A 128,757-nucleotide genomic window follows, 5' to 3' on the forward strand; every position below is an offset into this window, starting at 1 on the left:
GAAGGTAATGTTAAAATCTCGTGTTGAGCGGTTGAGGTGCAATATTAGAACCATCTATCCTTCTGTCCTCATTAATTCAGAAGCTTATAAGTGAGTAAAGAATTAGACAGATTACATGATCATTACGTACTGGTCCCAAATGACAAAGCAGGTAACAACACGGTCTTTGTAAGGATCATTATTACAATTGCATATTAGAAGAACTTTGATTTAATTCAACAAGTGGTAATCCAACTTATATCCATAGTTTCCTTTCTAAGGAAGAGATTCTTCAAAGTCACGTCAGAATTAAATATTTTCAATAATCCCAACCAAATTCATTCCTATATTGGATTCCAAAACTTCAATAAAACTCCTTGCAAACAAAAATTCATAGCGGGATCTAGCGAATATTCTACCAAGCCTCTTTTATTTCTCCTCACCAAAATATTAACGACGATAAGAGAGAAACTTCAGCTGCTTTTTCAATATAAATGAAGCTCGCAAATTTTATTATCATAATGTCATTGGTCATTTACAACCTTGCTTTGTTAAAAACCATTCTGATTCTAAACATAAGTACTCTGAGGCTGATATTGAAAATGCTTGAATTCTTCATTGAAAATATCTATGTAGTCTTGGAGACCTGGCCTGGAGGTTATAAAACTTTTTGAGTACGTACTCCATGCTCAAACTCATACTCCGTACTCCAAAACCATACTCATGCTCCAAAATTCCACTCTAAGTTGTATATAAATTTTGAGTATGTTTATGGTATTGGAGAATGGAGTATGAGTTTGAACACGGAGTATGTACTCAAAAATTTTTATAACCTCCAGGCCAGGTCTTCCAACAATCTGTTAGAATTTCCATGGGTACCAATTGTGCCTCATGATTAACAGGCCTGTTTTTGTATTCTTATGAGGCAGAATTTATTCAAAAACATCTACTCTTCATGTAGAAGTCTCTGCTCTGGTCTTCAATTCGACATATAAATATATCGGCGACGTTCTATCGATTAACAATATTCATTTTTATTCATACTTTGATTCAATATATCCCATTGATCTCTAATTAAAAAAAACTCCACAAAGTTTGCCAGATCTGTATCATATACTAGAGAAAGGTACTGATGTCAAACAAAACAAATAAACTGTTAAAACGTGATAACTTCAACTTCTTTATCGCCAACATCCCTCATTTCCACTGTCACCTGCATGTGAGGTTTAAGTCAGACATGAATACAAAAACGTTTTGGTATACTCTTGTTTCCAGTAATACAAGATCAGCAATATATATATATATATATATATATATATATATATATATATATATATATATATATATATATATATATATATATATATATATATATATATATATATATGTATTAGAAATTCATAAAAAAGAAAAAAGTTTAATATCGACATTTTCAACATGAGTTTATAAACCTTAGATAACAATCATCTTCTCATTCAAGCTTAGTAAAAGTTGAGAAATCTGTATCGTTATATGGAAGGACAACTTTAAAGTGTGCACACTTATTTCAAGTATTTCTATGACGCCAAAATTAAAAAGTTCTATTTAGGTGTTATGTAAGCAGTCCAATATTTTTTTTTTGACCTGTATCAGTGGCATCATATCAAAATGATGGATGTCCGGCTCAATAATTGATGTATTGAACTTTCTACCTGTTATATTTGTATAGTGAAACATTTATGAGTTATAAATTTTCACAGCATTTTCCATGTAAACAATATTAGAACTTCTAAATTTTTATGTATATTCGTAGGGCTTATTTTTAATTTTTAAATACAAATCTATTTAAAATCTGTCTTTCTGTACAAGCACTAGAATACCAACAACACTACATATATATATCCTACAGAGCCGGTGTAAAGACGAATAATGACCCCCATAGAATAATGACCGGGGGTCATTTTTCGTCGTCGAAAAATGACCCCCGGTCATTATTCAACGGCGAAAAATGACCCCCGGTCATTATTCGACGTCAAAAAATGACCCTTTTGCCCGTAGAAAAAGTGTCATCACCCTAAAAATATGCATACCCCACGTGAAGAAAAATGACTCCTGTAGAATAATGACCCCTTGTGAATTAAAGCGAATTAAAGTTGAAACTTTTAGGGGGCAAAATAAAAATAATAAATCAAGAGACCAGTTGGCCAAAATGCTCACTTGAGCTTCATTGAGAATAAATCGATGATATATTGATGTCATTACATTATACAATCATTGCTGTTTCTAAGGTCAATTCAATGATGCAGAATCTAGTGGAGTTAAAGATTTATCGAGTCCAAAGGGCGAGGAGAGCATTGTTTTTCGATGGTGGAAAATCATTGATCGTCCTGACAGAAGAAACAGCAATAATTTGTTTTATTATATGATTCAACGATTAAATTGATACAAACTGATTAAGCAAACATGTCAAGTTTCTTGTTTACATTTGCTCAAGTCCTAACCAAACACTGTGAAAGAATAACATAAGCATAACCAGTATTAATTTTGCATTTGAAATCTAGTTTTGGTGCAATGTAGAAAAAATGAATGTCAGGCATAGCATCGAAAGGGGAAATGGCGCATTATAAGAGGCAAAAAATACTTTTAGTTAAAAAAATCTTTGATGAACCCCTCAAAAAGTTTATTGATGTAAGTGGGATTTTCTGTTGCTCTACTGTATCAAAAAGTTGGGGGCAGGACAAACAGACTTGCAATGACCATTTTCAAGCCAAAAAAAAATAGTTTCATGGAAATGGAAGGGGGTGGACACCCCATCCCTGATTCCATGTGCTTGAATGTTATGTTCATCTCGTTCACTGAAGTAGGAGATTTTTTTTAACTATACTGTATAAGAAAGAGGGGGTGGTTACAAGACTTTCAATGAAAATTTTCAAATTAGAAATTGCTAAAATTTACATTAAGAAAAGGGGGAACAATACCTTCCTCTTCTCCGATTCTTTGTGCTTGAATATTATGTTCACTTGAGTAGAATTCAGATGCAGGTGAAATAATTTTTCAGAATTGTTTTCAATCTATTTTTAGTTCAATGTAGGAAAAATAAATCCTTATACATGTATTCACCTTGAAGGCCAATAAAATAGTCTGTCTTTAATTATAAATTGAAAACATTAATCTACTGAAATATACACTGTATTGAAAATGTTTCCATATTGATTTGACAAATGTATCACTGTTTTAAAGTGGATTAAAAAATATTCCTCTTACGTGTATGTATCCTATTCTCAGACGACCATGTTAACAGACTTGAATGTACATTATACTGGGATTTTCCTGTATTACTTCTACATACTTGAAAAGAAATTCCCATAGAGTAGACCACTGTTTATAAATAAAATTGAAAGCAAATTATAAGATATTACATATTACATATATAAGGAGATATTACATATATAAGGAGAAACTTCAAGAGTACTGTGCAACAATATATTCGAGAAGTGGTGTAAATCAGATGTGGATACTTAAAAATTCCAAGGAACTTTTGGAAAATTTGAAATCACAAGATTTTACCAAAATCAACAGCTTAAAAACTTACGACTTTTCAACTTTGTACACAACCATTCCCCACGATAAATTAAAGTCCAGGCTTTTTGATATCATTGACAGCTGCTTTTTCAATAAAAATGGAACTCGTAAATATACTTACCTTGTCATTGGTCATTTGCAAAATTATTTTGTTAAAAAACATTCTGATTGTTCACACAAGTACTCTGAAGTTGACATTAAAAAGATGCTTGAGTTTCTGATTGACAATATCTATGTGGTTTTTGAAGACCAGGTCTTCTAACAATCTATTGGAATTCCCATGGGTACCAATTGCGCCCCGTTATTAGCAGACCTTTTTTTGTATTCATATGAAGCAGAATTTGTCCAAAATCTTGTACGTGAAAAGAAGAAAACACTTGCTGTGGCCTTCAACTCGACATTTAGATATATCGACGACGTATTGTCAATTAACAATGGCTATTTCCATTCTTATGTCGATACGATATATCCTTGTGAACTTGAGATAAAAGATACCACAGAGTCTGACACATCTGTTTCATATTTGGATATTTTACTTGAAAAAGACGTTAATGGTAATCTAACAACCAAGCTTTATGATAAACGTGATGACTTTAACTTTTCAATCGTCAACTTCCCTTACTTATGCAGCAATATACCTTCATCACCTGCATACGGGGTATATATCTCTCAGTTGATTCGATGCGCAAGAGCATGTTCTACGTATGTACAATTTCTAAAACGAGGTAAATTATTGACAAATAAGTTGATGTAACAAGAATATCAGCTGTCTCGTTTAAAGTCATCATTTCGTAAGTTCTATGGTCGATACAATGACCTTGTCAGCAAATACAATTTTTCATTGAGTCAAATGCTGACTGACGTTTTTCATACTAATTGTTAGGCCATTATTTACACACTGAATTGTCGACGGATTTTTCCGTTATTTCCCGATCATGACTAGGAGCAAACGGCGGGTGTGACCGGTCGGCAGGGGATGCTCACTCCTCCATGGCACCTGATCCCACCTCTGATGTTTTGGAGGTCCGTGTTTGCTCTGCTCCCATTTTGTATTGATTAATGGACTTTTGAGCTTGAATACTGTTCGTTATCTCCATATATTTCATGCAGAAATTTTATGTCCTTCTTATATTTGTCACATCTGCTTCATATTTGGACGTTCTACTGACTATAGACGATAAAGACCAACTAACAACTAAATTGTCTGACAAACGGGATGACTTCAGCCTTTTCTATTGTCAATTTTCCTTATTTATGATTAAGTAATATTCTGCAATCATTTGCATATAATGTTTACGTCTATCAACTTATTCGATACCCAAGAGCACGATTAATTTTTAAATCGAGGCAGGCTTCTGACAGATACATGTAAGTTGATGTTACAGGGGTCTCAACAACCTCGTTTAAAGTCGGCATTTCATAGATTCAATGGTCGTATCAATGATCCTGTCAACAAATATAACCTATAATTGGGCCAATTGTTTGGCCCTTGTTTTTATACTAAATTCGACAACGGAATGTCCCGTTTACCTGATTTATTCATAGCGCTCACGGCGGGTGTGACGGGACAACAGGAGATGTTTACTCTTTCTAGGCACCTGATCCCACCTCTGCAGTTTTCGGGGGTCCTTTTTATGCCCTGTTAACAAAATTGTACGGCTTGTGGATATTTTAAAATAACCACTGTTCGTTATCTTCACCATTTTTTCATTAAGAAATACAATGTATATATATCCACAGTATGTCGTTCGCGCGAGTTATTACGTCATTTTCGATGCATTCTACCTCATTTGCACGACTTTTTATGTCATTCAAAATATACATATATATTACATTGCATACGCGTAACTTTTCGTATTTATTTCTGAAAACTTATCTCATTCTTTGTCCCCCTTCATTTTTTTTTTTTAAAATTGCTCCTACTCAAAGCATGCTGATTATTTTAGGAGAGATGTTTACCAATGAAAAGCCAGAACATCCCGCTTGTCTGTTATTTAGCTATGAATGTCTATAATCAGTCAAATATCCAAATATGAAACAAATGGAAGACAGTCATAAAGGGAAATTACGTTAACAGTTATAACCAATAGTAGCCATTTTGCGATTTTCAATATGTGCTGAGAACACAATAGGCTTAAAAGATAGAAATATGCGGGTAAATGTAATGCGGTTATATTGCATTTTAATTGCACGTTCGTCCAGTGTTGGTCAAAAGGGGCATAAAGAAGAATATCAAACATTGAGGTTCAAACCTTGACATCAATCACCCGTTATAAATTCTGTATCATGCACTCTGTTGGAAAGGGTGTCATTTTTCAATGGGGGTCAATTTTTTATAGGACGCACACATAAAATAATGACCCCTAGGTCTCTTTTTCTACAAATATTTATTTTTTTCTACGGCTGAGGGGTCATTTTTTGTCGTTGAAATATGACCCCCTGGTCATTATTCTATGGGGGTCATTATTCGTCTTTACACCGGCTCTACTAAGTAGATAAATGGTCACAGATAGAAATTTATACAAAGCAATAATAATAAAGACAAACGACTCGAACAATAAAAATTTTCAAATTTTCGGATAGTCTTGTCTCTTCCTCGGGACAAAGAAAAGATTAGAAAGTCCAAAAATAAATAAATAAATAAATAAATAATATTTTTAAAAAACCAAGGAAATTGAAGGGAAAAAAAGACAAGAAAGCAAAAAGAACTAGCACTTCAAATTAACTACTAAACCCTATTTATTTACAATTTTACATGTCTAATTTAAATGCTATAAAAACCAGTTAACATTACATAATTTCAGACTTGTATGAAATAAATTACAGTATTTCACTGTTGAAAATGTAATTATAATGAATAATAATGGTATAATAAAAATCATCGGAGCATATTCTTAATATTAACATGACATTTTATTTGGAAGAATTCATTCATTAAATTAAAAATCTGATTCAATATGAACCTTAAATGGCTGGTATGTTTTACTACGAAATTCAATGAGGCACCTCGATATACTACGAAAACATTTCTCTCTTGGATTGTTACGGTTGGTTATCCCACTGGAATGTTAGCACCTGTATAATGGAATTAACAATGGATGTTTATGCCTTGGACATCATTATTCAAAGAGGCTGGCATTGAATTCAATGCTAAATCTAATGTGATGTTGCAATTGTTAAGTGCTCTGGTAACAATTACCCAGAAGCTTGCCTCCTCATGTTGATTTTACTTAAATATCAAATATTGAACAATGGTCACGAAATCATTTTAGCCCAACAAGAAATATCCGTTATCGAATTATTTTACAACTTGAAAACAGATAAATCAAAACAAAACCTAAGGAAAAAAAAAGTCGTCGATCGTTATCTTGTAATGAACCTGTTATAATCGAAAGTTCTTAAAGATCTCTGTTTGGTGTCTACATAGAGTTGCGCGAGCAAGACTTGCAGACGACAGTCGTTTCTCGTGGTTACCAGGACAGGAAGTCTCTGTCACAGGGTTTATAGACCGAGATTTTGCAACCACCATGGTAAGAATGATTTAATTAGTTTTTTGTTCATCCAGTTAATTGCCAACTTTCATTTAAAAGAAAAGAATTGTTTTAATAATCGCCAGCAAGACAAATACAACTTTTTGGTAGTATTTTCCTTTATTTTTTGAAAATATGTAAAAAAAAAAAAAAAAAGTACTTTTAATACAGGCAGCTAATATAAGGAATAATTAATAAGCTTTTACCATATTAAACTTTGCTTCAGTACCGTATGATAGAAGAAGGAAATTCTTTTGGGAAACATTTTTTCAATGCATAACTAATTCAAGTCAAAGTCCCAATTTATAGCACTTTGTTAGATATTTAAACTAAAGATCAGTAAAAGTAAATAACATTTTCATACACACTGATCATTCGTAACAACAAAATAAATAAAGTGTCATTTAAAAGCCAGTGGACACCAGGAAAAATTCGACATGTTCAATTGTATTCATTTTAAAATTACTGGCGAGTACTGCCTTGAAACTAAATTCTCCGTAACCTAACCCCCTCCCTAAACCCCTCCCGAATCCATTCTGTTCTCCATGTTAACATCACAGTTCTCATTTTCAGGCTGAACAATTAACAGAAGAGCAACTTCGAGGTAACCATTATTATACTCATTGTTTTTGAAATGTAGACCATCCAATTAACCCAACAACAATGACTTTTTTCTATTCCTTAATTCAAGAATAAAAAATGTCTCTCAAATGTATACTTTTTTAGACCTGAAACTCGTGTTTAACATATTTGACACAAATGGGAATTCAGAGATCGACGCCAGTGAATTAGAGAAAGTTCTACAAGCAATGAACCAAAACCCCACACCTGAAGACGTGCAAGAACTGTTGGAAGAAATCGGCGCTGACGGTGAGAATGCAGAGAGAGAGAGAGAGAGACAGAGAGAGACAGAGAGAGAGAAGGTTTCCATTGCTTGTTATATTAATATGAATAGTTAGAAAACATTAACTAATCCTAATTTCAACTTTTAGTGCGTAAGAATAGAGGAAAGCCAGACGATACACATGCTTTAGACTTCTCATTACAATTCTTTGATTCTCCCGCGTGGCGCAGTGGTTAGAGCGTTTGCTCTAGAGTTGTGGCGTAAGGAGGTGATCCTTACGTCGCGGGTTCGAATCGTCTCTGAGACGTGGAGACAGATCCTTCGGATTAGACCGTATAAACCGAGGTCCTGTATCGCAGTAATAGCTAGCATCAAGAAGATCCCTCACTTCTCAAAGGCCTTTAATTGCAGAGTATGGGTCTAAATTTGCAACCCTCCATCGGCAAGTGGTGGCGTCTCAATATGAGTGAAAAATTCTCGAAGGGACGTTAAACGAACAAACAAACAAAAAAAATTCTCGAAGGGACGTTAAACGAACAAACAAAAAAATCCTTTGACAGAATCATAATAAATTTTCTGGCTAGAAAGTCGATATGAATAGTCACAAATCATTTTGTGATTTCCATCATTTTGATTACTTAAAAAAAGGAAAAAAGAAAGGCAAACTAGATATTTTAAGCGATTTATATTGAGAAATAAAACATTTTTGTCTTCCACATGGATATTCTACGTTTCAAAGAAACACAAAAAATAAGGCTAATGAATAAGAAAGCTAAAAGAAAACCAAGACAACATCAACTAGAATGTCTGTTTTCGTCTTTCATACCTGTTTGGCGATCTCCAGTCATACTCAGACTCTCCAATTACATGGTGATTTTTTGTCAACATATTACAAATTATTTTTTTAAATCTTAGCATTTTTGTAGATGGTGTGATCACGTTCGAGCAGTTTTTACAATGCGCGCCCTCTAGAATGCGTTCAAATGACGAGGAGGCAGACATGGTAAAGGCAGCCTTCCGTGTCTTTGATAAGGATGGAAGTGGCTACATTTCTATGGAGGAAGCTAAAGAGATTCTACAACGAGGAGACAACGGGATCACAGACGAGGAAGTGGATGAATTCTTCCAAACCGCGGACCTCGACAGTGATGGCAGGATCAACCTTGACGGTAAGTACTTTATATCATATATATCATAAACTATACGGGCATTAAAAAGTCACGCATAATGTGCCTGTTGTCGGTTCACAAACGTATGTGTATTTATCATCTTGTAAATTTTAATTTTACTGGGTGGAAGTAAAAAAAAAAGTAATATTTTGTAAATTTTGAATTTTACCTCCACCCAGTAAATTCAAAATTTACAAAATGATATATTTATAAGTTTTTGGAGGTATTTACCTGTGTTCGTTATTAATTTCTGTTTTAGAATTTGCAACAGTCTTAAATAGACCTTTTATGGTGGAACCAAATGAGTGATGACAAAAACAACATGTGCAATATAAACTGAGGTGACGCAGTTTGTCCTTTATATGTATACGCTCCAAATTAATCATCACAGAACGGTATTAAACGAGAATATTGGGAACACCTTCAATAGGATTTGGTGTTTATTGCATAGTACAAAAAGAAAATCCAATAAATTTTCCATTTCCTGATTGTGTATATTTGTTTTGTTTATTTATTTATAAAACACAGAACTTATGCTTAATTAATATGGTTGCCAAAGACAAGCCATATTTCAAACATTACTTTCAAAGGTAAAGTATAACATTTGATAAAATACAATGTCGATCACAGCTGAAAAACCATCGTAGAAAGATATAGAGACCCTTATTGCTTAAAATTGATCTATATGCACACAACTGCAATCAAGCCAACCCTTACAAAGGTTTTCCTTTATATCAACACTGATTACACTGATAGAAGAATTTAAAAAAATATACCTTTTTGTACACATTATTACAGCTTTGTCTACAGAACTTAACTGTCTTGCATCAGTATAAGTAAATAACAAGAGGTAACCTGCCATAAAAAAATTCAATTACTATCCGTAAAGATCAATATTGTCAACAAAATAGTTATCGATTCCCAAAGGAAAACAAGTAATCTTCTATTCATTATTACTTAATGGAAATTGGAGATAAAAGCTTAGCAACATCATCTTAAAAGAAAAGGTGGTGCATTGAATAATTCCTGTAAAATACATGGGAAATCAAAGATTGCAAAACTCACCTCGATGAATAACATCTATAAGTAAGGCAAAGTCTCACACTAAACAAATGTTCTGCTAGTGTGCATCCCTACATCTCTACAACATTTATAAGAGTTTCGTTTAGGTAGGATCTATAGATACGTAAAACTGGGAATACTAAAAAAAACTGTAACAGTTCAATCTTCCTGTAAATGTAGGACAGATACAGCTTCCAAAGCATATTTGGTAATGCGCAAACCTAGTAATAAGCCTCATCAATGCAAGTTCAGTCACACAAGGACGTATCGTTACTAGGAAAAGGACCAGCTCTAACACATTAAACTTTTCAATCACCTGGAAAATGTAGATCAGATCCAGCATCCAAAGCGTGTCTGTAGTGTGCACTAGATGCACCATCCATGCAAGTTTCATCACCATAGGGCTAAAAGTTACTTGGGAATGAATCCGCTTTGATAAATGTAGGTAAGATCCAGCATTAAAAGCAAGTTTGGTAGTGTACATCCCTATATGCATCCTGCATGCAAGTTTGATCCAGGAAAAGCTTACAGTCAATTGCATAAGCAACTGCTCCAAAAACTTAAGCCTTTTCATTCATCCAGAAAATATACGCACATCCAGCATCTGAGGCAAGTTCCCTTGATGCATCATACATGCAAGTTTTATCCAGGAAGGGCTAACAGTTATTTGAGAATGTTCTTGTTGTAAAAAATTAGACTTGTTCAACCCCATCCAGAAAATGTAGGGCAGATCCATCATCCGAAGCATGTCTTGTAATGCGCTTACTTAGATGCATCATCCTTGCAAGTTTGGTCTAGGTAGGCTTCAACCTGTTTACTCATCCTAAAAATTTAGGTCATTACATCCAGCATCCGAAGCACGTCTGGAAGTGTGCATCCCTAGATGCATAATCAATGCAACTTTGTTCCAGGTAAAGCTTACAGTTATTTAGGAATGAACTTGCTCCAAAAATCTTAACCTGTTCACTCATTCTGAAAATTTAAGTCAGATCCAGGATCCGAAACCAGTCTGGTAAAATACATCCAAGATGCATCATAAAAGCAAGTTTGGTCACCATAGGGCTTATAGTTACTTGGGGATGATCTTGCTCCTATTAAAACTTTTACGTGGTCACTCATACAGAAAATATAGGTCAGATACATGCTCAACGTACGAACAGCCACTGTGGAAGAATGCATTCATTGATGCAACATCCATGCAAGTTTGGTCAAGATAGGGCATAGTTACTTGGAAATAAACCTGTTCCAAAAATTCTAAATTTTAACCTGTTCACTCATCTTGTAAATGTAGGCCAGATCCAGCATCCGATGTGCATCCGTCTTTGCATAATCCATGAAATATGGACATAACGAACAGTATTCAAGCTCAAAAGTCCATACAAAGAGTACAAATCAGGAGCAGAGCACACAGGGACCTCTAAAACATCAAAAGTGGGATCAGATCCCATGGAGGAGTGATCATCCCCTGTCGACCGGTCACATCCGCCGTGTGCTCCCAGTCGTGATCGGGAAAAACGAAAAATCCGTAGACAATTCAGTGCGTATATAATGACCTAAAAATTAGTATGAAAAAACGTCGGTCAGCATTTGACTTAATGATAGATTGTATTTGCTGATAAGGTCATTGTATCGACCATAGAATTTGCGAAATGATGACTTTAAACGAGACTGTTTATGTTTTTGTTTCATCAACTTGTTTGTCAATAACTTGCCTCGTTTTAGAAATTGTTCGTACGTAGAGCATGCTTTTGCGTATCGAATCATCTAAGAGACATAAACCCCATAATCAGGTGATAAGGGTATATTGCTACATAAGTATAAAGGGAAATTGACGATTGAAAAGTTGAAGTCATCACCTTTATCATAAAACTTGGTTGTTAGGTTACTATTAAAGTAGTTTTCTAGTAAAATATCCAAGTACGTATCTTTTATTTTCAAACTCACTGGGATCTATCGAGTCAAGTTTCCTCACCATAAGCCTTATAGGTATTTGAAAAAAAAACTGCTCCGAAAACTTGAACTTACTCGAAAAAGCTCTCATCTGGAAAATGTAGGTCAGATCCTGTAACAGATGCAAGTCAGGTAATGTACATCCCGTGATGTATAATTCAAGCAAGTTTGGTCCAGATAGCGCTTAAAGTTGCTTGAGAATGACACTTGCTCCTAAAACTTTAACCGGGATGCCAATGCCGACGCCATCGCCGGGGGTATAGCATGAGCTAATCTCGACTTCGTCTAGGTGAGCTAAAAATCAACCTCCTAATGGCGAGCAATATCAATGAATATCTAAATATAGATTGGTCTTTGAATTATAATGTATTACGGATCATAATTGCTTCAGACCTGCCTACCCTTTTCATTACGAGGGTGTAATTTCGATACTCATTTTGACGTAATTTCAGAGGTAAAGGCGTAATCCTTTATGTTTCCCTAGTTTGATGTTTGGCAATGATACTATAATGTCTAAATAAACCTGTAATTGTACATCATTGAACAAAGTAAGCATGAATGTTCCGTTTTCAAATCATTTATTGACAAAAAGTCCATGTGTTGTATGACTGGTATCCTAAATGCAGTTATATCAAACTTATTTAACTTACATGCCTAATGAACTTTCGGAAAATTTATAGAAAATCACATAATTCAAAGTTTCATTTGCATGTTAATACAAATTCTACATTATTGCGTTATTTCGTTTTTGTTTTCCTTACATTTACTTTTCTCTATGTTGTTCTAAGCAATGTAAGAATAAACTGAATTTAAAATTAAACAGACTTTACTTTTATAAACTTTTATTCAAAAGTTGTTTTTCTTAATTTTGGCATGCCACTCGTTTAAAAGGCATAACTACAAAGTATATTACGTATGTTGTTTGTATGTTAAATAAACATATCGTGAAGAACTGAAACCCTCTATTAATTAGTATTAATTATCTTCTTGTTTTTATTTAGGAAAGCCTTTACTTAACTCCCAAGTTAGCAATTCATTAAGTTGTCTATGAAAAATATTTAAAAGCGTAAAATTAAATTACATGGCGTAACAGCGTAATTTCTTGGTAAAAAGCGGACGAATTACGCCAAAAGCGGAAGGGTAGGCAGGTCTGTTGCTTTTTCCATTAATAACCAGCAACATTTTAGTTTGAACAATATAATCATAGGATAAAAATCCTTTTCTTTATTCAAAAGTACCTCATTTCAATTATTTCCGATTGATTCCGATCCAAAGGAAATAGTCAGTAATCAAAAATGCATATGTATGATATATACGTAGAAGGCAAAATAAAAGAAAATATTTTTTTCTGGAACAAAAATGAATTTTTAACGCACCCGAAGCATCTGTAACTTTTTTCATTGACAAAATGTCAAACAGTTCGACTTTCAAGATGCTGTTTGTTCCAATGTCGTCTCGTTTTAAAGCGTAACTAGGCACGACCTTTCCATATGGTAGCAATGACTACGTCGATAGTGTTGGGAATCTTTCAAACCCCCGGTGTAACAATGTGAAAATAGTACACAGAGACGTAAGCGTAGTCATGGGCATTGGTCTTACAATAAACCTATTATATACACGATGTCTTCTTTGATTCACTACTACCTTATGTAATTAAACAGTAAGGCCTTCATCACATTCGCACCGAACTTTTTTCTGTCCCTTTGAAAGTTTTGAATAGTCTATTTGTAAAAGTCAAGAAAAGTCCATATTTCGATTCTTCAACACCAGAATACAGGTTCGGATCTGTGATTATGGATATTGCAAATCATAGGCTCTTTAAACAACCACGTTTCGCGGAAGAAAATACCGCTCAAACAACCCGTTTGTTCCTTAAACTTCAATATACCACAAAGGAATAGACGCAGTCAATATATGTAATATTCTTAATCACAAAAAATTCAAATCTTGTATTCCACCATATTTAAAGTTGAAATCCACACCAGTCCTTGTATTTCTAACAAATATACATCGACAATTGCTTCCAAACTTTTTAATCATAAAAAACTGGCATCTTTCATAAATATTATGAATTCAGTAGAAGATTATGGAAGACGATGGGCCAAATATGAAAAAGAAGACCTTGACACTTTGTCAGAATGGATTAATTGTATCAGATGGATGTTGAAATCGCGCATTAAGCGACTGAGGGGCATTAGGAAAACCATCTATCCATCTGTCTTCGACAATGCAGAAGTGAAAAAAGAATTAGATAGATTACACGATCAGCATTTACTGGTCCCCGCTGACAAAGTAGGTAACAACGTTGTCTTTTTTTGTAAGGCACATTATTTGATTTGTATTTTTAGAGGAACTAGGACTTAATTCTGCAAGTGGTAATCCAACTTATACCCATAGCTCTCTTTCTAATGAGGAAATTCTTCAAAACCATACGTCAGTTTTAAATATTTTAATATTCCCAACAATCAAAATGAATTTGAATTACCATACCTATACTGGATTCCAAAACTCCATAAAAATCCTTACAAGCAAAGATACATAACAGGTTCCAGTATGTGTTCTACCAAGCCTCTTTCTTTACTCCTCACTAAAATATTTACAGCAGTAAAGGAGAAACTTCACGGAGTACTGTACAACAATATATTTGAGAAGTGGTGTAAATCAGATGTGGATACCTAAAAACTCCAAAGAAATTTAAGAAAATTTGAAATCACAAAATTTTAACAAAATCAATAACATCAAACATCAACACCTATACAACCATTCCCCATGATAAATCAAAGTCCAGGCATTTTGAAATCATAGACAGCTGCTTTTTCAATAAACATGGAACTCGTAAATATACTTAACTTGTAATTGGTCATTTGCAAAATTATTTTGTTAAAAAAATCTGATTGTACTCTGAAGTTGATATCAAAAAGATGATTGAGTTTCTGATTGACAATATCTTTGTAGTTTTTGGAAATCAGGTCTTCCAACAATCTGTTGGAATTCCCATGGGTACCAATTGTGCCGCCTTATTAGCAGACTTTTTTTATATTCATATGAAGCAGAATTTATTCAAAAACTTCTACATGAGAAGAAGAAAACACTTGCTGCGGCCTTCAACTCGATTTAGATATACTGACGACGTATTATCAATTAACAATAGTTACTTCTATTCATATATCGACTCGAGAACGGTCACGGTAGCCTAATCTTAGGGTGCTCGCTTCGTGACTGGGAGGCCCGGGTTCGATTCTCGTTCGCCGCGCTGAGTCAAACCTAAGACGTAAACATAGGTAGTGACTGTTCCTTCGCCAAGCGCCTGGAACTAGAGATGAAAGTCACGGGTCTTTCGGATGAGACCTTAAAAACCGAGGTCCCGTGTCACGGTAGGCGTTGGCACGATAAAGAACTCTCACTGCTCAATGGCCCTGAGTGCCGAGTATAGGTCTAATTTGTCAGCAAATACACCTATCATTAAGTCAAATGCTGACTGACGTTTTTCATACATGTACTAATTGTTAGACTATTATTTGCACACTGAATTGTCTCCGGATTTTTCCGTTTTCCCCGATCATAACAAGGAGCACACGGCGGGTGTGACCGGTCGGCAGGGGATAATCACTCCTCCATGGCACCTGATCTCACCTCTGATGTTTTTGGAAGTCCTTGTTTGCTCTGCTCCCGATTTGTATTGTGAAAATGGACTTTGAGCTTGAATACTGTTCGTTATCTCCATATTTTATTCATTGACAGTGACAAAAGTGAGTAACATAAGTTTCTATACAAGAAACTAACATTCAATACAAATAATAAATAAAATGTCTTATGCAAACAATGTCTGGAGACAAATATTGAAATGAAATATTTTTTAAATAGCAGATTTCTTGTTCATACAAAACATTAAAAAACATACCAAAGGAAATATTCGAAGATCGACACAAAGAGAGCACACCAAGATCACAAAAGTAATATAAATTGCGCATTGTTGAAGACTGAGTAACGCTGAACAAGAGTAAAAAAATATCTGCGGTTTTATATAGTCGACGTCCAAATAAAAAAATTACAATAAATTTTTGCGAGAGACAGAATAAACTTAGTTTATATGAATTTACCTAAAGTAGTTTAAAGCATTGTTATATGGCACTTGTTCTATTGTGATCTTCTTGTTTCAAAAATTGAAGCCATAGTGCAAGTAAACCAACACATATTGAACTGACCCTTTATTTGGATCGATTTCTGGAATACATTTACAAAGAGAAGCTACAGGGGAAAGGACACATTGTGAGATGGTAAGACAAAAATTGCTCTTCTTAATTCTGATATTTGATTAGATTACCTCTATCATTTATAAAATGAACATATAATAGATACGATTTACAAAAAGAAAATGAAGCAAACCGGAAAGGCCAACAGATGTATAATATAAATTTGGCAGAGTTTTTTAAAGATGGGAAAAAGTTAGCTTTTTCTCTTCATAATGCAGTTCTTCACTGCATTGTGAAACCAACGACAATTTACTACGCAGCTGCATTCCAGAATTTTAGAGTAATATTTTTCTGTTGAACACACGAAATTGTCCTACATTACTGGATAAACAAACTCAACTGAAATATGACGTCAGTATCCCTAAAAACATTTTATTGAGTGGTTTCTAACCTTAATAGACAGTTTGATTTAAACATTATACCCCAATTTATGTGATCTTACATGTTACAAACATATATTTTTAGATGAATACTAGTAGTTAAATTCGCTATAGTTTGAATTCTAAACATATCTTTATTGTAAGTTGTATCATGTTGTAAATATTTAGTTTAATGGGTGGAAGTAAATACAAAATTCACAACGTACAATATAATAACCCATTATCATGTTCACAATTTCAAAAAAAAAAAATAAAAATTCACAAGATACACAAGTAGCTGTATCTTTTAACCTCCCTACATCACTGGAGAATCGTAACTTTACACTGAAATGATTATATTAAGTATACATGTTTATTTCAGTATTTCTTTTTCATTTTTTAGAACTCAAAGAGCAAAGAGCTCTCGCAACTGCAGATAGAAGGTAAACATATCAAGATTGTTGTACTATTGGACCTAAGGGTGAGATGAAACTAAAAAAAAATAATATGCAATCTAAAAATACTTTACTCCTAGACTCCTAACAATCAAACAATTTGTATGATAGGAATGAGCAAATTTGTGAAAATCCTGCGGGTGTATCTATTGAAAGTACAGCATTGAAAATTCTCCCTCTTTACTCATGAACATGTACTAGCCTGAGTTTTGACATGACTGTGTCTTTTAATATCTTTTTCTTTAATCATGAAATCTAGTAGCTAAATTTTACTGAACTTGAGTCCAATGTGATATTGAACAAAAACAGTCCTACGAAAAAAAAATATTCCATGTCCCCTAAGTTCAGATCTAAGAAATAGTATTCCATGTCCCCTCAGTCCAGAGTTCAAACCCTAGACAGGGTGTGTTAGTCATATCCTGAAGAACCAAGGACACTTAATTAATGTCTACAGACAGTTATGAGACATACTCTTCATATGGTGATCATCAGGTGATGAAATTCAAAGAACCAAATCAAAATCATACAGCTAGTAAAATAGCAATGTTTTCTCATGGTATTGTTCAAAGCCTGATTACAGGCGGTATTTGTTCCTACCATTTTCGTTAAGAACATACCCCGTTAAATATACTTTCATAGATGTAAAATGCAAAGAACACTCTTCATAAAATTCGAGATTAAAATATATCGTTCTATTTTAATCAAGGCAATCAAAAAGGATTCAGTTAACAAAATCGATTACACCGAAAAGCATAATTATTTCATGTTGCTTCCTTAAATCAAAATTCTGAAGAATTTTTTGTTTGATCAACGCCGAAACTATTACACGGCAGAAAGTGTTTACCGATAAATTCGATACAATTACAAAGAAAGGGGAAACAAAGACATAGTTACTGAGGAGAAAAAGGGGAATTGTCACCTTTCTACACTAACTTGCTTGCATTTGGTTTTTATATTGGCAATTCCAACCTACTTCAACTTAGATTTAATTGACTGTAAAAACGATTAGTCATTTTCAAAAAAACACAAAAATGTATCATTATGAACACAGTACTTCAGTTATGTTTATATAAAAATATTACGTAAATTTTTTTTAAAAATACTTTTTATACTCAAGAAATTCGTGGGGTCTTTAATGCCTGTGACCATGACGGTAATGGAACAGTAGATGCCGGGGAACTCCAAAATGTAATGCAGGCTTGTGGACAAAACCCAACAACATCCGAACTACAAGACATCATTAATGACGTCGACAATGACGGTAACTGTATAAGCTTAATTAACTACTACGATTGGTAATCAGGTTAAAGGTAGTCATTTTGAATTCTTAATACAGTTTCAATATTTTCATTACTGTTAATTCATTACAACTGATTCTGATCAGATGTTAAAAAAATGCACACAAAAAGTTTTAAAATCTTTAAACTTTTGATATTTTCTTTTCAAACGTCAATTTCCCTTACTTATGTAGTAATATACCCTATCACCTGCCTATGGGGTTTTTGTTTCCGAGTTTGCCTCGTTTTAGAAATTGTTCATACGTAGAGCATGCTCTTGCGTATCGAATCAACAAGTTGCTGAAACAAGGATAAACAACAGTCTCGTTTCGAGTCATCATTTCGCAAGTTTTATGGTCGATACAATGACCTTATCAGCAAATACAACTTATCATTAAGTCAAATGCTGACTGACGTTTTTCATACTAATTGTTAGGCCATTATTTACACACTGAATTGTCTACGGATTTTTCCGTTTTTTCCGATCATAACAAGGAGCATAAGGAGGGTGTGACCGTTCCGCAGGGGATAATCATTCCTCCATGGCACCTGATCCCATCTCTGATGTTTTTGGAGGTCCGCGTTTGCTCCGCTACCGATTTGTATTGTTTAAATGGACTTTGAGCTTGAATACTGTTCGTTATCTCCGTATTTCATTTTAAACATTTTTCTGATGCCACAGACATGCTATAAAAAGTCAAACTATAATAACTATAGAGTTTGGACGATAGCTGAGAAAAATGACCATTGTTGAATAAATAAGATTGATTGATTGTATATTTTTTTACGTCCCGTTCAAGAATTTTTCACTCATATAGAGACGTAACCATAAACCGGTGAAGGGCTTCAAATTTAGACCTTTACTCGGCACTTAGGGCCATTGAGCAGTGAGGGTTCTTCATCGTGCCAACGCCTACCTTGACACGGGGCCTCGGTATTTAAGGTCTCATCCGAAAGACCTGCAACTTTCACTTCAACGTGCCGAGTGTCTGGCGAAGGAACAGTTACTACCTATTTTTTATCGACTTAGGTCAGTCGCGGCCGTGATTCGAACACACGAATTTCCGATCTACCGACTGAGTTACCGTGACGGTAGAATAAATAAGAAGGATTGAAAGTAATCCATAAATCTCCGATATATACAGGTTGTCAGTAATAGATACTTGCTGTAAAATCGACGCATTATGTCGCAATCTAACCAGGATCCATATATTTATTTTTAAAGACGCATGCTTAAAAAAGACAGATTTGGCCATTTCTGTTTACATAAACACAAATAATTCAAAAGAGTGGGTCATTGCTCTATTTTACTTAAAGTATATCCTCTACATATGAGTTGAAAAGAGATTTTTTTATTTCAATGAAACACGACACGAAGACCTTGTATATGTAATTATTTTACCATCTAAGGATGAAATTCTTCAAAATCACATTTCAGTCTTTAATACTTTAAATATTCCAGTCAACGAAGTTGATTTCGATCTACCCTTCCTATACTGGATTCCTTAAGTTCATAAAAAATCCTTACAAACAAACATACATTGCAGGGACCAGCAAGTGTTCTATCAAGCCCCTATCTTTACTTCTGAAATAATATTAACTGCTGTAAAGGTACTGTGTTACAGCATAATCTAGAAGTAATGTAACTTCAAAACACTTTTAGAAAGCTTAAAATCGTAATTTTTTTTCAGAAGTTATTAACATCAAAACTTATGACTTTTCTACACTTAATACAACCATTCCTCGTGATATATCCAAAACTAGGCTTCATGATATCACAGACAACTGATTCCTCAACAAAAATGAAACTCGGAAATTTTCATATTTTGTGATAGGTCATTAACAAAAACCACTGATTCTACACAGAAGTAATCTAAAGTTGATATTAAAAGGATGCTCGAGTTCATCATTGACATTAACATTTACGTAGTCTTTGGAGATCAGGTATTCCAACAAAACGTTGGAATTCCAATGGGCACTAATTGTGCTCTTTTATTAGCCGACCTGTTTTTTATATTCCTATGAAGCAGAATGCATTCCAAAACTTGTACATGAAATATATGGAGATAACGAACAGTATTCAAGCTCAAAAGTTCATTATACAATACAAAATAGGAGCAGAGCAAACACGGACCTCCAAACATCAGAGGTGGGATCAGGTGCCATGGAGGAGTGAGCATCCCCTGCCGACCGGTCACACCGCCGTGTGCTCCTTGTCATGATCGGGAAATAACGGAAAAATCCGTCGACAATTCAGTGTGTAAATAATGGCCTAACAATTAGTATGAAAAACGTCAGTCAGCATTTGACTCAATGATAAATTGTATTTGCTGACAAGGTCATTGTATTGACCATAGAACTTACGAAATGATGACTTTTAACGAGACAGCTGATATTCTTGTTACATCAACTTATTTGTCAATAATTTACCTCGTTTTAGAAATTGTACATACGTAGAGCATGCTCTTGCGTATCGAATCAACTGAGAGATATATACCCCGTATGCAGGTGATGAAGGTATATTGCTGCATAAGTAAGGGAAGTTGACGATTGAAAAGTTAAAGTCATCACGTTTATCATAAAGCTTGGTTGTTAGATTACCATTAACGTCTTTTTCAAGTAAAATATCCAAATATGAAACAGATGTGTCAGACTCTGTGGTATCTTTTATCTCAAGTTCACCAGGATATATCGTATCGACATAAGAATGAAAATAGCCATTGTTAAGTGACAATACGTCGTCGATATATCTAAATGTCGAGTTGAAGGCCACAGCAAGTGTTTTCTTCTTTTCACGTACAAGATTTTGGACAAATTCTGCTTTATATGAATACAAAAAAAGGTCTGCTAATAACGGGGCGCAATTGGTACCCATAGGAATTCCAATAGATTGTTGGAAGACCTGGTCTCCAAAAACCACATAGATATTGTCAATCAGAAACTCAATCATCTTTTTAATGTCAACTTCAGAGTACTTGTGTGTACAATCAGAATGTTTTTAACAAAATAATTTTGCAAATGACCAATGACAAGGTAAGTATATTTACGAGTTCCATTTTTATTGAAAAAGCAGCTGTCAATGATATCAAAAAGCCTGGACTTTAATTTATCGTGGGGAATGGTTGTGTATAAAGTTGAAAAGTCGTAAGTTTTTAAGCTGTTGATTTTGGTAAAATCTTGTGATTTCAAATTTTCCAAAAGTTCCTTGGAATTTTTAAGTATCCACATCTGATTTACACCACTTCTCGAATATATTGTTGCACAGTACTCTTGAAGTTCCTCCTTCACCACTGTTAATATCTTAGTGAGGAGTAAAGATAGAGGCTTGGTTGAACATTTACTGGAACCCGCTATTTATTATATACCCAACTGTTTGTCACCAGTTTTACTGTTAAATTCACGCAATCACGTGACAGTGTGATCCGACGTTCCGGATCACCACACTTGTGGTTTTCTGAATCCATATCACCCCTATCTGAAACTGATGACGTAGTACACAGATAAATGACGTTTATATTCTCGCGCATCAAAAAGTTCCTTGACAAAATGGTTTGTTTAATGGATAAAAGTTATGTATATGATCCAAAAAGTTTCCTTTTATTATACTTTGCTAGTTGTAAAGGGGTATATAATAAATTTATCATTATAACAGTAACTTGATCCGAAGTGCCGTATCACGTCTCGTTGACAGGCGCGGATCATCAGATCAAACTCGACGCTTCGCGTCTCGACGCTTCGCGTCTCGTTTGATCTGATGATCCGCGCCTGTCAACTCGACGTGATACGGCTCTTCGGATCAAGTTACTGTTATAATAATCTATATGTATCTTTGTTTGTAAGGATTTTTATGAAGTTTCGGAATCCAATATAAATATGGTAATTCGAATTCATTTTGGTTGTTTGGAATATTAAAAATATTCAAAACTGACGTATGATTTTGAAGAATTTCTTCCTTAGAAAGGGAACTATGAGTATAAGTTGGATTACCACTTGTAGAATTAAATCCAAGTTCCTCTAAAATACATTTAATATAATGAGCCTTACAAACAAAGACAATGTTGTTACTTGCTTTGTCAGCAGGGACCAGTACGTACTGATCATGTAATCTATTTCTTTTTTTCACTTCTGGATTATTGAATACAGAAGGATAGATGGTTTTCATATTGCCTCTCAATCTTTTAATGCGCGATTTTAACATACATCTGATACATTTAATCCATTCTGACAAAGTGTCAAGGTCTTCCTTTTCATGTCTGGCCCATCGCCTGGCGTAGTCCTCTACAGAATCCATAATATTTATGAAATTCTTACGCCAGTTGAAGGATCTGCGTTCCCTAAATTTAGGACCTTTTAAAATTAGTGATCTAAGATCCTCATTATTAACTATATTTACGTCACCAGTAATACCGTGTCCAGCAGGACTATAGTTATAGGGCGAAGAAGAACATGAACACGATGGAGGATTATGTTTCAGATATTCGATATCCAGGCCCTGTAAAGTTTTCTTGTAATTAAAAAGTTTGGAAGCAATAGTCGATGTATATTTGTAGGAAATACAAGGTGTAGTCTTTAACTTGAAATATGGTGGAATACAAGACTGGACCCTTTTGTGATTAAGGATATTACTTATATTAACCGCGTCAATTCCTTTGTTGGCATATTGAAGTTTAAGGAAAAAACGGATTGTTTTAGCTGCATTTTCTTCAGTAAAACGCGGGGGTTTAAAAAGCCTATGATTGGCAATATCCATAACTACAGATCCGAGCCTATATTCTGGTGTCGAGGAATCAAAAAATGGACTTTCCTTGACCTTTTCAAGAAGACTATTTAAAAGTTTCAAAGGGACAGAGTAAAGTTTGGTGCGAATATGATGTAACCCTAACTGTTGATTTACGTAAGGTAGTAATGAATCAAAAGAGACATCGTGTATTAAAGGTTTATTGTAAGACCGATGCCCATGACTACGCTTACGTCTCTGTGTATGGTTAAAAAGTCCCATCACATTTACATTGTTACACTGTGGACTGGAAAGATTTCCAACACTATCGACATTGTCATTACATCCATAGGGAAAGGCTGTCCCTAGCTTTCTTATCCAAAATTCTTCTCGTTGCCTACGGAAAGGTGTACTCAGTGATGGACTGTTTGTGTGGTGGTAAATCTTTTCCAGAATTCTAACTTTCATTGACAAACTAGAATGATCAGGTAAATTAAAATGTTTGTATAAAAGTTGCTGACCCCCATTATTTATCTGAAATCTATGACCTGATGTTCTCTTATTGAGTGATCCCTTGGTTTCACCAACATAAACAAGTCCACAAAGATTACATTCTATTCCGTAGACAACATTAGAAGATTTGCAATTCAGATTTTCCCAAGTTTTGGTACAGAAGAAGAAAACACTTGCTGTGGCCTTCAACACATTCTGATATACCGACGACGTTTTATCAATTAACAATAGTTACTTCTATACATACTATTAAGTCGACTCGATGTCAACAGATTTGTATTGTTTGTAGGTTTTTTTCGAGCTCGATCATTGTTCTTTAGCTTCATCTTTTTCATTACAAAGAAACATTCCCAACTATCGTAAAAATATTTAACTTCCAGTTACAAAACTATCATAGCACAAACAAGATACAAATTACAAATTGTGGCTTAGGGCCTGACTGACGAAAACTTTTTATCTTATAGACTCGGATTTTTTTCTGACAGAATTTTTCATAGCAAGGTACACGCAATGCTTTTAATAATTAAATAGTATAAAAAGTACGTTATGCACATATAAATTAAATTTGATTTTTCTTTGGCCTTCCCGGAAATCAAAGCTATGTACTAAAGTCAATTGTCGAATACTTCTCTTCAAACACTATTTGATCTTTTAAACCAATACACCATTGCCTCTGAGTTTGATCCACATCAATTCCAGTACATGCACTTAGTTCTTAAGGATCCTCTATACATTAATAAAAAGTGCTTTTGGACACTGGCAAAATTATATCATAGGTGTAAATACTGATTCTATCTATTCCATTTTCAATGTATGGAACCTGCCATTTACCCTCAGCAAAATTGTTTAAATACAACATAGTACTGATGAATACAAATCACTGTTGCTTATTTAAAATTAAAGTGTTCATTTCATTCATCTTGGCTTATAAATTGTTTAAAATGTGTGAATTGATTACTTATAGAGTAATATGCTGTAGATTTCAATTTATTACAGTTTAGATCTAAGGGCAGGTCACTCAAACTGCATAAAAATACCATGGAATTAGAACTCTAGTGTGCATTGTATAAATGGTCAATAAACCTGAAACAATCAAATGATCTGGAACTCTTTTGCATGAAAATATTGTTTAAATAATCGCCGTTTTTGTTTTTATTCTTCCTATATAGGAAATGGATCACTGGAATTTTCCGAGTTTGTAAATCTGACAAGAGGAATTTACGAGGATCCAAAACAGTTTGAAGAAGAAATTAGAGAGGCTTTTCGAAGATATGACAAAGATGGCAATGGTGTTATTAGCCAATCAGAATTTAAACTCCTTTTTTCTTCATTTGGAGAAAAGATCTCTGATGAAGAAATGAAAGAGCTATTATCTCGGACAGAAATAGATAAGGAAGGAAACATTAGTTATGAAGGTAAGGATACATAACTATGGAACCAATAGTGGACCATGTAGTTCACTATCGCACCATCTCAAATCGATTTCTGGGTCGATGTGACTATGACACGATGATGTAATGGCCATGACGTGATGCTGCGAATACGATGACGCGACGGTACGATAACGCGAAGGTACGATGACTAAGATGAGATGCGATTGTATGATGTAGCGAAAGCGAGCATCTTTCATCATCGTACCATCGCGTTATCGTGCCACTGAAACATCGTCATCGCATCACTGCACCATAGCTTCATCGTCAATGTGCCGTTATATCATCATCATCGCACCACTGACCCAGACATTGGTGGTCCGATGCTGTAGTAGTAAACAACGTGGCCCTATTAAGATTTTAGACATAACCATTGTATACTACTGTTATATATACTGTAGTCCACTGTATTTGCATTTAATGTAAATTAGCTTCAGAAAAAGGAAAGTCGTTTAGTCACGTCCAATACTCTCAGCACTTACCGTTGCTTGTTTCTTCTGTCTGCACTAGACCTTTTAAACTACTACCTGTAAAATGTCTTACACGATTTATACACCTTTGTAGCAAATGTCACTTAATTTTGATTGTTCAAGAAAACTAAGTCCTCATTGGTTATGGCATTCTACATTTCATTGGGCAGAGAGAGAATATACGAGGGGTTATCAAAAAGTTCGTGGACTGATTACGAATGCCCCCTTACATTCGCATTGCAATACTATGTTCCAGCTCAGTGATCATATCGTACATAGCAAGAACCTCTTATCAATGACCAAGTTGCCTTCAGGGTCTTTGAAATTTATTAATCTTAGTAAGATTTTTAATTTTTTTTTTATCATTTCTCAGTGGACTTTCTCCTGTACAAATAATGACGGAAATGTTTAACAACTGCAGTTGCAAGTAACTCCTTCTTTCCTTCTTTGTCACGTAGTCTTTCGTCTCATATTTTGTGACTTTCGACTGGCATGTTATGATCCTTTCTTGTCCATTTTGTATCTGCGAAAACACAGCTCCGATGACCGTTTCACTTACATCAGTATACAGAATTAACAATCGTGGAAATCAGGATAAGCTAATATACTGTATGTGGGTCAGTTTACTTTTCTCAGACTCATCATATTTTGACACTGGTCCGACTACTAAAATCCATGTCTTTCGAAGTAATTTTATGCAGTAGTGTGAATTTGTTACAAATTCCTTTATAAATCGCCTATTGTAGCTGCTTAAACCTAAAAATAATATCAATTCTTTAACTGATGTTGTCTCAACCCAACTTTTCACCGTTTAGATCTTTTTAGGATCCGTAGGAATCCCTTCTTCCGAGATTGTATGTCCTAAATGCTCAACCATTTTTTCCAAACAGAGTTTATTTCTTTATTTTGAGTTAAAGTTCCACCTTCTCGAATTATGCCATGGACTTATGGAGGGTTCAATAAAACCCCTTTTTTAACAGGTCTAATTGCTCATCTATTGCGTCACCCCCAATGGACTGAAATTCTGCGGAGCCGCTGCTTAATAAGTGTTTTATCACCCGTGTTGATGCTGTTTTACTAAATCAGTTCTACCGAGTCTACCAAGCAAAAAAGTCGAGCAAGTTTTTCTAGAAATTTCTAAAGCTCTTGTCGTTGTTTGCTATGAAAGTGTTTGCTTTGTTCGATCAACAAGTCATGCAAATAAGTTAACTTTAACTTTAAGAGTCTTAAAGACTCTTTTGTAGACTCTTAACTAGTCTCGTCAATGACACTGTCTTCTGACTCAACTTTCGCTACCGCTGTGTTCTTCCGTATAACTTGAACATTTGATGTGATGAACATTCAAATCACTTACAGGAACTTTCTCTTTTATTATATCCAATATTTTTCTTATCAAACTAAGCTCTACGCTGACATATCCATTTCTAGTCTCTGTAAGTCCATCACTAGATATTTTCTCCTTTAGGCGATTATATATTGCATTTTTTACTCTCTCTAAGCTAGGAGGAATGTTGAAGCAGAATTTATTCAAAAACTTACACATGAGAAGAGGAAAGTTGCTGTGGCCTTCAACTTGACATTTAGATATATCGACGACGTATTATCAATTAACAATAGATACTTCCATTCATATGTCGACTCATATATCCCAGTGAACTTAAAATAAAAGATACCACAGTCTTACACATCTGTTTCATATCTGGATATTTTACTTGAAAAAAACTTTGATGATTACCTAACAACAAATGACTTACTTTTCTATCGTCCACTTCCCTTACCTATGTAACAATATACCGTTATCACCTGCGTATGGGGTTTATATCTCCCATTTGATTCGATACGCAAGAGCATGTCCCACATACGAAAAATTTCTAAAGGTGGCAAGCTATTGACAAACAAGTTGATGAAAAAAAGTCTCGTTTAAAACCATCATTTCTCAAGTTCTATGGTCGATACAATGACTTTGTCAGCAAATACAATCTATCATTAAGTCGAATGCTGACTGACATTTTTCATACTAATTGTTAGGCCATTATTTAAACACTGAATTGTCTACGGATTTTTCCGTTTTTCCCGATCATGACAAGGAGCACACGGCGGTCGACACTGAATGCTCACTCCTCCATGGCACTTGGTCCCACCTCTGATGTTTTTAAGAGTTGATGTATGTGCTCTGCTCCCGATTTGTATTGTTTCAATGGACTTTTGAGCTTGATTAGTGTTCGTTATATCCATATTTCATTGCAACTGCTATCTTGTAGCATTCGATTTGTCCTGAAAATATGAGAGAAATAACCCTTTCATTGACTTTCGGCTTCTTCTTACTTAAAACTACTACATAAGCACTAAAGTCATAAAGTCCAATCCAATCACACCATCCACATTCAATTCGCAGAAGTGATGTAGGTTACACCTTAAAGGGTAACTTGAGTTCTGCCAAATACTCTCGGTGGATTATTATTCGCAGTCATTACATCTCTCGGCAGTTTTTCGAATGAGTTGTTCCAAAGATTGTGAACTCAAAGATTCTTGTACAAATTCTCAGAAATAGGAGAGAATGTTGCTCCGGTGTCTACCTCACATTCTGTAACAGAAATAACAAAAACATCCCAGCATCATTTTGTTGTTTACTTATGCCTATTTCACTCTTAATATGCGATTGCTTGGAGAGTTCTCTTGACTTTCGTATGCTCAACTTTTTCTCCGCTTTACAGTCTTTCATGACATGTCCTTATTGTCCGCAGTTATAGCAATCAGCATGTTTCTTCTATTCAGAATTTCGAAGATTTTTTTCAAGTTTTCATTTCGTCGACCTTCTTTGAGAGATTGAGGCTCACTTTTCATAATATCCATGGACTTAGTCAAATCAGAAAGTTTTGAGTACAGAATCTACATCTCTTTGGAAACAGTTCACGGTTTTGTTCTTTGCATTATCTGACTGTGGAATTATAAATCTTGTCTCAGCTAGCTGTCCCTCTGCTTTAAAGACATAGGATACCCAAAAAATTACATTATAGAAATTTGTATAAGAGTTTGTGCAAGCTTAATTATTGCCAAAACACACATTTATCACTAAATTTCCATCTGAAATCCATGATCTTTTTCCCGTTATTAAAGCCAATTTTTCAACAAGGATTGAAATATATGTATACAAGAAAAATACTAATTTATACATGTATAACAGAAAAATTCTAATTAAAAAAGAATTATTAGATATATCCATCGAATAAATTGTTACTGTTTCAATCTTACAAAAATATTTTTTTTTCTTTTTTTCCTTTTCAGCTTTTGCCAAGCTGCTCCTAGGAAGTTAGATAATATTTAATACTGAATTATCGCGCTTTGGTTAACATTTGTTAAAACCAAATTGCAATAGTCAGAAGTCTTTAAAAGAAATGAATTAAAAAAAATTATTGCTTTCTTTTCAAATTATCCGCCATCTTCTATACCCATAAGGATGAAATAAAGATTTATAACTTGTTAATTTTTTCCGTTTTCTACAGATTTTATCAAATAATACGTCTTTTTACGTTCAATAAAATCAATTATTCGTTATTTTAATGACGTTGTGGAGATTTTGCTGGAGAAAAGATGGCGTGTACCCTCTCATTTCCAGCACCTCACTCAGAAAACTGCAGAGATTACAACAGAATGCAGTCATCAAAAATTCACCAGTTAATGCATTATTCACTGGAATGTCGCAGATTGCCGAAGTGGGGGACACTATTGTATCGGACAACTGAAGAACGCTTTCATTCGTTTAGTTTTTTTCCTCAGGAAATTTGTGCATCATTAAAGACTTTGTACTTGTTTTCAACTTCAAAGAACTCCACCTGACAATTCCGTGGTATAGATTTCAATTAAATTTGCAAAATATTAAAAAAAACTATAAAATTCAACATATTTACAGTCTTTTTATTACAATTTAATGTAAAAATTTCAGTCATGACGTTACACATTAAAAAACAAAAACCTGGTGTTACTGAATTAATATAATATTTTTTTCAAACATGTCAATATTGGATATATGGAGTTGCTGAGAAGCCCAATATGTCATACAAATAATGCAATGACGACTGGAGATGGTCATTTTATTCCATTCGTCTTTTTGATTTGATCTTCAATAGGTGCGAGAGACGAATTCCAGAGGACAGACACGGCCAAGGACTCGGCTTATGTCTCTTTATTGGAATCTTAATTTCTACGACTCCAGTCAATCTTCGTGCGCAGTAAAAGTTCACTGAGCATGATACATCTGCATCAGCAGAGTATGTAATCTTTTAATTAGTACATAGATCCCATTTTATTGTAATGAGATTAGCAGAAAGCTGACACGAGCTAACCTTGACAATATGGACGGATAAGAACTGATGATACTTTGTCAGAGAACCATGGCGACTTGCTTATTCAAACCAAATCACAATTCCATATATAAGGTTTTGGGAAAAAAAAAGACAAAGATCTATCATCTTTTGAAAGATACATCGATAAACGTTTAAAAAAATTAATTTTCGTTTCAAATGTCAAAAAAACCTCATTAGTTGATCATTACTATCAAAGCGATGAAAAGGTATATTGCTTTGGGACCCCTGACTTTGTGTTTACACTGAAATTCGATAGCAGAGGGCACCTGGTTACGGCGAACAGGTAAGTGAAAAATATGTGATAAGTTTTCACAACAGCGTATGACAAATAACTTTTGTTGATGGGAGGAGAGGATTCCCACGATCTTTCACTAGCGATATATATGCGTAACTGTCAAAGAAGATTATTATCGTCTGCCCAGGCGCGCGCATCCGTCTCGTGCGGCGTTACGGAGTGACATCGCTTTGATCTTGCAGTCAAAATCTTCAAATTCTAGTTGTTCCCTATGGTTGGGTATCCACCTAGAACAAACTTGAATGAAAATCGCTCGTTTGTCGCAAGTAAAAGTTTAAAAGTATTAGATTCTGACCGAAAATTGCTCGTTATAACTGAGGATATAAGAATTTATGAAGTGATAAATATAGGATACCTGCTTACATACTTTCTTCGCTTTTCCCGACCTTTAATTTGGCAGATCTTAGAAACCAAAGGTTGACGAATATTTAAGATATGCTAATCGTATTGATGAAGGCGTTCGATTTGTCTTTCCCACGGTTCTCTTGTAAACATCGATCTTTCGCATATCTTATTTATATATATTTAATTCTTGAATCATTTAAATTTTACTGAACTGGTCTCTGTAAACAATTCATTTATTCTTCATATCTAATTGATACTCTTATAGGTTTTCTGAAAACAACGATCTATGGCGGAACAATACTGTTTAGTTAACATATGTCACAGTCTTTGATAAATACACCAAGTAAAATTAATTACCTCTGCGCTTCATTCTCGTGAACTTAAGGATTCTTAATCAATAAATATTTACTAAAACTCAACCTAAAAAACTGGAATATGACCAGATGTCATTTGCCGATTTTTCCAAACATCTTTAGCTCATAAGTCCAGCACGAGCTTTCGCGTGAGCATCGCGCGTGCTTTATGCAGATTTGACGAATATATAGCTGGCTCATCCGATTCAAGTTACAAGCAGTTTTGTGCATTGTGCGAGTGATATTTTTAAAGAATACCAGAACACAGTTAACTAATCAGAGATCACCAACATAAATCTTGCACAAGTTTGTTATGAAAAAATACAGATGATCACTAAATGGCTCTGCGTTTTTATACATCGTACGCATGAGTGGAAGCGTTGTGGCGAAGGGTCTCACGCACGACCAACGAAATCTCGGACCAATAATTCCTCGATGGTGTAACATAATCGCGGCACTTTAAAATTAAATGGAAGCGCATCTAGAGCAATGAACGGATTTATGTGCATATGGAGAATTTTTTCAAATTTCTTTAGTTTTTACAATTTTATTGTCATTCTTGAGTGAAGTGAGATTTAATTACCATGGTCTTGAAAAGTGGAAAATAAAAATTTTAATGTATTCCTATGGAAAGTATTTATGAAATTTTCAGACCAGGATTTGTGATCTGCTATATTATCTTTAGGAATGGTTTTAGGGGGAGGATCGCAATCATGTTCTCTGCAGAAAGAAAGGTTTCACCAGGTATTGTTAACGATTAACACAAATTTCAATTTTCTGCGATCACTGGTTTTGAGAAAAAACTATGTTCGTGTTGTGTTTAAGTGTGTTTCTTGTGACTGCGTTGGAATACTGTTTAGGATCTGGCTATTTTGAGATTCAAATTACAACTATTCAGAACCCAAGGGGTGAGGTATTGAATGGTACCTGTTGTGACGGGGTAAGAAATCTCAACAACTCTTGTACTGATGAGTGCGATACTTTTTTTCGAGTTTGTTTAAAAGAATATCAGAGCCGGGTTACCTTTGACGGTTCTTGTACGTTTGGAAACAAAACTAGCCCGATTCTCGGAGGAAATACTTTCACTTATCCCCTGGATTACAACAGGACAAGACTTAAATTACCCTTTGCTTTTGCTTGGACGGTAAGTTTACAAAGTTAACAAAATATACCCCCTCCCCCAATCGTTATATATATATATATATATATATATATATATATATATATATATATATATATATATATATATATATATATATATATATAAATTATATATATAACATGTTGAAAATATCTTTTGCCATTGATGATATATTAAGAAAGGCTAGAAGGACATAACTTTTTCTGATTATTATTGTTATTATTATATTTTATGCTAATGTGCTGTCAAAAGTCCTGGCAGCATTTAAACAAGCATAGATAAAAATTGAAAATTTCATGGTCGGAAGATTTTCTCACGGTTCGACATCAGGTGTGTGCATACACCTTAAGATACCAAGACAAACGGGCACTTGTTCTGGAATGAATTTAAAACGAAGACATTCGGGCGCGTGATATCGAAGACGCACAATCAGAATCGTTTCTAGTAAATGAAATTCGATAGGTTTAAAAAGTTAAGAACACAGGTGTAAATAGGGTGAATACGGCGTTTATACAATATTGTGTCGATTGCAATTTTGCCCCTAGTTCTCAATTGAGGTTGAAAATGATTTAAATCTAGATATTAGTTTTCAACAATGATATGTTAATTGACTAGAATAAGTGTGTTACCCTCCATTCTATTGAAAAGAATGATTTTTTCTTCGAAAATTATTCTAACCATTCACATGAAAGCTAGTAAAAATCTTGAACTGACAAAACCAAATGAACTTTTCAACAATTATGCATATAACTCTTTGTACAAAAAACAGCTTGTATATAGATCTGAAGATTAAAACGTTTTGGTGAGAAGCGTTTTCCCACGACTAGCAATGATCACCTTGGCTCGTCTTTAACTTTATTTACATAGAAACATCTTGACACGCCGAATACACTGTCTGATCTTCATAACGAAGGGGGAATTGATAGTCTTTTTGGAGATTGTTTCAGACTTGCTTTCATGCAAGCGTACATAAGGACAATGAAATCACGTGATTTGTCACGTGATTATTTGATGCGGAAGTAAAATTTATATTATATTATATTTTAAAAGACATTTGATATTTAGCAAGTTATAAAAAAAATATTTATAATGCATGTATCTCTTCTTACTTTAGCTTTATCAAAAACGATAGATTAAAATATCGGAAGAACTTGGTGGCTTGTGTAAACTTTGGCCAGAAAGGATAAACTATTCAATGCCAGAGTTTGCTGTCAATATTATGTGTACATATTTATGCTTTGGAAAGAGACAATAGGGAATAAGAAACCGAGCATTGTCAGTCTGATTAAAATTGTTGAACTGTTTTGAATAATATATCGGCTTCTCAAAGACAACATTTGCCTAAGCCAATTGCTTTTAATTGCTCACAGTCGCGAACATTGATATAAGTATTTACCAAAAATATATATATACATATTTGTTTTACTTTGTATAATTCCGCATCGATTGTGGAAATCTTAATTGATTACAAATAACTTCAAGACAAAGTCCAAGTTGTTGATAGTCTTGGCGCCGTATTTCATAACCTACAATAGCTAGTCCATAGTCTAACACGAATTTTATTTTTTAACACTGATTAATTTTCAAGGGGTTTAAATACTCGCTACACATATGTATTCGTGTGGGCGTAAAGGTTTGGTATAAGACATTTTCTAAGGAGCCTAAACAAGACAATAGCGCCCAGTAAATGACTTGATGACAATTAGGAAAACACTTGGTGCTTATAGGAGCACACTTATCAGCCCCAGCGCCCAAAAGGAACAAAAAATATATTAAACTTTTAGTATGTTAAACACACACACATTTCAGTAAAATATATCTCTGTCTTTGCAAGGAATCTGAAGTCTTCTGAAATATGAAATGTTTAAAGAACGTAATAAGCAAGTTTATTTCCAATCTGGCTGCAGAATTTATCATATATAATTATTAAAATATTAAAGAGTGCAATAAGCAAGTTTATTTCCAATCTGACTGCAGAATTTATCATATATAATGAAGTTGACCAAGAAATAAATAACCAGGACTATTGAATTTATGTCAAAGAAAGAAAGGACCTAATGTTTTCTTGACATAGCACCCGATTACAATAACATTGTACGAGATTTCCTGTAATTACTGAAGATAAGATCTGCTGCTTGTAAAATCTAATAAACGCTATTATTAGAATCACCACCAAGCAGAGAAAGTTGTTGAGAATGCCATAAAAATACATCGAAAATTATTTTATTAAATCCTCTTTTTTCATTAAGTTCAGATTTTCAACTGTCTGTATAGCGTGTTTATGTGTGGCTTGGACAAAGTGTTTTCTTACTAAAGCGATTTTTTTCAGTCATTTTTAAAATGACTTCATTAACTTGGAATTGTTAATATAAGGAGATTTCTTGTATAAAAGGGTAGCCTGAATCTAAAATACAGCTGAAAAGACACTGTCATTTTCTGTGCCAACCTTTGGATTCTGAATACTAATCATCAATAAAGGTTTGTCACACTGTACTGGTTCGTCTCTTTGCTACAGTGAACAACATATGTCTATAGAACAATTTCCGAAGTTCCATTCAATGGGAACTATTTATTGAATTTTAAAGAAGTTAGAATATCCTGCAACAAGGACAGAGTTCCTGTTTCTTTTCCGAGCAGGAAACGGGCAGGTGCACCTTAATAATACATTAAGGCCCCTAATCAATAGCTATATTATTGGTACAGGTACCCAGGCCACTGAGCACTGACGGGGGATTCTATCGCAACTGATTTATAACACATTCAAACCAGATTAGCTTCCATGTCCCCAAGTATTGGCCCAAACTGTCAGAAGAAAACCTCAGCAGGCCTACAGCGTACAGGGTAGTTTAATCCAGAATGTTTCTAGGAATGGTTATCAGGGGATCTTGAAGACTTAGGGTATGGAAATCAATGAAGAAAAACAACCTGATATGTTTTCTATGCCTCCAAAGGGGAGATTTTTTCTTTCTCTGAAATGCATAGGAAAGGTTTTATTTGTGTGCCCGGTATCAGTATCACCATTAATTGTGATGTAATAATGTCATTAATTGTAACCGCTATGGTTTTTATTACTATTGATAGCTATACAAACTTTTCCAAAATGTCAATTAAAAGGTGGGCATACAGAACTCCATTTTTGCAAGATAACAAGACTCAATTGTTACAAGTACATGACTCAACTTGATGAAAATATTATCAACAATTATTTCTTTCTGTATATAAAATTTGTTCAGTTGTTAAAAATCCATTGCAAGATTGTATTTTATTAATATTATTAATTAAGATGTTCAATAAAGTGGAATTAAGTGCAGTATGCCTTAAATATCATCATTTACGGTGGCTTTTTCCTTTGAAATTCCTTGTTTGAATAATCATATCTACCAGATGACAATGATATGTAAAATAAGATTGTATCTATAGCCCTGAGTGATATATGTTCAGGGCAAATACATTAAGATATTAAAATTGACATGCGTTTTGCTTTATTTGTATAATATATATGAAATCTGAACATCAGAGGCTTTGAGAATATAATATGGCAATTTATGCTATCTAGACTTATCTTAAAAGAGATTGTAGCCCATGAAAAGTGATTGTAGTAAGCCCAATATTTTCCCATGAAACCTGTATAAAATGTTTGACGACCCTTTGGTGCTAACTCATCAGATGTTTTGATTATTTCTTTTTTTGATTGAAGAAGTGTGTGGTAGGTTAAGGCTTCCAGGTAACATAAATGATTCCAATCATGATAAGATATAGTAAGAAGTGGTCAATGACATGAGAGAGAGAGAGAGAAAAAAAAAGAGAGAATGGAAACCTAAATCTTTTTTTCTAAGCTGGATGCATGATTTTAACAATAGGATGTCTTACACAGTCATGGAAATGTCAATTGTTACTGCAAGCAAACAATTGTTACTGGAAGCAAATAATTATAGATGCTTCCATTTTCTCATGAAATCAAGTTAAAGTACAATAATTTTACCAGGAAATATTACAAATACACACATCAAACGATTTCATTATCAAATGCACCATAACACCACTCTCTCAGGAGCTGGGCTTTCTAATATGAAGTCTTACGGATATACCTGTAGGAAATCATCTAAAATATTGGTTCACAGTATTTTTTCAATTATAATGCTGCAAGAAATTGCTTTATGACTTCCTAAATCAAGATGATATGGGAGAGAGAGAGAGAGAGAACAATGAAAGCCTAAACACATCATACACTTAAAACAAGTTCTTAAAGTGAATTTAAAACAAGGAACTCTTCAGACTCAATGAGGAAGAAATGTACTGGTCAATCATTACAAATTAGAACTGATGTATCAGAATATGCAGTGGCTTTTTGATTTAGCAAGGTCAATTAGCACAAGCCTTGTAACACAAGTGATACAATTATATTTACTTGTTTAGCCCTTGCCAAAGCTGCTGCTTAGACAAAATTTATGGGGTTGTTTGAGGATCAAAGTGAGACTGGGATGTGGTAGATCTTATGGATAAGTTATATTGGTAGCTTAGAGATGTTCTTATTTCATAGAATAGACAGAAGCACTTATGAAAACAGTGCAATATTCTGTATAAAGTGTGAAATTTTAAGATGCTTAACTGGAAAGAATTCCCTGATCATTCCTACAAGTGCACACTGTACAAATAAGATACCTATATAGTTGCTATTACTTTGAATTTTATTATGGATTTATTACCTACATAATGATGGTTACAATAATTCAGATATAAAAATCTCATCCTACGTCTGAGAAAGACTACCAGAAGACACAGATAACATTCTCAGCTATTCTACTAGAACTTCAACAGATATACTACAAAGTTAATATTTACCAATATAGTGCCAATATAGTATTTTTCTCTGACAAAACCTGACTGCCAACACTTTTAAAAGAAAGAGAAGTACAGCACACAATGGGAGGTACCCCAGCATTTTGAATCCGTAAGTCTTATTACTCTGAATCTGAGCTATAAAAATGGCAGCTCATTTCATCACTGGAGACATGTAAGTGACATAAGACTGATATAATTGTATCTGTACTCTTTAAGACAGCATGACTTGGCACAATCAGTCTCTGCTTCCTACAGTGATTTAATGGATAGCTTTCTTTGCATTCTGTTTTAGTTCATGTCAGCAAATACTCTAGCTTTTACTGAATGAATTAGTTTAATACACCTATATTTCCAGTTTGCAAGAATAAGAAAAATCTGCTATAAAATTGAATTACTTCACATCAGTATCATGAATGAGAATAAAAGTTTACAATAAGATGAATTCAACCAAGGTATTCAAAAGCAATTTTAACACAATGGGTGCATGCTTAAAATTGAATGATATGAATCTCAGTTTACCAAACAAACCTTTATGTGTTGGGTTGTATTTGAAGCCTTTGGATATGATCCAGTTACCCGAAAAAGTAAATCAAGCTAAGCTCATTGTGAAATTGAAATAATTTGTAAATGAATTGAAAATGATAATATACTAGTATCTTAAATATTTCTATCTGGCAAAACTTTCACTTTACCATTACTACTGCAGTGTAATCGGATTACTCTCCATACTGTTTTCATTGGCACTTGATTTGAATTCTGAACAATTTGTTATTTTGATAAACCTTGTAATTTTGCAAATGATGCTAAAACTTAAGACACTTTTGATGACTGCTATTTTGAGGAACACATGTAGAGTATTCATTTCCCTGGCATGAGAAAATGTTTTGATCACGACTTATTTCTCATATCAAGGTCATGAGTATGTTTGTTCTCATTATACTTTTTTGTAATCTGGATCAGCAATATGTTTTCAATGATCAGGTTTATTTATCTATCACAGATAAGATAAATGGTCAATTAAGCATTATTGCAAAATTAAATTATAACTAATGCAGTTAAGAGCAAGTGTAGCAACAGTAATGCCACAAACAAGTAAAGACTGCACTAGGCTGAACCTTGCATCCATGCTATCTGCTTTTCTGACCTTTATTGATGGTACTATATTGTGTGAAACAAGGGTTGGAATTTAAAATATAGACTCTGATCTAAGAATAATTTAGAATAGTTTAGTGTGTATCTGGTCATCTTTAGACTTGTCTTAAAGTATCTCAGAGTAACTTAACATTTTTTTAACACTTGAACTTGCAATAACTTAGTACGTATACTTCTGTAAAAATATGTACCTAAACACAGAAGAGTCAACACTAATGAAAACGTTAAAAAATAAGATACATTAGGTGTGTTGGATGTGCCCTATTTAATAGATCAATTGTTGTGTTTTGGTACAGTGGTATGACGGATTAGTGGGGTTCCTGCCTCAGGGTGCCGACTACAGCTGTGATAATATGGGGTTATCCCCAGTTAAGAACCCGCAAGGAGGCAACATATGGGCATTTTAAATATAACATAAACAATAGACATAATATTGAACTGGACCACAATGACAATACTAATGCCAATTTAAACAATTTATTAGACTGATTTTGGCAACAGATGTATCTAGAATAACTAAAAGGACAGAAAATGAAGGGAAGGAATGTGAGCTATATTCTACAGGTTTGTTACATGACCTGAGGTACATCCATTATACAAATATGTATGCCAATTCAATATCTTAGTGGAAACATCTTGAGACAATCGATGAGTTATATAGCAAGAAACAACATACAGACTTCATATTTTACAATAGTTCTAATGACAGTCAAGATTTCTATGCCTTCCAAACTCTAGCTTTTTCAGTAGCATTTATGCATAGTCAATGTTGTTAATATTACAAGAAAGTAACTTGCAGGCTCCAAATTATTTCAGAAGTTATGTCCATGTACAATAATTTGTCAAAATGCTGTTTGAGTTCTATAAATTTGTTTGTGAAAAAAAATTGATCAGGTCTTCACATTTCATTCCATAACATTCCATGTTCATTTGAAACCATAAGTAGAAAACATTGAATAAATTATTCACAATCCTTTTATATTATAAAGCCCATACTTGGAATAAATTCCCTCTGCAGAATTCTAATTTGAAAACATTTCGATACTGCAGATATTTACTGCATAAAAATACCAGAAATGTGAGCAATAAACAGTTAGATCATCTCCGGCTCATCTCCATATAGATTAGCCTTGTTAGTGACAAACAGATAGAGACATAAAACTGTATATACATGACCAATGTAATGATTGAGCCTCGTGTTGAGCTTGCAAGACCTATCATTAGCTTACAATGAAGTGAAGGAGATAATTGGTATATTTGTCAGACTAAAAGTGGCCAAAATTGGACAGTTATGGAGAGAGAAAGAGATTGGTCTATGAATCTTCCTCATGCTTTTTCAATGTCCCATCTAACAATAATCTTAGCTTGCTGCATTCTGTCTTAGATTCTGGAATGTACACTGGATGACACTTGCCAAATCAAAACAACTTGAGAAATCTGAAATACGCTTTTAATGTACCAAGATTCTGCATGTTAATTAAGAGCTTTTTGGCAGCAATAACTTAACATTCTTTTTTTCCATGCTGTGAAAATGTATTGCTAGTGAAATGGGTTATCATGATTATGCAAATAATGTGATATAATGATTATATAATAGTAAAAAAAAAGACAGGTTGATCAAGGTAACATATTTGTTACTAAATATTTTCTTCACAAAACATAAAAGAATTTTATAAAATAAGTGCAATTAATTCATTTAATAACATTTTAAATAATTTTTTAAATCAAGAAATGAAATAATGATTACTTAGCATATTTGTAATTCTTTCTTGATCCAGCAGAGTAGCTAGATATAACATTTTGGCAGAGAAATCTCGAGATTGTCACAGATGCGTGCCAATTACAAACAGACAGACAGGGTGACAGGGTCTGGTATCACCCTATACCCTGTACTGAAAAGGTGCCAACAGCACAAAAACTTCATTCTCAAACATGGCTTCTATCATGGAAAAGAAATTCAATGACCCCATGACCAAGGTCAGCATAAACAGTGTCTCTGAAATGCCATTCTCTCATAATATTTATCACTGCTAATTTCTTTTGCTAGAAAATATATAAGTGTTTGTATATTTGGATCCTGGCTCCATCTGTGCCAGTCATCACTACATCTGGCTGGTCAATAAAATAGTATAGCTCTCTTGGATTAACTCCGATTATTCATTAATTTTACTCACATTTCTTACATAATACGAAAGACTGGAGCAAGAAAACTTTTTATTAAAGTCATGAAAGTTTATTGAGATATCAGATGAGATATATTTTGAGGAAGGCATGCATAAGATTACTTCAACGCACTGTTTTCTTCCACACATTAAAACATGTGAGAATTAATTGGGATAAAAATAATAATAAAGTTGAACATTTATTAATGTAAATTTTCAGTCTGTAGACAAATTCTGAAGAAACCAATCATGCATAATAACCAATTGCATGTCTTTGTAATTGATGATTTGCATTTTCCTTCAATCTTCTACTCAAGTTTTCATTATATGAGATTAGTTGTTAATTGGGAAATAGCATGACCAATTTCTTTTTTTTTTCTTTTTTTGAACATACAAAAATATTATAAATTTATTCAGATTTGCTGCATTGAAGTTTGAGCACCATCTGTTTTCTAATTTGTTGAGTATGATTATGAAGTTGTCAATATAAAGATTGAACTTTTTTTCCTCATACATTCATGCTGTTGTCAATGGTAACTCTGGTGCACTATGGGTATGGTTCCCATTGACCCAGCAGTGTCCAGACAGTATTTATTTAGCTGTCCAGACCCATCTTATCTGTTGAAGTGATAGGTCACCAGGGGGGCTATCACCTATCATTACACTCCCATTAACACCAAATCGCCTCCCTATCCCCCCAGTCATAGCTGTCCATCACTGGACCTATAGAGTGGATTTGCTGCTTCCTTCCCAGCTTTTGAAGAGGTAATCCGGCTACCTCTGTTATATCTACCTAACGGTTTGCATGCTTTTGAGCTAATTAACTGAAAATGATATGAAGATTAGTTATTTAGGAATTACTGCAAAACAATTAACTCCAAGTCAAAAGTTCAACATGCATTTAAAGTAACTTTGCATGAAATGGGATCTGAAACTCACAGATTTGAATAGATGATTCAAAATTTAGATGGTAATGTTTGATGGCCAATGAAAAGATATTTGTTGAAAAACCATTGAAAATGGATAAAATTTGTTTGGCAAACTTGGTATTGATGTCTGGTGTTTAAATATTTCTGTTCACTTAACTGAATGAAGGCAATCAAAAGTGCTATTAAAATGATCAAACTTCAGAGTAGAGAAGATTTGACCAAAGTTTGTACACACCATCTAAAGGATTCAAGTGACTGTTGTTCTCATTTAAGTACACTTAATGGAGTTCTTGTTGACACCCTGAGCCCTATCCCAGGCCTGGGAAAAGTAAATGACCCTCACTTCAGGAACACCTCGGCACTTTACATTGTCTACTGGACGATGATGGATTGCAAAGTTTTATCCTACAATTATTGGAATGTCATCAACAGTTTAAAGAAAAGCACCGGATATAATAATGATCACAGCAAGTCAATTCTCCGGAAATTGTCACAAGAATTTCACTTCATAATTGCTAGATTCTCTAACATTAAAATACATTGATTTTTTTTTTTTGTGGAAATTGACAGAGCTATACTACAATGTTAAAGTAAAAAGGCTTTTATTTGAGAATCTATTAACTCTAAAGTATTATGTTCCCCAAGACTGCATAAAAGGTGCAATATCAATAGCTATTAAAGGAATTTCTAATTGCATTTACTACATTATCTCTTTGTCAATCTTTTTAATTTTTAGGCCTTTAATACATAATTGTATGTACATAGCATTTATTTCAAACTTTAAAAAAGTGATATTCCTCAATGGTGCTAATATGATCTTGACATTACTTGGACATATACTGACATGTCGTAAATATTTTTTCTTGCCACCAGATTTCTTATAACCATTAAAAAATCAAAATTAAATAAAGAAGGAATGCACTGGTAAGAAAATTCTAATATATTTTTTATGAAAAGTTTTAGTACAAGAAACTTTAACTTCAGTTTTCTTTACCCTGAAAAATACAAATCCATTAACCTAGGCTATTCAATAACTCATCGTTTTTGTTTTTCTTGATTTAGAATTTTAAAAAAAAAATCTTCTCATAAAAATAGCCCGCCCAGCTGATTGGATAACAAGCTGATGGAAGCTCAGTGCTGCGAGCTCTGTCAGCAAACTCGTAAGAACTCATCTCGCGAGCATGTGCCCCATTTGTCTGACATAACTTCTGGCATTGTTCTCAACTCCATTGATTATTCTTAGCTGGAAAAACTCCAGTTCTGTAACTTATATCTCTTCAAATACTTTATGAAATGTACAGGTCTGCCATAATTCACCATCTAATTAGATCACAATGCCTCACTCAGAAGTCTCAGAGTGGCTTGTTCAACTTGTTTACCTGTTCATTTTGGAATGTATGTGCAATTGATTATAGTTAAACTTAGAGTGTTTAAAAATTCATTTTAACATGATGCAGCATAATCCTTTTAACTTGATGTATTGTTTCTAAATTCCAATAATTACAGTTTTTATTTGAAGAATTTAATTTCAATTCATGTTTTTTAAAATTAAATAAACTCTTTCTCATTTATCTGCATGATGTCCAAAAACTTAAGAGTATGTTTGTGTGTCATTTCTGTATCCCATAACTTATCATTCAGCTTATGATACAAGTATTACTGACTTTCATCCTTTAAGCATATTCCGATCCTAAATAACCAAGTTTATCACAGGCTGTCAATGATATCTCATACAACATTGAACACTTTATTTATCGGTGTCAATACTGATTTTTTTCTATTTACTGAGCTTGTACTTTCTGATTCTAGAGGTATGGTCTAATACTGCCTTTTTTTTCTATTTATAGAGATCCTACACTCTGATTCTAGAGGCCTGGGACCGGGATACCATGGCTTGTAAGTGATAACTTGTTTTCAATAATTAATTGAAACTCATGTGAGGTTTTAAGAAAAAGTTTGTCAAAGGAGATACAAAAAGGACACGAAGTACTTTATTTGAAAAATAATCTATTGTGTGTCAGTTTTTAGAATCAATAAATTATCAGCACACATACATGTAACCTTGCCATATTTTATATCAAATAATCAACCATGAGTGCACAACCTTTATCTTTTGATACACCCTTTATAAATTTCTTTGCTAAATATTATACAAAAAACAATTCACTTTAGAGGAAATTGCAGATGCAGAAACTCTACAATACAGAACAAATGCACTGAGTATTTCTGATGACAATTAATAGGAAGGGAATATCCAAAAATGAAATGAAAATTTTGTAACATATTGTAAAACATGGAACTTTATGCAAGAGAGTAATTCATTCTTTATATGTGATAAGTTATATTTTGAGTACATATTATCTATGTACCAATGTATATGCCTTTGTGAATATTTTTTATAGAATTAACAATGCATTATCCATTCAGATATCACAGCCCCCCCCCCCCTCCCCAACAAAGTGTTTTGCTACTTATTCATTTCATTGACAACCCCATAAATATCTAGGATCATTTGAACTTACTGAAATAAAGATGGATTATAGTTACAATGTACAGCATATTACAACTTAATTACTAGATGTAATTATATAATTAAAAGAAGTAAAACAAAATAAGCAATTATAATACCCAAAAGTAATTCATTTGAAGGTTAGCTCGTATTCAGCAAATAGCATATCATATAAAGTTTCAGAATGAAGACTATGGGCATGCATGACTGATCTATTGCTCCTCCTTATAGCCCCTCCCTATATTTCATATACAGTTGTGAAAATTTGAATACTACTTGATGTGCACTTTTAAAGTAAATTATTTGAAATAAAACAAAAACAATCACTGACTTATGGTTAACAACAAAATATAAACAATTAAGGAACAAGATTGCATCACTGGAAAAAGTCGGGCAATATTTACAAGTACAGCTCTCTCATTTAAGCAGATAGGGTGTAAATTAATCATTGTCTTCATACAGTATCTACCTGCCAAACAGATGCTGAATCAGGGATCAGCCCAGTTTTTGGCAGACTATTCTCGTGGCTGCCATGTTTTCTTTCCCATGCATTTTGTATCACAAACTTTATGGGCTTTGATCATGATAGCTTATAATGCACAAGATAAAACATTTTTCTGTAATAAAGAACATTGTGGAATTTCTTAGTTCTTCATAAATAGTGCTTATCATTTGGTGCTTTCTGCTAGCTTGAGACTATACCTGGATATCTCAAACAGGCAAAACACGAGAATGCTTCATAAACAATTACGCAGGTTTTATGTCATGCCGGTAAACATTTAAACTAAAAAATTGTTCAGATTTTATAGAAAGTGAAGAGTTTCGATGAAACTGTAGCGATTAAATAAATAGAAATGAGGGATCAAGGAATTCTTGAATTTATCTCCGACGAGCGTTTGATGGCATAATGCTCTCCAGGAGGCTTATTAGCCATTTATTTAATCAGCAGCAGAAATATTTTTCTTGTAGTAAATAGTATAGTTGTAGTAAAAACTCTGCCAATATTTTTTTTTACCTCTAGATGCATTTGCTTTTTATTCCATCTACAATATCCCTGTTTTTTTTTCTCTTCCAAAAATTTAAAATAGCATTTCTATGTTCTTCTCTTGCATGAGAAATTCGGGTTTTTAGGAACAAATCATTTGTTTAAAATTTAAATATTTCCTTTCATTTATCAGGTTTCTCATCCTGTACTCTTTAATGCATTCTTCCTCTTAACAGTTAAATGGTGAATCTTATCTTTTAACAGCTGTCCATGATTTCACCCCTCTCAATTTAAAAAATTGATTGTTTGATTTTTTAAGCGTTTGGGAAATTCTCAGTTTCGTGGTTCCCTGGTTGAGGAGATAATAGACGTAAACAATATCTAATGGAACTACATGCAATCACTCCTGTCTCAGTCCTTCTTATAGCCTTAACCAGGTCTTTTTTAGTTTTTCAGAGAGATGAAGGGTATGATAATGATGAAGACACAGTTTATCTCCTTTCCAATTTGTTCCCATGCATTCTTGAGGGAATGCCAAAATGTGCATATTTTTACATTAAAACAATCACTACTAACTAATTGCTTTTCTGTAACTTCAGCAAATAATTTTACTAAGATGTTCTATAATTTCATAGCAAATACAATATGTAGAAGAAATTGGAACTGTAGTGGCACATAGATTTTTGTTTTGCGTAGAAAAAAATATGAAAGGTATTGATATAATGCATGAGTTTTATGCTTAAATACCTATGCAGTGCATTTATTGAATTTTCAAAGCACATGCATTTTCTTTGGATCATATATTATCTCCATGTTTCTTCCTACACATCAAGGAACACTCAGATATAAAGTATACATATTTCCAAGAGCTTTCAAGAACTTGCCATTTTGAATTATGCTCTGCATGTTTATGAAGGCATAAAGATAAGGATAAAATGGTTGAAATATTCGAAATAAAACACCAATAAAAAGATCAAAAAACATATAACCTATTTTTATTGACATAGGTGTTCACATTGAAACTATCTTCCATCTCAGTTTGACTGTTACAACCATGTTTAGATTGCCTTCCACTTGACAACATCAAAATTAATTTCTTTTATATCAAGCACAATATTCCTGCTTTTTGCTGCACTTGAGAAACTTTGATGTGGAAGACTTTTTGTGTATTGTGACTTTAAAAGAAGCATAGTGCAGAGTGTTTGGATAAGATCTTGAACTGAATTCTGCCACACGGCTCCTCCAGTTTTGATTTCCCCTATTATTTAATCTCACTTTATACTTAGTTGTGCTCTGCTTTAAGTGTTGAGTCCATTGGTAATTAATGAGATTTGGAACAAGTTATTGCAAATGAGTAAATGCACTTTTGATGTTAAAGATTCTGTAAATCTCTTAATCTAATGAGTCTCTTAGAGCTAAGAGTTATCTCCCTTTCTTCAGAAGAGTTACAAAGGGAGATAATGAAACATATGGCATGATAATTTTATATTATCACTGGTTAGAATTTATGGAATATGATAGATGTGTTAATAACTTATTCATTCACTGATAAGATTCATAATGATCAATGTTATTGCACTTGACCTCCTTTAAGCATAGATTTTTAAATGTTACATTGTCCTTGTGCTGAAAAACATGTGGTGATGATAATGTTTTACCAGCAGCAGTACCTTTTACCTTCAACAGTGTAAAGTTTCTGGACACATAATTGAAAGAAAACAACCATAACAAAATCTTCTTTTTTTTTTTTAAACTTTTGTAGCTATTTCTTCAGGTTAAAATAATATGAGCTAGGTTACAATAAATTCTTTTTTGTTTGCCATGTTGCCAAGTTCAAGGAGTAGGGTGTTAAACTCACACCTAAATTTTTAGGGAAAAAAAATTACATGATGATATATCAAAATGGGCCCATTAAATGGGAATTCCTCATTAGAAAAAAAAACCTGTTAATTGTTTGCAATTGCCATCTCTGACTCTTTACACTATGTGACAGTCAAAATATCACCCAAGTCAAACTCTTTCTGGTGGGTTTAAAGATATCTATCTCCCCTGATTATAATCTTCCCACTGATATTTTAGGTTATTTGACAGTTGTTATACATACTCACAAAGACTAAATGACACCAGCAGATGTAATCAGCACCCATTTAATTTAGGGACCAACAGCTTCAATGAGCTAGACATTCTGTGGACATGCAACATATTCAAGCAACTTATCTTCCATACTGAGACAACTAAGAGGACATTTCTGCTTAATTCAAATTAGAAAGATAATAACTAGATTTTGTGTAAACAACTTATTTCAATAAATTCAATCTACAAGTTTAATCAGTCTTTTGTTGATCCTGTCATCAGACTCTTTAAATATCTTTTGGTTTTGTTACTGCATTTCAGTTAATTAGATTTTTGTGGAATATCAAACACTGTGTGGAGCAATATTAACCCCCGTTTTGCTAAATTCAATGAATTTTGTTTAAATTAAGAACTGATCAATGAGAGGGCCCTTTTGTTGGCTCTCTTGCACGATTCATCTGTTTGTCCAGGCTGCCATAGTACAAGCTGAATGGACAATGTTGGTTTTTATTATGAATTTTTTATGTCCTCTACATGTTTTTAGATTGATCTGGACAAATAGCATAATTTTATGTCTTAGATGACCTGTGCCTTGTCTTTGATAGTATTGATGTCACACCATATTTTATAACATTTTGCAAATTATACAAAACACATAGTATGTACATGCTTTCTCCAAGGGGATTATATATTTATGTAATATATGCTAAGGCAGAGAGTGAATAAGAAGACAGATGTTGAAGCTGATAATGCAACATCCTCCATGTCTTCCAATCTTACGCTGATATATGATTGTTTTAAAATATTGTAATGTCTGTTAAATGGAAACTTCTGAGGCTACAGATGCTGCACTGCATCATTTATATGTCTGTAACCTGCCTTACAGCTGCCATAGTGAAGTTAAGAATTAGAAGACTACAAGCACCTGTGCACTAGCACTCTTACAACTACCGGTAAATAAAATATAAACATGACAAACAGTAATCACTCTCAAAAGTCTATTGGAACAATACAAATTAGGAGCAGAGCAAACAAGGACCTCTAAAAACATTAGAGATGGGATCAGGTGCCATGGAGGAGTAAGTATTCCCTGTCAACCGGTTACAACTGCCTTGTGCTCTCTCATGATCTGGCGAACGGAAAAATCCATAGACAATTCATTTTGAAAATAATGGCCTAACAATTTGTATGATAAAATCAGTCAACATTTGACTTAACAATAGATTATATTTGCTAACAAGGTCATTGTATCAACCATAGAATTTGCCAAATGTTGACTTTAAAAGGACTGTTGATATCATTGTGTCATCAACTTATTTGTCAATAGCTTGTCTAGTTTTAGAAATTGTTTGTATGTAAAGCTTGCTCTTGCATATCGAATTAAGTGTAAACTCAATATGCAGATGAAAATGGTATATTGCTACATAAATAAAGGAAGTTGATGATAGAAATGTTGAAGTCATCACATTTATCATAAAGTTTTGTTGTTAAATAAAATCCTCCAGTCAACTCTTTTCTAATTCACTCTGTATTTTGGCTGTCTAATGCACTCTGTATTTTGACTGTCTGGGCATTTTAAATTTTGATGAATGTGCTATTTTTGTAATTTTGCTGATGAATGGGTCAAATTTCAATATTCATCTACAACAAGTAATTCAATGCAGTATTACATGGGCTAGAAAACATTGAAATATGGAATTTTAAAGTGCATGGGATTGTAATCAGGGAATTCTATAGATACAATGGACACAGTTGTTGAGTGAAGACATCTCGAGGTAATCATTAGGGAACTTGAACTTTTAATCAGGTGCTCTTATGTTTACCTCTGTTTTCTTCATGGTTTAAAAGTTCATAAATGTTTGCTTTAACACAGCTACCATGGAAGCCTGCTTTTAGATCAAACAGAGCTTTGACTTCCCGGACAATGGCCTCATCCAGATTCCTTACCAAACAATGGACTCTCGTCAGTCTCCATCAAAAATGACACTTATGGCACACACACATCATACTCTGTTATGTACTGATTGTTAGATGCTTAGCTTGTGTCGTTCATATCTTCTATCTCAATACTTTATACTTATATATTTTTCATTTACAGATGGTGGTCAGTTAATTGAGAGGGCTGCTCATTCTGGAATCATCTTGCCTGGCCAGGACTGGCACACTATTACCCACAATGGCCCAACTGCCAGCCTTATCTACAGGATAAGAGTGGTATGTGATGTCCATTACTACAACACAACCTGCACCAAGTTCTGTCGACCTCGAAACGATCGTTTTGGACACTATACCTGTGATAGAAATGGAGACAAGGTGTGCATGCAGGGCTGGATGGGAAACAACTGTGAAAAAGGTATTGTTATATTGATGTTGCAATCTGCTTTTCTAACTCTTGAAGGAATGCACATTAACACAGACTTTTTCCCCTGGTATTTGAAAGCTTGTTCCAATAAATACAAGATTTTGTACACATGGCCAAGGAAAATTTCAGGTGTGTTATGCATTTTGTGAATCAAACAGAGTATTTTGCCAAATCTCTGTATACTGATGAAAGAAATGTTGGGAAAGGAAGATACTCATAGTAACAGATGCAATATGATCAAAGTTCTCATCTAAGGGTTTATTCTAATGAGGAAATGGCATATTTTAAATGATGTACATGTAGCATATAACTCACTTAGGAGTAGGTCATATCCCTGGTATATACATAGAAAACCATGAAAATTATCCCAAGAACATTTACTACTAAACTTAGGATTTCTGTTTTACTTTCACTGAGATGTTATAAATCATAGGTAATTGAATTTTTGCCGTTAAATAGTAGTAATTGATATGGGTATGACATCATTTTTTAATACTCACATTTCAGGAAAGCTTGTAGTCTAATTGGTTTTCACATTTCTTTTTTGTGGCTGTATTTGTTTATGGGAATGGCAGGCTCTAGAAAACAGTACAAAGTAACTTAATGAAACAAATATTACATGTGCTAACATTAAAAGATCTCGACAAAATAAATTAAACGTTTATGTAATAATAAAGCATACTCTACATTTCCATCACTATATAAAATAATAATCATCAAAATACATATGTTACATAATGAGCAAGAATCATAAAAGATTGTTGTATTCATTAGTCATATCTTGTCAGTTTTTTTTATGCAATTGATATCTGTCATTCGGGGCTTCCTTATCGCTATAACAGGGCCATAAACAGGGCAATATTTGCAATATTTCTATAACTTGTTCACAAATAGGGTGATATGAAGCATTATCTTCTTCCCCACTTTCCTCAGAGTTGTAAATTGATTGTTGCTGGTATTTGCAGCAAGCAATTGTGAAATATTGACACTGTACATCCATTAATCATTGAGGCTGTCATTAGTGTAAGTCTACGATAAAATGAAGAATTGCCCCTACAGTAGCGCAATAGATGTCAAGTGAATGATGTACATGGTGAATAATTATATAACAAAAGCATAAAACTAACAAAATGGAATCATGTTTCAAAACTAAAATACTCTTAAGATTACTTAATAGCTTTTCACTTGTTAGAAAATGAAACTCTTCTATCATAACCCCTCTACAAGAGATATATTGTTTAGCCTTTGCACATCAAATCTATTTTTCTTCATTGTGTAACGCACTTATGGCAATTGCCTTTGAAGACTCACTACAATAATTATTGAAATATTAATTTACTTCCATGCACGATAATACAGTAAAACATTATTTTATTTGTAAAATTGTAAGAACCATTAAATTATTCCCCTATATACCTAAAAACTTTTTTTTTTCAAAAAAATTTGACTTTTGTACATATATGTACCTATTGCAAACATCACGGATTTCTATATAGCCAGTTTTTTAATACCAGTATCATTAAAATTATGTCAGAACCAAAGAAAGGTAATAGTGTTCATTTAAGCATTGAACACTATCAATACACAAGTAAAATAGTGCCTTATAGAATAGAGTGCTCTCAGAATCGTAAAGAACCTTTTGACCATATTTTTTAAGCTTCCATAGCAATAGTGCTAGTACATGTAGCAGTTATAACAATAACAGTCCTAAGAATAGCAACAGGGACATTGTGAAGGCTATAATACCCTTAAATTAGTTATTACTAAAAAAATTAGTTAAATACAACCTTAAAATAGTAAGGTGTCAAGAGAGCCTTTGTAATAGTAGTCTTTAAATTCATAACTATGCTCTCATAGCAGACCTTGATATTAGAAAAGTTCACCAGTATCCTAGCCCCAATTTAGGATATGGATAACACTGCACTAAGTTAAGAGAAGTTAAAATACCTTGGAATAGTTCACCAGTATCCTAGCCCAAGCTCAGAATAAATATTACACTTCACTAAGCTTAGAGGAGTTATAGTGCTTTGAAATAACTCACCAATTATTGGTGAATTATTTCAAAGCACTATAACTACTCTAAGCTTAGTGCAGTTATTTATCAAAAGCTTGGGCTAGGATACTGGTGAACCATTCCTAGACACTAAAACTTCTCTTAGCTTAATGCAATGTATTTACTATCCTAAGCATGGTTTAGGATATTGGCAGCCAATATCCTAAACCATGCTTAGGATAATTACATTGCATTAAGCTAAGAGAAGTAATAGTGTCTAGGAATGGTTCACCAGTGTCCATAGCCCAAACTAAGATACCGGTAGTAATTTATAATACATTGCACTAAGCTTAGAGTAATATTACACTGCACTTAACTTAGAGTACTAATAGTGCCTTGGAATAGTTCATCTGTATCGTAGCTTCAGCTTAGGATGCCTTTTACACTGCACTAAGCTTAGAGTTAGTAGCCAAATTGCCTTAGAATAGTTCACAAGTATCCTAGCTCCAGCTTATGACAGAACAGGTCAATGCTTAAGAATAGTTTAAGTACACTGACAGTAATAAAGGGAATGTTAATTTATAATGGTAAATAAGTAAAAGGGTTCATTTAATGATACTTGTGTCCTAAGAATAGATGCATTGCATTGCATGAAATTAGTCACCCTAACCCTCTCTCCTGAATCAGACAAAAGATGCTGCATCATTCTTATTTAAAAGTTTTTTTTTTTTCCTTGTGTTTGATCCCTACCCCTGAAAAATTTGATTTGCCTGGCACGGAAAGAGAGCTGCATACACTCCAACAAAGCAGTTCTTCTATGTCTGTATCTTGTCAGGGAATTGAAGTTTTGACTCCCACAGCATGGGAAAGTTTTGATCCCTGAGCCAGAGAAAGAGGAACTGCATGGAATCAAATCCACACCAAAAAATTAAATTAAATTAAATCAGTGTTAAGTGACCTTACATAATGGCTGAGGCCACCAAAAGAATATGCTTAGTGCTTCCTATTGCCTACATGTGCTCCTTTCTTCTTTTAGCCATATGCAAGACAGGATGCAGCCACGGATCATGCGATTCCCCGGGGGAGTGCAGGTAGGTCAATTCTTTTACAGCTATTTCAAATTATGTGAGGTTGTACAAGCATGAGCAAATGCTTGAATTCTTTGTTCTTCCCCCCTCTAAAAAGTAAAGTGCAGGTTTGGTGGTTAATCATTTGTTTGGCCACAGTTTGGACCTTTTTTCAAAATTTATTTTCTTGCTGTTGTTTGTTTTGGTTTGCTTTTCTTTTCAAAAAGATGTTAATTTCTAATAAAATCCAGTGCTATAAAGCAAATAATTATTGATGCCATGTTGAAGTCACAGATCATGAAGGTTTGACACAAGAAGCTTATCATCTCAATGACAATATTTCAGCAGTTGGAAAAAAAAGTAAAAAAAGTTTAAAGCAGAATCACCAAATTTTCATACACAAATTCCAAAGTTATCCTAATATCTTTTGCATGCTTGCAAATAAAGACTTTTTAAAAAATCCAAAGTTGTTTTCTCTGTAAAATTACACTGCAAACTTTGGCATTCATTTTTTTTTTCTCCTGTTTCATTTCTTGATTTTTGATTTGAACTGTTTTAAATACTTTGGTACAGAATGTATAGATCAAGAAAGCAATATATTGGACTCAAAATCTATCATTAAGAAACATTTCTTTAGTTAAGTATTTGAAATGGCTAAGATGTCAGAAACATAAATAAAAGTGCAAAGAGTGTAATTAAAATGACCCTAAAATAAGACAGGTATTAAACGCATATGAAGCAAATTTTTCTTTAATGAAATGTACATACAATACACCATTATAAATTGATACATGTACTGAATTATGAAGTACATGTACTTCAAAAAGCCATTGCTCATTTCTATTCAATCCTGAATCAGTATGGTTATTTCCAGGTCCATTAAACAATTATTAGTTTTTTCCTTGTTTCTGAATTTGCAATTTTCTGTTCCTATATAGATTATCACTTCATTGATGTTTTCAGTTTTATTCTACAAAGAAAATAGAAAAACCACATGAAAATATAAAGCTGCATGTACACAGTATATTTTCTCAAATGTACCGGTACAAATTTATTAATTGATTTAATGAACAATAACTTTTGATCAAATTGAAAACAAAATTCTGTATCATAAATGACAGATATTCCCAAAAATTCACTTAAAGCTTTTATTGTCCTAGTGGTGACATAGATATTTAAGAGTAAATATTTATGATATTTATGATAAAAAAAAATCTGAATATATTTTTTACGACTGAATTATATTAACATTTGTAATGACCCATTTAATTGTCTTTTCAACTGGTAATCCTCAGTTGGAGTAAATGGCCTTCTTTCAGTCACCATAAAGATGGGACTTGATTGTGAACCAGTAGGTTTACTAGAGTGAATAAAAAATACATGGTTCAATATCTATCTGTATCAGAGATTTAAATCGGGGGGGGGGGGGGGGGGGGATGAAATTATCTTGTGGTTGTTGTCATCAGACAGCTTAACTTCTTGTCAATTGACTCATTTAATAAGTGGTTTTCTCTGAAGCGAGACCGTCTTGAGAAAGTGTCTCGTGTAGGCTATCATTTCAGAGATTATATCTAGCAAATAATAGCATCATCTACTTCTCACTGCTCATTGTGAAGCAATGCGGTTTTATTGTCCACTTTATTTCCTTCTTAAATTTAAAAATATACATTCTCAAGTTGCTTTCATATTAAAGTACTTTTTTTTCATTTTATTTGATATATGTTTGTAAGAATATGAATAATTAAATTTTTTCTCAAAAAAAACAAAAAACAAAAAAAAAACAAAAAAAAAATCTAAAATCTAACCCCAAAAGCACTTGAAATTTGTTTCTTAACAAAATTAGTACTTCCCACAGATGGAAAAAAATCTCTTCTAATTGTATAATGTTGAGAAATGTAAGAATTGCATGATTACACATGTCTGAATTATAAATTACATGTATATTAAATTTTATTCATTTAAAAAAATAATTTTGTCCGTAATTCTCATGCTTTCCTCTAAATTGAAGATATTTTCATAAAGCATTTTCCCGTATAAGTAAACATCAGTAGACACAAACTTAGTTGTTAAAATGAGATTTTTGGCCGTCATTTTTGTCAATCTGCGACAGGTAAATTTCACACACGAGAAGCTTGGGGCCATCTAACTTTACCTGGAGTTGAATTTGACTTTTCCCACGCTTCCAAGTCATTAGACTGACACCTCACTCTTTTTAATTACAAATTGCGCTTCCTTAAATTGGGGAACATATATGTCAACTTTGGGGCCTTTCAAAGGATGCTATGTTTACTTTTTATTATTATCAATCATGACAAATGATGACTATTAATCTTTCTTTCACTGAAAATTATTTAGACAGGATACCTCAATTGATATCAGTTTGTTGAACAGGTTTATTGAAAGTTTTTATGGTAAAATTGACTTCATGTTAACGTCCAAAAAGTATAAGAAACTGTAACTTTCTTTTTTCTGGCATTAAAGAAATATGCTTCAAGAAAAAACGCACTTGTTCATTTTTAAACTCTTTATAAAGGACTAGTTAAATTCAAACTTTTTGCAACTTCAATCACAAAATAGATTTGCTAGCGGTTATTCCACAACTAATCATCTGCATATGCATTATTTATTCATTTAATGAGAATCTGTACTCTCAAGGGGCCCTATAATAAAATTTCATAAATTACCATATAGTATCTTAGTTTACACAATTTTCCCACATTTTCTTTGCTCATCATAAATGATTTATGAAAGTGAACCTGAAAACTGTCTATCCTTAGGGAAGGTTTACAGATTATTCTGCACAATTCTCTAATAGTCCTCGCTCTAAATTGTATTATCATACACTTAATGTTATTCGAGAAATGGTTTTAAATTTGGTGCGTCTTAGAACCATCATTAAAATAAGACATTAAATTTGAATATTTATTTGGAAGATCTGATAACAAGCAAACATTGTATTTAAAAAATCCATTTGTTAACAAAGAAAAGTACAAATGAATTTTTTTTAAAGAAAATATGTTTGAAAATGTTACCTTGAGATTGATATAAAGATTGAAATGGGTTGCTATTTCTTTGTCCTATGTTCCCAGAGATAAACAAAATCTAGACTGATGCATGCATTAGAATAAAAAAAATCAAATATAAATAAATTTCAGTTTATAATATTATCATAAAAAAAATATTTAAATTAAACAATGTAAACTTTATATTTATAGATATTAGACAAATCATTTCAAGAATGATTTTTTTAAAATATCATCAATGCATAGTGGTCTAAATTAAACTATAAGATAAGAAGTATTTGAGGAACTTCAAAACATTGTAAAAATATATTATATTCTAAATAATTATTGTCACAGCACAAAGAAAAAAACATATTGTTAACCTGAGCAGTACATGGCACATATGGATTAAGCTTTTTATATATAATTGTGGAAAAGATTTTAAATTAGCCATAATTATAACCTCAACACATACTCAAGTTTTGTGATACAAAGCTAGTGTTGAGCTAGTTTTGCCAGTGAACACTTGACTAAGCTGTTTGTAATAAAATACAAGGTGAATATCTCCAAACTATCTTGAGTGAAATTGTTACGATGATTTGCTTTATGAATGGAAAAAAAAATTAATATTTCAATAGCAAGGGTGTAAAATTTACTTTGTTATAACCATAAATTTGTATATATATATAGAAGGATTTAGCAGGGACATAAAAATTTGCTATAGCTTAAAATTCACTATATCCATGTTTGTTATAATCTAGTTTAGCTGTATTTTCAGATGATTTACAGGGTTGTCCCTAAGGCCTGGGGACTGGGGAATTTCCCCGCCTATAATGACGTAATCCACCGGTTATTCTGATATTTCCCATCAATCTCCTATTAGAGGAAGAACCCCAGAACCCCTTCTACTTTTTAATGGCCCCTGCTATTTCAATCCTTAGGGACAACCCTGATTTATAAAAAATTCAAACAGTTGACAGCTGTACCTTCCACAAAGGCTTAAGTGAGTATTATTAAAGTGACAAGTTAAAACTTTAAGAATCAGAAGAATCAGAGACTTACATGTATTTAATCAAGGTTGATTATGACCAGAGGGTGTAACATATTTGAGTTCAAGGCTATTTGGGAGAAGTCAAGGTCAAAGGGTTCAGGAGAGTAAAATGCTAGTTCTTATCACAAAATGAAATGGAATAAAACTTGAGAAGCTCATCACAAAAGTTGCTTTGTGACCAGGGAGCATCATGACCTAGAGCTACATGTACAGTCTTTTAGAAAAAGGTCAAGGTGATGATGAGAAGTGTAACATTTTTTATTGGGTTCTGACAAAAGGAGAATCCTTGAAAGATAATTAATATCTGACACAAACATTGCTTGTGACCTTAAGCTGTGCAAAGACCCTGTACCAAGGAATTTGGATAAGGTTAACATCATTGAATTTGGATATGTAAAGGTTCTGTCCATACCAAAGCTTTGCAATGGAATAATTTAGATCCCTGAAGGTTGTTTAATTCCAAATGGTTCATGTATATTTAATAACCTGGGCTGTGTTCAAGATCGTAGCAGCTACATGTAGCCTTATAGTTGCTAGGTTAGATATATAGGTCGTACTGAACAGACTGTATGAATTAATGCTTGTTTTGGCTAGGCTAGCATATCATTCAAGATACTAGTGGCTAGGTAGAGCTACGTAGCTGTCATGACCCAGGAGTTTCTGTCATTTAGACAATGTCAAGGTCCAATGTTTTGAAGGCATAAAATTTTAAAAGGCATGACTCTGTAACCAAAGAACATTAGGAAGACAAGCTTAGTATGAAACTGCTCATAACATGGAAATCTGTCATAATTGAGAAAAGTTCAAGATCATGTGGCACAGATGTTATTTGGGTCTTGACATTTTAAGATGTTTGTAACTTTTAAACCCAATAAATAAGAACTGTCATCACCAGAGGAGGTTTAACAATTTGATTCATTTGTAATTAATGAAGCCATTTTGTGCATTGAGTGAATCAAGTTCTTTGATTTATATTATACATAAACAATTCTAATACAAAATCATATTCTCATCTTAACTTTTAGGAAAACAGAGAAAACATAGGTAATCAGAGATAAAAGAGTTCACCTCAATGAAATATCAATGTTATCTATAATTAAGGCAAAGTCTCACACTTAACTAATAATCTAGTAGTGTATATCCCTAGATGCAACATTTATGCAATTTTGGTCTGATACGGCATACAGTTACTTGGGAATGAACTAGTCTAAAAACTTTAAATGAGTCACTCATCCAGAAAATATAAGAAGATCTGAAGCAGTTTAAGAGTGCTCAACCCTTGATGCAACATCCATGCAAGTTTGGTATAGGTAGGGCTTGAAGTTACACTGGAATGAATCTGCTACAAAAACTTAAATCTGGTCACTCATCTGGAAAACGTTGGACAAATCCAGCATCTAAAGCAACTCTGGTAGTATGCATCAATAAATGTATTTTCAGTGCAAAGTTGGCTAGCAAAGGGCTTATAGTCACTTTAGAATGAACCTGCTACAAAAACTTTTACCTGGTCATTCATCCAGAAAATGTAGGTCAAATTCAGCATCTGAAGCAAGTCCCATAGTGTGCATCCTTAAATGCATCATCCATGCAGGTTGGTCCAGGTAGGGCAAATAGTTACTTTAGAATGATCCTGTTCCAAAAAATTTAACCTCGTCACTCATCTGGAAAAAGGTATTAAGTTCCAGCATCCAAAGCAAGTCCAGTAGTGTGCATCCTTAGATGTGTCATTCATGCAAGTTTGGTCAATATAGGGCTTATAGTTACTTAGAAATGAGACCTGCTTCAAAAACTTTACCCTGCTCCAACAAATTTAACCAGCTCCAAAAACATTAACTCGGTCATTTTTTAGCTGAAATTGCAGCAATCTGAAACCTTGAATGGTACAATGAAACAAAGTAGAAGGATTGTTCATGTATCTCTGATTAATATAAGGCAAAGAAATACTTTAAAATAAAAACACTTTTAAAACTTTCACCTTGGATGCCTATGAAAACACTGATGTCGACACCAAGGATATTACGTAAGCTTCCCCCAACTTCACTGAGGTTGGCTAAAAAGGTAAAAAAAATCATGATAGAATCCTCAAAAACATCAAGAAAAGCACACAAGATTAAAAAGATCTTCTTAAAATCTGTAAGAATGTAATTTTTAAACAGTAATATCTTTTAAAGTATAAAACACAATTTTAATTGTTCAAAAATCCAAAGGCAATTTCATGTCCTAGCTCCTTTGCTGTGGAGGTCAAGGTGTGATATCTGCTTTGATTTTGACCCCTGACCTGTAAGAAGATCCTTTCTTTGTCCTCCTTTGCTGTGGAGGTCGAGGTGTGATATCTGCTTTGAATTTGACCCCTGACCTGTAAGAAGATCCTTTCTTTGTGATTCTCCTATTTCCAACAGACTCACACAGGTTTGTCATTTCAGTAGTGACCCTGTCTCCTTTTGAAATCTATTTGTATGGGCCCTAAACATGATGTAGACAGCAGTGTGTAATCCACTACCAGAGAAGTCTCAAGTTACACTGTATTGTTGTAATGTTGGATATTACTTGAAGGAAAATGTTAAGCAAAAATTTAACTGTATTTTGAATCAATAATTTTTTTAATGAATCAGATACATTATTTTAATACTTTATTAATATGTGTCTTACCCCAGTATGAGATTCTTTCATGAGCTAAGTATAGACATATGATGAATTAGCATGCAAGGATGATATTCTAATTATGCTGTTGTATATTTGAGCATTCATTGACTTGACACTGTACATCTTTAGAATTAATTCAGACTAGGAAATGGTGGTTAAATCTTGTCAAATCTGACAGATTTTAGAGATTTTCCCACACTATGTCAACATTCCTCTTTCTCTGATCTTTCTCTTGACTTTCTAAGTCCCTACTGATATTACACTCCATCATCCCTTACTTAGGGTACATATATATGGACATTTAAACATGGGGTGGCTAATTACCCCACTGATCCCTTTGGTCCTTTGTATAACAACTACCATTGGAGCCACCAACACCAGCATGCTCTGTAGCTCAAGTGATGGCTACCAAAAGACTGAAGCAATTATTGAATTAATGACCTGCGTGATAACTGATCAATCTGGCCATAGATTCCCTTATTATATCATTCAGGCTTTATTTAAATGATACAGGTTCAAAAGAATGTTTGAAAGTACAATTTCCTACCCAGTGATCAAAACTAAAACTGGGCATAGAAAGTAGAGATATAAAAAGCCACATTAACCCTTAATTTTCAAATCATTAAAAAGTTTAATAAACTTTGCTGTAATCTGTCTCTAACTTGTACAAAGATTTCCAAGGTGATGAAAGCATGCTCTCTCAAATAGGTGAATACCTGAATACTTTTGATGTGTGGTATAAACATTACAGTTCGTTGTGTTTTTAGGTTGTCAGTAAAGATGCATTAGGTCATTTTTGTTAGAGGCAAACATTATAATGGGAAAATATCCTTTATGATCAATATCTAGTATTTTGAATCGTTTGAATTCTCTGAATTACCGCCATCAATTCTGTTAACGATTACATTGCATACTGCTAATTGAATAAAATGTACCGACATCATCTTTTCGTTAGATTGGAAATTGTTTCCGTTTTTAAATATCTTTGACATTTCCTCACATTGAATAATTTCTTTTTCTATTGAATATTTTTCGGTGCTACAGAAAACCTGAAACTTAATTGGAACATAACTGATTTAAAATTGCAAGTCCCAAGAGTGTCCACTAAGTAAGATATGGGAGATAAAAGCAACATAAAGGTATAACCTGAGTCTTGAAATTCAAAACTTGCCCTGTTGGGTATAAAATACATAACATGTATCATAAAGGCCAACTTGTTTTGCACAGGTGAGGCCTGCTGTCACCTGTCGACACAGCTAGGATAGGTAAAACTTTTAAGTCATTATATCTCACTGTCATTTCTTAAACTTCACTTTTCCCGTGAGAAAATTACTGAAGCGTGGATACAAACGATTCTAGTTCATCCTTGTGTATCCAGATTACCGTAGCATATAATGACCATATCTCCCCCTTCTGTATGCTCTATACAAATGATGGGGCCTATAATAAACCCACACCACTGGAACAACATGCTGCTATATATTTTCAATAAACAAGTGCTATTATGGAAAAGTTTCACTTTGTGCTTTTTTGTATTGAAGGGGACCAATTACATGTGAAATTGTTCATTTGATTGTAAGAAAGAGACAGTGAAATTTTACGACTTGGTACAGAGAAGATGTAATTTGTGTTAACAGCGCCATTGCACACAAAGTGACTTTATATAATAATATGTGTGTGTGTGTGTGTGCGTGTGTATAATATAAAAATCTGGCAAATGAGAATTATATTTACATGATGTACAGTCCCTCAGTTGATTGATGTGCGTACACTTGGGCTCTCAAGTACATTGTGATGTAATTAATTATTTTCTGATTTCTTGAATTTCATTATTTTTAATTGATCGTAAGAGATTATTTTTAAATCTGCATGTGATAGAGTGCAGCCTGGTGTCTGTGATGAAGTACATTAAAAAAAAAATACAAATGACAAAACACTTCCAAAAATAAAACAAACTGCAATATGTATACAGCAAGAATTCATTCTTTTCAAATTTGCACACTTATGGTTGTGTTTATAATGCTTTTCAAATCTAAATAGGGATAAACCAATTTCTGATAGAAGAAAATATTTTTTTCTCATATGTACTAACCTTTCAGTGTTCTGGTTGTTAATGTCCCTGGTTTTTTGAATATATCAATATGCAACCTTTTGACCTTTCTGTTTAAAAGAGCTTTAGTTTGGTCTGGAAAAAAAAGATTAGGATTGAGTTTCTGCTGTTATGTGCATAGGATCCAAGACATTCTATACTAAACTGATCTTGACCAATTTTTTTTAACAATAATTGAAAACTTGTTCATTCAAGTGAAGGTCATCATCAGTGTAACTATGGTCTCTAATCATTGGGTGGATCTTCTATCGTGTGAACATTTACAAAGGGCAATCAAAGATGGGCAAAAGTCATGAACTGCCTTGAAAAAGTGGGAGTGCATATTGTACTTTCATAGCAGCATCAAGTATACCAGGAAAACATTGCCTTTATGCACAGAACAACAGCATCAAGTATACCAGTAAAACATTGCCTTTATATACAGAACAACAGCGTCAAGTATACCAGTAAAACACTGCCTTTATACACAGAACAACAGCATCAAGTATACCAGAAAAACATTGCCTTTATACACAGAACAACAGCATCAAGTATACCAGTAAAACATTGCCTTTATATACAGAACAACAGCATCAAGTATACCAGTAAAACATTGCCTTTATACACAGAACAACAGCATCAAGTATACCAGGAAAACATTGCCTTTATATACAGAACAACAGCGTCAAGTATACCAGGAAAACACTGCCTTTATATACAGAACAACAGCATCAAGTATACCAGGAAAACATTGCCTTTATATACAGAACAACAGCATCAAGTATACCAGTAAAACATTGCCTTTATATACAGAACAACAGCGTCAAGTATACCAGTAAAACACTGCCTTTATACACAGAACAACAGCATCAAGTATACCAGAAAAACATTGCCTTTATACACAGAACAACAGCATCAAGTATACCAGTAAAACATTGCCTTTATATACAGAACAACAGCATCAAGTATACAAGTAAAACACTGCCTTTACATACAGAACAATAGCATCAAGTATACCAGTAAAACATTGCCTTTATACACAGAACAACAGCATCAAGTATACCAGGAAAACATTGCCTTTATATACAGAACAACAGCGTCAAGTATACCAGGAAAACACTGCCTTTATATACAGAACAATAGCATCAAGTATACCAGTAAAACATTGCCTTTATATACAGAACAACAGCATCAAGTATACCAGTAAAACATTGCCTTTATATACAGAACAACAGCGTCAAGTATACCAGTAAAACACTGCCTTTATACACAGAACAACAGCATCAAGTATACCAGAAAAACATTGCCTTTATACACAGAACAACAGCATCAAGTATACCAGTAAAACATTGCCTTTATATACTGAACAACAGCATCAAGTATACCAGTAAAACACTGCCTTTATATACAGAACAACAGCATCAAGTATACCAGTAAAACATTGCCTTTATATACAGAACAACAGCATCAAGTATACCAGTAAAACACTGCCTTTACATACAGAACAATAGCATCAAGTATACCAGTAAAACATTGCCTTTATACACAGAACAACAGCATCAAGTATACCAGTAAAACATTGCCTTTATATACAGAACAACAGCATCAAGTATACCAGTAAAACACTGCCTTTATATACAGAACAACAGCATCAAGTATACCATTAAAACATTGCCTTTATATACAGAACAAAAAACACTGCCTTTATACACAGAACAACAGCATCAAGTATACCAGAAAAACATTGCCTTTATACACAGAACAACATCATCAAGTATACTAGTAAAACATTTCCTTTATATACAGAACAACAGCATCAAGTATACCAGTAAAACACTGCCTTTATACACAGAACATCCTTCATCTACTCTGTACTCTTATTGTGGGATCTTTCCTTTTGGGTGGCTCACATTGTAAGACTTCATTCAGCTTTTTCTGGTGAACTCCCTGAATACCTTAGCACCTGTTCCAACAAGACATCCAGTAAAAAACCCTCATAAACCAGGATGCTGTGCAATCAAATGCAGTTTAAGTCACAATTTTATCAATACACAACTTGAGAAAATCCTAAGCAAAGACTTCAGTGCTTGTTCTGTAGTTATGGCATGTTACAGTGTTTGCCAACTTCAGATACAACTTTGTTGTATTTCCATCACTCCAACTCAAGTGTGGATAATTTTTGTTAACAATATCTCACTTGACAACTGATCTACAATTACGGTTTTTGTCAACATCTCAGAAATATTAATAAATTCTTGCATTCACTTGTTATTCCATATTAAATGTCTGTATTGAATTAGTAAATTATTTGTCTAGCTTTTAATTGAAGTGGTCTACATCAAACCTTGTGTTGATATTATGTACAAAATTGATTATTATTTCTGTAATAAAGAATCTGTCTGTTTTATCCTATGTCAGGGTCCTGGGATATATATACAAAAATTGCAGTTTTCTGAAGAACATGATTCATTAACACTTTGCATTTCTATTTTGAATACTTTATTTCTGCTTTTATATTGGCCGATTTTTCTTGGAAACATTGCTTCTATAAAACATCAGATCACAAAACTCATGAAGACCATAAAATGTTATAAATGAAATATTGAAGTTTTAGTAAGAATCCGAAATATGTATTGAATGAATGCTGATAAAATAATTCTACCTGTCAGTATAAACCTGTAAAATTATTGGTGTACCTAGTGAAATAAATTCATAAATGCTAACTTTTAATTGATAAATTTCTGACAGGTGCTCCTATGGATGGCAAGGTGCTCTCTGTGATCTATGTATCCCCTACCCTGGATGTAAGCATGGTTCCTGTAATGGTTCCCCCTGGAGCTGTGTCTGTGACATGAACTGGGGAGGGATATTGTGTGACAAAGGTAAGTCTTTTCTTATTCATCTTGACCTAGATAAGAGATTGATTGATCATACAAAATACACACAGAGTAATACACACAGCTCTAAAATAATATGCCACTCAATCTAATGTATCATTGGAGGCAAAAAAAAATGTAAATGTCCAAGAGACCAAAACAAACAAACAAACAAACAACAACAATAGAACAAACAAAGAACAATGCTCATCTTTGGGTATCTTAACTGAGAAACTGAAATTTACATTTATTCATGAATGATTTGGAAAAAGTTTGGTTGCTATAGGAATTTAAAGGAGATGAACAAATCAAAGGTTAACCCACAAACACAAAATGATCATAAACAAACTTAGATATCTGAAAATCTTTTTTGATTAACTCAATAAAGAGCTGAAAGTACGAAAACATGCTAGCCAAAAATATTATCCTTATATATATTTAATGAAAACCATTATGAACAAAATTAGGTCAGCCATAGAGATTATCAAAGTACAACTATTATTATTATAATATACAAGGTGCAGGCTACATATGGATCTAGAAACATATGTACTTAATACCATAGTCATTTTACTCTTGTAGCAGTCAAGAAGGGTCAGTGGATAAAAAGTGCACATTAATGGCCAAATTTATCTGCCTTTTATTACTGTCATATGATATTTTTATCAATTCTGAAGATGATTCACAACACAGAGACAACATGTGATTGATTTTACAGGTTTTTCATTGGCTATAGTTATCATTTAATGATCACATTAAAATTCCCAGCATCCCTTCAAAAAGGCATGGAAGATTCACAGCTTTAACTGAAAAGTTCTTGCTTTCTGTGAAAAAATATAAAATACAATTTCTGACTGATATTGAAAGGAATATGAAGACACTGATGATGGTCATATATTTCTGAGGATTTCCTTGAATTTTTCATTAAATTTTCCATCAAGGAAATCAAACACCAAGCAGCAGAAACTGATCAAAAGCTGGAATATTGAGGTCGGAATTGATGAGTCAAATAACTGTTAATGTCTTCCTTACTTTGTTAAAACTTGAAAGAAATTACATCAGAAGATTTTAAGGCAAGAGATTTTCAATTTGTTATAAACTTTGTGGCATTTAAAGGTGCATAAAGAAAGTTATACTTGATAAAAAAGAATTTTAGGATAAAATTCAATTTATAATGATTATGTTTACATTCCCTCTCTGTGAAATGAGTGTTTTACCACACCTAACTTCTTTGACTGCTGAGGGTTCATCACTTGCTTGCTAATGGGCCTATCCTGTGAAGGGAGGGCATTTTGACCTTAGAGGTGAAAGATCCATGTGATTGCTTTTCCACATGGAAAAATAAGAGAAAATGGAATTCAAATCAAACCGTAGATTTCAGCATGCTTTTATAGAGAAAGCTTCTGACCTCCATAAAATGTCATATCTTAGTAGTATATTAATGAAAAAACCCAGTAGGGATTTTAAGCATGATTTGGAGAAATATACTCTTCTTTCAACAGACCAATTTTAACTTTTGAAGTTTTTGCTTTTGGGGGGATTTAAATAAAAAATGGCTATCAGTACACAGGGGTCTGAAAGCTCCTCCAGTACAAAAGAGGCAGACAGTTTTATGGTTTACCTGAACCAAACATTCTGAAATTGGCAACACTATAACAAAACTAATTAAATTTTATTTATCAAAAACAGTGAAAGGAAAAACATGTCTTTTTCACTTAAAAGTATTATAGCAATTGCATTTAAATTCATTATCCCCACTTACATAGAAGTTTTTAAGGTGGGATGAAATACAGTGCTTAGTTGTGTTGTTGATTTTCTGTATTGTCTGTTTAATAATTATTTATTTCCTATAGACATAAGTAAAATAATTACAATAAATAAAAACCTTGTCTTGGCTAATATATTGTAATGTAAAGATTGCAATATCTTATTCATATTTCACATATACATGTGCACTGTAAACATACTCTTTTTCCAAGGGGTCATGATTCAATCCAGGGGGTAGAAAATTAATATGTGGATTTCTTAAGATTGCTACAATGTGCTGAAAGTATGCTCAGACAAATTTCTGTGGAAAATTTGTGACAGCTAGCATACATAGCATAAATTAACACCACAAGGAAAAAAAAGTACTTCTAAAGTAAATTATTTACCTACGATAAATATAATAATATTTTATAAATCAAATGAATTTTTGTTTTAAGATTTAAATTATTGTGGACGTCACCATCCCTGTCAGAATGGAGGAATTTGTAAGAACACCGCTCCGGACAGTTACCAGTGCACCTGCTCTGAGGGGTTCTTGGGAGTCAACTGTGAAATTGGTGAGCTATCTCTCTCCTTGTTACCTAAGCAGTGAAGAAGATATAGAATCTTAATCAGAATTTGAGATTTTGTATTAAGTCATCTACTTTTTAATCAGCTGAACATGCATGTTCGACCCAGCCGTGTAAGAATGGTGCCAGCTGTATTGACACAACAGGAGGTTTTATCTGTACCTGTGCCCCTGGCTGGACAGGTGCATTCTGTGAAGACAGTAAGTAAAAATAAAGGTCAAATTTATCATGACCTTCATATAGTTCAACAGAAATAGCTGAGCATAGATGGTATTGATATAGGTATTTTGTGACTTGAGGAAAAGCTATGACGTATTATGCAATAACAATCATGTTACCATCAAGAGTTCATCTAAATTGGTTTGAAATCGTGTGATATATATAAAAAGCAGTTTATTTAATTTCAGACTAGTTTTGGGTAATGACATGACATTTATAGTAAACATGGGTTTCCATCATCACTTCATTCACTTTTGTACTGTAGATGTCAGTGAGTGTGCTTCAAATCCCTGTCTCCATGGCGGCACATGTGTCGATGGTGTCAACAGTTACAGGTGCCTCTGTCCCCCGGGGTGGGGCGGTGCTCACTGTCAGCTTGACTCAGATGAGTGCAGTGGTAGTCCCTGTGTAAACGCTCATTCCTGCGAGGATCTACAGGGTGGATACAAATGTCATTGTCAGATAGGATGGACTGGCAAGAAATGTGACCAAAGTATGTGTAAAAATATCACAGATATGAAAAGGAACAAGCAGACCAAAATTTCATAAGATGTATGACTCAGAACTAGACCAAAGCTTAGAGTAAAAATTGTGCTGTCTAATGCATTTCTGACTCATTTCATGTACTACATCAAAAATTATTTCATTGAGAAAATTTAATAAAAATTTATGTTAAAAAATATGGGGGTTGTCAACATTGAGAGGAAATGGACCATATTCATATAAGTTTAAGAATCAAATACTGAGACAATTAAATGTTCAAATAAGTTTAGGAAGCAAATATGAGAATATAAAAGTTGAGAACAAGTAATTGGCCAGTAAACTTTGGGTGCAGTTCTTGTCAGCTTAGTTCAGAACTTTATTTTGGGATAGAATATACAAAACCCCAAATTTGCTTCAAAAAGCTGCCAATTTCTTCTTCAATATTACAAACATTCAGCCATATCTCAAAACAAATTTATGCAAAAATTTGGAAAGCTTTATTGCAGCCCATCCGTCATTGTGTGTGGTCAGTGAAAATGCAGTAACAACAAATATTGTTGATACAATAGGATATTTTATAAATCATTTATCTATGAAATGTTAAATGTCATTTGATTCTGATTTGATGGGTCTATTAATGACTACATTGATTGAGTTTATTACTCTATTTTCACAGACATTAACGACTGCCATCATCAATGTCAAAATGGAGGGCACTGTGTGGTAAGGGTTGTTCTAAAATTCTAATCACTCACCAACATATTACTGTCTTTGTGTGATTTAGGTGCCTGCATTTTGTGAATCATGCACCTCCCGAAAGAATTAAGGCATCTTAAAAATTTCATTCACAAAATTGATGCCATTCATGAAAAGCCTTTAAAATGCTGAAATGGGTACATTTTGTATCTTTGTTATTAAAAATATTAAATTAAAAATCAAGACAGCCCAGACTGCACAAAAATAGGAAGAAAGCCATGTATTACAAGAAAGATAACTCATTCAAATTTTCAGCATTATATATTTAAGTAATTTATGTTTCAGGACCTGGTGAATTCGTACCACTGTGCGTGTCTCCCGGGTTACACGGGTCGTCACTGTGAGACAGAGATCTGTGAGTGCTGTAGTTCACCTTGTCAGAATGGGGCTACGTGTCATGAACAGGTAGCCGGTTATACCTGTGAATGCCAGGTGGGATATACAGGATTTAACTGCCAGGTAAACACTCTTCTATTCCTAGCCATACTAGCTCTTTGCTATAAATTACCATTATTTGCTGTTAAATATTTTTTTCTGTCTCCCATCTACATGTAGATTGATGTAGATCCATGCCACCCCAATCCATGCATGAATGGTGCCAGTTGTTTCAATGTCCAGGGAGATTATTATTGTCACTGCTCAGACCATTGGGAAGGGAGGCACTGTGAAAACACAAGGTCAACATGTGTATCCGGGTCATGTCAAGGTTAGTCAATATCTGAACAAATTCCTCAGAAATTCTGGTCAATGTAAATTTGGATTCAGGAAGTTTAATAATATGATCGCAAGAAATTCTTGTTTGATGGAAACAAGGTAAGCAAAAAAACAATGATGTCTGCCAAAATTATGCAAGAAGCTGAATCAAGCACATTTCTCACATCTGAAATACAAACTCACTTCATGATACAGACAGCCAGACCTGGGGGAACATGAAATTAGGCGTCACTTTTTTGTATGAAGAGAGATGATGTAAGAATTCGGCAAGACATTAAAGACACTCTTGGGTGTCAAGATATAATATTGATACAAGTCTTATTCATAGTTGCCAAAGAGCTGAATCAGGGGTGACAAATCTGATAACTAGAGAAATGTCTACAAATTCTATATATAGAGCACTTACACAGGTAACCATGTGTCACTATCTATTGCAGTGATAGACAGCTGTACTATTGCCCTACAGTCTAACCATACAGAGACGGGCGGAGTTCAGCTCATCTCCTCAAACGTGTGCGGGAAGCACGGCATGTGTATCAGTAAGCCTGATGGTGGGTTTACTTGTGCATGTGACCTTGGCTTTACGGGGACTTACTGCCAAGAGAGTAAGCTCTATTTCATGTTACACAACCAGACACAAGCTTGCCCAAATTTCCTAATTTCCAAAAAGAAGCAATATTACATGTACTTACAATAGTGTAAAAGTATCTATTTAAATTATTTATCTAAAATTGTGAATAAATTGGTATCATTCCTCCTTATAGATGTAAATGATTGTAAAGAGAACCCGTGCCTTAACGGGGGCACCTGTATCGATGGCATCAACAACTACCAGTGTATTTGTAAGGAGAGCTGGGAGGGAGTTCACTGTAATATCAGTAAGTTTTCCTTCACTATTCAATAAAATATGAAGAGAAATCCAAGAAGTTTCACAAATTCTTGTATTTTTGCAGATAAGAATGAATGTTCACCCAATCCTTGTCGTAATGGGGGGTTTTGTATTGACTTGGTGGCAGACTTTGTTTGTGAATGCATCAATGGCTGGAAAGGGAAAACATGCACACTCAGTAAGTATCATGATAGATATGTACTGTATATTGTTGAGAGGACAAAGATAAACTTGATGTACAGTTTATGATTAATTTATGACAGGAGATTCTCAGTGTGACAGAGACACATGTAAGAATGGGGGCACCTGCAGTGATCTTGGAGATACATTCACCTGTAACTGTCCAAAGAAATATGAAGGCAGCACTTGTCAACTCTGTAAGTTACTTCTCCACTTCACACATTTGAAGAAAAAAAAACATACGCTATATTTCCATCCAGTCCCTCCCATTTTCCCGTATTCTGTTGTAGCATCAGTCAAGGCGTGCGATTCTTCTCCCTGTCACCATGGTGGGACCTGTGTCAACAGTGGAGACAGTTTTACTTGTATCTGTAAGGATGGGTATGAAGGACCACTGTGTGAAGCTGACATCAACAATTGTAACCCTTTTCCATGGTACACAGCTTATTCTTCAATATTTAACTAGAAAACTGACCAGTCAGCAAGGGCCCCGCCGAGGGGTAAATAAGAGTGCAGCTTACAGAATGAGAATTTAATTGATTAGAAAAATTTAAAAATATATGAAGAATATACAATAACAACTTTCTTTATAAAATTTTGAGATAATTCCTAAATATCCAACAACCTGTAAAGAGTATCCCTGTATTTACATAGGGCAGTAAAAAACATAATATCTATAATAACTCAATTAAATGTATATTCAAACAAGAATAAAGCATGTGTTTTCAAATATCACCAAATCTTGACCTTAACTTCAAAACAAACATCAGTTGCAGACAAAGGGTAATTTATCTTAAAGTGACAAATAAAGATAAGCCTGGAAAATTTTCTGCCCAAGACAAGATAATTAATTGTACTGCTCTCTTATCCTTTTCTTCCTAGTTTACAATAAGAACTCTTTCAGTAATGATAGAATGAGTTTATTATTGGACTACCCGTTAAAATTAATAGTATTCTTATAAATAAATAAAAACAAAAAAATAAAAAAACATATCTTTATGTATATCTTGTTTTTAGAATTCAATAAAATCATAACTCATTGTATATTTTACCAATATAAAGTATGAACATTATTTAAATCCACATTTCATAGAATGTAAACATCATTCAGAATTGACCTTAACTTCAAAACAAACTTCATTTGTAGACAGAGGTGTTAATTAATCTCAATTTGACAGAAACAGATAATGCTTTGGATTCTCTTCAAGAGGAAAGTTAATTAATCCCATGGGACTAGTTGCAGCTTTCATAGTTTACAACTGGAACATTCTCAGCAGTTATCTCTCTTTGCCCTAGCATTCATTCTAATGGAAAGTTTAGGAATCTACCCCACCACCCCAGCTCCAAACTGGGTGACATAGAGAACCAAACTTAGCATCAAAATATGTCTTACTGCCTCTTCAACCAACATACCAAATTTGAACTTAATTGGTAAACTACAAAAAAAGTTATTAGAAAAAAACAGAAAATTTGTGGACGGAAGAATGACAGACGGACAGACAGACAGAGTGATTACTATAGGGCACCCGCAAATCCTTGCAGGGCCCTAATAAGACCTGTGTAAATCAACAAGTTTTTAGATAACTTGTGTACATGTATTCTGATATTTTTTCTCCAGTTACAATGGTGGCCGTTGTATTGATGGGATCAACTGGTATAGATGTGAATGTGCTAAAGGATTTGCTGGGCCTGACTGTCGAGTCAGTAAGTCAACTCCAACATTTGTATAAAGGACATTGTATTGGTTATTTTAAACTGTTTTATTACACATTGTACATTATGTGAATTTAAACAACTTCATCAGTGCTGTCAAATTCCATGCATACTATAACTTGTATTTTTCAGACATCAATGAGTGTGCCTCTTCTCCCTGCACTTTTGGCAGCACCTGTATTGATGGTATAGGTGATTACAAATGCATCTGCCCACCTGGTCGGACGGGTAAGAAGTGTGAGGAAGTTGTGGGACAGATTCCCTCTCCCCTTTCATGCGAGTTCAATCGAAGAATTTACTCAGATCAAACCACATGGGAACATGAGTGCAACTCCTGTACTTGTTCTAATGGCGAAATCAAATGCAGCAAGGTACTGTAAATAATCTACACTCAAGGCTCAATAGTATTTCTGCACTTTCACTTTCTGCTACATAATCCTGTACAAATCTTCTATTTTTCTAAATTTTACAAAAATTTAATACAGGTATAATTATTGTTATCATGAAATTTGTACAAGATATGCAGAATTTATTTAAAATTTAATTATAATAAAAGTAATTTGACTCCTTAGGCCAAAAAAAAAGTCTTGTTTCCTGCTACCCGACCTACCCTATTTTTTTGCACCCGACCCTAAAGTTTTTTTAAGTTTTGGAAGAAAAAAATCATGATTTTCTGGAATTTCATCATCCTGTCACAGACACTGTAATCGGTTTCTGTGTTAACACAAAACAAGCATTTCATGAAATTCTTGTTTTAAATATGAACTTTCATAAAATACCACTTGAGTTGTGCATAAAAAGACATGAAATTTAATTTTAAAAGACAATACTGACCTGTGACATGTTTAATTTGATCTTGTATTAGTTCATATCCAAAAAATGCCGTCGAAAAAAATATGATAAAAAAATAAAATGAAATAATTTTCCTACCTACCTACCCTATTTTTTTTCAGACTGGTAGCAGGAAACAAGACTTTTTTTTTTTTTTGGCCTTATCTTTATGTATTTTAATGTGGATTTAAGATTCAATTCTTAGTAACTGTTAGACTTCTGTAGTTTTGATTAATAGGAATTCATATAAGATGAAGGCTCAAACAAAGTCCTTATCCCAGTAAATGTTAAAAACTGTAATACTTAACCAAAAAAAAAAAAAAAAAAAACAGTATCAACTTTATATCTAGACATGGTGCACGATTTGTAAAATTTTTTATAGTGTAACTGTAAATCACTTTTTATTTGCGAGAACATTATTTTTGTGTAATTACGTGTCTGCATGTGAAAATTTCATTTTCGCATATATTAGAATTATTGAAGAATACATAAAAACAATAACCAAAATTTGTGAAAATTTTGGCTTGCTTCTAAATACCAAACAACTATCATCCAAATATAAGGGTTGCTAAAATTGTGATGTACATAAGCTGCAGTAAAAATATTTTTGCAATGTTTTTAAATTAGAAAGTTTGGAATGAATTTAAAATAAAATAAGTAAGTAAAAATAAATACTTTTGATCCCATGTTGCATTCCATTTGTAAATTATTAGCTTGTTTTTTTTTGTTTTTTTTTTTTGACATCTTTTGTTTGTATCTTTCATATAATAATTAATTTGAGTTACTTCTTGGTAATTATTAAGAATACTGTATTTTTTTACGAATAACCTTATGAAATTGCAAGTTCTCCATAACAAAATGGGAATTACAGGAAGTTTTTCCCCCTTTCCAAATTCATGTTCATCAATTGCCATGCATATTGCACTGATTTGCATTGACTACATTTAAGAACCATTCTTGATAAAAAAAAAAATTGACATTAATAGGAATTTTTTATCCATCCCAAAATAATTGCTAGTACACCTGTGCTATATATATTATCACAACGTCTTGTAAATATTTGCTGCTAATATTTCAGATTTGGTGTGGACCAAAGAACTGTATCTCCCATCAAAATACAACAGAACACTTAGAGGTCTGCAGTCCACAACAATCCTGTGTGGTTCAAACTGAACATAACTGTTTTGTTCCCCCTTGTCTTCCCTGGGGACAATGCAAGGATTTGGACAAAATCACAGACCCTTTTTCTCACAGTATTGATACAAAATGTGTACCAAATGCAGCAGAACTCGGAAACAGCTGTGCCAAAATCACACTAATCTTTGAGCTTATGAAAATGCCAGTGGTAAGTTTCTTATCCTAAAAAATTCTAGCCTATTCAATAAATTTTCATAGAATGGTTAAGCTAAGACACCAAGATGCTTTCTTTTCATATAATTTTTTTTTATCAAATTGGTTAATCTGCTAACTGACTGTAATTTATTTTAAAGACCTCTGGGGTAGTAAAGATTGTCACTAGTCTCACTTTTCTATTTATCAACGAAAACCCAAAAAGAAATGAAAATAACGCTATAAAGTTATGAATTATGTATGTTTTTAAAAATTTGTTATAAAAAGACAAAATTATGATATCTACTATTTGGAGAATGAAAATCAGTCTCTTATAAATGAGAATTCCTTATAAAGTTGTATCCAAATTCATTTTAATATGCATTTTTTGGTGAATAAATTTTCAAGAATATTGCTGAGTTTCACAAAAACTTCATTCAAACTGCAAAGCTGTACCTGTGCTTGTACTAAAAAGGTTTTAACGAAATAATTTTTCATTTTGCTTTTAAGGGCATCACAGTGGAGTATATATGTGACACTCTGCGTCAGTTCTCGGTCATTCGAGATTTGTCACATGATCAACAGATATACATATTATGTGGGATCCAGTCTGGTCATCCAGACACTATAGAAGTGCTTATAGTAAGTCCAATGCTTACCTTACAAAGCTTAATTTCCATTTCTTATGAAGATAGAATGGAGAAATTTGGAAACCTTCATGTGGTAGTCCTGACAATTAATAAATGACACTCATTTATCATGTTACTAGCTGGACAAAATACTAGTATAAATTGAGTATATGATAATTACCCAGATTTAGATGCCTGGAAAGTAATAAATTTGTGAAGGGGAGTAACTCACCTCTCACTCTTGTTTCAGTCTTCTGAGAGTTTGTCAGGAAATACTGATGAACTGGATCCAGAATTAAAATCTGCAGTCCATAAACTGACCAGTATTATCAGCCACAAGAAGTCCAATAGCAGTGCTTTATCTGCCGTCACAGAAGTCACTGTGGAAACTATTATAGTCAACTCTGCTGAAAAGTCAAGTAAGTCCCACATCAACAAATGATATACTGTAGTTCATTTGTAAACACATTAGTATGAGTTTATCTTTTGCTAAAAATACTCTTTTGTATTTTATTTTTTGATAATTTTTCACAATATCAGTGACTTTATGCATATTTCTCAGAAAAGGTAAAATTCATGAAACAAATCTGGTTTTACCCTACATTTTTCCACAGAAGCAGGGCTGATCATTCCAGTGGTGTGTTCTGTGATTGGACTTGTGGGACTTTTAGTAATTATTGTGTTAATTGCATGTCATCTCCATCGTAAGAAAATGATCGCCAGGAGGCGAGCAGAAGCACAATATGCAGAACAGAAAACAAACAATGAAAACGAAGAAAATCTTCGACGTTACAAAAACCCTCTGTTTGCTGGGACTGACAAAGGAGGAGGGACAAGCAAGGTTTCTGCATCTGAATTTCATGAAATGGATTTAGATAAATGTGAAAATATAGAGAAAAGTCCCACAAGGCTACTCAGTGGGCGATCCGATTCGCCAAATGATTCCAATGATTGGAATAATTCTAGTCCTCCATCAAAAAACATTACAAAAGACATAAACATTGAGATTTCACGATCCAAAGCCAGAGTAAGGGCTGCAGAAAGAGAGCTCATAGAAATTTCACGGACTATTGCTGCAGATTTACGGTCAGAAAATGAGGTCATGGTGTGACCTTATACCTAACGTGCAGAAGACATATTAATGGATCCAAAATGTTTTTCATGTAATTCTCAATCATTTATATTTGTGAACATTAGCAGTAGACGATGGATCTCAATTTTTTTTCTCTCCTCTGTGCCATGCCTATAGCGTCAGTTGTCACCAACTCGTGACTTATCTCAGTCATTTCCTGAGATTTAAAGACATCTTTTATTTATTAAGTGCTTATTCACTTGATGTGACTTCTCAGTGTTGTTTGCAAATTTTCCCCCCATGCAGAGAAGCAATGATGTACATTTAATGCTCATTTTGTTTGTCCGTCCCATCAGAACAAATGCACTTAAAGTTTTTTAAATCTGAAAGAGCAGGAAGACAGAAAAAATGGTTGAATTGTCTTACCAGCTCCATATGCTTTCTTTAATCACATAGCTTAAAATTAAGAATATTGAAGACCATCAGTTTAGTAAACTATTCATAAGTAAAATTTCTACTAGCTTTTTGTTTACCTTTTTTTTTTTTACAGATATATAAATTGATAATGATTTATTTAAAAAAATATGTACTGTATATCAAATATATTTGAAATTCTGCGAGTCCACATTCTGCTTTTGGTTGATCTTTTACACTTTTGTCCATCAAACATCAGTTGCTACAGGTCCTTGATATGGAAAGGGTATTGATAAATTGCAGACAAAAAATCTCTTGAATCATCCATAAATTACACAGAAAACAACTGGCATGGCACAATGTCATAACTCAGGTAAATAATAAAATTGTATCAAATTATCCTGTTGATATTATTATCAAGTAAATATTCTCAGTTCTCTCCACTAAAACACAGTATTTATACAGAAAAATCAGAGATCTTTCTGCTGCAGAAATAAAAAAAAGGCAGCAGACTTTGTACACTTCACCCCATCAATATTTATCCATACATCCATTGAAGTACCTGCTAAGCAAAACACAGTCATAGGGCAAACATATATCTTCATACTTTCTCCCATGTTTTTTTTTCCTTGCCTCAAAACAATCCAATATTTATCATTTGATTTCATAAATATCTATTCTTTGTAAATCATGGTTTGCATTTATACATATATTCTGGAGAAGAAAAAAACAGAGCCTCACTTCATACTATGAGTGAAATGAGTATACAGGAGTTGACGTGTGCTTTACGGCAGGTATTTGGTTGGTTTGGTCCCTACACAGTATAGCTTCAAATTTCACATGCATTTTTTTAAAATTACACAATTTTAAATCTTGCAGCAGTCTCTACAGTTACCAATAAGAAAATCTGATATGATATACCATTCATATATGAAACTGTTACCACAATGACCATACTCATGTTTTTGTTTTATATACAGTGTACATCTAAAGCTCAAAAAATTTTATTCAACAAAATAGTGCTATTTTTTTTCAGTTTTTGAAAAAAAAATTAATTTACACTGTGCACCATATATGTATGTTATTTTTCTTAAGCTTTGACAGTATTGCATAAATCCTTTTGATTATACTTCTACTGACCCTTCCAGGGTTTAATGCATGTAAATAGGGGCTTTCCAGTTGTGTTTAAAAGACACATCAAATTTGTGCAATTCTTTTTCTTTGTTGTTTGATTACATTGTGATAAATCTTTCCATTCATATTTAGATAGTATCGTTGATGTTATGAAAACTGTCACAGGGAGAAGTGGCATTTCTTTTAACTTGTAACAATTATGTAAAGAAAATAATAATGATATGTCAGTTTTCATGTGACAATTTTCTTGTGTCATTTCAGTTTGAAAAAATGAATATTGTATGTAAGCTGCATGTATGTGACAAATAATGTCAAAATGTCAAAAACAGAATAAAAATGTGGTTTAAAACAATACCTCAAAACTTTAATGCTTTTAAAATCCAGTGATTCTTTTATAGTTCAACTTCGGTATCTCAAACATTGATATCTCGAAAAATATGGATATGTCAAAGTGAGTTGGAAGTCCCAACCACTTTTTCTCTTTATATTTTAATCCCAATATCATGAACCATCAGATATCTCAAAGGTTTTTCTGTCCTGTCGAATTTGAGATATTGAGGTTTGACTGTAGCTAATGTGGAAAATGTTAATCTTGAAAAAAAGTGGCAGATCTATACTTTACAGAAGCATAAGTATATTTGAAAGTATAAATCATGTGGGGGGTTTTTTGACACGGTTTTGTATTATTAAGAACATTCAAAATGATTTTCCCCCATTCTATCTTTTTAAAGCAATTGTTATTTAAACAGAAAAAAAAAAACATTCACAGTTTAGGTTTAATTAAGCCCTTGCTTCATTTATCCTCTCAATTTTTATTCGAACATGTATAACAATTCCAGCAGAATTACCGGTAGATGTTAATGACTGTCAATTCATGATGCCACTGATCTGGTAAAAATCCAGCAGAATTTGATGTTAATGACTGTCAATTCACGATGCCACTGATCTGGTAAAAATCCAGCAGAATTAGATATTAATGTCTGTCAATTCACGATGCCACCGATCTGGTAAAAATCCAGCAGAATTAGATATTAATGACTGTCAATTCATGATGCCTGCACCAATCTTGTAAATGTTTATCTGATGTCTTCTCTTTTACCTGGACAGGATGATTGACCTCCCTTTTTTTAACAGTTATTTACTTTTGATCAACCTCCAAACAAAGTATGTTGAACAGAATAAGTCACATACATAGACAGTAAATGTCCAAATATCGCAATGAAAGACACTTTTACGATTCCCCAGTGTGGCATACAGACTGAAAAGAAGAAGAATCCCATTAAGAAACATCTCAGTACTGTAGATGTACTGATTTCTGTGTATAAAGATTAAATTACGCTATGCAGATTTTCACCAGAAATACATCTTGGCCTACTTAAATTTCATTTATGATATACAATGGCAACCCTAAAAATCTGCATAATTTTTTACCCACAGATTGAGCAGAAATTGTTATTCCAAGAAACTATGACTTTGTGTAAACAAGAGGCCCATAGGCCACATCGCTCACCTGAGCATATTGGCTAGGAAAAAGCACAAAATCAGTTAAGAATTGAAAAGTTTACGGGGGGGGGGGGGGGGGGGGGAATTGAATTCTACACTACCTGATGATGCTTCCATGTCAGTATAACAAATGGCTCTGTTGTTCTTGAGCAGAAGATTTTTTCCTGTATAATCCTTTGTCAAAATTTGATTCCCCACTGTGGCCCCTCCCTACCCCTGGGGTCATCATTTGAAAAAAAAAACTTGAATCTACACTACCAAAGGATGTTTCCATATCAATCAGACTATACATGGCTTTTCTGTTCTTGAGAAGAAGATTTTTTTCTGTATACAGTTGAACTTCGGTATCTCGAACACGGATATCTTGAATACCATGGATATGTCAAAGTGATTTTGAAGTCCCAACTGCTTATTCCCTTAGTATTTTATGCTGGATATCTCAAATCCTCAGTTATCTCAAAGTATTTTCCTCAGTCCCTTCAAATTCGAGATAACTAGGTTTGACTGTATTCCTATGTAAAATTTTGATCCCCAATTGTGGCCCCACTCTACCCTTGGGGGTCATCATTTGAACAAACTTTAATCTACACTGCCAAAGGATGCTTCCATATCAATTAGACTATACATGGCTTTTCTGTTTTTGAGAAGATTTTTTCCTATATATGTGAAACTTTGATCCCCCATTGTGCTCCCCCCCCCCACATCCCCGGGGTCATCATTTGAATAATCTTGAATCTACACTACCTGAGGATGCTTCCATATCAATATGACTAAACATGGCTTTGCTGTTCTTAAGACAAAGATTTTTACCTGTATATTCCTTTGTCAAAATTTGATCCCCCATTGTGGCCCCACCCATCCCCTGGGGGTAATCATTTGAACAAAGTTGAATCTACACTACCAAAGGATGCTTCCATATCAATTAGACTATACATGGTTTTTCTGTTCTTGAGAAGATTTTTTCCTATATATGTGAAACTTTGATCCCCCATTGTGGCCCCACCCCACCCCCAGGGGTCATCATTTGAATAAACTTGAATCTACACTACCTGAGCATGATATTCCTATGGAAAACTTTTATCCCTACACTGTGACCCCACCCTACCCCAGGGGTCATCATTTTAACAAACTTGAATCTATACTACCTGAGGAAGCTTCCATATCAAAATGACTAATACTGTAAACCAACTTTTATTCGAGTGCGAGAAATTTTCGCGAGTTTCGAGACCTACTTTAACTCGCGAATATTAATCACCATGAACCAATTATTTTGCTTTGTATTTGTAGAGAATGTTTCTTCAGTTGCAGAAATTAATTGTCACAGATTCATTTCAAACTGACGATTTGCGAATAAAAGATGACGCAAATAATAGTTGGTTTACAGTAATGGCTTTGCTGTTCTTGAGAAGAAAACTTTTAAAGTTTTTCCAATATATTCATATGTAAAACTTTGATCCCCCATTGTGGCCCCACTCTACTCCCAGGGGTCACGATTTGAACAACCTTGAATCTACACTATGATGCTTCCATATCAATATGACTGATCACAGCTCTGTTCTTCTTGAAAAGAAGATCTTTAAAATTTCCTATGTATTCCTATGTAAAATTTTGATCCCCTGTTGTGGCCCCATCCTACCCCTGAGGGTCATGATTTGAACAAACTTGAATTTATACTATGTATTAAAGGTTTCACATAAGTTTAAACTTTTCTGGCCAAATGGTTCTTGAGAGGAAGATTTTTGAAAGATGACACCAAATTTTCACAAATTCTTAATTACCTCCACTTGAAAGAGGGTGTGGCCCTTTATCTGAACAAAATTGAATCTCCTTCACCCAAGGATGCTTTGTGGCAAGTTTGGTTGGAATTGGCCCAGTGGTTCATGAGAAAAAGTCGAAAATGTGAGAAGTTTACAGATGGACAGACAGACAGATGCCAGACAAAATGTGATCAGAAAAGCTCACTTGTGCTTTCAGCTCAGGTGAGCTAAAGAGTACAGTATTTAAAGGGTTTTTATCACGTCTCAAAATTTTTTGATATGACAAATTTACAAGCTATTAAAATCATATATTTAAAAATCTTTGCTAGAAAATTAATATTTTTGATGTTTCAGCGATTCAAAGTTTGAATTTCTCATTATGCATATTTTGATCGCCGATGTTACGGGCCATTGCTCTGACGTCATAGGTGTCAATCCTGGTCAAGCGAAGTACTTATTGTGTATACAAAAGGGCTCATTTATTGTGTCTATTAAACCTGTTAGAAAATAATTTAGTGATAATTGGATAACTGACAGCTAGTAAGGTATAATTTATGGCGTTAGGATGCACAAATTTGCACAAGAAAGGTTTTAGGAAGAATTTTTCCCCACATTTCCTGGACTGTTCGAGAGATGAAAGGGGGGCCTTTTTCTGCAAGTCGCTTATGCCGATCGATCAGGAATTATTTTTTCTGTCCTATAAAATATTTAAAGGAAAGATACCTTTAAAAAAAATAATAAATGACAACATTTTTTTAAAAGTCGCACAGAATCTAGTAGGAATGTTGTGAACTTCGCAATAATGGCGTACGGCGCCATTGAAGAAGTGTCATTTCTAGTACATGATATTCACTGCTAGAACAGATAGAAGATATACAGGATTTATTTATATATAATTAATTAAAATAATAATGAAGGAGAATAAATTCCCATATTTATAAATGTTTACGAAGTTAAACTCTAGTATAATTTGTTCTATTTAGTCGAAGTCCCAAGTTGTTAACGGCTTCGTCTTCGGTGACCTCTCCAATTGTCGGCATATTTTCTGATTATTTCTCTCTGCTAGACGTTCATACATAAAAGATTGACCGTCCATAATCAAAGGAATATAGTCGATGTCAAAATTTCAACCGGGCATATTGGGTTTTCTATTTATTTAGCGTAAAAATCTATTCAATATATTTTTTCTTACGATAAGCTTTACCAATTCTATTGACCATTGACACCTATGACGTTTCAGTACCACGTGACCCCTATCTAATTAGTGGAGATTTTTACTACAAGGACTCTATATTACGGGAGTTTTATCGTCTAATTACGGCTTTTTTCAACATTAATTCATAATTAAACGATAATTATATGTTTCAAGAATATAATAGCGTTTCATTTTTAAGAAATTTAGATACGTGATAAAAACCCTTTAATATCCACATAAGTCTTTATTCTTCAAAGGCCTTAACCGGCATTCTTTTTATAACATAATGTACATAAGATAACTAAAGAAAAAAAATACCCCTCCTCTAGGGAGGCTTAAGTGATAGGAGTAAACTGAATTGTGATACTCCTGTTATGCAGCAAGTAAGATTAAAAAGTAAAGTAGTACATGTACTTATTAAACTGTGTCCTCAACTTAGTTCATTCTTTAACCTTGAATTTTGAACCTGGAATCAGTCAACTTTTTTTTCCCTTGGCACCATGCATCTTTAAAGCAATTGTGAGTCTGATAGGTCAATTACATGCTAAATATTGTGTCCACAACATTTGTTTAAAAAATTACCTTGTCACCTTGAATAGACTTGTCACTGGTCATCTACCACCTCCATAACAAGTTTAAGCCTAAAAGATCAATTTGTTCTCTTCTTATGGAGTCCTCAGCTTTGGTAAGAGGATACCTTATCATGACCTTGACCTTTCGTCACTAAAATGAACTGGCATGTACCCTTGAATCTACTCTGAGACTGAAAAGTCAGACAGTACTCCATGTATCATGTCCTTAATGCCTATAGATATGCACAAATACACATATCCAGTTACTTTATCCCCTTGAAATGTTGCAAGGGGATCAAACCTTAACCATTATACTGTATTACATGTCTTGAAGTATACACAAATGCAAATATAATTGTTAGTATATCCCCTGGAATGTTGCTGCAAGGGGATAAAAACTTTTTACTTTTCTTGAAGATGATCAATGATGATACGTAAACATCTCTCTCTGATTGTAACCTACCTCTTAAAGTCTGGACAGTGGCTGCACATATGTATGTCTTGATCAGCTGGATATATAAATGACTGTTTTTGGTTCCCCACAGTACAGCCAGAATCACTAGAAACTTGCCAAAGTTAGATAGCACCACAGCTTGCACAAGATTTGAAATGTCCTTCCAGCTTAAAGATTGCAATTAAATTATTTTACTGACATTTAATATGGTAGAAGACTTGTACACTAAAAAGAGAAAACATATACACTGTATACTTTGATTTCTGAAAAAAAAAATTATTGGGATGAAATGCAAGTTTTAGTCTTGATGTGATTTACAAAGATGATCATTTAATGCAACACACTTCAAACTTAGTCATAGATGTACCTCTTAAAGCTGTAAGATCTTAGGGTTGGATTCAAAGAAGAAAATACCATGACCAGTACACAGATGAAAAGGACTAAAGATGATAGTTCTGAAAATAAAGCATTCATATTTGCAAAATGATCATCAAGAGTTAAAAATAAAAATTGAAAATATGCAGCATGCATTTTTTTAGTATTTCACAGTCCTATATACTATTCTTCATACAAAAATAGTCACTTTAAATATTCAATATGAAAATATGCAGCTTAAAATATCTTGAATTTTTTACAAATTATCATGCAGAAGAAGATATTTCTTACCAACAGCAGCCAGTAAGCAGTTTTTATAGAGTCCCCATTCCATGGCAGAATATATGATATAAGTTGGATTAACAGGAGTAATCTCCCCTTTGGCTCGTTGGAGTGCCAACTTGACAAAAGCATCACATGTCAATAATAAAATGACATATTTCCAGACACCCTAGAAACAGCGGTACAAGTATATATATTGTACTTAAATCCACACAGTAATACACAAAATCAATATAAATCATCAAGTGTAAGTAGAAGATTGTAAAAATACTATTAAAAAATAGGGTGGAGATGATACATCTTTTTCTACATCGACATGTATCAAGATATTTATGCCATAGTATGATATGATTCAAAATATGTTAAACTGGTAACAAAAATTTCTAATTAGTAATAAAATTTCATCTTGTATTGAAATAAACAATATATTTCTTCACAAATAATTTATTCATAGCTTTATAATTGTTGTAACACAAAAGTGTTGTTAATTATTATGACATATTTGATATTTATACATGTATTTAAAATATCTATTTTATATTTTAAACCCAAAACATATAAAAGTAAAACAAGGAAAAAATAATTCTGAAATTTCGTGTTCTGTATCATACGCATTGATATGATTATAGTCATTAACAGAATTGATATTATCAATATTTTGATTTATCCTCCGAGCCCTTCAAGATAGTGCTTTACTTATATAATGGATATTTTAAACCTTTGTGATTTTGGCATTAAAGTACAGGTGGAATTATATCCAGTTGATAGCAAGTGCACTGAAAATTGAATGAAGTAAAATACTTCAGACTTCTCACAAAAAATACATATAAGCTTTCTGTTTAAAAAAAAAAACAAGCACTGGTTGCAATCCTGTTTTGAGATGCAACAGAAAAGTGATATTATGTTTGACTGATTCAACCTCAACAAGAGGCTCCTGGGCCACAACGCTCACCTGTATAACTTTAGCCCTGTTGGTCTTCAAGATATTTCCAAAAAGATTTCTATATTCCCATGAAAAATTGTGACCCCATATTATGGCCCCAATCTAACTCTAAAGGTCTCTGTATTCACATGACATGGGGATGCTTCAATATCCTTATGATTATCAAGGCCTTGCAATGATGGAGAAGCAAATTATATTCCTGTATACATGCATTTTGTGAAATTTTCTCCCTGTTTAAGCTAACTCCAACCCAGTGTGCATAATTTATAGGGCTGGGACGATATATCGAGATATCGATAATATCGATTCAATGTGAGGATGATACGCATATCGATACATATGAAGAAATATCGACATATCGTCCAAAAAATTCTGACTAATGTTTTTCTTTGTTTACTTGACATTTTGGGTTTAATATGTAAAATAAATATGCTTAATATAAATATAAATATGAAATACATAATAATTAAGACCACTTGTGCAAAATAATTAAGTTTTACAACAGACATACAACTTCTTTGAATAAATTATTCTTATTTGTGAAGAAATGTTTTGTTCGTTTCAATATAAAAAAAGGATTTATAACCAATTAAACATATCATGATACATATCGTATCGTGGCTCAAATATCGGGATATGTATCGATATAGAAAAAGTTGTATCGTCCCAGCCCTAATAATTTACAGGTAAAAACAAAAAAATGAATCAACTCAACTGTTGAATGGTTGCATATGAATGGTGCGATTAAAGTTTGAAGATTTTCATAATTTATTTCCTATATCGTCCCATGTAAAACTGATCCCCTACTGTGAACGCATACCCCCAGGGGCCATGATTTATTTATTTAGAATCTAAACTACCTCAGGAAGCTTTGTATAAATTTCATCTCTTCTGGACCAGTGGCTCTTGAGAAGAAGATTTTTAAACATTTCCTCTATACTTTGATCTCCTATTGTGGCCCCACCAAGCCCCTGGGGGCCATGATTTGAACAATTTAGAATCTACACTACCTCAGGAAGCTTTCATAAAAGTTTCATCTCCTCTGAAACAGTGGTTCTTGAAAAGAAGATTTTTAAAGAATTTTTCCTCTATATTTCAATGTAAAACGTTAGTCCCCTATTGTGGCCCCACCCAACCCCCAGGACCATGATTTGAACATGAATATGTCACACAAAATAGAACTTTTTTTTTTAGATGTTATGTTCAGTAAAAATACACTGAAAAGGAGAAAAACTGAAAATAGCATTTGTGGTTCTGCATGAAGCCAGACATAATATTATACATACCTGTACATTGCTATTAAACAATACATGACGTAATGCCTTTCTGTTGAGAAGCAGGACATCCAGACTGATGACAACTGGGTCATATTCTATATACTTATCAATAATTTCACTACACTGCACCTGGAATATTCAAACATCTTTCTTAAAAAATATGATATATGTAAGCCTTGCTGCTACTCCATGTACATTTTACCAGAGACATTACAACATTTGTAATTTTTGTCTCTGATGTAACTTACACACAGATAATAATTAATGTACATGTATTATGAAATATCAACCATCAGACATAAATAACAGATAGGCAACTGTTTGAAGTCTTGCGAACCTAATTGTTTACTTTTTAAAATTCTTGCACTGTTCAAATTACACAAATCTTCAATTTCTTAAAATTCTTTAAGGGTAATTAAGTAGAACCTTTTAAATCAAAGCAAGAGATTATTAGAATGTTCCAATTTCCAATTTTGTAAGTTTCCTTATGTAATACAGTTACAAAGGAGGAGGCGTATAAGGCGAGGACAACCCCCCACTCTGAGACGTCAAGATATTTCATAATTCTAAAAGTTCATAAAAAAGGCAATATTTTTCAAATTTGTGTTGTCAGTATCATCTTTACATTTGATTTCCTTATTTCATTGAAGTGACCATGATTCAAACTAACTCCAAAGCAGCTGGTGGCAAGGTGTAATATGTTAAATGTTTTAACCACTACGCTACGTAGTCTTCTTGTAACTTGGCTGTGTCAGTGTGGTTTAAATGAATGAGTTTGTTGAAGCATATCATTTTTTTCAGAATTTTTTTATTTTCATAAAGAATGGATTCAGACTCCATTTTTTTGGAAACATGACAAAATAGATTTTACATTTTAATTTATATTTTTCCGTCATTTATGTAAATGGAGACTTCACCCATTCATATTCAAAAATCATTTTTTTATGGCTCTAATATACCTATTTTCCACTAATTTAAAATATGCTTTAACAGTAAACTAAAAAAAAAAAAACAAATTATGAATTAAAAAGTTATTGTATCAAATGTGTTAAAAGATGACCATACTGATACATGTATTCTAACTTTTGAAAAATATAACCTTTCCATGAACTTTGAAAATTGAGATATATATTGAATCAGAGCAGGGGATTGCCCTTGCCTTGTACGCCCCCATTCTTTGAAAAGGCAACAGGTGACCTGTTGTCTGTCATAATTATATATATCTCTGAGAATTTGGCATCTTTTGATTGACCGCTTTAATCATTTGCCTTGTTTGCTTTTTAAATCAATCTATAGTTTTAAAATGTCCATATATAATAGAATTAATATTAATTTAAGTCATTTTAAGATGCCAACATAAAATCAATAAAGAATAGTTCTTTTTATGCCAGGTCTGGCATAAACTTTAAAAAACAAATGTTAATGAACAGAAGAAGTTGCGAATCACTGTTATTTATGTCTCTGCAACCATAAAGTCCATTTATAAATAGAATTAACTTATACACATCATGTTTTAAAAGTTTCTCAATTATTTTTCCATCTATGAATAAATAAGGCCATCCTTAAAAAATTGTTTGGTTGCCCTCTCCTGACCGACTGGCTAAAAATGACCTGACTCAAAAACTTTTCTAACCTCCAGGAAGCAATTATTTTTTTATGCATTCCGGAAATTATATTTTGAAAATTCAGCATTGATGTTGAAATTTTCTAGGAAAAAAATTCCCCACCTACCTACCAACCCAAATTATTATTAATTAGCTAACATTATTTTAAAGTTGGTCTAATCACAGTTAATCAGGTTGGGCACACCCCACCAAATGGTCATTTATCCCCCGTTTGGTGGACAATCTCCCATTTCGGAGACAAATTTTACTGACCAAATGGTGGACTTCTTTATTCTATTCCAAATTTTATTAAAATAAAGCAAAAGCGCATTTACTTAGGCATTGGGGAATTTTAGTGAACATATTCGTCGCACAATTAACATAGTTCGGTCGATTTCCCATGTGCAATTTCTCCGTAACTTCCTAAAAACGATACCCATAGTTGTCCGTAACAGCCGAACTTCTTGATCACTCGATCAAAAAAAATTTGATTGTGTCTAGTAGGATAAAAATTCTATTTTATCCAGTGGTTGAACTCTTGATAAGTTAAGTTTCAATCGCTTTTTGGATCTTCGTCAATATTTATCTCCATAAAATCCCGTTAAACACGAGCTCCATTACTTAACTGGTATGGTGGGCACTTATTGCTATAAAGTTAAATTTTTCTAGACTTGAACGTAATATCTGTTGTTATTTTTCTTTTAGGATGAAGTTGCATATTCCATACGACCTTTTTGTGGTTTAATATGTATATTACTGATGAATTTAATATACTTGATAAATAATTTTCAATAAAAGATTTACAAAGTGACTTTTCAATTATTCTTGTATTCGTTCGAAGTACATCGTTTTAAAACAATAATTATATCATAATCTAACTTCATTTACTATTTTTATAGAGAACAAAGCTATTGCATACAAAATAAAATGAAATAAAGGCGAAAACTTATTTTTCTTTTTATTTTCTAATTGAAAATTGACACTAATGTGCCTCCGTAGTAAAACCCAACTTTTGACCAGGTTAAAAAAAGATCATCGTTTTTATTGGTTTGCATTATTTGATTGGTTGCCCGGATAATTGAAATAGAAAGTAAAGAACATGATTGACAGGTGCAGCATCGTTGAAGAAGGAGGAAATTTTCTTTTTAAGTAAAAACTGAGAAACGTTGCACTTGTTTACATACGATGATACGTGACATTTTTTGTCAAATTTTTGAACGACTCTGCGCAAAAAATTACACGTTGAATTTCCGATTTTTTTCACTCAAAACACCGATAAATATCTATATTTTATTCCACATGGTTTAAAATTATGCACCATTCCACGCCATTCTATGGAATTGAACACAACCATTTTTCTCTCCCAAATGGTCAGTAAAATTCGTCTCCGATATGGGAGATTGTCCACCAAACGGGGGATAAATGACCATTTGGTGCATGGTGGGGTGTGCCCAACCTGTTAATAGTACGAGATTTTCCCTCAATATACTGACAGTACTATTCAAATATGTAAACTGGATACAGAGACTTTAACAAAAAGCTATTTACACAATGTATCATTTTGATGATTCCATTTCTGTAATCTTTATAGAGTTCACTTGAACCAGTTCCACAATTGATGCAGCGGTACTGCAATGCACCTTTGGGTACCTCTGGCTCTGCGGGTATTTGCTCCGATTTTCCCATGCTGTATGTAAAATCTGGATTGAGTATAGTGCGAAATACGTGTTAGTTTAAAAAAAATAATAAATTGTAAGTTTTGGATCAAAAGTCAAATAATTCTTTTTAATGAAATTATAAAAATGTTGTAATGCTCAGTGTTTTAAAATTATATTTTTTTTTCACCCTTAAAAATGAGAAAAGATTTATCCGGAATTATATCTTTTGTTGTTTAATTTTAAATTTAACAAGCGTAAATTTTTTCCTGCACGAATGCGAACAAACTGTATGTCGAGTGTCTGTGGACTTTTAATTACTATTAAAAGATGTCTGCGAGTTTTGATGGAACAAGTAAGAGTAGCAGAGCTGAGAACAGCGAAAAGTGAGTGCCTTTATCTTATTGAATGAAAGCACAGGTACTTGGGTCAGACGTTTATCAGGTCCATGTACGTCCAGTACAATCATTACATTTAGGTACGTAGCTAAAATTACCTACCGTAGCTTTATTTACCTACCTCAGGTAGCTTTATTTAGCTATTTCAAGGCAACTTTTCACAATTTTGCTTTTTATTTTAAAAAGACAAAAAATCGCACGTAAATGTCTACTAAAATTTATTCTAGGTATTATTTAAAAAGCAATCTAAAACAGAGATAGTTTAACATTGCTGTGTTTGAAAACTTTTGGGGAAAATATGTATTTCCATTGTTTGAGTAACTGTACAGCACCTTGTGTGCGATGAGGTGTGGATAAGTATGATTACTTCACATTGTGCTCATGTTAACCAAAACTGGTTTTCTTTGTTATTTCACTCAAGAAGTAACTGTTATGTCACAAATTAACTGTTGTATATCATGTATATAACCCCAAAACTTTTAGAACTTCGATTGCAATTGCGCAGAAAAAGACACATCTTCAAGAGTGAGTTTTTTATGAATTGTTTTCAGATGGGTTCAAAGTTGAAAATTATCACTGCATCAAAGTGCAATTTTCTGTACTTTCGGGGAAAAATGCTAATTCAAGAAATAAGTTTGATTTAGTAGCTAAATAAAGCTAGTTAGCTACTTCAGGTAGGTAAATAAAGCTATGTAGGTAATTCAAGCTACATAGCTAAATCTAGTGATTGTACCAGACCTGTTTATTACTGGATTCCAGGTTTTTACACATCATCAGAAACCTATGGTTGATTATGTTTCATTTCTCTCTAAATCTCTCCATCACACATGGGGTAATTCATATCAATTTGCTCGTTCTCATGAATAATGTTTAAATTTACTGTCCAATCAAATTAATCGTAGTTGGAATGGCCTCTGTTAGTCACTGTCATAAAATTATGGCTGCGCTCATGCAGTAAAAGTATGTTCTGTGCGAAAAATATGTCTGACCTTCATACAGGTCCCTATTCTCAAACAAAAGTCATGCAGGAATAACACAGGGACATGTTGAAACTTATTTGCATTCTAAACTTAAAAGGATTTGCCTGCATCATGTGCAATGTAATTTCTATGAAAGTTCCATTGGCTACCCCCAAGTGTAATAAACAGATGTATGGAAGTGTCAGAGATTGAGGAACACTCCATCACTATATCCTCCCTTTCATTCAAGTGGAAGTATTATAATGAATTCTATCATTAAACTTGGTCAATAATACAAAGATCAATTTCTTAAAATAGAACATTCATATCTACATAACTCAATAAGTTCCAAAATACAGAAACTGGATATGCTACCCTCTTTCAATATTGATAGAGATTCTTTATGCATTCATTATGATTAAAGAAATGTTTGTATATAATGCTTCATCACAAACAAATTTAGATACCTACCCCCATTCCCCAATAAATTCACTACTTTATTCTTCTCTTCTCTAGTAGTTATCCAAGATTACCTACTTTTTCAAATGGACGATTGTTAGGGATACACATAGTGCAAGATATTGGAGACCTGGAATTCCTAAGTACCAACTGGCACAGGTCTTTTCCTTATATGTTTGCTATAATTTGCAGCCAAGTCACAGAGACACCTTAGTGTTCCTGAAAGATATTAAGATGATGTAATTTGTTGGATTTCATTATCTGTGTCTTTAGTTGTTTAGACATACTTTTCACTGACTGCTAGTTCTTATGTCTAGTTAATTTGAATTCAAGTTTGAAGCAAAAGAGCATGTCAGACAAACAATGAAACCATTAGAACTAGCTGTAATTAATAGCAATTAATAGATCTGCCATTTTATTTGCATCTTGCCAAGACATCAGCATCACAATTTCTAGTAAACTTTTGTAGCTCATGTTTAATGAGACTCATGTTTGTAATTTATCAACATACATTATTATGATCTCAAATATTTAAAGTTTTCTTCAAATTGACTACTAGTTATAACTCAGAAATTTCAGATGAATTTTAACAAAAATGAGGGGGGGGGGGGGGGACTCAGATGTTTCCATTTGACTGACAAAAAAAAAATGACATCACATAAAAAGCCTGCAAAATGAGAATGCTACATTTGTAAAGTTTGCAGCAGAAAGATGTTTCTAAGCTATATTAGCGACTATGTTGCTATGCATGCAGAGAATTGGGAGTTTCAGATTTTTTATGTTATCAAGATTTTCTTGAATAATATGTAAATTTGGAAAATATCCTCTCTTCATATATATAGCATATAGAGCTAATTATACTCCCCACTTGAAAAGGGATTGCAGTCAAACCTCGTTATCTCAAACTCAATGGGACTGAGAAGATACTTCAAGATATCCAAGGATTTGAGATATCAAGGGTAAATTACCTAAAAAATAATTGGTTGTAACTTTCAAATCAGTTCAGCATATCATGGTATTTGAGATATCAGTGTTCAAGATACAAAAGTTCAACTGTATATAGTAATAGGGGTGTCTTCCCTCCATCTGTCTATGTGTCCGTCCATTACACTTGGGGTAGCCGTCCCTTATCGCAGCTCCTCTTACAATATATATAATATTTGGGATACCTATTTCTTACCTGCAACTCCTCCTACACCACAGAATAAAATTTAATGAGACTTTTGTAACAGGGGTATCACTATGGAAGTATATAACACAACACTCCTGTCAGGGTTCATCAGATTTATTGCACAGTGGAGTGATTATATATATATTATGTTGTATTGTGTAAGCCCTGTAAATATCATAAAAACAACAATAAATATAATGTAAATAATTATCACACACAATGTTCATTATTTCACATGAAGATAATAATTAGATTATCATCATTTATAATATTTACACTGTCATCAAAGGGAGATAACTCTTGAATATTTAAATCTTTACATATTAATTACTCCCATAATATTCATAAAAAATATTTAAGATTAAAAACATATAAATCTAAATCTCACCATTCTATGGGAATAGGCTTTCCCACAAATTGTTAATATAGAAGTATCTACATGAATGGTGATCAGAAATGGAAATCTGTCCAAAGTCAAGAATGTCTTTTTTTTTAATATATATATAGTCTGGTCAAATCAACCTCTGAACAAAGAATACTCTTAGTAAAGCGGGAAAACTCCAACCCAGTAAATAAAACCAATAGAATCAGACCTTTCAAATCAATAACCAATAAAAACCAAAATAACAATGACCACTTCCAAAACATCTGACCAATGCCCTTAGGTAATATATATGTATGTACAGGTAAGGGAGAACTAAGGGGTGGATCTAGGTTTTGAATAACAAATTTAAATAAAAGTTAAAATATTTATTCTGGCAAATTCTTTTACTTTATTTTAAACAAATCCAACACTATTACACTTTCACTGAATCTTTATTACACAGTGCCACTGTGCAACTCTTATTTTATATTCTGATCTGAGAGATATTTGGGGTTTTTTATAGCAAAATATGGACTAGCTTTGCCATTATACTTGTATGGAAGCTGCGATGTATCAGTTGATGAGCTCAATGCTTACAACCTCTATTTTTTTTTTTTCATCATGCACTTTAAGGGTTCCAATGAGAGAAAATATTGATGAATTTTGATACTCATTTTTAACACATAATGACTTTGTTACAGGTTTTATTATGAGTATAATCCAAGTAATTAATTATTGTTACTTTTATTGAAGGTGCACAAAAGATTTTAAGGAGTTGATTGACAAGGAAGAATATGAGCTGAGAAAGCGTCTCCCAAGAAAATTGCCCAAGAGGAAAACAGATGTGTATGTTACCAGAAAGACTAATTTTAACTGTCAGCTAGAAAGATCACAGAAAATTCTGGATTCTGAAAATGAGGTTTATATTCATGGTCTTGGTGCAGCAATAAACAGGGCTATTAATCTGGCCTTACAGTTACAATCCAAAGGTCAAGGTTCTGTGGAAATGTCTGCCCACACTTCAACCTTGGAATTAGTTGATGACCTTGAACCTCAAACTGATGACCTGGAACCAGAAACACAGTCAAGGAACAATTCTGCAATTCATATTAAGATGTATAAAATGAATCCACTAAAAGTTGAACTGTCACAAGACAAAGGAGATGCATCATGATAGATAGTGTTTGTGATATGATAGATAGAAGTTCTATTTGAAAAAGTCTTGTTTAGTTTTCAGAGAACTTTGAATAGCTCTCTACATGAAGATTTACGTGAAGGAATCTTTTCATAAAGGAATATGAAGGAAGTTGTCTTTTCTATTTTGTGTGGTGTGTGTGTGTGTGTGTGTGGAGGAGGGGGGGGGGGGGCGCACATGATACAGATGATATAGGAGACCATGATATCGAGCATCAAAGGGGGGGGGGGGGGGGGGAGGGGGATGAATGAAGGAGTCAATATACCAAATAGCAAGAATGCTAAAAATATAAAGTGGGCTTACTTTTTTTTTGATTTAAGAGAGGAGACTAAAAACCTTTCATTTACGAAATACATGTAGCAGTAGAAGTGTAGGTGAAATCTTAAATGAGGTCAGGGACCTATATATAGTATATAGTATATATATAGTATATAGGTCCCTGATGAGGTTGAAGATAATTGTATTATTCTAATCACAAAGAGTGCATGCATGTATTCAGCTTTTTTTTTTTTTTTAATTTTGTGTGTTTGTGTGTGTTGTTTTTATAATCATTATTGTTTTGTTTCTTTTGTTTTGTTTGTTTGTTTTGGTTGTTGTTTAAGTACGACAGCGACAAATAAAATCGTACGACCAAATGGTGGAACGAATTGTCTGAACCTGTCTAGAGATTGTAAACAAACTTTCACGCCAAGAAACAAAGTTCTTTACTATTCCATCTCGTTATGATCATTCACACTGTGTTGTTATCAACTTTAACCTTTTTTACATAAAAGAGTATTAATTTTTCGCTCAAACGGCAAAACTTGTTTGAAATCAGCAGGGAATTGAGGAATCGGCTTATCTGGTGTGGATAGAATTTCCTCTGCTACAGTTCTTAAGACCGATGATTGTTTTTTAAGGAACAGTCTCTTATCGTTAGGTAAATGATCAGATAACATTGAAATATTTTGGAATGTATAAATTTTAAGAAATGAATGGGATTGACTTCCAAGTAACCAAAATGAATTAATGTGTTTATTAAGCCTAAACAAATTCCATCCAAAATGCCCAGGAAAAAAAAAGTTCGTGTAGCTTAATTGAATTGTTTCTTTTATTGATTGAGAACAGTTAATTGCATCTTTATTCTTATTTCTGCAGAGATTTAGATCAATAGTATGATTTTTCAACTACAAAAGGGATAATCATGAATAAAGTATGAGGACAATTTTATACCAGTAAATGAAAATGGAGTATGTAGAATGTATGAAAACTGGGTACAACCCTGCCCATGTTCAAGTGGCCTGTGATGGAACATTCATAGGTCTGCCATTAACAAGAACAACAGTGGGTGTTTGGAATATACAAGATCCCTCTGCAAAGGTATTTATTTTTTAAAATATACTTAATGAAAGAAATAATAGTCGATTTAAACAGGTTGGGCACACTTCCCTAATACAGTATCTGTATATGATACGTCGTGGTAACCAATACTGGCTTTTATACAACGGGATAGTAACTTTACACTAAAAAAGGAATTGTTCCTCTTTTCAGTTATAGAAACATTACTGTATAATGGGATTTTCATATTTTAAAAATAATGAGGAAATCCACTTAATAATTAAAAACTGCATAAAAAATATGAAGTGATTTATTAAACCAACCTTGCTGACAAAAATTTCATTCCTTTAGTGCTGCAGAGTAAGATGAGATTTAATTGGATGAAATTGTGTGTATTTTTTATAACGGATGTGAATTTTTCCCTTGGAAGTATATTATTATTTAATTTCAGAGCTTGGCTTCATGGAGTTGACATCTTTTAAACATGAAAATAGGAATTTAAACTCACATGCAGCAGTAATCCGTGACTTTACTTTTCTCTGTTGACAAATGATATGAAAACTATGGAATCTGAAAAGGACATTCAATCTAAAACTGTTTTTGAATGAATATGTTTTAAATCTTATATTTCAAATAATGATTTGCAAATCTGTAAAAGAAGCAATGGTATTAAAAATAATATTTTTACAACATCTTTAGAAGGAATGATATATAACTAAATTAGAATGAATGATTTTATATACAAATTAGCATGTGCTGAATTGTATTTTTGTATTTAATCTTGCATATTTAACACAGATAAGCTTCCTTAAGAAATGTATATTGTAGCATGAATATTTAGACTTTAGAGATATTTAGACTTTAGAGGATGTGAAAATATTCTTGCACTTAATCTTTTACTCAAATCAAACATGAAAATAGAGGGGGGAAAAAATGAAAATCCCATTATACAGTAATTTTCTCTCAGTGGCCTTTTAAAGATTTTCAAACTCTCTGCAAGTTTTTCTAGTTGAAGTGAAACTTTAAAAAAAGACAAACACCCTCTCCACCTTGCCAAGCTCCGGCATCATTTTTAAACCTCTAATTTTTTATCAGTCTCTACAGAATGTACAATAATATTTCATAGAAGTGACAAAATGAGGTAAAAAATGGAAAATTTAAAGAATAATTGTCACATCACATAAGTGAAACGTGAAAATTAGATGATAAATACTTGTATCAAAGGATTTGTCTCTGTTAGACTCAAGGTTGGGAGATGTCATATTTTGAGGTTGCGCAGCATGGGTATACCATTGCTTACAAAAACATTGACAATTTATTTAAAGATAAAATTTATGTTTATTTTTAAACAGAAAAGATTAATATGTTAAAAAAAATGTGCAAAAATTCATTGATGTACCTTTTGGGTACAAATTTTTTGATTGAATTCCAATTTACACAAAAGTTTGAGTAAATACAATACCAGATGAAAGTTATATTGCTTATACAACAGACTAAGCAAAGTTATTTAAGTTATTTTTCTTTTATTCAGTAGTGATTATGAATAGTGCAAATTTGGCGATTAAAATTTTAGCGGGTTACTACAAAACTGCTAAATAAGCCAAAGTTAGCACCCTGCTAAAAAATACCCGCTATACTGTACTAATAAAAACATGGTTACAGTCAGATAACCAGATATTAATGACCAGTTTGAAAACTTAATTATTAGATATTTTTTTACGATAAATAGAATAGACAGTACATAATAGAACCCATATTGTATAACATTCATGTATGTAATATCATTTGAATGCCCCAATATATCAGTCAATGGGCTGATATGGGGCCACTTGGGTTATGACATATAATTTAATATTCTCTGCATATATATTGAACCTGATCCAAAGTTTTATTTCTGAAATGAATGATAAAGCAATACTATTTGTTGAAAAGATAACTTCCTGCAAAATCTTTGCAGTACAATTCCATGAAATTTTCTTATTAATATTACATGTAAAACTGAAGATGATTATACTAGATACATTTGAATCAATAAAGATATATAATGGAGAGAAAACTATGTGTATACAAGTTTTAAGTATCTTGCATACATCAATACTGCTTTTGCCATCTGAAGTCTGAAGTATTAATGATGAATATTTACATACATAGCCTCTGAAACTTGAAGGACACAGGAAGATTCTTACCAGTTTGGTGCTAGGGAATGTTTCAAAACCCAAAAGACTGTGTTCTGCTGCAGAGGACTACTTGATTGTATGGAATATTCATCAGGCTCTGGAGAAGGCAGGGAAAGGTAGAAGCAAACTTTTGTCAATCAAAACCTAACTCTTTGTACTTTTATTAAAGAAAGTTTAAATAGATTTGCTTAATTATTCCCTCCAATATTAGATTATGCTTAATGCAATAATTTATTACTGAATATACTGAATATTTAGATGAGCAGATAAAAGGAGTGATCATAGGTACAACACTTGGGTACATACAACACTGTGCATTTAGTCCTGATGATTCTCTGGTAGCAGCCTGCAATAATAATGATGTTCTTATTCTGCGCTCTAATGTAAGTTTATTAATTAAGAGAAGAGTTATTCCAACAAACCTGTATGTGTGTTTACAAAAAGGCATAGAAATCCTCTGTAAATAACAGTGTTTCCATTATTTATAGACATCAGAAGTTATAGCCGCACTAGAGGGCCACATGAATCGAGTCACTTGTGCAGAATTTTGTCCCCATTATTCATCAACTCTAGTCACAATATCTGAAGACAGAACATTCAAGGTTTCTACTGTTTTTTTGTTTGAATTTACATGTTTTGTTCCGTTTACATTTAATTGTAACATAGATTTGGTTTTCATGCCTAAGGACCCTTTCATCAAATGTTTTAAACAATATCAACAGATGGAAAATAAAGTTCCTTTTTTGTTCATTTTCCACACTCATGTCAGAGATGGTCAATCTTTATAGGTATGGAACATAGCAGACCTATCACTGGTCTACCAGTCCACCATTATCACTGCCTCCCCATTCATCAGCATGACGATGAACCTTCACCTACCCCAGGTTGCCATAGGGACAGCAGATGGGATTGTGAGAGTATTTGACTTGTCTGATGGAAAAGACTTCCGGTGTGTTCATCAGATTAACATTGGGAAAATCATGGACAAATATCGCCTCAGTAAAGAACAAGCATTGCTGTCACCAAGATCTGCAAAGGATGGTAAAAAGAATCTTGAATTTCCTGTAATATATGTATTTCAGTATGTTTAGTTCTCAGAAGTGTCTTTGATTATCAAATATCAGCTCTTTGATTCTTATGTTCACTTTATATATCAAATTGAAGCCAAGTAAGCCTAATTTAATCTGTTGATCATAAAAAACAGAAAAGATCTTAATAGTAAAAATCTTAGATAAAGAACTAGTGTATTTGTTTTTCATTTACTACGATAGACAAGGAAATCAGCAAATCCATATAAATCTGTCACTGGTTCAAATCTAGTTGATGTGTTACATTACAGGTCCAGTGACCATCAGTAGTAAGCCATCCTATCAGAGACGAGGAGATGGGGGAGAGCCTAGGGAGGAAGTGGCTATACAGGATGTAGCAGAGACAGGATGTGCAGTCCTAGGTCTTTACTTCTCCTGGGTCCCAGATGATGATAGAGGAAGTTCAGCTCGATCTGTTGGCTTCCTACAGAGAGCTAACACTATGATCAGGTAGATTAACAGCATGTACCATACACTCCAATGCTAAAGATATGTTTTCAATTTCTTAAATCATTATATCTTATGTTTTTTTTATCTCTTGCCTAAAAAAGTTATTAATTATACAGATGTCTTTAATTTTTAAATCCTTTTAGAGACCTCTTCAGTGCTTCTCCCATGTTGGTTGTTGGTACTACAGGAGCGCTACTTCAGATAAATGCCAAGACAATGGAAGTTATCCAGTATTTTGATCTACAAGGTGCATATACTTGTATTTATTTTTTTCAAATTTTGACAGATTAGAACCAAATTTGGAGCTTTCACATGAGTTAACCTTTGTTTTCTTGTATAGATCGAATACCTCCAACATCAGATGGTAGGAAGGAAGTGTGCATAAACAATGCTGGTTCTGCTTATTTCAGTCAGGGCGAGGAACCAGAAAAGGTCAGGATAAAAACAACAGCATAGACAGGAATATACAACTTATAGTCAACAGTACAGAGATGATTTTATAAAGTTTGCTTTAGTTTAATTTGTTTTATTTGATTTCAGATATTCTGTGTCATTGGTAGCCATTTTCAGAATCATGTTCATCTATTGAAATGGGACCATGCCACATCAAGATCAAAACCCTATAACTTCAGTTCAAGTATAGAGGATTTATCAATCATCTCTTCAGAACTGCCAGCCAATCAAAAGCTAGACAATAAATCACCCATTTTAACTGTACTATCCAGGTAAACTCCAGGCTTAAAAAATAAGTATGAACATTGTATTGTAGAGTACATGTATTTAATTGAGGTTTTACAAACTTAATTTTCATTTCTTCATTCCAATACGTTGTTGAGATTATTTGTTTTATGGAAATGTGAAGATGCTCAAGTGAAAACAAGAGTGATTTATTCACATGTACGGATCTGTAATACAGTAATCTGCTCTACTTTTAGTGACCCCATGTTGCCAAATTCAATCCTTAAACAAGGCCTGGTTCCTAAACAGAAAGAAGAGGCCTCCTCTAAAAAGCAGAAAGGTCATTATTAATTCCAGGACTGTGTGATGCATTTCAAAAATCAAAGTCTGGGTTTATTAAAATCTTTTATTGTAAACATACTTCGTTCAGCGGTAATCATATTTTAGCGCCTTTAGTGCTGTTTTTTGTCAGCTAATTTATGTACACAATAAAGTATGATTAAAATTAATACTTGTCATTGTTAAAACTCTAGTGCACTAATTTATGATTCAATGCAAATTCACATATTTTAAGCGTAATGAAATGGTGATTTAAAATACATTTTTACAGGAAATATAATTTATCTGTCAGATTAAATAATTTAGAATTATAAAATGGAATGTAATGAAAACTTATTTTCTGCAATCAGGACACCTTTCTCCAGGAAAGCAAGGTCAAGGTGTGAAAGATCAGCCACTGACTTTTCAGAGTAAAATCAAGTCATCAGGGTACACAGAGGCTCCCAGGTAGGTACATTCTATGGTCACATTCCTGTGTATATAGTTACACCGAGGCTTTGAGGTAAGTACACTGTGTAGACACATTCCTGTCTAGTTACACCGAGGCTCCCAGGTAGGTACATTCTATGGTCACTTTCATGCCTAGTTACACTGAGGCTCCCAGGTAGGTACACTATATGGTCTCATTCATGTCAAGTTACACTGAGGCTCCCAGGTAGGTACACTATATGGTCTCATTCATGTCAAGTTACTGCAGCAGCATTTTTTTCCCTTATATAACTGGTACCGATAAATGGTACCATTCCCAATGCCAAAAAATGTTAATGTTTTTTGAGACTAAAAATTCCTAATTCCACTGCCAAGCAACAGACTACGATGACATCATATTTCTTTTTATATGAAACAATGTACAAGTTGACTAATTGTTTTACTTCCGCTTATATAATAAATCGAAAGTAGAGACTAGTCATAATATGGTGGGACCTGTTGTGTAGACAGCGTAGTGTCATACATTTTGACAAATTGAAAGCATGAAAATGTGAAAACAAGGGACATTGATATGAAAACAATAAATACTTGTTTATTCTTTAAAACATTGAGTAATAGGTAATGAGTTTGAAATAAACGCAAAATATGTTTCATTTGTTTAAAAGACAGAAAATTCTCCTTTGTTCTACTTCAATGCTATTTATCCCAATTGAACTGGTACCGGACTCTTTCCCAAAGGGTAGAAAAAAATCACTGCACTGAGGCTCCCAGGTAGGTACACTATATGGTCTCATTCATGTCAAGTTACACTGAGGCTCCCAGGTAGATACACTATATGGTCTCGTTCATGTCAAGTTACACTGAGGCTTCCAGGTAGATACACTGTATAGTCTCATTCATGTCAAGTTACACTGAGGCTCCCAGGTAGGTACATTGTAAAGTCACATTCATGTCTAGTTGTATGATACATGTACAGCAACAAGAGACAGCTAGACTTTTTTCCCACAAAGTATGAAATATTAAAGTTTTGATTGCATTTTTTTTCTTTTAAGGACAACCATGTTTAAACCAAAAACAAGTTTTACAAAACAAACATCCACAATTAAAAGGAAACCATCTACAGGTTTACTAGAGTAAGTGGTAATTAAAGCAGAATGATTTATTTTAGATAACATTTGGAAAGTGTCAGTAAATTCTTGCACTTTTAATGAGCACATTAATTTAATTTTTTTTATATATATTTCTTAGTAATGATTAAAATGTTTCTATTAAAGGAATGCTTTAGAGAAGGAATACCCTGCCAATCCTGGTCCTCCAAAGGACTTTGTGTGTGGTTGGGAAGTTGCTGAAAGACCTACTCCTGTTAATGCAATAGCTTACTCAGGTATGTCTCAAACAAGGTCTCATTCCTAATCCCAAGCAACTATAAGCCCTACCTGGACCAAACTTGTGTAGAACATGCATCATAGAATGTACAATGCCCGACTTGCTTCAGATACAGGGCTTGACCTACTTTTCCCAGAAAAGAAACCAGTTAAAGTTTTTGAAGCAAGTTAAATTTTAAGGAGCAAGTTTCATTCCAAAGCCCCATTGCATGGATGATGTATCTATGGAGGTCAGACTGGCTTTGGATGCTGTATTTGACCTACTTTTCCAGATGAGTGAACAGGTGAACATTTTTGGAGCAGGTTCATTCCCAGGTAACTGTAGGCCCTACCTGGATGAAACTTGCATGGATGATGCATCTAGGAATGCACACTACCAGGCTTGCTTTGGATGCTGGATCTGATCTTTTTTCTTGAGTACCGGTATTAAGAATATATGGAGCATTTTCATCCATAAGTAACTATTGGCCCTATGGTGTCATACAATTTACGAACGAGTGAACAGGTTAAATTTTTGGAGCATGTTCCTTACCAAATAATGTAAACCCTACCTGTGCCAAAGGTACATGGATGATGCATCTAGGGATGCACACTACGATACCTGCTTTGGATGCTGGATAAATTGATGTACATTTTCCAGCTGAGTAAAAAATTTAAAGCCCTACCTAGACCAAACTTGCAAGGATGATGCATCTAGGGATGCACACTACCAGACTTGCTTCGGATGCTAGATCTAACCTACATTTTCTGGATGAGTGAACAGACTAAAGTTTTCAGAGAAGTTTCATTGCCAAGTAACAGTAAGACTTAACTTAAGATTTATTATAAGATGAAACTTGCTTGTATGATGCATCTATCGATGCACATTATGTTCTAATTTACCAGTTCAACCGAACATAGATTATTTATAAAATAAAACTCAAAACACTTTTATATAGGATAAGCTCACATGCGTGAGTGCAACAGACTTTAATGAAATGTATACAGTATACAGTATACAAAGCAGTCTTTAGTTTGACCTCTTATCCATATCATTCTACAAAAGAAAAAGACTCAAATAAAGCAACAACATCAAAACGAACAAAAACGTTCAAAATATCGATACTGGAAGGGATGGGGTGAGGGATTAGTCTGTTGCAATGTAGCAGTGAACTTCGAATGTCTTAAAACACCCGAAAATGTACCTTATCGGATTCAACCTATTCACCCATAAACAAAATGAACAACCAATTGATCTCCTTTACCAATAGACCTATTCTGCATACATAACAAACACACATGTTTCCCATAACTTTTATAAATATATCTATAGACTTGCTTAGTATGTTGGATTTGACCTACATTTTCCAGGTGAATGAACAGGTTACAGTTTAAGAGCTGGTCAGTTCCCAAGTACCGGTAACTATAAACCATATGGTGACTGAACTTGCATTGATGATACTTGTTATTGGAGATTCACACTAACATATATGTTTTGGAAGCTGAATCTAACTTAATTTACAGGAAGATAGAACAGAAAATTTTTGTTGAAGGTCACTTTTCATTAATACATGGACCAAACTTGTTGTATCTAGGGATGGACACTGCCAGAATATTTGTTTGGTGTGAGACTTTGCCTTAATTATAGGTAACATTTGTTGAAATGAGCTTTGTAATCTTTGATTACCTATGTTTTATTATGTGTTTTAGTTCCATTATATGTGTATTTATAGGAGATGGCCTTAGTCTAGCCTGTGGTCTTGCCAACAAGTCTGCCCAAGTGTTCAAAATTCCATACAAAGAAAAGAAAAGCTATAGTTTGGGTAATTAATGCATAATGGTGCAAGTTTTTACATCCTAAACTCAGAAAATATGCTTGATTTTACCATTTAACTTTTCAGTCGAAAATAGACTTAGTTCTTGGTTACTTTCAATTTTTTTTGTCTGCAAAAAAATGCACTTAAATATGATGATACATGTAATAGATATATGCATCAATATTATGTACATTGTAGCTCACAATCACATTGTGAATGATGTGCGATGGAGTTGTGATTCAAATTGGTTGGTAACAGCTTGTGATGATAAAACAGTAAGGCTATGGCAACGAGGGCAAACTGAGGCTGTCCTCACCTTAGCAACCAAACTCCACAACCTAGCAGATGGAGATGGACAAAAGAAAGACAAGGTTATTCTTTATCACATGTTTAAACTGCTCATTTTGATAGAATTGTTAATGTTGAAATGGTACAATGTTGAAATGGTACAACATAGTAGTTTAATTTTCATTATGTGAGTTCATGTAAGGCATGTTTATGTTTTATGTTTATGTTTTCTATTAGGAAAATGCACCGTTTCCAAAGGAGATTAAAAATGCTCAGTTCTACTATATGGACCGATTCCTGATTTTAACCTCCTCCAACACACTGCACGTGTACAAATACCACCTGGATCCCACTAAACAAGATATTAAAAGGTAGCTATCAACAACAAAAATGAATGTTTTAAATTTAAACCAGGTTTAATGCTAAAAATCCCTTCAATTTCTATTGATATCTAGGTATGTGAACAAGAGTAGATACAAACAAGTTCAGTCATTCACAGTGGATGCCCAGTACATCACAGCCATGTCTGCAGTAAATGATTTCTACTCCTGTATCCTTATGCTGATTGGATGTTAATACAAAATGTTAATGTTACTACAGCATGTGTAAACAGAGTTAAGGGAGATATAAGGTCATGTTGTCTTTCTGCACTGCCCTAAATTTGAGAGAGAAGCATTTAATCAAGACTCAAACTAAAATCATATGTTTTTTAAATAATTGTGTCACGTGTGTCATGTGTCATGACATTGAACCATGATTATGATTGGTAAATTTAAATTCACTAGCAAAGAATGTAAAATTTGTTTCAAGGCTTTATTTTTCAGTGGAGAAGCATTACCGGTACTAAGCCTCATAATGTTCATGAAGTTGATTATACTGTAAATTCCTCATTTTACGCGAGTACTTAATATCGCGAAAGGGCTCTTAGACGCCAAATCGCGAGAACAATAATTAGCGAATGGACGCTTTACAATGAGATTTAACATTAATTTCAACACCATAAAAATAAAAGCGTGTAATTTTATTTCGCGAGTGGTGCTCCTCGCGTAATTACGCGTTAATTAATTCCTCGTGTATATTTAGGAATTTACAGTAATCTGAGACCCGAGAGGGTCAAGGTGACTAGTAGAAAAAAAAAGTTAACTTTGTTACATAGTTTTCAAAAATGGCACTATATTGGAGGGAGTGGGTATTATAACTGTCATTCCTTAAAGAAGAGTTGTTGTCTAGTTAGAAGTTTCCTTAATTCTTTCCAAGACATTGTGATGTGTGCAGGCAGTAGTAAAACACTGGAGGTTTATGACATGAACGTAGGCAAGTGTGTACGAGTCATCTCTGATGTCCACACCAGACCTGTTCATTGTATAAAACAACATGAGGTAATGTCTCCTAAGTAAACCTGAACTAATAAATTTTTTGTACCTTTTATTATTTGCACATTACACAGTACTTCATTTATGCTTTATAGGGATCAAAATTTGTATCACACCCACGTGATGCCTATGATTTATTCCTGACATCCGCAGCAGGTGACTGTATCAAACTCTGGGACCTCCGGGCAAACAGGTCAGTTATTATAAGAACTTCAGAGAATGCTTATTAATGTACATTTACAGTTATGTGTAAAGATCAGAGATTGTTCGTTTGGGCTGGTAACTTAAACAGTGTTTGCAATGTTGAATGTGATATTTTGTCACCTAGGCCATATTGTTCAAGCACAGTTTGATAGGCCAAGTAAAGTTGTATTTGTTAGTTTAAGGAGACAACCATTTCTTAAAAGGGGGGGGGGATTTATTCAAGTCAGATTATTAATTTTCATGCTGGTCAAGGACAGATTATTTATTTTCAAGATGATCAAGGACAGATTATTTAATTGCTTCTTCACTTAAAAAAGTTTGACAAACAAAAGAAAAAAAAGAAAAGGTAAAACACCCAAACTCTAAAACTCTATTTTGTGAAAGGGGGGGGGGGGGGGGGGATTAGTAATACTAGTCAAGGCAAGATTAATTTATTTTTTGCCAATTGAGGATAGATTATTTATTTTCAACATTTTTGATGACAGATTATTTATTTCCAAACTCTGCAGCCCCCCTTCCCCTTCAGAATCAAATGGTTCTCCTCCAGAGCCCCCCCCCTCCCCATTTTTTTAAGTGACTTGTATGGATTTCAGAATGTTGCCATAATGTAAGAGGTCTAATTAAGAGCCATAGCGCATTTGATAGGCATTTTCGCCCACTCTACTAGTGATTTCTTAAATTCATTGTTTAACCAAAATTTTGTCATACAATCTTAGTTTATACATGCGTAAATCCAAACCACACAGTAATGATATTTCATTATTAATTGTTCCCTCATATGATATATATGAAAATTATCCAGTTTGTATGGAGTGTATAGTAAATATTGAAGTATCTACCTAAAGATGACAAACTGTTGCCAAAGACCACCCTTAACCAGAAAAACAACTTTTGAATAATTTTATTTGGATATGACTGCACTTCATTACATTTAGATAATTTTGGTTAAAGGTGGTCTTCATATTGAAAATGATGAAAACATATATTCAAATTTTCTTCTCATATAATCGTAAGATTTAGCAATCTGTCTTAAATTTATCCATTCGACGTCATTGACTTCGTTGGCGCAGTGGTATGATTGCTGGAATGTAAATATGGTGATTGCGAGTTCGAGTCCCACATTTTTCCATTTATGCTTTAAAAAAAAAAAAATTCTTTGTGTATCTTTTCTATGTTTTTCTTTATTACGTTTTATAATATACATAATTTTAGAATATTATAATATACACATTACACTTTGAAAGTATCTCGGGAAAAGACAGTCCTAAACTATTTTATTAAAGTTTGCAAATTTATAGCTACTTGTTTTATCTTTAATGATTTTCTAAATCTTTTGTCTCAGAATTAGAGTATTGAACAAATTAAATGATTGTCATATGACATACTTGCAACTATGAAAATATAACACTCGTCCTCAAATCATACTGATTTTGAATTGAAAAGGTATATCTATAAATAGAAACAGGTGATTTCCTTTTAAATTCTTGACTTGGCCGTGTCGCCGGAGAGGCAGCTATGGCTCTTTGCTCTAATAACTTATGAAATGAAGAATTTTGTTTAGCAAGTATTGTCCATCTTGGTCTGTGTTTCCTTGTGCAGACATTTACTCTGTGGCAGACACACTAGATGTAGAAATATGTGTCAAGTTGATCCACTAGCTTTTTTAGGAATCTTTGTAAACTGTCAGGCTTGAGTACTATTTCTTTGTATGAATTCTTCTGAATTAAGTCAATGACCTGTGTTACTCCTTCCACCCTCTCTGTAGATTTTGTATGTAAAATGTACTTGTTGAATGAAGGAAAGTTAACATCAACTTAAGTTTTTGTAAATTCTTGATTTTTTCACATAATCTTAAATGACTGTAAGCACTACATTGTATAGAAAACCAAGAAACATCACAATGTGTGAAATAACTTATTGGAATGACAGTGATCAAACTGACTGTTTACACTGTACATGATATTGTATACATTGGGTGAATTATAGGTGTGTAAGAAGGTATGAGGGACATCTGAACAGATCTTTTCCCTGTGGAGTGGATCTAAGTCCTTGTGGGAAATATGTTGTTACAGGTGCTGAAGACAGATGTGTAAGTATAACTTTAAATAATTTTTAAAAAAAATTTAAAAAGTAAAACAACAATAAAATACTTTTTGGGTTATCCTAATTCATTAAGGAAAAGTGATCTGCAACTGCAATATCCATGTCAGTTAATGTTTGTTTTTCACTAGTGCACATTTAATTGAGAATTTTAGGTGTGTATTGATGATTTTAGGTGTGTGTGTATTGATGAATTGAGGTGTTTGTGTATTGATGATTTAAGATGCATATTTATTGATGATTTTAGGTGTTTATGTATTGATTTGTAATGATTTTAGGTGTATGTGTATTGATGATTTTAGGTGTTTGTGTGTTGATGATTTAAGGTATATGTACATTGATTATTTTAGGTGTATGTGTATTGATGATTTTTAGGTATATGTGTATTGATGATTTTAGGTGTTTGTGTGTTGATGATTTAAGGTATATGTACACTGATTATCTTAGGTGTATGTGTATTGATGATTTAAGGTATATGTACATTGATTATTTTAGGTGTATGTGTGTTGATGATGATGATTTTAGGTGTATGTTTATGTGTTGATGATTTGTATTGATGTATGTACATTGATGGTTTTAGGTTATGAGTATTGATGATTTAAGGTATATTCACATTGATGATTTTTAGATGTCTGTGCATTGATGATTTTAGGTGTATGTATATGACATCAGAGGAGGAACTTATTGCTCTAAACTGACAGGCTTCACGGATACTGTGTCAGCTGTGGCGTTCCATCCTCTCCATTCTCAGGTTAATTGCTGAACTTATATCACTCTTGTTAACTTTTAGAGTTTTTCATTATTGATTAAATGGTAACAAACAAACATTTATCTGTTTCTTTATTGTCATCGTCTTGTTGAATCCTTGTTTTTTTTCAGTTGATGACAGCCTCCTTGGATGGGAAGCTGAGGCTCTTTACAGATTAAATCTTAATATGTCTGCACATTAAGATGTTCATCTCAGGTTTTGGATGCCAATACTCCAGAGGGATCTCAAGTGAAAATGTTAGACAGAATTTTCAGAAAAGCTTAAAAATATTTCAAGACTGTCACTGAAATATTTCGATTGTGTACTTTAAGAAATAACTGCATTGAAGTACGCCAGTTCTCTGTTTGCTCTTCACAATTCAGTGCATTACAGGATATGCAGAAAGAGTTTCTAAGGTCTAGAATATATGTTATACATGTAGATGTGCCAACCTTTATATGTAATTACCCACAATGTTGTCACTGGCATTACACCATCCAGTTTTACACTGTATGTATTAAAATAATATAAACAACTGTGTTTGTGAGTGCTTTACCAGTAATTCCATGAAAAGGTGTTAACCTAGACTGAATTTTTTTTTACTAAATTCAGTTTTAAAAGTGAAATGAAAATGTAAGTGATTGTAGTTGAATTATTTCTTATTTAGCATTGAAAAATGGGGAGAGATAAACAGGAGAAAGGCTGTCAACACTTAATTACTATACTTGGCCAATTGTCTTCAAATTTCATAATGAGTAGGAGATAAGATGAACATGTGAATTTTGCAATCATTATACCCCTGAGACTAAGGAAGGGGCAAAAATTGCTAAAAATAGCAAAATTTTGAAAATCTTCTTCACCTATCTAAAAGTAAAACTGAATGCATGGTAAGGAAGAGCACTCTACCAACATTGATTATTTCATGACCTACATGGCAGGGGTTCTGCCTCCAGAGTGGAGTCAAAATTATATTTATAATGAAAATACACATTTAAAATCTTCTCTTAAAGATAAACTACAGTTGAACTTTGGTATCTCAAACACCGATATCTCAAATACCATGGATATGTCGAAGTGATTTGAAAGTCCCAAACACTTATTCCTTGAGTATTATACCTTGGATATAATCCATGTCATAATCCATGTTCCTTGGAAGTGATTTGAAAGTCCCAAACACTTATTCCTTGAGTATTATACCTTGGATATCTTGATGTATTTTCTTGGACCCATTGAGTTCGAGATAATGAGGTTTGACTGTAAATGGTTAGAAAGTCATGAAACCCTCTACCAAAATATGTGTAGTATTTTTCGTGACCCACAGGGCAGGGGTTCTTCTAGGGCCCAAAATTCAATTATTAATTGTCATATACATTCAAACCTCATTATCTTGAACTCAATGGGTCCGAGAAAAAACTTCTATATACCTGAGGATTTGACATCCAGGGTAAAATACTTAAAGAATAAGGGGTTGAGACTTCCAAATCACTTTGACATATCTTTGGTGTTCGAGATATAAGTGTTCAAGATACCGAAATTCTACTGTAGTGGAAACGTACATATAAGTTGGAAAATATTTTTCTTATTTCCTGCACATCTTGAAGGACAAAAAAATGATGATTAAGAAGAGCTTGAATACCACTACCAAAATTTAAAATTTAAAAAAAAGTCACGTGACATCTCAGGGTATGGCGGCTTAATCTGAGCTCCAGAGTTTTTTGGTCAATTTAGGGCATTTCTAGAAGGATTTAATATTCGTACCTTGGTTTATTGTGTCCTTTTGTGCCTGGAGAGTGTTATTTGTGATATTTGTCCATATTTCTGCATTTACAATGCCGTCAGACACTAGAAGGAAAACCGGGGCAAGTTCTAAAAATCAGACTGAGGAGTGTTCACAGAAGAATCCAGGTAACACAAGGTCGCCTAGTTCTCCCAGTAAAAACAGTGTGATAGAAGAAACGTTAATCGGTCTATTGTTGACAGCTCTCGGTCTCACTCTAATGACAAGGAAGCTATAAGAAATGATCTATGGGAGGGTGATCAGAGCGTAATTTCAAAAACAAGAGTTGCAGTTTTGGGTGGGACCAAGTGGTCATAGCTTGAGAAAGTCATGATCCCCATGTGATCATAAAGGCCCATGGGCCTCTTTTCAAAGAGGTTCTACAGCTTACAGAGATTTTTTTTTTTTTTTTTTGCTTACATTTTTACATACTGTTAGTTTATCCTCTTTCTCTTTGACAAATTAAAATTAATCAATATGAAGAAACAAATTGATTGACATGTACAGGAATAAAATAAAATCATTATAGTTGGCAAAGAAAATAAACATGAGTTATGAAAGCTCTTTAACCAACTTTAACAATTTTACACAAAGATAAAAGTTAGTAAAAATATACACAGTAAAGAAATATGTTATAACCATAAAAGACAAATGATCATTTAAACATGTACTGGATGGTAATTGGTGCTTACATCAGTACATTGTATAATGATAACCACAGGCACTTGGGGTATGGACTCCCCCCCCCCCCTTTAATTTTTTAGCTCACCTCAACGACGATGGGGGAGCTTATGTAATACCCTCGGCGTCGGCATCCCAGGTTAAGGTTTTTGGAGCAGTTTTCTTTTCAAGTACTTCTATGGCCTACGTTAGTCAGAGATGCATGGAGGATGCTTCTAGTGTGTTTCATTGTACCAGTCAAGGTTTCAGATGCTGCAATTTCAGTTAAAGAATGACCAGGTTAATGTTTTTGGAGCAGGTTAAAGTTTTTGGAGCAGGTCTCATTTCCAAGTAACTTGCATGGATGATACATCTAAGGATACACACTACTGGACTTGCTTCGGATGCTGGATCTGACCTATATTTTCTGGATGAGTGACTAAGTTAATGTTTTTGGAGTAGATCTCATTTCCAAGTAACTATAAGCCCTATATTGACCAAACTTGCATGGATGATACATCTAAGGATGCACACTACTGGACTTGCTTCGGATGCTGGATCTGACCTATATTTTCCGGATGAGTAAACAGGTCAAATTTTTTGGAGCAGATCTCATTTCCAAGTAACTATAAGCCCTATATTGACTAAACTTGCATGGATGATACATCTAAGAATGCACACTACTGGACTTTCTTCGGATGCTGGATCTGACCTATATTTTCCGGATGAGTAAACAGGTCAAATTTTTTGGAGCAGATCTCATTTCCAAGTAACTATAAGCCCTATATTGACTAAACTTGCATGGATGATACATCCAAGAATGCACACTACTGGACTTGCTTCGGATGCTGGATCTGACCTACATTTTGCGGATGAGTGACCAGGTTAAAGTTTTTGGAGCAGATGTCATTTTGAAGTAACTATAAACCCTATATTGACCAAACTTGCATGGATGATACATCTAAGGATTCACACTACTGGACTTGCTTCAGATGCTGGATCTGACCTACATTTTACGGACGAGTAACCAGGTTAAAGTTTTTGGAGCAAATGTCATTTCCAAGTAACTATAAGCCCTGTATTGACTAAACTTGCATGGATGATACATCTAAGGATACACACTACTGGACTTGCTTCGGATGCTGGATCTGACTTACATTTTCCAGATGAGTTTTTGGAGCAGATCTCATTTCCAAGTAATTATAAGGCCTATCTGAACCAAACTTGCATGGATGATGCATCAAGGGACGAACAATCTCAAACTTGCTTCGGATGCTGGATTTGTCTTACATTTTCTGGATGAGTGACTAGTTTTATGTTTTCAGATAAGTCTATTCCCAAGTAACTGCAAGCCCTATCAGACCAAAATTACATAAATGTTGCATCTAGGGATGCACACTCCTAGATTATTAGTTTAGTGTGGGACTTTGCCTTACTTAAAGACAACATTCGTTGAGGTGACCTCTGTAATCTCTGATTACCTATGTTTTTCTTTTTAAATGGGGTCGAGTCACCTTTTTCCTATTTTTGTATTCTAATTTGCACTATATGTTGTCGATAATGTAACCCTTTTGTCTCTATAAGCTGTTTTTAAATATATCGTTTTTGACTTGTTATAGTGTTAGATTTATTAATTTATTTAATAAATCTATTATATATTTCATATGTTTTTAATTTGTAAATAAATGCATTGCAAATGCATCTTTAAAGGTCACCCAAGTAGAACAGGCAGTACCTGGACTTAATTATTATTGCCTTGGGTTATGAAGGTTCTGGTCTTTGGTTGGAAGTATTCATTGTTTTCATTGGTTTGGATTTTGTAAGGTTGTGTTCAGTATTTTTCCCTCCAAAAGTTATTGTTTGTTATGGTCATTCTTTGTCTAGTCTTTGACCAGAGAGGGTTTATACATGAACTTATTTACAAAGTTGTGTATTTATGACTCTTTGACATTGACAAGACAATATTTTTCTCTATTAAGGTAAGTTAATATTTATATACTAATTATAATATGATTTCTAATATTTGATTTAACTGTAAATTCTGTAATTCTACACAAGTTAATCCCATAGCGGCGTGATAGCACTTTCACAGTTAGAATCTGATTTGAGAGATAGCATTTAAAAGTAACTGTTTTATTGACAGTAGTGTTTATTTTAAATATGTAAATATTTTTATGATTATAAGTTTACTTATGTAAACTACGATAAACTACTGGAGTATTGACACTCAAATTGAGTACACTCCACAAAGGGAAGAAGAAGAGAATTTGTAGTTTTATGCTCTGGACATATATTGAGCCATATTACTGACTATGATGAATGAGAGAGGCTCAGTCCCATAGATTAGTCAGTCATTCTACAAAAACATGACCAATTAAGAATTTTTCATGTCGGTTACAAATTTACCGTTGTAATATCTGAACTATAAATTTAAAGATCGATTTCAACTCTAAGACTTAACATACACACATGGTTTTGTAAATATTTACCGATATATATGCAGTTAAAGTTTTGATATGAACATATGATAATGTAATGTGGTTCTGAGCCCTTTTTCCCTTATCCCCACCTCCTTTTTTTTTTTTATTTATTTCCTTTCATTATTTCACTTTATTATACCCCCCGCTAACGAAGTTTAGGGGGGGTATATTGGAATCAGCATGTCCGTCTGTCTGTCCGTCTGTCCGTCTGTCTGTAGACGAGATTTTGTCTGGACCATTTCTTGGAAACTGTTGGAAGGATTTGTCTGAAAACTTATACACTTATTATTCACCATATGAAGGTGTGCACCTGGTATTTTCATTATGATTGGATAATTATTTTGCATTTTACAGGTGTTTTTTTCATTTTTATTATTTGGTTTTGTCTGGATCTGTTCCCAGAGACTATTGCATAGATTTGTATGAAAATTTGTACACTTATTATTCACCATATGAAGATGTGCACCTGGTATTTTCAACATTATTTGATAGTTTTTCTGCATTTTACAGGTGTTTTTTTTTAAAATTTTTATTGACTTAGTCATTTCGGGTTCATGTCTAAGGTTTGAGACATAGAATCTAGAACATCTGTACAAAAATGTGAACTACAGCTTAAAACTACTCATTAGAACTAAAAAAAAAACCCACAAAGTATTAAAAACAGTTTTTACATTACACAGCAGATAGTGTAAATCCATTTGTCCCTTGGGAGTAATGAGTGGACATGCATCCAGTTAAAGACTAATTAATGAGTTCAGTGTGGGAAGCTGTTAGGGCATCTCTGATCAAGCAGGTCTTATCTTTATCTCCGGGGTATTGGGCAGAAAGAAATAAAGATCTCTGTTGTCTAAGTCTCTTAATTGTAATTTATGTCTGTCAAAATACACAGTTACTAAAACCAGCCTTTTATTTTTAAAATGAGTTTGATATAAAGGTATTAAAATCAATTTGATTTTCTATAATTAATTATGATATTTATTTTTTTTCAACAATCAATTTGCAGAGTGTCGTGTCTCACAAAGATGGCAGATAGTTGCAAACTATTTTTTCAATGTAATAAAAAACACTGTAATTATTAGTTTTGATGTTTTATTAGGCTGCACCTTAGTTTCATTCATTAAATAAAGTGCCCCACCACAGCATGATATGCCCATCAAATATTGTTAAATTATCATAAACAGTTTAGATTCAATTGTTCGAATGACATCTTAGCGAGACAAGGCAGTCTGCAATTTGTTGTAAAGATATAAAAATTCAAATAAAAAATGTACAATAAATAATTAGTTTAAATTATATTATACAATATCATATAAGTTTTAATTATTATATACAATATCAAATTAGTTTTAACTAGTATTAATTGTAACGGGGACCGTTACAGATGTTCCCCAAACGCTCCCCAACTTCCTTTTGGTGTCTTATTCCCTGTAAGCTTCATTAAATAAGGCAATCAAGTATATTGTTTTTTTACGCATTACACGCGCGCGCACAGACATGCATGTACAAAATGACCATGTCAACTTGTCTACACTTTCAATACATCTTTATATTCAAATTTCATCAAAAGATAAAAAAAAAATTCGGCTATATTAAGTATATCTGTCATTTAACGCTTTGCAAGCGTGCGCACGTGCATGCATATCCAAGTTGACCGTGTCATCTTATCTATACTATTAGTATATATCTACATATTTTGAGTTCAAAGCATTTCATCAAAAAGTATAAAAGTTACAGCTATATCAAGTATATTGGTCATTTTAGCATTGCATGCGTGCGCACGTGCATGCATGTGCATGTTGACAATGTCGTCTTTTCTACATTAATAATATGTCTATATATTCTGAGTATCAAAGCATTACATCAAAAAATGTAAAAGTTATGGTGATAGCAAGTATATTGGTAATTTTACTCATTCCACGCGTACGCACGTGCATGCATGTGTGCGCTGACCATGTCATCTTGTCTACACTTCTAATATATCTTTATATTCTGAGTTTCAATGCAATTCATCAAAAAATGTACAAGTTAAGTCTATATCGATTATATTGGTTATTTCAATCATTGCGCACGCGAGCACGTGCATGCATGTGCATTCTGACCATGTCATCTTGTCTTCACTATTAATATATCCTTATATTCTGAGTATTAAAGTATTTCATCAAAAGATATGGAAATTTTGGCTATATCAAGTATATTGGTCATTCTACTCATTGCACGCGCACGCACGTGCATGCAAGTGCATGCATGTGTGCGCTGATCATGTCATGTTGTGTGCACTTCTAATATATATTTATAATCTGAGAACCAAAGCAATTCATTAAAAAATGTGCAAGTTAAGTCTATATCATTTTTATTGGTTATTTCAATCAATGCGCATGCGCACACGTGCATGCATATACATTCTGACCATGTCATCTTGTCTACACTTTTAATATATCCTGATATCCTGAGTATCAAAGCATTTCATAAAAAAAATATGAAAGTTATGGCTATATCAAGTATATCTGTCCTTTTACTCATTGCACGCGCGCGCACGTGCACACACATGCATGCATGTGTGCGCTGATCAAGTCTTCTTGTCTTCACTTCTAATATATATTAATATTCTGAGTTTCAAAGCAATTCATCAAAAAATGCACAAGTTAAGTCTATATCAATTGTATTGGTCATTTCAATCAATGCGCATGCGCGCACGTGCATGCATGTGCATTCTGACCATGTCATCTTGTCTACACTATTAATATATCCTTATATTCTGAGTATCAAAGCATTTCACCAAAAAATATAAAAGTTACAGCTATATCAATTAAATTGGTCATTTTACGTATTGCACGCGCACGCACGTGCATGCACGTGCGCACAAAATGACCTTCGTTCCGCAAATCTACATAACATTCCTATTAACCCTAAAAAGGTTTCACCTCAATCGGATGTGTAGTTTCGGAGATCACTCACGGACAAAAAAGTACCCAGGAAGAAAAATAATAATAACTAGACTCTTGTTGCCATGGCAACAAAAAAGTCTTCCGTTCTTCTAAATCTGTGAGAATTTGTTTTTTTTTTTCTGTGTAAAAAACATACATATCATATTTACTGTGAAAGAAAAAAAAACTGGGAAAAAAGTCCTTTCAGTACTTAAGGTACTTTGATTTTCATTATCAATCTTGTATAATACCTATAAGAGATATACGTATATCATTAGCAATTTAAAAAAAAATTGTTTGCAATCATTTCTAAGACAAACAAAAAGACGAACGAACACCGTACTATCATAAACTTCACTGTGTGTATGTTTTGGCATAATTGTGTTGGTGTTATAAAAAAATATAATGAATTAAGTTAGTATCACATTAAACGTAAAGTCACTGAGTTTTGTAAAGTTATAATATCAAGATTTGACAGCATACCTATAAGACAGATTATTCAATTACAGTAATTCTTCAGCAATCGATTGATTGATTGATTGATTATACGTATGTTGTTTAACGTCCCTCTCCAGAATTTTTCACTCACATGGAGACGCCACCACTCGCCGGTGGAGACTGTAAATTTTTGTCCTATACTTTGGCACTTATCGCAATTGAGCAGTGGGGAATCTTTTTTATGCCAGCACCTTCTGCGACAAGGGACCTCGATTTATACGATCTCATCCAAAGGACCGGTTTCCACGTCCCACAATCGAAGTTCATAATACCGAGATATTTTATTTTTTATTTTATTCTATTTTTTTCACAAGTTTGTTGCATCAGATTTACTTAAAGATCATACTTCAATATCATTTCGAACTCAGGCTACTTAATTGCAGTGCATACAGCGTCAAGTGATTTTGATTGACAGGTCAACACACGTGCACTTCGTGTGATACTTTTTTAGCTGAAAAATATACAGGATGTGACCATGACTGACTATGAAATCAGAAAACATTTAATAAAGAATGGGTGTGACCGATATAGAACTAATTTTTGGTCTATGTAAATGAATAGGAGGATCGGGATTAAGAGGGAATCTCTCTCTCTCTCTCTCTCTCAGACGTAAATTGAACATTTCATAATGACAAATCTACCATTATAGAATATGAAATTCTGTATACATGTAAATGGTAATTATATATATTCACATGTTCCAGATTTAAATCTAAAACGAATATATAATTCAAATACCTAGCTGCACGAGCGTCTCCAAATATTAATATTACTCAAGACGGGGGAGGGGGGGGGGGGCTTCAAAGGAATTAGATAGTTTTATGTTATATGAATTATAAGGAAAAGTACGGACGTCAGTTGCATGAACATAATTATATATCATTGCATAAAATTGTGTTCATTCAGGTATACTTATCCCACATATCAACAGACCTGTGCAATTTTTTTTTCATGTTTTTTTTTTCAAAAGAAACATATAGAGTACCATTATTTCACACAGAATCGCGTTTTCACATTTTTTTTTTTTAACTCTGAGTATTTCACAAGAATCCAAGAATCGTCTTTTCGCATCTTTTATAATTCCTTGGGTATATAGAGTATAAATCATGTGTCATAAATAATTTAACTTTTTATCAAATTTACATGTAATAACCAAATCTAATCTATAGATTGATTTTCTTTCTTTTAAGTGGCATATATCAATTTATTTATAAAGGCTTTAAAACAGTACTGTATTACAATTTTCTATCGCTCAATTCCTGTTTGAGTGTATGCAATATTTTTCAATATCGATCGGAAATCGGGATAATTTCGCATTCAAATCATAGAGAATAATAAATCGTCTGCATTATAGAAGGCTTATAACTATCGTATTCTGAACTTACTATACGAGATAGATAAAATTGCATGCCTGTCCATCACTATAAATGTATATTCAGTGCTTATAATATATTTACTTGAATTAGGTACCTAGCATATATATTAATTTTTTTTTTTTTAGATATATTCATGTGTAAATCAATTAACTGTCAATACAGACTTACACTACACTGGCAACTTTAAACTATACATGCACTGGAAGCGGTAACCAACGTACTCTTACATTTAGAAGAGTGAATATGGAACGTCTAAATATTTTGATATGGAGAGTGTATATGTCTCTGACGTCATCGATACTATTTCCGCCTTTATCTCGAAAGTTCTATTCTCACTTACAAGTCAGAGTTATCTTTCTTTGCCCATTGCTTACACACTAGGTAACTAGGAAAAATGACGGTACCGAAAATCTGCAAAATGTGGAATCTGATTTCAAAACAAATTATATATTTAGTATTTGTAGAATAACCTCTGTTATACATAATAATTTCTTGAAAAAATATTGAAAAACAAAAAAGTTGAAAATTGACCAAACACAAATTCACTTCCGGTTCGGACAGGAAGTACCGGAAACACACGAAAACAACTTCGAAACAAAGAGAATGTCATCATCTAATACTCCTGTAAATTTCACATCTTTACCTCAAACCGTTTCCGAGAAAAATTCCGGACAAAAGTCCATTTAAAAATTGGAAATTCGGCCGTAACTTCGGACCGGAAGAGAATTTTTCAAAAAACGGAATTTTATATAAACTTCATATATCAGCCTACTATCATGTGAAAAATTGTGAAAATCTATCCAACCATCTCTGAGTAATCGCGCTCACAAAATTTGGGAGGAATAATAATAATAATAATAATAATAACTAGACTCTTGTTGCCATGGCAACAAAAAAGTCTTCCGTTCTTCTAAATCTGTAAGAATTTGCTTTTTTTCTGTGTAAAAAACATACATATCATATTTACTATGAAAGAAAAAATAACTGGAAAAAAGTCCTTTCAGTACTTAAGGTACTTTGATTTTCATTATTAATCTTGTATAATATATTTGGCACCTATAAGAGATATACGTATATCATTAGCAATTTAAAAAAAAAAATTGTATGCAATCATTTCTAAGACAAACAAACAGACGAACGAACACCGTACTATCATAAACTTCATTGTATGTATATTTTAACATAATTGTGATGGTGTTATAAAAAAATATAATGAATTAAGTTAGTATCACACTAAACGTAAAGTTACTGAATTTTGTAAAGTTATAATATCAAGATTTGACAGCATACCTATAAGACAGATTATTCATTTACAGCAATTCTTCAGCAATCGATTGATTGATTGATTGATTATACGTATGTTGTTTAACGTCCCTCTCCAGAATTTTTGAATTTTTCACTCACATGGAGACGCCACCACTCGCCGGTGGAGACTGCAAATTTTTGTCCTATACTTTGGCACTTATCGCAATTGAGCAGTGGGGAATCTTTTTTATGCCAGCACCTTCTGCGACAAGGGACCTCGATTTATACGATCTCATCCAAAGGACCGGTCTCCACGTCCCACAATCGAAGTTCATAATACCGAGATATTTTATTTTTTATTTTATTCTATTTTTTTTTTTTACAAGATTGTTGCATCAGATTTACTTAAAGATCGTACTTCAAGATCATTTCAAACTCAGGCTACTTAATTGCATTGCATACAGCGTCAAGTGATTTTGATTGACAGGTCAACACACGTGCACTTCGTGTGATACTTTTTAAGCTGAAAAATATACAGGATGTGACCATGACTGACTATGAAATCAGAAAACATTTAATAAAGAATGGGTGTGACCGATATAGAACTAATTTTTGGTCTATGTAAATGGATAGGAGGATCGGGATTAAGAGGGAATCTCTCTCCCCCCCCCCCTCTCTCTCTTTCTCTCTCTCAGACGTAAATTGAACATTTCATAATGACAAATCTACCATTATAGAATATGAAATTCTGTATACATGTAAATGGTAATTATATTCACATGTTCCAGATTTAAATCTAAAACGAATATATAATTCAAATGCCTAGCTGCACGAACGTCTCCAAATATTAATCAAGACGGGGGGGGGGGGGAGGCTTCAAAGGAATTAGATAGTTTTATGTTTTATGAATTATAAGGAAAAGTACGGACGTCAGTTGCATATACATAATTATATATAATTGCATAAAACTGTGTTCATTCAGGTATACTTATCCCACATATCAAGAGACCTGTGCAATTTTTTTATCATGTTTTTTTTTTTCAAAAGAAACATATAGCGTACCATTATTTCACACAGAATCGCGTTTTCACATATTTTTTTTTTAACTCTTTGAGTATTTCACAAGAATCCAAGAATCGTCTTTTCACATCTTTTATAATTCCTTGGGTATATAGAGTATAGATCATGTGTCATAAATAATTTAACTTTTTATCAAATACACATGTAATAACCAAATCTAATCTATAGATTGATTTTCTTTCTTTTAAGTGGCAGATATCAATTTATTTATAAAGGCTTTAAAACAGTACTGTATTACAATTTTCTATCGCTCAATTCCTTTTTGAGTGTATGTAATATTTTTTAATATCGAAAGTAAAACTCGGAAATCGGGATAATTTCGCATTCAGATCATAGAGAATAATAAATCGTCTGCATTATAGAAGGCTTATAACTATCGTATTCTGAACTTAATATACGAAATAGATAAAACTGCATGCCTGTCCATCACTATAAATGTATATTCAGTGCTTATAATATATTTACTTGAATTAGCTACCTAGCATATATATATATATTAATTTTTTTTAGATATATTCATGTGTAAATTAACTAACTGTCAATACAGACTTACACTACACTGGCAACTTCAAACTTTACATGCACTGGAAGCGGTAACCAACGTCCTCTTAAATTTAGAAGAGTGAATATAGAACGCCTAAATATTTTGATATGGAGAGTGTATATGTCTCTAACGTCATCGATACTATTTCCGCCTTTATCTCGAAAGTTCTATTCTCACTTACAAGTCAGAGTTATCTTTCTTTGCCCATTGTCTACACACTAGGTAAATAGGGAAAATGAGGGTACCGAAAATCTGCAAAATGTGGAATCTGATTTCAAAACAAATTATATATTTAGTATTTGTAGAATAACCTCTGTTATACATAATAATATCTTGAAAAAATATTAAAAAACAAAAAAGTTGAAAATTGACCAAACACAAGTTCACTTCCGGTTCGGACAGGAAGTACCGGAAACACACGAAAACAACTTCGAAACAAAGAGAATGTCATGATCTAATACCCCTGTAAATTTCACATCTTTACCTCAAACCGTTTCCGAGAAAAATTCCGGACAAAAGTCCATTTAAAAATTGGAAATTCGGCCGTAACTTCGGACCGGAAGAGAATTTTTCAAAAAACGGAATTTTATATAAACTTCATATATCAGCCTACTATCATGTGAAAAATTGTGAAAATCTATCCAACCATCTCTGAGTAATCGCGCTCACAAAATTTGGGAGGAATAATAATAATAATAATAATAATAACTAGACTCTTGTTGCCATGGCAACAAAAAAGTCTTCCGTTCTTCTAAATCTGTAAGAATTTGCTTTTTTCTGTGTAAAAAACATACATATCATATTTACTGTGAAAGAAAAAAATAACTGGAAAAAAAATCCTTTCAGTACTTAAGGTACTTTGATTTTCATTATCAATCTTGTATAATGCATTTGGCACCTATAAGAGATATACGTAATATATCATTAGCAATTAAAAAAAAATTGTTTGCAATCATTTCTAAGACAAACAAACAGACGAACACCGTACTATCATAAACTTCACTGTGTGTATGTTTTGGCATAATTGTGTATGGTGTTATAAAAAAAATATAATGAATTAAGTTAGTTTCACATTAACCTAAAGTATCTGAGTTTTGTAAAGTTATAATATCAAGATTTGACAGCAGACCTTTAAGACAGATTATTCAATTACAGTAATTCTTCAGCAATCGATTGATTGATTATACGTATGTTGTTTAACGTCCCTCTCCAGAATTTTTCACTCACATGGAGACGCCACCACTCGCCGGTGGAGACTGCAAATTTTTTGTCCCATACTTTGGCACTTATCGCAATTGAGCAGAGGGGAATCTTTTTTATGCCAGCACCTTCTGCAAAAAGGGACCTCGATTTATACGATCTCATCCAAAGGACCGGTCTCCACGTCCCACAGTCGAAGTTCATAATACCGAGATATTTTATTTTTTATTTTATTCTATTTTTTCACAAGTTTGTTGCATCAGATTTACTTAAGATCATACTTCAAGATCATTTCGAACTCAGGCTACGTAATTGCAGTGCATACAGCGTCAAGTGATTTTGATTGACAGGTCAACACAGGTGCACTTCGTGTGATACTTTTTAAGCTGAAAAATATACAGGATGTGACCATGACTGACTATGAAATCAGAAAACATTTAATTAAGAATGGGTGTGACCGATATAGAACTAATTTTTGCTCTATGTAGATGGATAGGAGGATCGGGATTAAGAGGGAATCTCTCTCTCTCCCCCCTCTCTCTCTCAGACGTAAATTGAACATTTCATAATGACAAATCTACCATTATAGAATATGAAATTCTGTATACATGTAAATGGTAATTATATTCACATGTTATAGATTTAAATCTAAAACGAATATATAATTCAAATGCCTAGCTGCACGAACGTCTCCAAATATTAATCAAGACGGGGGAGGGGGTGGGGGGGGAGTCTTCAAAGGAATTAGATAGTTTTATGTTTTATGAATTATAAGGAAAAGTACGGACGTCAGTTGCATGTACATAATTATATATCATTGCATAAAATTGTGTTCATTCAGGTATACTTATCCCACATATCAACAGACCTGTGTAATTTTTTTTCATGTTTTTTTTTTCAAAAGAAACATATAGAGTACCATTATTTCACACAGAATCGCGTTTTCATATATTTTTTTTTAACTCTTTGAGTATTTCACAAGAATCCATGCCCAAGAATCGTCTTTTCACATCTTTTATAATTCCTTGGGTATATAGAATATAGATCATGTGTCATAAATAATTTAACTTTTTATCAAATTTACATGTAATAACAAAATCTAATCTACAGATTGATTTTCTTTCTTTTAAGTGGCAGATATCAATTTATTTATAAAGGCTTTAAAACAGTACTGTATTACAATTTTCTATCGCTCAATTCCTTTTTGAGTGTATGTAATATTTTTTTTAATATCGAAAATAAAACTCGGAAATCGGGATAATTTCGCATTCAAATCATAGAGAATAATAAATCGTCTGCATTATAGAAGGCTTATAACTATCGTATTCTGAACTTACTATACGAGATAGATAAAACTGCATTCCTGTCCATCACTATAAATGTATACTCAGTGCTTATAATATATTTACTTGAATTAGGTACCTAGCATATATATTAATTTTTTTTTTAGATATATTCATGTGTAAATAAATTAACTGTCAATACAGACTTACACTACACTGGCAACTTTAAACTTTACATGCACTGGAAGCGGTAACCAACGTACTCTTACATTTAGAAGAGTGAATATGGAACGTCTAAATATTTTGATATGGAGAGTGTATATGTCTGACGTCATCGCTACTATTTCCGCCTTTATCTCGAAAGTTCTATTCTCACTTACAAGTCAGAGTTATCTTTCTTTGCCCATTGTTTACACACTAGGCAAATAGGGAAAATGACGGTACCGAAAATCTGCAAAATGTGGAATCTGGTTTCAAAACAAATTATATATTTAGTATTTGTAGAATAACCTCTGTTATACATAATAACATCTTGAAAAAATATTAAAAAACAAAAAAGTTGAAAATTGACCAAAAACAAATTCACTTCCGGTTCGGACAGGAAGTACCGGAAACAAACGAAAACAACTTCGAAACAAAGAGAATGTCATGATCTAATACTCCTGTAAATTTCACATCTTTATCTCAAACCGTTTCCGAGAAAAATTCAGGACAAAAGTCCATTTAAAAATTGGAAATTCGGCCGTAACTTCGGACCGGAAGTGAATTTTTCAAAAAACGGAATTTTATATAAACTTCATATATCAGCCTACTATCATGTGAAAAATTGTGAAAATCTATCCAACCATCTCTGAGAAATCGCGCTCACAAAATTTGGGAGGAATAATAATAATAATAACTAGACTCTTGTTGCCATGGCAACAAAAAAGTCTTCCGTTCTTCTAAATCTGTAAGAATTTGCTTTTTTCTGTGTAAAAAACATACATATCATATTTACTGTGAAAGAAAAAAATAACTGGAAAAAAGTCCTTTCAGTACTTAAGGTACTTTGATTTTCATTATCAATCTTGTATAATACATTTGGCACCTATAAGAGATATACGTATATCATTAGCAATTTAAAAAAAAAATGTTTGCAATCATTTCTAAGACAAACAAACAGACGAACGAACACCGTACTATCATAAACTTCACTGTGTGTATGTTTTGGCATAATTGTGATGGTGTTATAAAAAAATATAATGAATTAATTTAGTATCACATTAAACGTAAAGTCACTGAGTTTTGTAAAGTTATAATATCAAGATTTGACAACATACCTAAAAGACAAATTATTCAATTACAGTAATTCTTCAGCAATCGATTGATTGATTGATTGATTATATGTATGTTGTTTAACGTCCCTCTCCAGAATTTTTCACTCACATGGAGACGCCACCACTCGCCGGTGGAGACTGTAAATTTTTGTCCTATACTTTGGCATTTATCGCAATTGAGCAGTGGGGAATCTTTCTTATGCCAGCATCTTCTGCGACAAGGGACCTCGATTTATACGATCTCATCCAAAGGACCGGTCTCCACGTCCCACAGTCGAAGTTCATAATACCGAGATATTTTATTTTTTATTTTATTCTATTTTTTTCACAAGTTTATTGCAGCAGATTTACTTAAAGATCATACTTCAAGATCATTTCGAACTCAGGCTACTTAATTGCAGTGCATACAACGTCAAGTGATTTTGATTGACAGGTCAACACACGTGCACTTCGTGTGATACTTTTTAAGCTGAAAAATATACAGGATGTGACCATGACTGACTATGAAATCAGAAAACATCTAATAAAGAATGGGTGTGACCGATAAAGAACTAATTTTTGGTCTGGATCGGGATTAAGAGGGAATCTCTCCTCTCTCTCTCTCTCAGACATGTAAATTGAACATTTCATAATTATAAAACATGAAATTCTGTATACATGTAAATGGTAATGTTATTCACATGTTCCAGATTTAAATCTAAAACGAATATATAATTCAAATTCAAGACGGGGGGGGGGGGGGGGGCTTCAAAGGAATTAGATAATTTTATGAATTACAAGGAAAAGTACGGACGTCAGTTGCATGTACATGATTATATATCATTGCATGAAATTGTGTTCATTCAGATATACTTATCCCACATATCAACAGACTTGTACAATTTTTTTATCATGTTTTTTTTTTCAAAAGAAACATATAGCGTACCATTATTTCACACACTCTTTAACTCTTTGAGTATTTCACAAGAATCCAAGAATCGCCTTTTCACATCTTTTATAATTCCTTGGGTATATAGAGTATAGATCATGTGTCATAAATAATTTAACCTTTTATCAAATATATATGTAATAACCAAATCTAATCTATAGATTGATTTTCTTTCTTTTCAGTGGCAGATATCAATTTATTTATAAAGGTTTTAAAACAGTACTGTATTACAATTTTCTATCGCTTAATTCCCTTTTTTGAGTGTATGTAATATTTTTTAATATCGAAAGTAAAACTCGGAAATCGGGATAATTTCGCATTCAGATCATAGAGAATAATAAATCGTCTGCATTATAGAAGGCTTATAACTATCGTATTCTGAACTTAATATACGAAATAGATAAAACTGCATGCCTGTCCATCACTATAAATGTATGTTCAGTGCTTATAATATATTTACTTTCAAGAATTAGCTACCTAGCATATATATATTAATTTTTTTTTTAGATATATTCATGTGTAAATTAACTAACTGTCAATACAGACTTACACTACACTGGCAACTTCAAACTTTACATGCACTGCAAGCGGTAACCAACGTCCTCTTAAATTTTGAAGAGTGAATATAGAACGTCTAAATATTTTGATATGGAGAGTGTATATGTCTCTAACGTCATCGATACTATTTCCGCCTTTATCTCGAAAGTTCTATTCTCACTTACAAGTCAGAGTTATCTTTCTTTGCCCATTGTCTACACACTAGGTAAATAGGGAAAATGAGGGTACCGAAAATCTGCAAAATGTGGAATCTGATTTCAAAACAAATTATATATTTAGTATTTGTAGAATAACCTCTGTTATACATAATAATATCTTGAAAAAATATTAAAAAACAAAAAAGTTGAAAATTGACCAAACACAAGTTCACTTCCGGTTCGGACAGGAAGTACCGGAAACACACGAAAACAACTTCGAAACAAAGAGAATGTCATGATCTAATACCCCTGTAAATTTCACATCTTTACCTCAAACCGTTTCCGAGAAAAATTCCGGACAAAAGTCCATTTTAAAATTGGAAATTCGGCCGTAACTTCGGACCGGAAGTGAATTTTTCAAAAAACGGAATTTTATATAAACTTCATATATCAGCCTACTATCATGTGAAAAATTGTGAAAATCTATCCAACCATCTCTGAGTAATCGCGCTCACAAAATTTGGGAGGAATAATAATAATAATAATAATAATAATAACTAGACTCTTGTTGCCATGGCAACAAAAAAGTCTTCCGTTCTTCTAAATCTGTGAGAATTTGCTTTTTTTCTGTGTAAAAAACATACATATCATATTTACTGTGAAAGAAAAAAAAACTGGAAAAAAAGTCCTTTCAGTACTTAAGGTACTTTGATTTTCATTATCAATCTTGCATAATACATTTGGCACCTATAAGAGATATACGTATATCATTACCAATTTAAAAAAAAAATTGTTTGCAATCATTTCTAAGACAAACAAACAGACGAACGAACACCGTACTATCATAAACTTCACTGTGTGTATGTCTTGGCATAATTGTGTTGGTGTTATAAAAAAAATATAATGAATTAAGTTAGTATCACATTAAACGTAAAGTCACTGAGTTTTGTAAAGTTATAATATCAAGATTTGACAGCATACCTATAAGACAGATTATTCAATTACAGTAATTCTTCAGCAATCGATTGATTGATTGATTGATTATACGTATGTTGTTTAACGTCCCTCTCCAGAATTTTTCACTCACATGGAGACGCCACCACTCGCCGGTGGAGACTGTAAATTTTTGTCCTATACTTTGGCATTTATCGCAATTGAGCAGTGGGGAATCTTTTTTATGCCAGCATCTTCTGCGACAAGGGACCTCGATTTATACGATCTCATCCAAAAGACCGGTCTCCACGTCCCACAGTCGAAGTTCATAATACCGAGATATTTTATTTTTTATTTTATTCTATTTTTTTCACAAGTTTGTTGCAGCAGATTTACTTAAAGATCATACTTCAAGATCATTTCGAACTCAGGCTACTTAATTGCAGTGCATACAGCGTCAAGTGATTTTGATTGACAGGTCAACACAGGTGCACTTCGTGTGATACTTTTTAAGCTGAAAAATATACAGGATGTGACCATGACTGACTATGAAATCAGAAAACATCTAATAAAGAATGGGTGTGACCGATAAAGAACTAATTTTTGGTCTGGATCGGGATTAAGAGGGAATCTCTCCTCTCTCTCTCTCTCTCTCTCTCAGACATGTAAATTGAACATTTCATAATTATAAAATATGAAATTCTGTATACATGTAAATGGTAATGTTATTCACTTGTTCCAGATTTAAATCTAAAACGAATATATAATTCAAATTCAAGACGGGGGGGGGGGGCTTCAAAGGAATTAGATAATTTTATGAATTACAAGGAAAAGTACGGACGTCAGTTGCATGTACATGATTATATATCATTGCATAAAATTGTGTTCATTCAGATATACTTATCCCACATATCAACAGACTTGTACAATTTTTTTATCATGTTTTTTTTTTTCAAAAGAAACATATAGCGTACCATTATTTCACACACTCTTTAACTCTTTGAGTATTTCACAAGAATCAAAGAGTCGCCTTTTCACATCTTTTATAATTCCTTGGGTATATAGATTATAGATCATGTGTCATAAATAATTTAACCTTTTATCAAATATATATGTAATAACCAAATCTAATCTATACATTGATTTTCTTTCTTTTCAGTGGCAGATATCAATTTATTTATAAAGGCTTTAAAACAGTACTGTATTACAAATTTCTATCGCTTAATTGCTTTTTTGAGTGTATGTAATATTTTTTAATATCGAAAGTAAAACTCGGAAATCGGGATAATTTCGCATTCAGATCATAGAGAATAATAAATCGTCTGCATTATAGAAGGCTTATAACTATCGTATTCTGAACTTAATATACGAAATAGATAAAACTGCATGCCTGTCCATCACTATAAATGTATATTCAGTGCTTATAATATATTTACTTGAATTAGCTACCTAGCATATATATATTAATTTTTTTTTAGATATATTCATGAGTAAATTAACTAACTGTCAATACAGACTTACACTACACTGGCAACTTCAAACTTTACATGCACTGGAAGCGGTAACCAACGTCCTCTTAAATTTTGAAGAGTGAATATAGAACGTCTAAATATTTTGATATGGAGAGTGTATATGTCTCTAACGTCATCGATACTATTTCCGCCTTTATCTCGAAAGTTCTATTCTCACTTACAAGTCAGAGTTATCTTTCTTTGCCCATTGTCTACACACTAGGTAAATAGGGAAAATGAGGGTACCGAAAATCTGCAAAATGTGGAATCTGATTTCAAAACAAATTATATATTTAGTATTTGTAGAATAACCTCTGTTATACATAATAATATCTTGAAAAAATATTAAAAAACAAAAAAGTTGAAAATTGACCAAACACAAAGTTCACTTCCGGTTCGGACAAGAAGTACCGGAAACACACGAAAACAACTTCGAAACAAAGAGAATGTCATGATCTAATACCCCTGTAAATTTCACATCTTTACCTCAAACCGTTTCCGAGAAAAATTTCGGACAAAAATCCATTTAAAAATTGGAAATTCGGCCGTAACTTCGGACCGGAAGTGAATTTTTCAAAAAACGGAATTTTATATAAACTTCATATATTAGCCTACTATCATGTGAAAAATTGTGAAAATCTATCCAACCATCTCTGAGTAATCGCGCTCACAAAATTTGGGAGGAATAATAATAATAATAATAATAATAATAACTAGACTCTTGTTGCCATGGCAACAAAAAAGTCTTCCGTTCTTCTAAATCTGTAAGAATTTGCTTTTTTCTGTGTAAAAAACATACATATCATATTTACTGTGAAAGAAAAAAATAACTGGAAAAAAGTCCTTTCAGTACTTAAGGTACTTTGATTTTCATTATCAATCTTGTATAATACATTTGGCACCTATAAGAGATATACGTATATCATTAGCAATTTAAAAAAAATGTTTGCAATCATTTCTAAGACAAACAAACAGACGAACGAACACCGTACTATCATAAACTTCACTGTGTGTATGTTTTGGCATAATTGTGATGGTGTTATAAAAAATATAATGAATTAATTTAGTATCACATTAAACGTAAAGTCACTGAGTTGTGTAAAGTTATAATATCAAGATTTGACAACATACCTATAAGACAAATTATTCAATTACAGTAATTCTTCAGCAATCGATTGATTGATTGATTGATTATACGTATGTTGTTTAACGTCCCTCTCCAGAATTTTTCACTCACATGGAGACGCCACCACTCGCCGGTGGAGACTGTA

General features: G+C 33.3%; 6 protein-coding genes across 7 annotated transcripts; 5 read left to right on the top strand and 1 right to left on the bottom strand.

Moving 5' to 3' along the window:
• The first annotated feature begins 6,497 nt into the window (after positions 1-6,497).
• Positions 6,498-9,496, top strand: LOC133182519 (calmodulin-alpha-like). Its single transcript, XM_061317365.1, has 6 exons — positions 6,498-6,515; positions 6,945-7,070; positions 7,644-7,674; positions 7,797-7,940; positions 8,841-9,083; positions 9,343-9,496. The coding sequence occupies exons 1-6, from the start codon at positions 6,498-6,500 to the stop codon at positions 9,390-9,392; spliced, it is 612 nt and encodes a 203-aa protein (XP_061173349.1). The 3' UTR covers positions 9,393-9,496.
• A 4,759-nt stretch (positions 9,497-14,255) lies between these two features.
• LOC133182520 (calmodulin-A-like) lies at positions 14,256-28,883 on the top strand. Its single transcript, XM_061317366.1, has 5 exons — positions 14,256-14,387; positions 17,111-17,150; positions 18,280-18,423; positions 24,839-25,084; positions 28,855-28,883. Exons 1-5 carry the CDS (start codon positions 14,256-14,258, stop codon positions 28,881-28,883), a joined length of 591 nt encoding a protein of 196 aa, XP_061173350.1.
• Positions 28,884-31,111: 2,228 nt separating this feature from the next.
• On the top strand, positions 31,112-76,869 carry LOC133181981 (protein jagged-1b-like). The gene is made up of 22 exons (XM_061316658.1): positions 31,112-32,070; positions 43,000-43,048; positions 48,818-49,072; positions 52,111-52,165; positions 63,675-63,808; positions 66,007-66,126; positions 66,225-66,338; positions 66,623-66,850; positions 67,517-67,563; positions 67,882-68,055; positions 68,152-68,302; positions 68,748-68,915; positions 69,075-69,188; positions 69,264-69,377; positions 69,463-69,576; positions 69,670-69,814; positions 70,998-71,083; positions 71,225-71,463; positions 73,002-73,268; positions 73,763-73,894; positions 74,132-74,300; positions 74,496-76,869. The coding sequence occupies exons 1-22, from the start codon at positions 31,732-31,734 to the stop codon at positions 74,990-74,992; spliced, it is 3,711 nt and encodes a 1,236-aa protein (XP_061172642.1). The 5' UTR covers positions 31,112-31,731; the 3' UTR covers positions 74,993-76,869.
• Positions 76,870-77,099: 230 nt separating this feature from the next.
• LOC133182521 (protein ARV1-like) lies at positions 77,100-88,149 on the bottom strand. The gene is made up of 6 exons (XM_061317367.1): positions 88,012-88,149; positions 84,869-84,988; positions 82,649-82,808; positions 82,350-82,437; positions 81,992-82,149; positions 77,100-77,759 (listed from the first exon to the last, which is right to left on the bottom strand). Exons 1-6 carry the CDS (start codon positions 88,147-88,149, stop codon positions 77,650-77,652), a joined length of 774 nt encoding a protein of 257 aa, XP_061173351.1. The 3' UTR covers positions 77,100-77,649.
• Positions 88,150-88,415: 266 nt separating this feature from the next.
• Positions 88,416-92,775, top strand: LOC133181982 (ribonuclease P protein subunit p20-like). The gene is made up of 2 exons (XM_061316659.1): positions 88,416-88,504; positions 92,223-92,775. The coding sequence occupies exons 1-2, from the start codon at positions 88,449-88,451 to the stop codon at positions 92,641-92,643; spliced, it is 477 nt and encodes a 158-aa protein (XP_061172643.1). The 5' UTR covers positions 88,416-88,448; the 3' UTR covers positions 92,644-92,775.
• Positions 92,776-93,266: 491 nt separating this feature from the next.
• Positions 93,267-107,572, top strand: LOC133181983 (WD repeat-containing protein 27-like). Of its 2 annotated transcripts, XM_061316661.1 has the most exons (24): positions 93,267-93,583; positions 93,802-94,023; positions 96,133-96,274; positions 96,417-96,541; positions 96,647-96,760; positions 96,947-97,199; positions 97,498-97,696; positions 97,840-97,943; positions 98,037-98,128; positions 98,237-98,421; positions 98,632-98,714; positions 99,064-99,142; positions 99,300-99,317; positions 100,195-100,275; positions 100,417-100,526; positions 102,240-102,329; positions 102,522-102,694; positions 102,849-102,982; positions 103,067-103,161; positions 103,869-103,990; positions 104,080-104,177; positions 106,175-106,277; positions 106,941-107,039; positions 107,168-107,572. In XM_061316661.1, the coding sequence occupies exons 2-24, from the start codon at positions 93,883-93,885 to the stop codon at positions 107,213-107,215; spliced, it is 2,688 nt and encodes an 895-aa protein (XP_061172645.1). In that variant the 5' UTR covers positions 93,267-93,583; positions 93,802-93,882; the 3' UTR covers positions 107,216-107,572. The 2 variants fall into 2 exon arrangements, with proteins under 2 accessions (XP_061172645.1, XP_061172644.1); XM_061316660.1 differs by lacking the exon at positions 99,300-99,317 and having other exon boundaries at positions 99,064-99,160.
• The last annotated feature ends 21,185 nt before the right edge of the window (positions 107,573-128,757 follow it).

Source organism: Saccostrea echinata, unplaced genomic scaffold (assembly GCF_033153115.1).
Source record: "Saccostrea echinata isolate AGI-Se365-2 ecotype Australia unplaced genomic scaffold, CSIRO_AGI_Sech_v1 ptg000009l, whole genome shotgun sequence".
Classification (NCBI taxonomy): domain Eukaryota; kingdom Metazoa; phylum Mollusca; class Bivalvia; order Ostreida; family Ostreidae; genus Saccostrea; species Saccostrea echinata.

Excerpts from the sequence above, each read along its gene's own strand:
- LOC133182519 (XM_061317365.1), top strand. Across the intron at positions 7,941-8,840 it reads GGAAGAAATCGGCGCTGACG|ATGGTGTGATCACGTTCGAG; the intron begins GTGAGAATGCAG and ends GCATTTTTGTAG. Across the intron at positions 9,084-9,342 it reads TGGCAGGATCAACCTTGACG|AATTTGCAACAGTCTTAAAT; the intron begins GTAAGTACTTTA and ends TTTCTGTTTTAG.
- LOC133182520 (XM_061317366.1), top strand. The coding sequence starts at position 14,256 with ATGTTGAAATCGCGCATTAAGCGACTGAGGGGCATTAGGAAAACCATC. Across the intron at positions 14,388-17,110 it reads TACTGGTCCCCGCTGACAAA|AACTCAAAGAGCAAAGAGCT; the intron begins GTAGGTAACAAC and ends TTCATTTTTTAG. Across the intron at positions 17,151-18,279 it reads CTCGCAACTGCAGATAGAAG|AAATTCGTGGGGTCTTTAAT; the intron begins GTAAACATATCA and ends TTTATACTCAAG.
- LOC133181981 (XM_061316658.1), top strand. The coding sequence starts at position 31,732 with ATGTTCGTGTTGTGTTTAAGTGTGTTTCTTGTGACTGCGTTGGAATAC. Across the intron at positions 68,303-68,747 it reads TGTATCCGGGTCATGTCAAG|TGATAGACAGCTGTACTATT; the intron begins GTTAGTCAATAT and ends TATCTATTGCAG. Across the intron at positions 73,269-73,762 it reads AGCTTATGAAAATGCCAGTG|GGCATCACAGTGGAGTATAT; the intron begins GTAAGTTTCTTA and ends TTTGCTTTTAAG.
- LOC133182521 (XM_061317367.1), bottom strand. The coding sequence starts at position 88,149 with ATGGGAAAATCGGAGCAAATACCCGCAGAGCCAGAGGTACCCAAAGGT. Across the intron at positions 82,809-84,868 it reads TGTTTAATAGCAATGTACAG|GGTGTCTGGAAATATGTCAT; the intron begins GTATGTATAATA and ends CGCTGTTTCTAG. Across the intron at positions 82,438-82,648 it reads CTGCTTACTGGCTGCTGTTG|AACTATCATCTTTAGTCCTT; the intron begins GTAAGAAATATC and ends CTTTATTTTCAG.
- LOC133181982 (XM_061316659.1), top strand. The coding sequence starts at position 88,449 with ATGTCTGCGAGTTTTGATGGAACAAGTAAGAGTAGCAGAGCTGAGAAC. Across the intron at positions 88,505-92,222 it reads AGAGCTGAGAACAGCGAAAA|GTGCACAAAAGATTTTAAGG; the intron begins GTGAGTGCCTTT and ends CTTTTATTGAAG.
- LOC133181983 (XM_061316660.1), top strand. The coding sequence starts at position 93,883 with ATGAAAATGGAGTATGTAGAATGTATGAAAACTGGGTACAACCCTGCC. Across the intron at positions 97,697-97,839 it reads AGAGCTAACACTATGATCAG|AGACCTCTTCAGTGCTTCTC; the intron begins GTAGATTAACAG and ends AAATCCTTTTAG. Across the intron at positions 103,991-104,079 it reads ATTGTATAAAACAACATGAG|GGATCAAAATTTGTATCACA; the intron begins GTAATGTCTCCT and ends TATGCTTTATAG.